Source organism: Opisthocomus hoazin, chromosome 11 (genome assembly GCF_030867145.1).
Source record: "Opisthocomus hoazin isolate bOpiHoa1 chromosome 11, bOpiHoa1.hap1, whole genome shotgun sequence".
Classification (NCBI taxonomy): Eukaryota; Metazoa; Chordata; class Aves; order Opisthocomiformes; family Opisthocomidae; genus Opisthocomus; species Opisthocomus hoazin.
This window is the reverse complement of record NC_134424.1, coordinates 24,106,783-24,211,828: the sequence shown is the minus strand read 5'-3', so window position 1 is coordinate 24,211,828 and position 105,046 is coordinate 24,106,783. Positions and strand designations below refer to the sequence as shown.

Here is a 105,046-nt window from a genome sequence, read left to right as displayed (position 1 = left end):
CAAACATTAAATACGTAGCGTTGCCCTCTGTAGAGTGGAATCTCAGTCTCTGTTCGGCGTGTAACCATCATCTTTGTGGCACAGCCCTCAGAGAAGCCCTCTTACTGCAGCAATCGCAACTCTCCTCTCTTGCAGGAGGAACGTACTGTGTACAGAAGCCTGTAGTTTCGAAGATGAATTCTGTGGCGAAATAGAACGCTGTAACTGTTAATAGTTTTTAATAGTTCCTAAGTATCAGCTATACTTCGATTTTTTTAACTGTTGTCCCCTTCCTGCCCTCACTGGATTGAAACCCTTCCCTGGGCTGCAAGAAGAACCGTGAGCAGTTACAGAGCCTTTCATGTCTGAGAGGCACTCTGCTTTTAGATTAGAAAGATTAATCAAAGCTGCTAACGCAAATTAATTACTGCTACAGAGAAAGCATAGTAATTATGCATAGTTTGGCATGGTTGGTGATTAGTGCATGCCTAGTTTCAGCAATATTTAGCACAATGTGAATTACAGGTAGTTCATTAGTCCAGGCCCCAGATTGTGGCTTGAGGCAAAGTTTCTCGTTCATATAAAATTCCCTCCCACCTCTTGCTGGGAGAAAACGGGTTTCACTACAGTCTTTGTTTTACCATCTGGAACAAAAAAAAAGAAAGAAAAGAAAAGAAAAAAGCGAGCAAGATGATGCAATCGAATCTGCGTGGTGTGTCCTCCCACGCAGTGCACAGAACACTTCGCCTCTCCGCGATGCCAGAACACCTTCGTACTGCCAGGCGTGCCAAAGCCTGTCACATGCAAGCTGATGCACGCTGGTGTGCCTCACGCAGCGTTTCACGGCTGAGGCATTTTAAAGCAACCTATAACACATCTCCAAAATACTAATCAGAAAAAGTGAGGTTTTATACAAAGACCATTCACACCTCTAGTGTCCATTTTGTCTTCCTTCGTTAAGTAGAGGGTGCTTTGAATTCACACGCTGGCTCTGAATACGCAGTTATCCAATAGCTGGGGCTGCGTACGTGGTAACACAGCAGTAACCGGCGTGTCTGTGGCTGTTTGTCCTTGCTGAGCATTAGCCTAGGAACACAAGGTCTACACTTCATTTGCACCTTTTCCAGGGGAGAGGCAGCTCATGATGCCACAGGTTTCTATGCACAGCACTCCATCTTTTTTTCATCTTTCACTTATAAACCCAGATAATATGAAATCTACGGAGCTACTCATCGAGTTCAGGTCTAAGAATGAGATGGAGCCGTTTTCTGACCACTAGGCCTGAAGCGAATTCAAAACGCTGAAGCAGATTTGAAGAGATTGTAACTATGGGCAAAGTGACTAATCTAGCTTTGAAACAACCACTAACTCGCCAGTAAAATTAGTCAAAACAGAACGAAGGTACTTTGTAAACACTGTGTGTGCTTTGAGTACTTCCTACTCCACAAGAACAAAGTCAGTTCTCTGCGCCACCGTTGTCTCAATGAACGTATCACATACAGCACAGCTCCTGCTTACAGAAGCAAAGAAGTCATTGCGTATTGTCTGCGCGTTGACGTGGCTGTGGCCACTACAAATGAATTTCCGGACAACTTGTCCATCGACAGCAGCTTCCAGTGAGGTTGGGCAGGGTGCAGGGGGCTGAGTAAGTCCACCACAGCTCTCTAGTGCCTTTTCAGATCTTGTATCATGGTGCCTGTCTTGGTAACAGCACGACAGCCACGCAGGGGTTGGCAGGTCGGACACGGGATCCGTGGGAGACCTGGGCTATGCTAAAATGGCAGCGGGAGGCTAGGCAGCAGATACAGTGATGGAAAATGGCGCTAGCTGCCAATGTTCAGGACAGAATTTCCTCTTATTCCTGGACGCTCAGCTATCTTGTCCTTTGTAACCATGCAGGCACGGAGTAAGAGGCAACTGAATTAAGCTCTGCCTTGCTTCTTCCCCTGGCAAAATAAGGCTGTGCAGCAAGAGAGTGCTGCAAACGAAGCAGCATTTGCAAGTTTTGATCACTAGTAGAGTTTATTGTTCCATACCAGAAATAACTAGAAATGATTACTGACTCAGAGTAATTTAAGAAAGATGATCTAAACTGTCATGTATGCCAGCACAAATGAGTTACAGTTCTGAATGACAATAAACGTCTCCAGCATGGAAATGTTTTTACTAGACATACATTTCTAAACAAGCAATTTTTTGTCTTTTTTTAAGATGTTTTTAAAATCTCATATCAGAATTTTCAAAATAGGTACCTAAAATTAGTAGTTAGCTTTCAAAATGCATACTCAGTCATGTAAAGAAGCAGCTGAAATGGCAAAATCCTGTTTTCCCCATTTACTCTAATTCCTCATTTTCTAAGGAAGAACATTCCACCTCAAGATGATAGTTTACATTAAGTTTCATGAAACATTGATTTGCTCATCCGTAGTTAGATTCTTGCAGCTCAAAAACTAATTTAAGAAAGAATGCAAATAAAATGCAACTTTTTTAAAAAGAGAAAGAGTTCAAATAATGTCTGGAGTATCAACTGTGTTCTTTAATATAATCCAAGAAGAACAACAGAAAGACTATCCCCCTGCTTCACTTTAAGATAGCCCAGGAGTAGAAGAGAGATGTTGCACTTTTTCCCACAGATTATGTTACAAGAATTAGAAAGAGGATCCAAAAAAAAAAAAAAGGCAGACTTTTTATTTTTTCCTGGGACTGGAGTTTTGACTTGTCTTGGCAGTGGCATTGCTCAGAACTTTGCAAGGGTGGATGTGGTGTTTAAAAACTGATCCACTTCACGTTGCTTGACATTTAAGTTTCCCAGTACAGGATATATATTGTGGAGGAGTAGGTACCTGGCTTTATGGCTAAATCTTTGTTCTATAAAAGTGATGGATGATAACAGGGTAACAGAAGTGGGGTAAAATGTAAGCTAACCTGACACGACTGAGAATGGATTAATTGGGAGCTGAACTCTTTACACATAGTTTTTGTTAGCATTTGTCTCCTCCTAACCATTTTTACTTTACTCACACGTGCCTCTTTTTCTGACCAAACCCAGTCAGTCAAATTCTACTTTGGGGATTTATAAGCTCTAAGGAGTAGCTGAATTTTTGTTTCAAGGCAAGATTTTGAGTTGTTATTACTGCCTTGCGCTGATCTATGCTTCCGAACACCATGAAGACAGCTAGACTAAGCAGTAAAGAATGAAAGCTGACTGTTCATGTTCTTCTCTTGCTTTCTTAACTAAGAATGACATTTTGGTCAAAGATTATGTAGATGTTAAAAGCACCTAGAGAGGCAATACAAAAGAACTTCCGTCTATCCAGATGAGAAACAAAAAGAAAAGAAGGAATTAGTGCATATGGGCTGGTACTTAACCATTTTTTATTTGGGAAGTTACTTCTCAAAAGTCTGTTACAAGTGTTTGAGTGACAACCATTTTTGGTGATCTAGTACATGGACTTAAAATTATACAGCTCGATCTGCTCCATCGGTTACAGAATTACTGCGGTACTGAAGAAACTCTAGACAGTGCTTTAGATGCACGAAACTGAAAGTAACAGGAGCTGTGCTTCATTAGCATGCCATGTGCCCTTCTGAGGCTGTGGCAAAACCTGAAGTGTGGGTCTGGTTTCGCTGTCACAGAATGGTGAAGATGATCACCCGAAGAATTAACGTGGTCCATGGATGTTAGACTTCTGTAGTTCTGCTGTGAAGGAAAAACAGGAGAAGCTGGTGCTTCTTTTCCCCTACCCCGCAGGTATTTCACATAAAATTCTGCTGTTTAAATCTCCTGAAATGTTGTTTGTGGGAACTGGAGCTACTGGGCAAAAATTTTTCAGATGATCAGAAGATGTCAATGTGAGAGAAGAACGTATTTATTTCATTCCCACGCACTGTAATAAAATCACAGAATCACAGAATCACAGAATAGTAGGGGTTGGAAGGGACCTCTGGGGGTCATCTAGTCCAACCCCCCTGCCGAAGCAGGGTCACCTACAGTAGGCTGCACAGGATCTTGTCCAGGCGGGTCTCGAATATCTCCAGAGAAGGAGACTCCACAGCCTCCCTGGGCAGCCTGGGCCAGGGCTCCATCACCCTCAGAGGGAAGAAGTTCTTCCTCATGTTCAGACGGAACTTCCTGTGCCCCAGTTTGTGCCCATTGCCCCTTGTCCTGTCACTGGGCACCACTGAAAAGAGCTTGGCCCCATTCTCCTGACACCCACCCTTCAGATATTTGTAGGCATTTATAAGGTCCCCTCGCAGCCTTCTCTTCTTCAGGCTGAACAAGCCCAGTTCCCTCAACCTCTCCTCGTAGGGGAGATGCTCCAGTCCCCTCATCATCCTCATAGCCCTCCGCTGGACTCTCTCCAGTAGCTCTTCATCTTTCTTGAACTGGGGAGCCCAGAACTGGACACAGTACTCCAGATGAGGCCTCACCAGGGCAGTGTAGAGGGGAAGGAGAACCTCCCTCGTCCTGCTGGCCACACTCTTCTTGATGCACCCCAGGATCCCATTGGCTTTCTTGGCAGCCAGGGCACACTGCTGGCTCATGGTCACCCTGTCGTCCACCAGGACACCCAGGTCCCTCTCCGCAGAGCTGCTCTCCAGCAGGTCCACCCCAAGCCTGTACTGATGCATGAGGTTGTTCCTCCCCAGGTGCAGGACCTGTGAGCATCTTGCAGCTTCACTCCTCATATGCCTCTTCCCCTAAAGTTAGGAGGCATTTTAACGTACAAAGAAAGCAGAGGGGGCAAAGCATCCTTTTACTAAGTGCAGAACGCCGTACGCTAACACCTCACTTGCCAAGCGTGCTCTATCTTGAGATGTACTGCACAGATCTCTCCAACTGATGATTATGGGAACCTTCCAGATGGGCCCTTTAAACGGTGGCATTGGGCGGATGGTTGGACTTGACGATCTTAGAGGTCTTTTCCAACCTATGATTCTATGGTTCTATGATCCTGACGGTATCTATCATCACTGAAGACTTCATAGTTCTGGCTGGTTCAAGCCAAACTCCTGTAGTCTCTGCTTTTTGCACGTTTTTCTTTCTTTGTAACCTGCCTTAACAACGCTGTCATGAGCATGGATGTATCTTTAGGCGTGTTTTCCCTGCAGACTCTTTTTTTTTTCCCCCTTCAGTCATTCATAGCTGGAGACCATGTACTCCGTTGGCCTCATGCAGTAAGAAACGTGGTGCGCTACTGCAGAGACTGCCGCTGGAGTTCAGTGAGCAACCTAATCCTGCTGCCAAGGTGCCACATCAGCTTGCGGGCTCTGTAGGGGTTGTCTCTCACACTAGATCCACCAGACAGCTGTAAGTGCCAGATATTCCAGCTTCAGAAAAAGGAAATGCTCCTTTCCTCCCCTCATGGGGAAATGGAAATTAGTCACTCCCTATCCACTGGCCGAACCAGGCCTAATTACTACACAGAAATGATAGTAAATCAGAGCTGTGCTGAGCTGCATTAGTTAACTGTTTGTCTTGGTGACAATGTAAGCATATTAGTTAACAGCAAATGCTGCATGCCTCAACTTCAGACTCCTAGGAAACTGGGGAGTGTTTCCACATAGAACAGATTCTAGCTCTGATGTTGTTATTACACAATCCCAGCCAAACGATCGTCTTTGAACAGTCTCGAAAATGGACGTTGCTAGCCACATCCACTGCTATTTACTGTAAAAACGTCTTTTCGCATTGCCTGATAGAATTGTAACAAACTTGGGTATATGGAGACCTGTAATTTAAAGGCCTCTGCCCCACCTGTTATGGGAATGTCTCTGAACTAGGATCAAGGAAGCATTCTTTTTCTTATTTAGATGTTTTTTGTCTGTTTGCAAGCCATGACTTAATCTATTTAAAAAAGTGAAATGATTGTTTTAAAAGTACAATGTCTCAATCTCTTCTCCCCTTCAACTCAAGTTCACTTACAGGTGAACACCACACTCTAATACATATTCGTTTACTCAGCTTTGTTCTACAGTACATTTTTGAAGACATTAGCATTTTTCACACCTTTTTTTACTAGAAAGGGAAAGCATGTGCATTGACTCTGGGCCATAGAGAGCTGATGTAATTTCATGGCAAGAAGACTCCTGCTGCCCTTAAGAATGTTAGTACAAGTTCTGAACTGACTTACCCTCCTCTGGAATAATTATGCATTCCACTCTGGCACATTTTATCATGCAATTCTCCTGCTTTGTAGATTACATGTCTTGAGGAGGTACAAAAGGGAAGAGCAAAGACTGGTTTATTTCTATACATGCATCTAACAATTATATACACACACACACACCTCAAATGGTACTTTTAAATGTAAAATTATGTGAGAATTTACTTTACAGACTTATTTAATATGCACATTAAATACAGCTATCCTTTCATGTATCAAGGAGATGCAAGCATCTCTTGGGAGGAACACAGCAAGAATGGGGAAAATATATTGTTAAATTATAATTGGACAAGCTGGAACTTGTTCAGGTTAAACAGCCCACCCTCAAACTGCAAAAAGCCAAATTATGCCCTCAGCAACTTCTGAAAAGCAAACTGCCTTCAGTGGATTTCTGCAAATTTAACTGTCTAGAGTCTAGAGCCACATCAGAATACGTGTCCCTGATCTCAGAGATTAAGCAGTCCCCAGCCTAGTAAGTGTTTGGATAAGAGACCCCTTGGCAATTCCCCATCGCATCAGATACTGGCACAGGACGCATTTGTAGTGGAGAGCTTGGGTGAGAGGGGGTGCTCACAACATCAGACTTACAGATACAATAAATGGACCTTTCAGAGAGGTATTTTTATTAGCCTACCTCTCTCTGACTACAGCAGAAGCCTAAAATAGGTTTAAAAAAACAACCAAACAAAAGTCCCCCCAAAAAAACCTGGAAGCTTAGCTTAAGTGGCCTGAGTTCTCTTTATAAATAGCAGATAATAAAAACTGAATGAATGAAAAGACTGAATTCAATCATCTGTTCTGAAATATGGGGAATAAGATATAATTACGTCCAAGAAAGACTACAGACCAGGTCCCTTTTTAGACTGAAGGCATAAAAACTTAGGTTACTGGAGTCAGTGTGTTACCAGAGTCAGCAGAAGCATACTGGGAAATGAAGCTGCTGGATAAAGTCACTTGGACACTCATTCGTCAGGACAAAGCCAGGAAGAGAAGATTTTACTAGCCTGACAGTAACTCTTTCAGACATGTTGTAGTACATCTTCTTGAGGTGTAGGTATTTCAAGTTAACATTTCTTTTTGACCTTCAGTAGGTCATGCATAAAACTTAGCAGGAGAGGGGCAAGTACACTGACCAGCTATGAACTCTACATAGTGACCCATGCGAGACCTAGGGTTTCATTTTGAAAGCTCCCGAAGCACTAATTCTGCTATTAAAAATCCCTACCCTGTTCTACAAAACATATAGCATTCCACACTAAAAATTTCTTTAGACTGGTCAGCCATAATAAGCTGCAAAGTCTCCATGTTTCTCTGGGATATGGTGGGGGGGGGATGGGTGGTGTACGGGGAAAATCCTTAACTTAAGGTTACAAAAAGCCACACCATTGTTTTCAATTCTCATCTAACGCTGAACTTCGGAAAAGCTAACAAGCCAGAACAGTAGCAGAGCGGGTAACCGGGACTCCTGCACCCATCTACGCACCTACACACAAGTCTTCCTTTTTAGTTGCTTGCTTCCTCTTCAAATCAAAAGTCCAATTTTCTACAAATGCATCCGATTTATGATGGGGGCGTGGGAAGGGCGGAATATATCGGGACAGCACAGGAACCATATATTACAAAATGCAGATCTTAATTATTTTTATGCTTAGTCTCCCCACTAACAAACTGGAGCCCTCATTATGATAAACTTTCTTCACATTTCTTAAAGAAAAGCCAGAACTTCCATTAAATTGAAAAATAGCATGTTAAGTTGCTAAATAGTACTGATGTTTTTTGTGCTCCCTCACACATATGGCTAGCTAAGAATGCATAGCAAGTTTAAGCTTGACATGAATTTTTTTAAACACCCAGTATATAACACTAAACATGATTTAATAATGGAAAGACTGGCACAGCCTTAAAGGAATATCACCAAGTAGGCAAGGTATGCTTGTGACTTATTATAAAACAGTTAAGTCGGAAGCATAATCCAGATTCTTTACATAATTATGGCAGAAGGGTGTGGAAGAAGGAGTATCAATTACTTTTTAAACTGGAGATCTTCGAAAGTAAAACAAGCAATACACTGATGTTCTTTCTCTGAACTCTCTGAACTGAAAGAGTTGGGCTTGTTCAGCCTGGAGAAGAGAAGGCTGCGGGGAGACCTGATTGCAGCCTTTCAGTACTTAAAGGGAGCCAACAGGAAAGATGGGGACAATCTTTTTAGCAGAGACAGCAGTGACAGGACGAGGGGTAATGGTTTTAAACTAAAACAGGGTAGGTTTAGGCTGGATATAAGGAAGAAATTCTTTACAATGAGGGTGGTGAAACACTGGAACGGGTTGCCCAGAGAGGTGGTGGAGGCCCCATCCCTGGAGACATTCAAGACCAGGTTGGACAGGGCTCTGAGCACCCTGATCTCGTTAGCGGTGTCCCTGCTCGCTGCGGGGGGGTTGGACTAGATGACCTCTGGGGGTCCCTTCCGACCCAAAACTTTCTATGATTCTATGAACTCTCTTGAAAATGCCTGAAATTCCTTATTTATACTTAATGTTACTGCCAGCTTGACATTTTGCTAACATGGGGCTTCTTCTTTTGATGCAGAAGTCAGCACAATTTCTTTTACAATTCTTACCGGGTCAAGCTTAATATTCCTAGAAGGGTATCATCTCTCCTCAATCAAGCTGATCACAGAAATTAAATGAAATAGGATGGTCCTCGTCGTGCCGGTAACAAAACATCATTAACTTCGTCACACACAGAAATTGCTTATTTATAAGAATGACACAATCTGATATGAGGTACGGCATTACAGAAGTGATTGAAAATGGAGAATTTGTTATTTTATAGTGCGCATTTTTACACTCAGTTAAAGCTCAAATAAATTCTGCTACAATTAAAACCAAATTCTTGTAGCAAACAACACAAAACAAAGACTTTTAACTAGTATTAAGAATGAAATACACAACAAAACATTGGAATAATGTTCCATATTTTAGAAGTGGTTTTGCTCTGGGTTTCTGTGTGTAAGCCACCTTGCAACTCCATGGCAGAAAACCGAAACTTCCTTAGATACCTGCCTCTTGCAGCCTCTCCAGTTTTAAATCTTTATTCTTAGATATTGGGACTAGAAAACAAAAATGTGGTTTGTACGCACTGGGTTAGGTCTGAGGAATCAACAGGCCTTGAGCAAAGCTATTGAAAGAAGAGGTGTGTCTGCGATTTCCCAAGAGATCTTCCGGTGATAAAAGAAGAATTGCATCAGCTTTTGGCTCGGAGTGGCAGAGTGACTCAGCAGTTCAGAAGAATGTGTTTCCATTTTCTTTCCGGTTGAAAGATGGTGAACCCTCACTAATACTTTCTCTTAAAATGCCATGAAACGGGCAAAACAGGGATGCTAGATTTCTCGGAAATAGCTTGACAGCCTTTATTCAGCGTAGTATGAGAGCCGTACAGAGCTCACTGATACCATGCTGGCATGTGTTGTCTTTGCAGTAGTAGCAGGAAATTTTTTTTAACAGCTCAGCAGCTGTTCCCTAGTGAGTTACCAGCTCATTGCTGCAAGTCGGTACAACACATAGCACAGGAAATTCTAATTTGGAGTTAAAATTTCATTGTGAAAGCAAACATTCCTGGTAATTCTGGTGATTAATTAGTTCTTTTTTTTCTATGATTTTTGGCCCTCTCAAACCAGAATTTTGTCCATTCTGTAAAAGTTCAAAGAAAAAAATAGAACATTTCAGGAAATTCTCATTAATCAGTAATCTGTATTTTAGGTACTACACCCAGTACCATGAATATCAGTATTAACTATGTAAAATATCTTTTTCTTCTTATCCTCTCATACTGCCATTAGTCAGAGATGGAATACTGAATTCTACTGACCATTGGTTTGGCCCAGCAGGACATTTCTTGTGGTCTTTCTCCTTTTCCCTCTAAGTAATGAGTCTGCACCCTTCACATTAAGCTAGCCCAAGTGAATTTGGCAGGACTGCCAAAATTTCTCCTGAAACAGGATTGTAACTGCGCAAGTTACTTGTGAAAGATGCACGCTCGTGTTCCCTTCCTCACCAGAAAGACTTGTGAAAACAGTAAATCTGCCTGGATGTTGGGCTTTAGTCTGCACGGGGTCAGTCAGTTTGCGTTAGAAATGGTAGAATCAGGACACGTGATGCCTGGTCCTGGAGACTGCTGTTTGCCTGGGCTGTCACTGAGTGCTAGAGTTAATATCAGCCTGTGGGCAGATTATACTCCTGTCTGGCCTCTTATCTGCACTTCTGCCTCACCACTCGGCATCAGCTGAGGCTGGCACCTCTGCTCTCAGAACTACAGCCCCGCTGACTAAAACTCCGCTGTCACACCTTCCTTTCCATTCCGCCTCTGCTTTCTAACATTGAAATCACTTCCTTGGCCACTGACAGGAAGCAAGTGCAATCTGTGCCTACTTTAACAAGATATCACAAGACCTTAACTGACTGAATTTCATCATCAGTGACAGAGCAAACATTCCCTTTGGGCTGATGCTAGGTTTAAAAAGTGGTCTTCAAGAACTGGAAAAATGTAAAAGCTACATTTCCAGTTCTTTGAAGAGGACTCTGAAAAGATCCTTAACAATTACAAACATACGGAGCTAAAACTGACACAGAAAACAAAAAAAAGCATTCATTTAAAGCAATTAATCATTGCCAAATATTATACCGTGTTCCAGAAAGTCTGTTCATTCTCCTGAAGTAAGAACTCGCATGTTCTGGGTTATATTCATGAAGTTTGACAGGAACTTTAAAAACAAATTTTGAAGCCTGCCATTTCCGTTACATCAAGTTCAATAAGTCTGAAATAGGCGACGAAATAATGATGAAGTTAAGACGAACTTTTGTGCCCAGTTTGCACAAAGTAGTTCTAAAATACAATCCATCATCTAATCTAGAAAACAATCTTAATGCCAGCTATGGCTTTCAGCACCATGCCCTTTTGAATCAGCGTCGAAAGTGATTTAACCGCACGACTAACCAAAACCCCCAGTTACTTCACTTCTGACACACACAAAAAAGGCGAAGTGATTTTCTGCTTATTTAGCTGAGCCATCTGCAACGGTTGTTTTACAATAATTAAGCTAATTTATGTCATTTTTGTAGAAGTCGGTCACTTTCTTGGAACAGACTGGGCTTTGAGGCCACTGGTTTCCTTTGTGAAATATTGGCACCCAGTCTGCCTCTGCGGTGAGCCTACGCTGTTCATGAAACCCACACCACAACGAGCCCAATGCATTTACAAACCAATTATGCCTACTTTAATATCAATGAAGGCTAAAAATCAGGTGTGTGCTAAAAGGAAGGTTCAAGCCAGAAAAGGCAATAACACTGCAAAATTGATTGCTACCCAGCAGAAGGATTATTTGCATTTTAAACAAGTGGAAGTGCAGGTTGCTATGCATATCAGTATTTCACAAGGCATATTCTTAATTCAGGAAATACTGGTGTCCCAAATGCCAATACTGTGTTCTATGATTTTGAAGATACCAATAAAAAGTTCAGGGCTAAAGAGGGGTAGAAGCATACTGCTTAAAAAGATCAGAATCCTCCTTTCTGTCCAGAGCATCGGCGATCTTCTCAAAGAGTTATTTTAACGAAAGAGCCTGAAGAGCAGGTGACTGCCAGCTGTGACCAGTGATGCTGCCTTACAGAAGTGGCACGAAATGAACAGCATAGCAGAACCCTGATGTACTTGTTCATGGTGAAAGAGAAACCGTAGGGACCAAACGCTGGTCAGCGGAGCTGAAGAGGCTACAGGACCCTTCCAAGCAGAACCCCGAAGAGCAATAGGTGAGCTGTGGCATGCCGGAGCCCTTGGGTGCTGCAGGCACCGTGGTGCCCGTGTCCGCGGCAGAAGCCCAGGCGGGTACACGAGGCTGCTGGCACTGGATCCCCTGTACTATCTTCCACCTAGGAGAGCAGCACTGGGGCCCAAGTCCTAGCAAGTCTTTCATGCTTCTGGGGGAGGAAGAGGATTTTCTCAGATGCAGAATAAATTAAAAACAAAAAAAATCGGTATGAGGTGCTCTCTGAACAGCTGAATATTTTTCAGACTTATGTGTGTATGTGCTTGCTAGTTCTGTGCATCTTACTCCAAAGACTTGTTTTTCAGTTACCAAGAGAAAAGACAGTTTACATCAGCCTCTTGCTTCACAGTGCGCACGATAGATGTAATTCGGAGGTGATCGCACTCAGTGACCTGTAGCATTTCTTCCTCCGAGCACATCAGCTTTGGTAACAGTGTACAGAAAACGTATGCCAAAAACCCCCCTCAGCCTAACAGGCCCATCCTCTCTCCTCTCTTCGGCAGGTTTGGTCAGAATGGATTTTCCAAGTCTATTGCCATCTTCTCGCTGGAGAGACCCTGTAGCTGTTCTTTGGCTTCCTGATATTAATATAATCACCGCACATTTTGGAAGGAAAAAAACCTCAGAGTGAATATTTCTGCAAAGATACTGAATCACTTACAATATTATCAAAATGAAAACAAAAAGAAGGGAAATTGGTAGGATACGTGAATTAACTTCGGTTTTCCCTTCTGCAGCGCGCAGGGATCCTGAAAGTAGTACTGCTTATGAACTGAATTAATGATTCGTCATTCAGCGCCTGTTTCAGTCTCTGCACTATTGGCTGAGCTGCTGTTAATACAATGCTTCTACATTAATCACTAAAAGCAAGGGCATTACACCAGTTCAACTACTGCTACCACACCCGGTTCCACCAGCGTCAGACAAACATCTGATACAATTTCTGCCTGATGCAAACACTCAGGAGATCAATCTTGTTGATTTTGTGAGGTGGCTTCTAACTAATCTCAGTTCATTCGTAATGATTCGTGAGTTTTACACCTTTACGCCTATGTCTTGAATTTGAACTTCAATTGTCTGGTGGAGTGACTGCTTGTTATTAAGCCAAAATGAAAAATATTAAAGAAAACACCAAATAAATGCTTTTTAGAAGATCGACACTGTGGATACATGAAACAAGTCTTGATAAGGCAGCTTTCAGTTCTCTTTTAGCTTTAAAATAAGACTTCCTCTGTCTTGATAGCACAACACGTTTGGAGACACTGCTGTTAGATGTATTTACTAAGTTCAGCTTCGAAGTCAGAAACTGATTCACAGAATTCCAGCATGGCAGGGGTTGGCAGGGACCTCTGTGGGTCACCCAGCCCAACCCCCTGCCCAAGCAGGGTCACCCACAGCAGGCTGCACAGCACCGCGTCCAGTCGGGTCTCGAATATCTCCAGAGAAGGAGACTCCACAGCCTCCCTGGGCAGCCTGGGCCAGGGCTCCATCACCCTCAGAGGGAAGAAGTTCTTCCTCATCTTCAGCTGGAACTTCCTGTGCTTCAGTTTGTGCCCGTTGCCCCTTGTCCTGCCACTGGGCACCACTGGAAAGAGTCTGGCCCCACCCTCCTGACCCCCACCCTGCAGATATTTATCAGCATTTCTAAGGTCCCCTCGCAGCCTTCTCATCTCCAGGCTGAACAAGCCCAGCTCCCTCAGCCTCTCCTCGTAGGAGAGATGCTCCAGTCCCCTCATCATCCTCATAGCCCTCCGCTGGACTCTCTCCAGTAGCTCCTCATCTTTCTTGAACTGGGGAGCCCAGAACTGGACCCAGCACTGCAGATGGGGCCTCACTAGGGCAGAGCAGAGGGGGAGGAGAACCTCCCTTGATCTGCTGGCCACACTCCTCCTAATGCACCCCAGGATCCCATTGGCCTTCTTGGCAGCCAGGGCACGCTGCTGGCTCATGGTCACCCTGTCGTCCCCCAGCACTCCCAGTCCCTCTCCCCAGAGAGCCGTGCATGAACCTGGGAGGAGGAACACGCCTGTCGCGACGCCAGCTCCCGCGCAGCTCCGGGAGGCACGGCGCGCCCGGCAGGGGGCAGTGTCGCGCCCCGCGGCCGGGCCGTGGCCGGGGGAGCGGGGCGGGGCGGGGGGGGGGGGGGGAGGGCAGTGCCGCGGGCCGGGCCGGGCCGGGCCGGTGCCGGTGCCCGTGCCGGTGCCGGTCTGCTGAGCGCGGCGGGGCAGCTCGGGCACTGCCGCCCCCGGGGAGCGAGGGAAAGGGGTGTGCAAAGCGAGGGGACAATGCGAGGGACAGAGCGGCAGCGGGCTACGGGTAACTGATGGCCTGCAACCATCTGGCCAGGTCATCGCCTGTGTTGTACCTAGAACAGCAAAATCCTTCTGAAAATTAGTGCGTCATTTTAGAAGCCTGGTGTGAAGGAGAAACCTTAGATAGTGCTCTAATAAAAAAAAAAAAAAACAAAACAATAAGGAAAAAAAAAATCCCAACAAGTAAACTTTCTGCGCCAAGGCCCTTGGGTGAGTGCGCACGCACCGCGTTTCACTTTCTTGTGGCTTGCAGCTGCGGGCAGGAGGCTTTTGGGGTTGCTCCCCTGGCCCCAACCCGAGCGCACACGCAGCCTGACCGCCAAGCTCCCGCAGCTGGCAGCGGGGAGACGGGACGGAAACGAGGGGGCAGAAAAAGCAGAGAAACAGGACTTGGGGTTTTTGCACCCCCGGGCTCTGAAACAGGGCTTGGCGACGCTACCTATAGCAAAGAGACAATTGCAATCAAACTCATAATATCAGCATCCCAGTTAAAAAAAAACAAAACAAAACACATTTTCATAATTTCTTACCCTGTAGTTTTGTACACAGATTCTGTAATCTCTGCTTTGAAAGGATAAACACCTTCAGTGCTGAGCCTGGTGTTAGCAGAACAACGCACCCACCCTGGGGACGCAAGACAATTCAGACAGCATCTGCCAGATCGGTGCCGGGATTATTTTATGCACACAAAAAAATATTCCTGCCAACAGCCTCACATTGTGCTGATTTATTTTCTGTGTGTTTTCAAATGCCACTGCGGCACTGTTCATTAGGGACTGGGCTTAAAAAGAGAATACCTCAGTAACGCACATTTGTTATTTTAAATGAAGATCCAAATTTGAGTTCTTTTGGGCATATAGAGCTTAAATGTCATTGTATGCTTTCCTCTTCCTTTCAAAACTGAAATATAGCTGCATACATATAGTAATAAAATATTTTCCTCTCCCATGTGTCTTAAAGAACAGCATAATCTAGCAAATCCCATCACTAATGTTGGAAGTGTTAAGAAAAAAACTGTTTCATCTGTCCTGAAGAACTAAAACGCTTTTATTCTGCCCTTCGATATACTCTGGATCGCCAGAAAACCCACATCACATTTATAGCACAAAACAACTGTGTTGAAAGCCACCAACACCTACTGCCATCCATGAATAAAGAATCAAATATTAGGTTCCATTTCTAAAATTCTTCCCCAAATGTTCATATAAAGAAATTAAGATATAAATATCTGATTTCAAACCCTAGTATCCCTTCCCTTCCTCCTTCAATCAGGAGTAAAAGTGATCATCAGAAGCTGAAAAGCAGTTTGATCTTTGTTACATTGGGACTACGGACTCTAAGCAACTGTTTTACAAGGCATTGTAATTGTTTGTACTTGCAAAACTGGATGAAGAAATCACTGCTATTCTTAAAACCCATTTATCACATACATACAAAAGTCAGCATATTTCTACTTAGAGCGGAGCCTTCAGCCAACCGGCGTGAATTCCCGTGTACCGCCCACGCTCATTCTGTCATCCTCCCCTTCCCCAGAGCAATCCCTGCATCTGGCCAGCATAACGTGAAGGAGTTTCCAAGGTGCCTCACCAGGGTACACCTGCCCTGCGGGTGACCCATCTGTATCTCACCCATACTCTGTTGATGGTGTCGCAGTTTCCAGCACCCTCAGCGCAATTACTGAAACACAGACATTAACAATTCTGAATAAAGAAGGTGAGATTATGGAAAGATTCGGATGTGTTTAAGGCACAAGCCCTATTTTATTTCAAAGGCATTGCGAATTCAAGCAGTGGCAATCCAGTCCTTCACAGAGTAGCTCAGATGAGGAAAAAAAGAGGCTATAGTATGGGGGGGGTTTCATCAGACCTCTAGAATTTATGTTTGGGGCTTTACTGAACTTTTCAAAGTTTTATGAAACATTTTTTCCTGTAATTTAAACCCATTTGTTCTTTGGTTGAAGCTTAATTTAAAAAACATGTCTTTTGAGTTGAGTGGAAGTCTGACTAATTCTGTTGTAAGTGCTGCTGAAGATGAACAAAACTAACGCTATAATTGCAAAAAAAAAAGCCTCACGCATACACAACAGCCACAGTCAGGCTAGTGCCTGAGTTATTAGACTATAGCTCTCATTTTTGTTAGCCGACTCAAAATCTAGACCCATACTGCTAAAATATGTAACAAAAGGCAATCTTAATGGCTGGAAATCCAGAAGCTGAAGTTTCTCTACTCATCTGTTCTCTCTCCCTATTCCTTCCTTTATTGTATGTCTGTCTCTTCCGTTTCAGTTTCCCAATAAAGTATTCTCACGGAGGTTTGATCCTTCTGGCCCTTTACTGATACACTCCTTACAGTATAAGCCAAAGAGCGCTCACAGTCCTTTAGCACTGCCACGTTGCTTCTAGGAGTTATGGTTTGTCTCCACGCCCAACCTCAGTGGCAGGTGTGTCATTCCTTCTCCACTCTCCAGGGAAGATGAAAAAAATGTAGCATGGATCTCCTCCTTCCTTCTTACCTCAACCCCCCTGTCCTTCTCCCATACAAGAAAAAAAATCTTGGGAACTAGACCGAGCAGCAGCCGACCTGATGAGGAGTTGTAGTGCTGTACATTCTGGTTCGTTCGCTGACTGTTCCTATACTTCCAGAAACATCTCATGGGTACTCATGAAATCACAGTCTCTTTTTCATATTAGAATTTCTCTTAGCGATATTAAATAAGCAGTTGTGATACACTGCCTATTAACAAGATGGCCTGATATTTTCACAGGCGCTCATGGCATCCTCTATTTTAAATTGCATTTCTTGCTACCTATGGTCTATAGTGGGTTGAGAATTATGAGATGTCCATAGTTTCCTTTCTCCTGAAATGTTTGACTGCTATCCTCTTTTCCTCTATCCTCTGTGTGCAATCTTCTTTAACAAAAAAAAGTCATTCTAGATTCCCCTTGTCTAAGAAAAGTGCATTTTCTCAAAAGAAACTTCATATGAGCTATTGGAGTCACCATATGTTGTTATGCCCTTCTTGCTGGCTAAGAACGCTGCTTAGCCTTACCGATATTCTGCCACTGCCAAAGAAGGAAGTCTGGTTTTTTTCCCTCTTGGCAACTCTTTTGGAGGTACACTATTGTGTTCTCAGAGTACTCGTTCTCAAAGGCCATTGTGAACACTGTAGTAAACAGAACTCTCAGCATCAGGATGCAAGAAACGGGATCCAAGGCTGAAGCTATTTGCCAAGAGTGGATGTGACCGCTGCCCCATTCAATCCTGGATGGTACAACAGTTCATCTTAGCTGCTAGATATAGCACATTCTGTAATGAGGAGGACAAAGGTGGCAATTACTGAGAAACCATATTGCTGGAGAAAACAGCATCAGGATGTAAAAAAAATTTCCTTTCCATCAGGCAACTTAACAACGGATCTCAATTACAGATAGTAGGCTACAGTCTCAATTTGTATCGGCGTATTTCCACATGCTGTTGTGGAGCTCCATGATTACGACAACTGAGCTGATGACAACCGAGAATTTGGCCCACAGATTGAACTTGAAATACTCAGAGTATTTCAATTAGCTTCTCTGCTCTTTGGCAGGATACGTGATGTCAGACATGCCAAATGGTTCACATTTATGTAAAACTACAGAACAACCAGAAAGTGGTAAATCTAAACATTTAGGAAGCTAAGATTAAACACAGAATTTTACAGAATTAAACCATACAGCAGAAGTATTATAGCACAGGGAATAAAATACTTGAACATCTTTGGAGGCATTGATGTTCTTTCATTCAGATTATGGAAGGAATGAAGGAAATGTACAGGGGAAAATACCCACCAGATGATAAATCTGTTAAGAGAAAGATTACATGGATTTTATTATTCATTAAATTATTTACCGTAGTGGAAAGAGCAACTCCAGACAAAGGCAAATAATTGATTGACACCATGAATCTTCAAAATTTAGGCACATAAAGAAAGACAGTGGAGATGTTAAAGACAGAAAAGATTATCCAATCTCCCACATAATACAAAGACATAGAAACCTCCCCAGAAATTGCTCTAGCAAGCTTTTAACTAATTGGTGATAATCAACCGCATCTTCTAGGGATACATTAAAACTTGGTTTGTAGGCTCTGGGGAGTAATGCATCGCTCTCTAGATGACTCGTTCCAGTTACATTCTTAATCTGAATCTGTGTAGTTGAATCATAAGTATTATATCTTTCACCTCTTTCTCCAGTCTCCACCACTGGAAGAATCCTCCCTGCCTAGGCAGTTACTGAGTCAGTTGACCTTTACCTTCTACAGGCTGGTCCAAGTCCCTGATGTCCACAAGTCATAACAATGCTGTGAAGTGTAGTGCAGCTCTCTTACATGCTTCTAGTACAGCTTCCCACACACTATTACACTTATATTGTATCAATAGTTCTCCAATGGTCTTTGCAACGTAGAAGCCCATTTAAATTGTTAAATAATTCCGAAAACATTACCTATTTTTACTAATATTCCACCACTTCTTATCTCATCGGTAAATGGATTCTTTGGTGTTGCTGAAATAACGCATAAAGCTGTTCCTTGCCATGTCTGTAAATCCATCCTGGCACATACAGCCAAAATAGGATCCTACATCAATCAAAAACTTTCTGATAATGGAAAGTTTCTGTGCAGAAAGATGTCAGGACCTTTTCTCGGTCTTAACACTCTATCATGGGTCACTAGCAAAGAAGCCAGGCAGAAATATCTGGCACACAGTTATCCAGGCAGAAAAGATAAAAGAGCACCACAGTGTCCACAGAAAGGACAAGATTCAGGGAAAAGTTGTCCATAAGGAGGACAAGTTGATGCTCATTTCCAGGCACAAATTAACACCTGAGCAAAGCAAGTGTGTACAGAACATCTTCGAGAACTTACTGTCTTTGTAGAAGCTACTTCTCTCATCTCATGAGTTTGCCACTTTCTGGCATCTTCCTCTCCCTCACACTTAGGAAACGTGCGTAGAAGTCTGAGCAAAAGCTGTCACTCACAGCTGTCTGCTTACTAGCTTTCATCCATGCAGCTGCAGTGGCAGAGGAGTCTGATACAGCTTTTCAGAGTTGGGGAACAAAGTTGCAAACAATACTCATTATTTTTCTTCAGTTCACCAAAGTCTGTTTTCCATAATGGACTGCAGAGCCCTAACCAAAACAAAGAGCTGGGGCACAGCACCCCCTCAAAGACTACCTACAGCTATGAGGAAGGGAGCAGGAGATTATATTCTGCTCCTCTTACTGTCAGACAGAAGTTGAAGTCTTGGTTCCTGCTGTCATTGACATACTCATACAAATAACTACATTAATCTACGTCGTTCCACTGTAGAGACAGCAGACGTGTGTAAACCTGTGTAGGACTGTGGTCCAAGTGCTCGTGTTACAGTGCTACTCTTAAAATTGACAGAGAACACACAAGATCTTCGGTGACACGGAAAACTTTCTCAACTTTTGTATCATTCAAAATACAGCTCTATCCTTTAAGGAAGTCCATAAACAGGTCAAATCACCCCACTGGTTTAAGCAGCTAAAATTACGTTAAAAAGCAATAATCTATGGAATCATTTTTATTCACTTATATTCCAGGAATAACCAAAGCCACTTTGTAAAAAGAATTTCCCAAATTCTGCTTTGAGCAGAGAACATTCTGGAAGGTATCACTATGGCAATGCTTTAGAAATTACTCACAGCCTAATTAACATCCACTTTAAGAGTTTAAGTTGTTACAGGGTCATTTATCTACTCAGAGAATCTTGTACACAATTGAGCAGATTTTTAATGTTTAACGTTTCTGCCCATAAACTACCAGTGAAAGACATTCACCTAAGGGAACACGATAGGTAATTAAGGTCTATGTTTCTTTTCAACATGTCTCACTAATGCCAGTTTTTCTAACTGCAGAATAGGTAACATCGCATATGAAGGAAACCCAGTCCTTTTTAGAAAGCTCAAAGTAGACTTCAAAATTTTAGCACCAAAAGAGAAAACAACAGCAAAACTGCAGACAAAAAAACTTTTAAAAGTAAGCTGGAAATTCTGTAAGCTCAGCATGACCCGGCAGTGTGCACTGGCAGCCCAGAAGGCCACCCGTGCCCTGGGCTGCATCCCCAGCAGCGTGGGCACAGGGAGAGGGAGGGGATTCTGCCCCTCTGCCCCGTTCTGCTGAGACCCCCCCCGGGAGTCCTGCGTCCAGCTCTGGAGCCCTCAGCACAGGACAGAGCTGGAGCTGTGGGAGCGGGGCCAGAGGAGGCCCCAGCAATGATCCGAGGGCTGGAACCCCTCTGCTGGAGGAAAGGCTGGGAGAGCTGGGGCTGCTCAGCCTGGGGAAGAGAAAGCTCCAGGGAGACCTTAGAGCAGCTGCCAGTGCCTGGAGGGGCTGCGAGAGAGCTGGAGAGGGGCTTTGCACAAGGGCAGGGAGTGATGGGACAAGGGGTGACGGCTTCAAACTGACAGAGGGTAGGTTTAGATTAGACAGAAGAGAGAAACTCTTCACTCTGAGGATGGTGAGGCCCTGGCCCAGGCTGCCCAGAGAAGCTGTGGCTGCCCCCTCCCTGGCAGGGCTCCAGGCCAGGCTGGATGGAGCTCTGAGCACCCTGGGCTGGTGGAAGAGGTCCCTGCCCATGGCAGGGGGGTTGGAACTGGATGGTTTATAAGGTCCCTTCCAACCCAAACCATTCTAGGATTCTGTGATTCTATAGCTGGAAAAACTGTTCTCCAAAAGGTCTTAGACACACATTGTTATGAAGCAAACCTAGAATCATGCCTACCTTGGAAGTGGCTGCTCTGAAACACAGTTATCCCCACCTGCAGTCTGTCTTTTCTGAAACGTAGCTGGCTACAAGGTGTAGCTATCCTTCCACCAACTGCTGCCCTGATTTTTAGGGGAATTATTCCTCTGAATTTCATTTTCCATTGTTAGATTGGACAGTTTCTTACTAGGACAAATGGGATGTTGGGGAACCTGTGTCATGGGATGCACCATCCAGGCAGGGAAGAATGTTCCAGGACTCGAGAAGATTCATTTCCCTCAGCTCAGGCAAACGGCAGCCTGCAACACGTACACAGCTGTCTTCTTATTCTGTCTCTAGGATTCGGAAAGTATAGGTTTTTCTTAGGGATGATTTGAAACCTAAGAGGAGATCTGTGTTGAAATACAAGTAGAATGAAGACCTAGGAAGTCAACACTTGTTAAATTTAATTTTCGTTTTGCTTGATTTTTTTTTTTATTATATGAATCAATTGAAAGTCTCTGGAAAGTCTTTTTAATCACAATTCTGACAGTTATGCTACTTTTGGTTTTAAATTTGGGATTTTTGTTGTTGTTATTGTTGCACCCTACATGATAAGCATAAATTGCTAGATTAAGAATGTATTTAACTAGTTTGTGTTAGTCTGTAATCCCTTTCAGTGGCACTTAGCAACAGTTGAGAACAGAAAAGGTGTCTAACTGGAACAGAGGGAATCAGCGGGGCAGAGACAACTGGTTCTTGTTAATGCCCTTTCTTCTAAAAGATGTGTTTTGAAGCATACACCTGGAATCCTTGCTGCAAAGTACCCAGGAGAGATCAAAAAGCCCTCCTAGTTCCTTGCTTCCCCAAGCACGAAAAGAAAATCAAGACAGTGTTCCAGTTAATGTAATAATGAGGTCCAAAGAACACAGAAAATCTGCTCCTTGTTACAAGAAACCTCAGAAAGCCTTCTTTTCCTTTTGTCTGTGACCCCACCCCTACCATACACACAATTTATCAACTACATTCAAACGTTTCCCTCCTTTCCCTTTTCTCCCTCTCCCATCAGGAAGCCAACACACCGAGGGCTCCAGCCAGACCCCCCGGGACCTCAGCAGCGCGCTTGCAGATCACGATGGGCTCTTGCCTTTTTTGGACATTGGGTGAAGTTCTTTGCTGCTGCACAGCAAAAGGAGATGCTAATTCAGGCAGAGCACGCATTGGACCAAATTCTGATCTCAGACACCCACACAATTCCTGTTGTAAGTCACATGTGTGCACATTTCTGACAGCAGGATATGCCCACTTGCGCTCTGTCTTCATGCATCAGCAAGAGTGGTGTGGCTGCCTTTTTAATAGAAGCAACAGTGCAAAGAAATTATTTTTAAAAGCTTGGGGGTGTAGGCGGACTGATAATGTGTCTCCAACTGAAACCCAATGGTTAAAAGAAGACAGTTAAGCAAACCAAAGATACAAAAACAATTTTAGTCTTCTCTCACTTAAAAGGGTTTTTAAAAGAATGGCTTGTGTCCAGGGCAGCTCTCTACGTTTAATATGAGTTGAGGGACATATTTCAATTTGAAATTAGCTATGGGGAAGTTCTATAATTTACTCAAATGGTCATACAGAAGAGCTTCAGCACCAGCTCAATTGTTATTATTTAAGCTTAAGGGTAATAGATAATTGGCATGTGGAAAAGCAGTACAGTGTAAAGGTGTACCTGGAAGTCAACACTACTCCAAGTGTTGAGAAGAAATACCTACCTACATTTTTTTTTCTTTTTACATGGGAAGAAATAAACAAATATGGTCTTATAAATAACTTCACCAGATTGTCTAGAATATACCATGTGTGAATATACAATATTCAGATCATAATTCTTAAAAGACAGAAAGATAACGCAATCAGAAAGACGTGAATTTGACATTTGGTTTTGCTGTCACACCCTCAGATATCATAGCAGGTTGGCTTATTTTCTTTTCCACATTCCTAGTTTCACCTGGGTACTGGCTACTAGAAATCATTATTTATTTTCCCAATTTAAGTAATTTCAGAGTGTTAGAGAAGCAAAATAACATAACTGGGAAATAAGATATACTGTTGCCTGCTTCAAAAAATACTGCCAGCAATAGAAATGTGTGTATTTTTACAGAGACTGCTTCTCAAAAGTATTAACATTAATTTAAAGGAAGATTTGAGAGCATTTAAAAACCTGATCGGGTAAACGGATCAGACCATAAGAGATCACACCACACAACTTAAAAAATGGGAACATTACATAAGAAAAAAGCTGAAGTAAAAACCTGTACGAATGGAGACGAGGTGTCCAACCAAAAAAATCGAATAAATGAAAAAAGGTACACTCATGAACAGAGAACTCCAGACAAAAAGAGACTGGAGCTGCGTGATGAGTAAACAGGAAACTGGAGACAGAAGAGACAGAATGGAAGGAGTTTGTTGCCATATGTGAGAGCAGTTACCCTAAATTACTTCTTTGTTCTGAGCTAAGATCAGCAGCTTTAATAACTTAGTTCAGAGAAATAGGCTAAATTCTTAAAACCAGTAACATTTTTTCCCCATTTGTAGTAATCTTCTGAAAATATAGAGAGAAACAAAAGTCATCTTGCTATCTTTTTTCCTTCCAATAATCACAATGAAAGTTAGAATTTTACAATGCATCTAGCATTACAATATGGAATATTAAATATGAAATTTTGCTTTTCCCATCTAGGGCACTTGTTGTTGTTATGCTTTCATTCCAAATACACTACTGCAATTTAGATGCAAAGTTGTTCTATCCCGCCTGCAAAAACGTCCTTGAAGAACAAAGCCTCCAAGTCACAGTCTACAAAGCAAGTCAAACAAGCCATTTTTCCCCAAAAAGCTCTTTTGCTGCAGCTTCCATATTGTCTCAGTAGTGATCCATCTATTTCTAGGAGTGAAATTATCAGAGCTATTCTCCAGTGAGTTGAAACTTTTGTGGTCTATCTGGAAGAAGTAGCTGCAAAAGTTTTTCAATCACATTTAAAATGGCTCACTATGTTCATTTGAAGCAGGTGTAAATGATTATTGAAAAAACAAATTATGGAAAACCAGCTGTTACTGAAAATGTAACTTCAGTTGTGACTCACTTTGTACTGTATACTCTAAAACAAGGGGTGATGATAAGAAAATCCGGCTTTCTGTGCTTTCTGATACACTTTATTATCTGTATGTTATTACACGTTATCCTTAAAAGAATCAGGTTTTCAGTGATTTATAATATAAGTTGAATTATCTACAATGCCTACTAAGAGCAAAAAAAACCAGCAAAGAGTCTAACTCCACAGAACACAGATTACTTTTTACATGTGGACACTTTGTAGCTAAGCATATTTGAGCTGGAATAAATTAAATACAAAATAAATTTCAATCATAATTTGCCAACTTCATCAGATTTTCTGTCCTACTATTCTACCCCTATTTTTTGCACTTCGGTAACCTAATTGAACCTGTACTACTTCAGGTTCAATTGCTGGACCAAAGAACAGTACACAGTACAAGGAAAGGTCCACAGGACAAATAAACATATAAAGGGCTGATCTGGCGCAAATGTTGGAAATTTTCAGATGAATCATAGGATCATTTAGGTGGGAAACGACCTTTAAGATCATCGAGTCCAGCTATTAAAGGCTGAAAGTAGGAAAGTTACGATTAAATTTACTTTAGTTCCCTAACACAACAGTGGGCTGCCAGGTTATAGTCCACTAACCTCTAGTACTAGTACTAAACCACTACATTTTATTAACTACTAGTATATATAAAACTCAAATACCAGAAATCAACACAATGTCCTCTACATATTTCCAAGATCGCATTTCTTTGCGAACACAACGATGCATAGGGTAAGAAAATACTAATAATTAAGTTCACAGAGTAAAATCTTATGTTGAAAAATGAGTTTGATGGCATCTGATACATGTCACATTGAAGGGATGTTTCTATATTAACTCATACTGATGCAAATACAAGTAAGCATACCGTAGTACGCAAATGTGCTATTAATACAATATTACCATACGTTACATACGTGTGATGGACTCCTTGAAGAGCATACTCTTTCAGTTCTGCTCTGCTAACACTCAGGACTCAGAGCCATAAACAGGAATCACAATTGCTATTACAAGACAAATAATAAAGATTACATTTTGAAAACCAATTCACAATAACTGTGCAGCCTGCTGTAGGTGACCCTGCTTCGGCAGGGGGGTTGGACTGGGTGACCCACAGAGGTCCCTGCCAACCCCTACTATTCTGTGGTTCTGTGAACTGTTACTTGAGCATCAACTAGTTACAGTCTGAGCGAATAAGAAGTCTCAGCACTGTGGAAATACTTTTAATTATTTTTTGAAGCATATTAAAGCCATCAACCAACAACACCCCTTAAAACTGCCCTTTTTTAATCAATTTTATTTTGTAACAAAGAATTTTTTAGCAGTGAGTATTTATATCCTAAATTAGAAATACAACGTTTCTGGCTGCTTTGTGTTTTGTTCCTGACCCAATGTTATTTTTCCTCCATTTCTGATCCAACCAGCTATTTAAATTCACCAGGATGTTTGCACGTTTCCTAATTCACTTTATATGTTAGCTAGCACATTCTTTTTTATTACTTTTTTTTTTTGCATTCAGCACTTCATATGAAAAAGCAAATTCTATACTGTAAGTGTTGAGTCAGCAGTGCTCAGCAGAAGCCCTGTTGCCATTCTATAGAATGGCAAAGAATCTCCACAGAAGATACCACATCTCCTGCCACGAGAGGCTACAATATGACAAAAATGAGAGCGCTTGTGTATTGATAATGAAGGGTTTCAAGCACACAGTGGGCAGAAGTCCTAACATACTTGAAAAATATTTAACTGAACAATAATGGAGCAATGCCAAATACTAAAAGTTACCAAAGATAATTTTAATTGTTGTAGATATAATAGTGTTCAATGACAGCTGTTTTGGAACAAAAAGGTTATTTCCTGCAAATTATTGCAATATTTTTCTCCCAAAATAGCCCCTGATTCACTGCTAAAGTTACCTGGCATCCTCTTATGGTTAGCACAGACTAAAAACCAGTTGTTGACTTTATTTTTTAAGAGTCTCAAGATCTTAAATGCAAAAAACAATTTATTTAAAAGATTAACAAGAGCCAGTTCAGAAGAGCAGCTGACAAACCAGTGGAACTATTTGCATGAGTGAAACATGAGGACTTTAATATAATAGCTATTTCAAGCTGCATTGCCTGACCATATTTTATTTTCTTGTACATCTGCAAAACAAAATTCAGCGATCAATAAGTATTAAAGTCACTGCTTCTCTACCCAGCAAAACTCCATGCATGTTGGCCGCACATTTTTATGATGAAGATTTAATCACACAGTAAGCAGATACTGTTTATGCAGTAGAAACTGGCATCTGACCCCTCTGAGTTTAGCATATGTGTACATTTACACACAACAATATTCAAAAATACTCTGCTACAAATATTTATGCACTTTTTTACTACGCTGCTGTCAGTAGTCTCACACCACTGCCTGTGGATCCATGTGTAGAAGTTAGAAGTCAAGAGTTTTGTGTGTATTTTGTTGGAGTATATCTTGGTGGTCACAACTTCCATGAAGAAAGAAGCCTCTGCAATACAATTTGTGAGATGTAAGAAAAGGATGCTTCCATTTTATTGTAATGCCAACTCCTCCTCCTGGTGATTCTTTCAGAAATAACATTGCTGAAATGACATAATTCTAGGATGTTGAGCATTATAATAAGATATATTAATCACAGGGACAAACAAGAAAATGTTTTATTTAGTCCTTGGTCTTCTCATTGAAAGCCATGCAACCCACTTGCTCTAAAGACTAATGACGGTATTTCAGTTAACATAATTCAATCTATAGGTTAGTCTGAATGCCATCTAATTCTCTTTCAGCCTTTACTATCTATGTCTGCCCTAAAGAATTACAAAATGTTTAAAACATTTGCAAGCATCTAACTATATAAACCTAATTTACCAGACATTTGCAAGGCATACCAATCTCCTTGGTTTAAAACTCCCCAGAGTTTCCGTCAGCAACAGAAACAAAAGTTGTGGCAACATGAACGTGAGATCCATGCCACTGTGACTGAAATGCTGAGAAACTAATCCTCAAGGCTAGGCAGTATACCAGGAGATGCTCTGGATTCCGTGACTTTCCCTGGGATTTAGTAGCTGTTTTTCTACAGAATCATAGTTTAGTTGACCGACAGTATTTCCTACATCTATCTGGAGCACCCTGGAGATTAGGGTAAAATATGTAAAAAGCAGGGATTTTAAAAATAGTATTTAAAATTAATTCCATCACAACAATGTATAAAACCTATAAAACAGGACAAAGGTTATAGGAAATGGAAGTACCAAGAGATCTTCACATAGTCCTCCAAAAGAAACAATGGGAGGGGAGGAATTAATTCTTGTTTAACAATTATGAGGGAGTAAATACCACAAAGCTACCTTTCTCACACTCTTACAAAGAAAACTCAGCTATTTTCATGAACAAATATCTAACTGGAACCTGCAAACAAAGTTCTCTGGATGCTTTAAGTTAAAATTTGCACTTTTGAGTTTTTAAGTCATCTTTATTCGAATCAACGAGTTGCTGTGTGAGAAAGACACAGCAAATTACACAAAAGGAATTACATTAGGAATATAGGCTTTGACCTGCTGATAGAGTCATATACAACGTCTTTTATGGGCATAAAATAATTATATAAACACTACTGGCTTCAGTCTCCCAGTGCTTTAGCAATGGAAGTATTATTTCCATTTTATATCTGAGTAAAATGAGGCACAGCTAAGTGATTTCGGCAGTGCCCACAGGAAGTCAGAGGCACAACCAGGAACAGAACCCTGCCCTCTCAGCAGCTAGTCCCATGCTTTAACCACAAGACTAGCCACCTCCTTCCCAGCTTGCATTAGCACAACTCCAACTCTTGGTTGCATCAGCTACTAATTTAAGATGTCTAAGCACGTACAATTGTAGAAATCTGAATTTCTGAAGTTGAGTAAGTTACATTCATAAAGGATAAACTGGTTTTAAAGGAGAGTCAAAATGACCATAATTTTTGGTTCCTTTAAAATGATTCCTTCAGAAATAAATTTCTGAGAGCTTGAGGAATCTGACGGATAGCAGTATATGATTGAGCTCTTTATTCCTTTACATTCTTTGGCCTGTTATCTGTGTGTGATATGCAATTTGGGCCCATTTGATCAGAATGGGACCAGAACATGAAGATAATATCCAATTATGAAAGAACCAGACAATCCTAAAAAGAAAGTTATTCTCTTCAAGAGAGAATGAAATCAGAGAAGTCAAGAGTTGGGGAGAGACCAAAGATCATGAAAAAACCAGAGGTAGGCAGCCTGGTGTGATCTTGGCTTTACTGTATTTAAAGCAGGCGTGATTTGGATTTTGTTCTCTTTTTATTTAAGCCTCAAAGTTCAGGAAAAGGAGGGTCATTTTTAGTTTAAAGTGTTCTTGTTCTGATCCGCTCTACAGTTATCTGTGAAAAATCTGCATTATGCCTAGTCCTATCACTTCTGCTGGATCCGAGGCACAACATGGTTATTGCAGGATCACGATACTGGAGTGCGATCTCCAGAGTTTGGAGTCATACCAAGGGGTAGATCTCTACCATCACTTAAAGAAATGCAGTTTACACTATAGGTTTTGCCATATATCTGTATAAAACACCACTGATAGCAGCTGAAACTTCTGATTTCCTTCAAGTAAAAGCGTGTATACATAGAATGTGAAAATTGAATATCGGGGTGTGGTGGAATATTATGAAATACTTTTTACAAACATATCTGCCCAGACCAAAAAGTGCCAATAAAGACAGAATAAGATACGCTAAGACAAAGTTCTTGTTATCAATAGAAGAACAGCCGATATATAAATTAAAAAATTACATAACTCAAGAGAAAGTGCACAGGGTAAAAAGGCAGCAATACAATAGTTTCTTAGCTTACTTAAACTCCGTTACTTGAAACCAATTTCCACAATCAGAACTTGTTCCTCTCACTGCTAGATTTATAGTCACTCTGCTAATGTAGGAGATTGCCCTCTAGATGTTAAAAGTTTGGCTAGATACTTTGTCATTCTATCCAGAATACTGAGATGGGACACACTGTGTGATCTGTGATTTTAAACTTCTGTAACGCACCTAGAGACTGAAAGCATAGACACAATGGAAACATCAAATAGTTAAGTGAAAGCTGGGACTAGCCTATTTGCAGAGAGAGGAAGAGGTGTAACTCTTTCACCTCTACATCCTTCTAAGATTTCCACCCTTTTCCAGCCACTCATAAAAATCACGTCTCATAGACAGAGTGTCTTTACTATATTCATTGTTCTAACCTTGGATCAAACCATAAAACCCTACCTGGCACACCTGAGAGCCTATTGCTCAAAAATCCATACATCAAGATGGAAGAGAAATAAAAACATTCAAGGGGGGTATTGGTCTACAGTAAGACTCTTATCCATCTTGAGATTCCACAAAGTACTCTTTGTCATTTCAATGGGGCTATTTAACCTGCTTCAAATTTTCCTAATAATTAAAATTAATAATATACACTCAGTAATAAGTGTACGCAGAAATAAGACATTTTTTCAGATGCATCAAACTCTTCAAAAAGACTTACCATGAAAAACAGCATGATTAAAAGTAATATAAAATGCAATTCTTCTACATGAAAAGAACTAAGTAACGCTTTTATATCCAATACGAAAAAACAAAGTAAAACTGATCTTTTGTGAAGAGAAGTTATCATCTAATTTTAAACCGGAGCTGATGCTGAGAGGCCCTTTTCTGCTTCTCTTTGACTTCAGGGAAGAATTGTCCGTGACTCAGGAAGGCCTGAGCCTGACATTCTGATGTCGTATCGCTTAAAGGCCCCAGCCAAACTTAGGAATTCTCTCCGATAACCAGGGGAGAAAGTCCGCGTGTTCAAAAACTGTGTAGTCAAATAATGCAAACAAAAGCTGTGTGAGAAATTGATAATTTCTTTGTTATGACCATTTCATTACTGTATAAAGAAACTCTAGAATTAATTATAGAATAGATAATGTATTTGCAACCTATTTTATTACTTTACCAATACAAAAATGATTGGCTTTCTATGTTCCATGTGTGAAAAAAAACCCACTCTTTGTTGGTGAACAGATTAATTCAAATTATAAATACAGCATATTTTTAACTACCAAAGAAAATTTATGGGTTCTTCATCTCTTGATTCTTCAAATTAAGATTAGCTGTCTTTCTAAAAGAAACTTTTAATGAAGTACCAAATACTACCTAAAAATCTATGTTAAGTAGGAAATCAGACCAAGTAGTTTTCTTCCTTTCCTGTCTCAATCTGCTAAAACACGTATTTACAAAACCTAAGTGATTTGTACATAAGTCAATATTACTGTTTCTGCTTCATGTTTTATGAGTTCTGTTCAAAGGATGAAGTTGCTAAAAGAATATAATGCTTATAACAGAGATAAAAAGATATGGCATTTGCAATACTTCTCTGAAAGCTCTGCTTGGCTGATTTCTCTGGGCTGAGTTAGATATGCCCACTTCACCCACGCAACTTCATTTAAATCTGAACTATGTTTTGTATTTCTGCTTTACTGACGAACTTATTAAAAGTCTAGGCTCAAAGCACGAGTTTATAGTCACAGTCAGATGTTCATTAATACCTGCCAGTTTCTGGAACACTCCCAGTTTCATGGAGTTTTAAAAAATTTGCATGTTAAAGCCTAGATTTTTGGGAGGGCTTCTCTATTATTCAGACACTTAAACTAAATTGCTGTATTCTCCATCAGCTTGCACAGAGAACAGCGTTGTTTCTGTTCCCAGCAGAGCTACATCTGAAGTTTGTGGAGGTGTCCAGCCAAGATCCTTCATCTTTCAACTTTCTATTGAAACTTTACCTGAGATATTGCTGTTAAGTGGTTAGAAATATTAATAATTTAGGTATGTAAGCCTCTGTTATTGTTATTTCACCCCCATTTGCCCGTTTATGCATCCATGGCATCTTGAGCTAATTTTGAGGTTTTCCTTTAGTTGTTTTCAGTACCTGGCTCCTAATTCTGAGTCAGGGTATTACTAGATACTACTACAGTATGTTTAAAAAAAAAAAAAAAAAGAAAATAAAAAAACCCCTTACAAACAAGAGACTTCCACATTCCTAGGGCTAAAAGATTCAGATGGAGGGAAAAGCATGAATTGAAAAAAATTCCTTGATATGTAAGGCAGAAGTAACACTTCAAGCCTACACAAATAGACAGATAATTTGCATAAAAACTAACACAAGGCTTCGAGCCCCTACAGACAGAAAGATTGTTCTCGTAAACAAATAGCTGTAGGCGCTGTTAGTAGACCGGGTATTTTGAGTATTCAACTATAATCTGTAAATTACCCTCGGTATACAAATAATAAAGCAAATGCAGGCTCTCTTTCAAAATGCTTGATGACCTTAATGAGGCAAATTTAGGATCCTCCGAATCTTCTAACGATGTCCAAGAGATCGAGAGTTTTTACATGTAAATGGCTGTATCCTGGGGCATCTTGACTTAGAGGCTGGCTCTCTGCAGCCTGTTGATCCCACGCCTCTTTTCTTTCGCAGAGGCTCGGGGGGGGAAGCAGCAGGAGGTGACATGCTTGTCGGAACACGCTCTCCCTGGCGACCTACCGAGCGCAGCCCGCACCGCTTCCCCTGCGCGCCGGGAGGAGGAGCGGGGGGGAGTCTGTCGCCAGAGAAGGCGAGGGGGAAAAGAATTCCATTTACCTCTGTCGCCGCTCAGTATCTTTTCAGAAAGCCTCTGCTCCTGTCAGCGCAGGATGCAAAGCGGCGTGAGGTGACCGAGCCGGCTACAGGCAGCGCAGAGGGGAGCTCGCTGGAGAACGGGAACGCAAAAGAGAAAGCGGTCAGCGGCCGGAGAAGCTGAATTTTCAGTCACAGCAGCTCAGAGAGAGCAGAGATCAAACTCCAGGCCCGCGGTCCGCCCTCAGGTAGGCGCTGGCGATGCCGCCGGCGGGCGCGCACCCGGCGGGAGCCGGCTGGGGGAGCGGACCGGGTCCGCCGGGGCAAGGAGGGCGAAGCGGCGCCTGCTCCTCGCCCACCCGCTCCCCCTCGGCGCCCGGCTCTGCCCCGTCCCTCCCGGCGCGCCGCCCCGCGTCCCGCCGCCCCGCGCCGCCTCACAGCCCCCCGGCCCCGCCGCGGCCCCGCGCCCCGCTCCCGCCGCCGGCTCCCCCTCAGCGGCGGCCGCGTGGGCCGGGCGGGAGGCGGCGCCGGGCGGCGGGGGCGGTGCCTGGCCGGTGGGCCGGGCCGGGCGGGGGAGTTTATCCCACCAGAAGGGAACAGTTTCCCCCGCCGAGACTTGACAGCGCCGGGTCAGCGCGGGCTGCGGGGGGACCGTCCCGCGAGGTGAGGCGGGGAGAGCTCCGGGCTGCGGGGCGGGAGGGGGGGGGGGCGCCTCCGAAGGAAGGGGGGCTGGCGGGGGCTCGGAGGGACCGTGAGGGGAAGCGCGGGCGGCCGGGAGCTGCGCCCCGGGGAGGAGGAGGAGGAGGAGGAGGAGGCGGCGGGGATGCTCGGCGCGGCGAGGGAGGGAAGGTGGCCGTGCGGGAGCGGGGGCCGGGCTGCGGGGGCTTTTCCCGGAGCGGTGGGGAGAAGCGGAGCGCCCGGGGAACGCGGCGGGGCACGGCCCTGAGGGAGGCGGGCTGGCGGGCCGGGCTGCCGCCGGCTGCGGGGCCGGGCGGGCGGACCCCGGGGGGGGGGGGGGGGGGGGGGGGGCGGCAGGTGCGCGGCCCGGCGGGCGGCGAGCCCTGCCCCGCACGCAGCCTCCCGGCGGGCGGGAGCGCGGGCGCTGTGTCCATGGTGCTGTACGCGGGGCCGGGGCGGGGGGCAGCGGCACCCAGCGCCCGCCGGGGCAGGCCGACCCTCCGCACCGCGTCAGGGCAGCGGGGCGGGCGGGGAGGCGTCGGCGCTCACCTGGCTCCTGCGCTCCATGAATGAAAAGACTTCCCCCCCCCCCCCCCCCCCCCCCCCCCCCCCCCCGCCTTCCTCCCCTCCTCTTTTAAGTTTCTCAACCGCAGAAAGCCGGGGAGCCTTTCCCAGCCTGCAGCTACCGAGATGCTGTGTTGAAACGGGTTGTGTCTCGGTGGCGGTGCCCCAGGTTCGCAGGGGCGTTTTGTAACCTTCCTGGTGTCATTTCTCTCCAGGGCGCTCTGCAGCTGGAGAGGGCGAGTTCCTGTGGTGGTGGGGTAACTCTGTGGCACTGCGTGCTCCCCGCAATGCACTGCTGGCTTAACTGCGATGCACTTATTAATATCCGTGACGTGAGGCTGGTGTTTGATGAAAACCTCAGGACATTATCAGTTTCTCCATGTACTGTGGGCTCCAGGTTCCTTTAAGTCAGAAGGATCTGTTAGAATTAGCCTTGAAATCACTCAGGCTGTGGGCTAGCCTTGTATTCGTGATGTGCTGCCCCATCTCCAAACAAGCCTTTGCTGTGGAACGCGGTTGTAATGTTCCATTTAAAAATGAGTGTTCAAACCAAAAAAAATACATTTTTCTGGTACCTATTAGTCCATAATTTAATCAGTAATTTACTTTTTAAAAGGTTACTATGATTCGTTACTAGTTAACTAAAAATTCCCAGTGCACACCAAGTGACTATGACATACGATAGGGCTCTCCTTTGGAAAGAGGTTTCAGATGTTGTGCTCCCATTAATATCAGAAGTTGTTGCGCAAAGTCACATGTTTGACATCGTTATTCTCTTTGGCTGTCACAAAAAAAATTGCCGCAAAAGCTGCTTAGAGATTTAATTATGAGATTGTAAGAAGTCACTCTGAGCAGTGCGTTAAGGCACGCAGTACAATATAAGCATGGGCTTGTCACGGGGAGAGAGAGATGAAAAAATAGTTGGCATGGACTTTGAATGATAACCAATCAGAAATGTAATTTAAAGGTATTTTTATACAGGCAGCTTTTGAATTTGAATGTTCTTAGGCATCAGTTTTGTAAAACATCTCACTAACTGTTAGTGGTTCAGAGATTATAGATCTGTAAACAGCCTTAAGATAGTCTGTATTTCTTAGAAATGCCTCAATGTCAAATTCCTGGATAACACAATTTATTAAACATCAGCATTCAATGAAACTTCCATTACAATAAGGAATATAAAAATAATTCTTTTTCTCCTGATATGAATTTATATTTCATATCATTATCACCAAAAAAAAATGAAGGTGGCAAAATATTGGAGTTTAACTGAAGAATATTGAAGCTATGCCTTTTACTTTCTTTATGATACTGACAAAAACACCCACTATCAACACTGCTTCTAAATTTGACTCTTCCATTATTTTTTTTAAATAACCACAAGTCCATCTCTAAGTCGATAAAATAAATTTAAGTTCAGCTTCAATTATTATCAGTATAATTTACTACTTATAGCAATGGCTAATAAAATGAATTTTTGCAAGAAGTTATATTATAAAACCAAGAAAAAGTTTGAAAGTAGAACAAAAGCTGTCTTGTACAAATATGGACTAAATAGTCAAAAGTATACTTCATGATTTTTTTTACCTTGATAGCTGGGATCCTATTTTGTTTTGATCTTTTTACATAAAATCTAATCAGAATGGTGTTGAATATATTTACCAGCCATTTTTTTTTGTAGCCTGAGCGTGAGTTGGTCCTCATGCATACTTGATATTCAGAATTCAAGTTTCTTTTACTACCTTTTGTCACAATGATTATTCCTGTATTCTCCTCTGGCATGAAGTAAAACAGTTTCCAGTGCAGTTACTCAAGAGCAATTAAAATATAATTATAAATTCTCCATGCTAGGTTCTTTTGAAGTCGTGGAAACAATACTTTCCATTAGTTATTGCTACTAGCTTCATTTTTTAATCACTGATAGACTTACTGAATTTAGCATGATAATAGATGGTGAGTGCTAATTATTCCATGCTGTATTTCCACAATGATGTATATTTCTTTAACAGCAGGGATCTATTTTTCAGGTACTTGGTACCAAATGTTCTCTGTGTGTTAGTTAACTTTTTGTGAACTAACAAAAGAAAAAGTTAGAAATAATCCAAAGCGAAAGAACATTGTTTTACTCGGGTCCTACATATGCATGCCACAAACAGCAGCTGGGGGTTCCCATTAACAGGTCAGTTCTTGAGGATTTCATTTAACTGTTACAGAGTACTTGGGGGGGGGGAAAAAATGTCCCCCTCATCCCCCTTTTTCCCTGTGGAGGACGAATGAAAAATTTAAAAGCCGTAAGATTTGTCCTCAGATATTTAGATTCCCTTATGAAATGCAAATTGACTCTTACATTAAATGATGATGCTCTTACATTTCTTTTTTCTGTTTTTCCCCACCCCCTGCTTTTTTTAAAGAAGGATAGTCTGTCTGTTTCTCAGTTGTGCTTGCTTTCAGGTTCCAGTGACAAAGTATGTAGAAAATGCAAGCGCTAAACAAATTGTAACCCTAGTACTAGCACCTATGGTGAGTGGGGCTTGGGATACTTTCAGATCTTGCAGGTATAAGGAGATAAGAAGGAGAAAATATATGTGGCAACCATAGGGAAGACTGAGTTGTTACTTCAGCATCAGGTCTCCTACTGCAACGTGGACTTCTCTTTTACCTGTTGCTACAAAGATGTCAGCTGTTCTCACACCGCAAGGCAAATATAGAACTAAATCTTTTGTAGGCTTTTATTCTTTTAATTTCGGGGGCTGGAGGGGAGAGGGGGAGTGGGAAGCAAGGCCTAGTCTGCAGTCTTCGTATCTGAAAACTTTCGCAGAACTGAAGTCAATTTGATCAAGCTCACATTTTTCTCCCACTCCACCTACACCTTCCATTATATTATTTGGCGTGCTTGTCCTCTCCTGGAACACTTTCTAGAATTGAACTAAGCAGTTACATCATTCTTCGATTAAAATTCATGATACATGAACTGTATAGATGCTTTTAATTACCTATGTTGCAATATTACCTAGCAGCCTAGTCAAGGCTGGGGCCATCTGGTTACTCACTCAAATGAAAAGATTGTCTCTGTCCTTAATACTACAGGATCTGTGACACACGAACGCAAATAGTTACAAATTTACCACAGAGACACAATGTAGTCGTGAGACTGATGCAAAAATTTTAATTTAAAATTTCAGTGTTTTGATTTATGCTTACAATAGATTCTGATCTGCATCATGACAAATATAAAAAAAAATTAGGTGTATGTTGGATGATAAATCCCCAAATTTACAGAAAAAAAACCCTCAAATTCTAAGCAGCACTCTATTGTCTAAATACAGCTGGTTTTACTTGGCGTTTTCACTAGATTTCACTGGGAATAGAGAAAATATCCTGCTTAGAAACGAGCAGGGCAGTAACTACCTCAAAAGCCGGGTTGTGTGTTTCTGGACTCAACTAGCAGGTGATGTTTTGTGGACTTGCACAAGCCACCCCCTTCCCTCATGACTAAGCAGATCACCTCCATGCCATGCAGTCTGCACATTCAGGACAAAGTCTATGAATTGAAGTCTATGAATCCCAAAGTCTACTCTGCTGGTTGATAATTAGCAATTTAAAAAACACAAAGCTTACGTAGCTTTGTGTATGTATGTTCAGGCACAAGTACGCTTGATGAGAGCTAAGATGAACATAGATGTATGGTTATGTATGTACTTGTAGGGGACGTGTGTGCATAGGTAATGTATTAACCCTATGCTATAGAATGACTTCCGACTTATCTCGGAAATGCTGAGAGGCTAAGTATAACATCTGATAACACCGTATAATAAATATTGGAGAATATCCCAACAGAGAAATATGCAGAACATTCCATGATAGCAAAAAAAGATGATGTTGGTTTATTGGAAGATGCATAGAATGTAAGAAATAAATCCCAGCTTCACTCAGGTCAGTGGCAGTTCTGCTGTTTCAGTAGGGTCAGGGTTGTAATCTACGTGCAGTGTTAGAAATTTTGTCCTACGTACGGCTTGCTTCCATGCGGTTGCTATTGAATCCAGTCTGTGGTTTTAGTACACTGAAAATATAGGCTCTGACTCTAAATGAATTGCTGTTTCATCAGTGAGACTAAATGCCTGGAATTAAATAACCATGAATATACATTATAGTGAAAGTCCTACATATTTTTCTTTAAATTATTTAAGAAATGCCAGTGTAACAGTAGCAGTATGTTTATCTGCTTTTTTTTTTCTGGAATTTGTTTTCGATTTCTTAACATATTTTAACTCTAAATTAAATACTAACATTTTGATACACACATTGCACTTGGTATTAGTTTATTCTAGATCTTCAAATTAGACATGAGTTCTAGTTTTGGTCTTATAACAGCTATTATGGAAGGAAAATATTATACTTCATGCTGTACGGGATATTGGAATTTCATGAGCTACGTGGGGACTCATGTCTTTCCCCTTTATCACAAAACTGATTGTGACATATTTTAGATTCCCTTTTGCCAGAATCCTATATGTTTTTATAGGAGACCTCGACTTACGATTCCTCTTACTTACCTGTACGTGTGTATAAAACCCTGAATATCTGATTTTCATACAAACACTTTTAGCTGTCATAGAATAGGCGTATAGAAGAAGTGACAGTGATGGAAGTTTTCTTATTGTGTCTTGTGTTTTTCTGCTGAGTTTAAGCAAATTACTTTTCAGAGAATTTCATATTTGCACAAAGTAGCCCTACCCAGAGTTATGATCTTGTCTTAAAATTTTTACACAATATATTGTTACGTGGCATGCATAAAGTAGGATTTTATGTTATAATATTGCATTATAAGTCTATAGTACTTGTGTGTTTGTTTAGATTTATTGAACAGAGATGTTGTGTAACTGCTGTAACTATTCATGGTTGTGTAGCAGCAATTTTGAGAGGCTTTGAACTTAGGTTGCTATCTATATACAAATAGAATGATGTACATTTTCAATATCTGTGCTAGAGGAATACTTTAATGTTGCTGTGAAAGAAGTTCTCAACCATGGTGGTTTGAAACATATGTCAGACTACCAAAAGAGTCACTCTGTTACATCAAAAAAAAGGAACTATGAAAAGAAAAATGTTAATTACAGGCTTTAACACTCACACCAAGATCTTCTAGCAGGGGTGGTCAGAAAAACAGGTTTTACTACCTAGACCTGGTGCTTTGTGGTGCTATCTAATACGGGGGCTTGTGGAAAAATGCGGCCACTTCTATTTACTGCCATTCGTAATGTATATATTTCCTCGTGATAGGTTTAGGTACTGAGTTTTTATGTCTACAGTAAATAAAACTGAAGAGTTTATCCTTTCATCTTGAATATGTTTTACTTGGAGTTACTGTTCACTGTTCCCTACAGTGGTATTTCAGCTACAAAATTTTATGCTGAATCTCAGTTTTTAAGCTTAATAGAAGCATGTTATAATGTGGTATATTGCTAAATTGATTTTTAATCCTGCCCAAGAATGTAAAAAAAAAAAAAAAGAACCAAACCCATAAAGCAAAATTTTATTTTCGGTTACACCCAGAGAATAAGCAAGTACAGAAGTACGTGAGGGGAAAAGTTTGCTGTATTTACACAGAATTTTATCTGTATTCTCTAACCTTATGCAGGACCATATTTAATGGAATCATGAGAAATTCTGAAAAGGTCACAGGCTGAGGTTCTCATTTCCTCCAGGACACTGAAAAATTATTTTATCTGCTATTTGCCTTCTAGCTTGTAGTATGTTTGGAACAAAGTTCTTGCACTGACCTAGTGAGGTAGCTATTCCTCCAGTTCTGCTAAAGTTGACCACTGGTGGTGGATGGATTTACTTCGTTGAGTCACTAAAGTTCTGTGAGGTTTTTACTGTATTTCTTCTCTATCATCACTCCTCGATGCCATCATTTGCACTTAAACTGCACATCTAAGATGTCTTATTTGTACATCAAGGCATGTTAGTGTATTTGATTTTTAAAATGATTAGAAATATTAAGAAAACTAGGCTAGTGTTTTATTTCTTTCAAATAGCCTATACTAATTGTCAACATAAAAAGTTTGACAAATGACTGCATATTGCAAGACACTCATATAAATGTGTAGATTTTTTTGAGTTTTGCCTAGAACATGATTAAAGAGTGTGGAAACAAAAGTTCTGCAAATATGCTTTCACTTTCAGAATTTCCAGCTGTTGCTGAATATGTTTTGAGATGATAAACAAGATGAAACTTTCAGCTTTATTTAGAACAAGAGGATTTCGCATTAAATCAGTTCTCTGAATGAAATAAGCACCATTAAAAAGGTTTATTTTCCTGCATTTTTTTTTTTTACATTTGCACCAGAGCTATTGCCAGAATTGCTAAATTGGCTGGTGTGGAATGGGTTATTTAGTTAAAATCTCAGCTAAGTGTGAGTAGTTAAAATTAAGTACAGAAGAAGTTTCAAAATTAGTATTACAAAAAATGATTATGACAGGTCCTGAATTGAAAATAGGAAACAGGTTTTAAAGTATTTTTAATTATCAGGGCAATGCAAAATAATTGCCAAAAATCCTATGGAAGTTCCTACCTTGCTTTTTTTTTTTTTTTATGGTTATCTGGATGTTCACACTTAAATTCTATTGCAAGCAAATTCCACACTTGCTTTCCATGATTAGCTTGCCAATTGATCTTGGTTCTGTTTTGCAAGCTTCTTGGAGTATTAGCTATGATGCGAGCTTGCCAATTGTGTTGAACTGGTTAATTGTTTTTGTGATGCAGAGAAGAACATTATGGCCTGATGAATAAGAGACCCAAGAGGGTTCCTCACACAGTTTCCTTTGGGCACTGCCCAAAGACTTGTTCTTTGGGTCTGCCTCGTGATCAGGCTGGCTAACTTTACCCAGTTAAATTGGGTGCGGTGGATATTTATTATGTTCACAATATCTTGTTTAATTTGGGTTTTTTTCCAGTAAACCAATAGGCCAATATCTTGCATAAAATATACACTTGAAATCGTAGCACTGGTTTAGGTTTTACTTGGGCTAGATAGGATAAAACATCAGGTTATGCAAGTTACTTACTGACATAGGTAATGACATTTGAGGAATTATTTCTTAGACCAGGATTACTAATTTATTAAGAAGTAGTTATTACAGTGCAGTTTGTGTAGGCAGGAATTCTTGACAGTGCTTGAAGAAGTACTGAAAAACCCTTCAGTACCAAGAACCCATTTTTCCTCCAACAAAGATATTTTCTTGTAGACATGTCGTCTTGAACGTTTTTGGCAATGAAAATCTTAATCCGAAAAATCAAAAAATAGAATATTGAAAATATTTTTCCTGCAAACATACCTTCATGATTTAATTTATATTAAAAAAACCCTCACCATGCTAATGTCATAGCTCACAGTAACTGATCCCGTTATGAAATGAGTCTGTCTCTAATGGTCTATCATTATTTTCATTGTTCTGTGCATTGGAATATGGTATCTGTCAAAATTTTAAGGAGCCACAGTTGTGTTAAGAAAGGCATTTTTTAATGCAAGAAAGGAGTTTCATACAGTACAGTGGCCCTCTGAGCTGTACCTAATATGCTGTTTCATCCTTCATGATGTAACACTGAGGATGTGGAAGTCATGTGCATTTCTTTCCATTCTTTTTTGGGTCACTAGGGTGCCAACTTTGAGTGGGTGAGAGATCAAATAAAAACCCAGAAAACTTGCTGTATATTTTATCAATTCTGTTCTTAAAAGATAAAAACATTATCAACAGTGTTCGGCTTCTTTACAAATGAAAATATCCATAAAACAAAATTTGTGCAGAATAGGTGGAGTAACGTGCAATGTTAAGATAGGGTCTGGCTTTAAAATATTGTGAAATAGCTAGAATATCTTTAATCTTAATAGAGGCTACTGGTATTCAGTATGATTAGATTAACTGCAGTGATGGATTAAAACAGGGATCAAAGGCAAATGTGGGGTTTTGGAGGCCCAGCAGAGAAGAGAGTTGGGGAAAAAGTGAAAAAGCTGTCCATGATGAGTATCAGGAAAGGAAAATAATTAATTCATTAATTAAAGGAAATTTCCAAGGAAGGCAGTGGGAAGATTGGCTAAGGCTCGGTTGTTTTTCTTTATTTATTTAGCCCATTTTGTGTTTGCGAAAAAAAATACTAAAAATCAGGGAAATCCTTTAAAAATACAGATGTTTGAATTTCTTTCTCAAAGTTTAAAGTTTGTTGTTGGAGCCTTCTTGATTTTGAATTATTCTCTTTTGTCTCTTACGAGATTTTCAGCTTTTCTTGGTTTAAGATATGCTGACAATGCCATAACGTGGTCTTTCACTGTCTTTTGGCATTCCTACTCATTGTTCTTTTTCTGCCGAAGTTTGTTCTGTTTTTTAAATCTAGCCTTATTTATTACTCCTTTGAGAACAGGAACTGTCTGATACGCTAACAACAAGTGACAGCTTTCCTGTCACTAAGGACAGGAGAACAGGCAGTGAATATTGCTGAAGTCTGAGGTAAGTTTAGAATAACAATAACTGGTACATACACTAAATTTGATATACTGTAGTGTGACTACATTCTCTGACGCAGGCTGTGCAACAGATTCCTGTCTCCTCCCCTGTCCACTAACAGGAAGGCACAGCACAATGTTGTACAGCATGTGGCAATTTTAAATTTCTGCTGAAGCTTGACCCTTGACCTGTCTAAAGGAGAGCAACTCTCTTCTTGTCACTGATAAAATAACTGTACTATGAATCTCCCTATAATGTCAGAATGAATGGATTTAAATTAAAAAACAAAACAAAACCACAACAAATTGGTAGGCATGAAAACAGTGAGAGGCAGTAGGACCATCTCTCCCTTTCCTCCCCAGATCTGGTTTCTGAAGGGAAGACTAAAGGGAGGACAAGGTTTGAGGTGAATAATGTGAGAGACCCAGTGTAAGGGGGAGAGACAAAGTAGAGAAACTCCAATTGTCCTGTAAGGAAAGCAGAAAAAATGCAAGGAGGAAGAAGCTGATGCAGGTATGGTTGCCACTTTCCTGACAATTACTCCAGGAAGGGCTAATGAATGTAGTAATTATACCTGGCAGTTATTCTGTGGGAGAAAGGAATTCTTTGGAGTTCAAAACAGTAAGAGTGATAGAGTGCTCATTTAGCTATGAATATGGAAATTAAATAAAGACAATGTAGGCGAAATACTAAATAGCACTGTTTTCTGATTCCAGTATGTCATATAAACTATTGTATAGCTCCTCAAAGAAAGCCTCTTCTGAATAAGAATTTTTGAAAATAAATTGGGGAAAAAAAAATGGAAAATCTACTGCAGAGATGAGCGTTGCATTGGCAAGAGATACTGACAGCCCTCATAGGATCTCCCTCCCTTCATGTTCTGAGCCACGATTCATAATAGGTTCCCTTATGCCCTTTGATGCGGCACAGTCCATCTGAAGAAGAGTCAGTTTTCTTCTACAATGACAGGGCACGTGGATCGTTTTGTTTCATAGGAGCTAGGAGTGATTTTGAGGTGTCTGTTGTATCCAGTACGCTGTTGGCTATTCTGGGAGCAGCAGATGAAATAAATAGTAATCGGTTTCCAGTTTGCTATAGTATTGCCGTTTTTACATTGTGGACTTTGAAGCAGCAAAATATTTCTTCTGTTTTCATGTGACACAAAGATAGATAGGTAAATGCCTCTGTTAGATGTCAGTTACAGGAATGTGACAGTTTTACTTGCTCTGTCTGTCTGAGTATCAAGAATGTATCTCGTATCTTAGAGGCTTCCACCTCTGCAGTTTCTTTTTGCACAGGTACAATATTTCACTGAAACGAAGCGCGAGTTTAAGAAAAATACCTCAGTACGTTTTATGTTAGTGCTCAGTAAAACGGTGTACAAAGGAAATACATATTCAGTGAGGTTTATGAGAGTTCTAGAATTTTAGTCACCTTCACACTGATGCTCAATGTCTTCCGAGTTGCATGCTTCCCCTTCCTGAAAGCTAGGAGTACCTACTACATGTATTGGCAGCTTGCAGGCAGAAAGTGGGACCACATTTAGGAAACAAATGCTGGTATAAAATGAACTAACTTGGTGAATTTGAGGAAAAACAAAACCAATCCCCAAAGCAATTATATTCCCGAGTCTCAGAGAAGTCTGACTAAACTCAAAGGCTAGACCTGTACTAGTAGGTTTAAAAAGTGCTGTAACTTGGGCTCAGGCTCAGGAACTGGATTGTTAAATGGCTAAATTCTTCAGATTGTCCCTGGTCCAGTTCTAGCTCAGCCAACTACCAGCCATTCAGACACTTTCCAGAAATACTTTGGGAGTTAGCATGGGCCGTGGACCATTTGCAACGGCCATTTAGGTGTTGCCACCCAGTTTTGGTAACTAGCAGAGTTTGATGTGAGTCTTGGTACTCTTTAGTTTATTACTGTAGCTGAACCTGGATTAGTATAGATGCCTCTCAGATTAGTGATAATTTCCTTTCAAGTTTCTTCCTGCCTGCAGACCAAGGTGAGCTTGCTTAATGCTCCATTCATAGATTTTTAGCTCTAAAAAAAAATGATTTATGACTTGGAGATCTTTGTAAGTTTGAAAGCTTGTGGCACACAAGAAAGAAATGGAAGGTGTATGGTTGACATTTTATGAGAAGAAAAATTTATGTAAGTCGTTTTAGTCTATGTTGTCTGTCCGTTTTTCCTGTTATGTAAATAAATAAAAGGACATACAGCGTAAAGCCCAAAATCTTTAAAAATACTCCTAAATATTTTTTTCTAACATCTGGTAAGGGATCAAGCTGTTATCAGAGCTTGTTTTGCATGGTGGCAAAATTCTGTCTCTATTTATACATCTGTCCTGAGCAGATATTGGTCAAATACTTGTATATGACATAGTCATTACTCTGTAAAAATATGAAAAATATTTGAAATTTTTACTGTCCTACTGTCTGTTCCAAGGACTATAGATAATTAACATTGTAACTCACCTTTAAAGAATACATTACAACTTGTTTGCTCTGAAAATTCCTTTTGGCTCAAGTGAAAGTACACAGTGCAAACAAAGTTATGAAATGTGTACACAAGGTGTGAGAGTGGATGGTTATACTTGTGTATAACTTTATGGTTCTGATTCCTCAGGGTAGCCAATGCCATCTGACCTTTATGCTCACCATCTTGGGTGATCTGAATGGCATTACAAATGAATATTAGGCCCGAATCAGACTGACTGATTTTCCCCAACTAATGTCAGCAAATGAGTCGTGGATTTTTTTATTTTTGTAATTAAATAGAAAGCACAGAATTGTAAACTCTAAACAGATGAACATCTATTTTAAGACTTGAAGATGTGAGAGCTAAACTATTTGACAATCTGGCTGCTATTTTAAACCTCATTTCTGTTGTAAAAGTTGATAAATATTTTGACTGTTAAAACCCTTTCAGCTGTGTCAGTATCAATTCAATTAAAGGAGCAGAAAATACTGTGTTTTGTTAGAACTTAAGAAAGATATGGCAAGAACCCGCTGTAAGTAATTAAACAGATGAAGCATTCAAGAAGAAATATAAAGTTATATCATTTTTCAAGAGGATGAGGCACTATCTTACTGATAAAAATATGACAAATTGGAGACACAAAGCACAATGTAAGGTGAAAATTTTAATATTTTAGCTTCAAATAACTGACTGGTTGTCTCAGAAACAGCATGTAGAAAAGGAAATTCTGTTTACCTTTGCAAGAAGGACATTGTCTTGAATATGGGAAACCAGAGATGGGGGAAAGCACTGGATGAAATTATTTATACAGGAAAACTACCCCAGGCCTCCTCAGTCCTTTGCATTATTCTTAATTAAAGAGTAATTTTTAAAGTAATCTTTTATAAGCAAACCAGTGTCATTTTTAACCCGCCCCAAACTGGACTAAGTCAGCGCCTCGTTACATGTGGTGTATGCAGCAGCACGAGCACAGCCGATCGAAACTGGATCAAGAAGAGTAATCCAGAAACGCAAAGTTCCATAAGATCATTTCCTGTTTGCTGAATCTTGAAGGCGTATTTTTTCAGATTGCTCCACCTTGGAAAATCTTAACTAAAACAAGCATTAAACCATGCAAAAATTGATATCTGGTGTATTTATGTCAAAACAAATCAAATTTGTCAAATTTTAATGATTTGTAATGAAGGTAGGAGTAGCACAGAAGGACAAATAAAGGAAATAGTATGTATATTATCCTGGCTGTTAAAAATATTATTCTGTCCTTGTACAAATTGCTCTTTGAACAGTGGAACCAATTAAGTTCGTTTCCTATGGCTATGTCTCTTAGGATTTTTTCATTTGGATTTTCTGATATTTGTTACATGGTGGGCTCAAACTGCTGCTCTTTCAGTGGTGACACTGTCAACACTTTCAGCATATTGTGTTAAGACTCCTCTACATTGTAGCTGGTTCTGGCTGAAACAAGCCAATGTTTTCCAAAGCTAGAGAGCAACAAAGACACGCAATAGGAAACAGCAAATATTATAAGCCTTGTTTCTTTAGGATCACATTTGTCAAATGGAAAATTAGTCTTATAAGGGTCATTATTTGAATCAATCTGTTAAACAAATATTGATATTTTTATAAGAAGGTTCAAATTGCACTGGAGTCTAGATTCTAAAGTATTCTGCATACCTGTGGGATGTGCTGGCCATCTTTAGGAGCCACTGAAATATGGAACTTCTTCGAAAGACCTTTCAGAATGAGGCTGTATATTAATATTACTACAAGGAGCTGGAAGCACCAGAAATCCCACAGGCAAATATGTTCCCTTCTGGTAAATTAACCATGGCATCCAGGCAGAAGACACAGAAAAGCATCTAAACATTTCCAGTTTATTCTTCATTACTTTGTCAATCTTTTGAAATTTCCTTTCCCCTGTATTTGAACCACCAAATCGTATTCAAAATTGTTTCAAATCATAAATTCATATAACCTGAAAACTTTTTCAAGAGAATAAAAAAGCAGTTTGTGGCCTCTGGGAGAGTAAATTCCAGGGTTAATTTATAACTAAAGCAAATGTATCTATAAAAAGACAAAAAGCTCCATAAGAAATAGGTTAACAAATGACAAGAAAAAAGAGTCTTGATAAAAGATATCAGAACTTGTTTTGCACCAGTGATTTTATGACTGAGGAATTCAATTATAGGTGTGTTGGGAGTACCAAATCACAATTCTTTAAATTACTATTGGGAGACAAAGCTCGTTATCATGGTCTGAATGTGCTCCCATGAAATGTTCAGTCCTGCCCTCTGTAAATAAACGTTTAGTCCTTGCATTATGCATCTGCATTGAGAGTCTATGTCACCAGAGTAGAAAAAGACACACAATTTCTGTTGAATCACTTTTCAAACATGCCTGCCGATACACTCTTCTATTAGAAATTATGTCAGCCAACAGGTTTCTTCCTGTAAGTTGGTAGTATTCAGCTTGTAATTTTTTCCTCCTATGTTGTTAGCATTTTTCCAGAATCTTGGTAGATTTTTTCGCAGAGAAGTTAAGTACGTATGACATCAGTGCACTCTACAGCGACACACAGCAGATCACATCGGTTTGGATTTGCTTACTCCTTTGTTAGATACATAAGTTTTGTAGAGGTCTTTAACCAGTGATGTAGATAATGACTTTGTACTTACCCAAGAGAGACAGATTAGCCTTGGATCAATTGCAAATTAACTCCTACAGTGTGCCTGTAATCTAAATAGGGTTTAAGGCTGTCTGCTACTTGCTTGTTAGAGTAGTAAACCCCTATCTCTTCTCAGTCACTGAAAGAGGAAGGGCTGCTTCTGAAAATAAAATCTATCTAATGGGGACGTCCCCTGTTAACAGCTGTTGCAGGAAAATTTAGAGGACCACATTTTCTTTGCATGGCCAGATTACAGCAGACAATATGCATCACTACTATGAGAAGAACTGCAGATCGATGAAACTCGTGAAGTTGGCTGAAATTGGTTTAGGAATCATTGGAATCTTTGTATTGTTTTGTTAAACATGTCATTGCTATGACATTCAAATATGATCATGATGAATTTATATTATACTGCACTACTTTATATTACAACATGACATCATTATAAGAACATTATATGCACAATGCCTACCCAAAGTACTAAATCAGCAGACCACTTCTATGAAAAGCTAAAAAAAAGGTAATTTATTTTATTTCATCATCAGTTTCTTTTCTTCTTTTGGTATCTGTAGTTGAGCAAAAATGTTGTTTGCGTAGCAGAGGCTTAATGCATAAAACTTTTACTCTGAATATCCAAAAAGCAAAATATTTCATTCTTTTTAGCCATCTCTTTATTGACCCACTGATTTTACTTTCGGTGAAAAAATAATTCTGTCCTGAATAAAACCTTATTAAAAGTGTTAGTTTTTGTGATCTTGACCATTTGAAAATTTTCAAACATAAGCAACATCATTCAGCTTCTAATTATTTAACTAATCATCTCTGTGTATTTCATTAATATAGAGAGATGAGGACTGAGAAATGTTGAATGTACCTGTCTTAAACTACTTAAAAATGTTTACTATATGTAAGTATTTAAGCACTGTTATTAGTAGTTGGTAATCAGCCTGTATCACAGAGAGAGATATCTCATAATTATGAGCACGAGACTACTTTAGCTGTTCTGAATCAGCCTCGAGAGGAACCTCTCTCACTGACCACCAAGGAACTTGAGATATTTTGCTTCTCAGCCATTTTGAATACCTGCCACACAGGAAAATGTTGAGAACTGATTTTTCAGCCTCAGGCTTTTAGATCAGCTTCATGAGAACCCAGGAAAAATTATTCTAGTATAATAAGCACGAAAATGCTGAAGCGTGTGATTTTGTGCGACAGGATCTGTATCGTGAAGAAAAAGAGAGTGCTGTAGAGTGGTAATTGTTCACGCACAGGAATATCAGTGTGTTCCAGAAACAAGCCATTATCTCAGAGCCCGTGCTGTCCTGATCCCCTGAATGCAAGGAGTCTGTAGGCCTTAAAATTCCTCCAAGCTTTATCTCAAATGACATCGCAAAGAAAAAAAACCAACCCACCACTTGGGTGAAAGATTCAGGGAAATACCTTTGTTATGTTCCTGAGCTTTTTTTTTAGTTAACGTACCACATGACTTTCCTCTCAACCTCTAGGAATGCATTGGATGTCTGTCAAGACCACAAAGTTGTCCGTGCTGCAGAAATGTATGAAAGTTGTCTCTACACGGAGTTGCCATTGCTCTTTTCCTTATCTCTGAAGGAAACACAGCAACTCCCACTGGGGAAATTTCATGTTAACTTGATCTTAAAATAAAAAATCAAGGGAAAGGTCATATCCTAATAAGCTGTGCAAATCTAAATTCCCAGGGAGCTTCAAAATGACATTGTATGACTAGGGCATTAACAATTTTCCAACCATGTGTTTTTGAATTGCTTCCAGTAGAGTTTTTAACATCCGAGAACAAATAGTAAAATGAAGATACAGCTGGCAAGATACAAGATCCAGTTGAGCTCTGTGGTTCACAGCGCACAGCCCATTGATAATCTGTGTCCTTTGTAGCTGACAAAAACTGGGAGGAGTGGTGGATACACCGGCAGGCTGTGCTGCCATTCAGCGTGACCTGGACAGGCTGGAAAGTTGGGCAGAGAGAAACCTGATGAGGTTCAACAAGGGCAAGTGCAGGGTCCTGCACCTGGGGAGGAGTAACCCCATGCACCAGTACAGGCTTGGGGTGGACCTGCTGAAGAACAGCTCTGCAGAGAGGTACCTGGGTGTCCTGGTGGACGACAGGTTGACCGTGAGCCAGCAGTGTGCCCTGGCTGCCAAGCAAGGCAATGGGATCCTGGGGTGCATTAAGAAGAGTGTGGCCAGCAGGACGAGGGAGGTTCTCCTCCCCCTCTACTCTGCCCTGGTGAGGCCCCATCTGCAGTGCTGTGTCCAGTTCTGGGCTCCCCAGTTCAAGAAAGATGAGGAGCTGCTGGAGAGAGTCCAGCGGAGGGCTACGAGGATGATGAGGGGACTGGAGCATCTCTCCTATGAGGAAAGGCTGAGGGAGCTGGGCTTGTTCAGCCTGGAGAAGAGAAGGCTGAGAGGGGACCTTAGAAATGCTGATAAATATCTGCAGGGTGGGGGTCAGGAGGACGGGGCCAGACTCTTTCCAGTGGTGCCCAGTGACAGGACAAGGGGCAATGGGCACAAACTGAAGCAGAGGAAGCTCCAGCTGAACCCGAGGAAGAACTTCTTCCCTCTGAGGGTGACGGAGCCCTGGCCCAGGCTGCCCAGGGAGGCTGTGGAGTCTCCTTCTCTGGAGATATTCCAGACCTGCCTGGCCGCGGTGCTGTGCAGCCTGCTGTGGGTGACCCTGCTTGGGCAGGGGGTTGGGCTGGGTGACCCACAGAGGGCCCTGCCAACCCCTGCCATGCTGGGATTCTGTGATTCTGTGACAAACATAAGGGAATTGGCAACTTTTTCTGCTTTCGTTGAGATGTAAATCTTGTGCAGAAGCTATCTATTGATCAGTTTATGTCTTACTGTGATCTCAGTATGAATAGTTTCTACACTTTTTCCCTAACCTAGGATTATAGACTGATGATTTCCTCAGAATATCTGAGGAAGCAGGTTCAGTTTGAGAGCCTGCTTAGTATGGTATGTATGTTTGAGCTGGCAGAGGTTTTTGAATACATTATGTTCAGGTATAGACCAAGAGGTGCAGAATTCCTGTTCCAAAACATATGCAGTCATCCCACAAAAGGTAGAATAAGTAAACTGATAGAAATTTTACAATCAGTTTTAAAGGGGCCAGTATTTGACCGCAAATTATCTTGTCTGACTCAGCATATTATGTTGAGCTGTACAAAACATTCCATCAGTCCAAACCACAAACCAAGTCCAGTGCTATTTTACGTCTGAAACAGTTTAGGAATTCTCAAAATACAGGGGAGATCATTTTCTAATTGTATTAGTTTTACGTAGTAAGCCACACACATCTTACAAGCTCATCCATTACATCGGAAGGGTTTGCCTGTACAAAGCTATGAGGTGAATACCGTGTTCTTGTAACCCAGTAAAAACCAGTTTCCGCTTTGCAAGTAGTTTGGTGTTTGACCTGTTTTGTGATGATACATTGGTAGCAGAAAGTCAAGGTGAGAGATCAAAAATAGGTTCTAAATTCCCAAGCTCACCTAGTTCAGATGGGTGTAAATTATAATTGTCCTTATTTTCATCCTTGTCATATCCCTCTAAACCAAGTATATCACTGCTGGTGAAGGGTCACCTAAGCTGCTGCAAAACAATTTCTTATTTTGTACAGAGTATATTAATAAGGTTTAAAACAGATGTTCACACCTCGTTACACAAAGCACTGGAAGTACAGGGTGTGGGAAGAACCCTTCTGATCTTTTGGATTAGAGGTATTTCAAAAAGCTTTGCACACACCGTGAATGCAAGGGTCTTATCCTGATATTCAGCTCTATATTACAGTGCATTGCACTGGATAGAATCCTGATGTCCCTTAAGAATTAATTTCTCAATACTATTTTAATATGATTGCTTTTAAATACAACTGAATCTTTGAAGAGCTCAACCATCTGTCCTGTGATCGTGCTTTGAATTCAGCACATAGAAATTTGGAAACTATTGGTTTTTGTTTAGCAATTAAAAAAAATAACTAGGACAGTAAGTAGTCACAGTAACTTGTCCTCAGTGTATACCAGAGCCACATGATTGTTAGTTGTTCACAAGCCTGCTTGAGGGGTTACCAAAAGTCACAGTAATAACGTTTAGTTCCTCACACTAAGCTTGCTTGCCTAGAAAATGAATGTCCTTAAACGAATAATGGGGTATGACAATGTAATTTATTGCAATGTTAACTATTACTATTCTGTCCAAATTAAAGATGAATAGCTGATATAAAAATAAAACAATCAAGTTATCAAGTATTCCAGAGTATATGGGCAAAATTCCAGTGTATACTTTGTGGTTTGTATGTGAAAATGACATGCATATTTAGATTAAAGAAATACAGTTGCATGTAATTATTCAAAATAACACTTTCCAGAAAGTTAATTAATATGATTTTTTTTTTAGTATACTAACTTACTCAATAAATGTTCTAGAAAAATAAACAAGAAGTTGGCTATAAATGTAAGTACTTAAATATACATTTTTGTCTTGAATCGTGGTGTATACATCTATTTATCATGACATGAAACTGAAAGATTTGCTGTTAGCTGTCCTCTTAGATTACATGCAGAAGAAATTCTTGAAGTATTTTAAATACAGAAAAAATGAGATGATGACAAGAACACATGACAGAGAAGGGAACTGAAATTTTCTCAGTCTCTTTCTTCTCCTCTTTTTAATGCTGTTAAAATTTAACATAGCTGCTTTGCTTGTACCACTAGTGTTAATGTTGCATAACCCTATAATTATTAATCTTACTGACACAGTGTTAGAACTTGATTATATGCTTTTCCCTTAATTGAAACTAGCAAATGCTGTCAAAGATAGAAATGGAATAGCAGTGATTTTAAAGAAAACGGGCAAGTTTACATGAACTGGGATCTCTATAGGCAATTGTCAGTCCCATATACAGAGCTTCACAGAATCTGAAATCCATCTGAACATAGGTGGCTGGGGCACACAGAGATTTTCTGTCTTAAAGCTAATAGACGCTTCATGCTCTCCACAGTATTTATGTGCAGAATACAAAGTGCAAGCAGAGCCTTTACTGATTTAGTCAAGCGTTGGTAGATTCTTTACAGCTGAAAACAGACATTTACAAAAATCACTGTCTAGCATTAGTTGTTACAACTTTTGATTAATATTAGTTGTTAAAATTAACGAAATTCTGAAAGTATACATTAATAACTTTTCCCTAACAGTAAATTGTTCTTAGTTGTGGATACTCTACTTCCTGTCTGGTGTCCTAAAATTATGTGATTTTCACTCTTGAAAATTTCTTGCCAAACATAGCAACACCAGTTGTCATTTTCATTTAATAGAATGGTTTGTACAGTTTTACAGTCACTAAGCAGACAAAAACTCTGCTGACTTTGAATGCCAAAGTGTGTGACAAGAGGAGACTTGCTATGCATGGACACTGTGGGTTAAAGATCACCAATATTAATAACTGAAGAATAATATCAAATACAATTTTTTTAGTTTATTGCAGAAGCAAAGAACAGTAGCGAAAGCCATGGATCTGCTAAATTGTCAGGCATATATGTTGGCTTAAAAGTTAATATAAATATACCCTGCTTTCTGGATGGATAACACAGGAGTGCTGTACGGTTCACATGAAGGAACAAGTGAGTTGTGCGAAATAATTTTCCATGCCTTGGCAGGTGAAAATGCTTATTCCTTCATGGGGAAAGCAAGGCAATTCCAATGGACGAAGTGGAAAAACTTTTACTTCAAAATAGAAACTTGACAAAAGTCAGGCCAAGTGATAGTAAACATACTCTTAGGATATTAATAACACAGGGGAAGAATAACCCAACAGAACATAAGATCAAAGAAATTCTTTCCTTCTAGTTTTCATGCACATTGTAAAATCCAAACCTTGCCACATCTCGTTAGAAAATACAGTAAGTTTATGCATTAATAACAAAGTCAGGACTTCGTAGAACTTTGCATTAATGTATTATTATCCAGGTTATATTTAAGTTATTTTTGAAGTGCATTAATGATTTTGAAATTAAATGAAAGATGAAATCATGTTCTTTCCCTACAAATATTTTGTGCACTTTTTCTTCTCAAAGGGCTGCAGGGATAGTATTCATCTTTTTGTTCAAGTTCAAACAGCACTTACCCATTGTGCTTTTAATAAGTTATTTTTCTATCCTTAAGAGAAAGGTATCTTGTTTGTTTTTTTTCCCTTCAAAAGTACATTTGGAAAAGAGTTAAATATCTCCATCAATTTCTGGGGCACTCCCAGAGACTTGTGTCAGATTCTCAGAAATATTTGTGACGGGGGCCTTTTCGTAGAACACTACTGAGGAATGGGTGACAGAAGGTTTAAATAGCCCTGTATAACAACTGAGCATGTGCCCTTTTTTGAATTATTGTGTAATGTTGCCCTGATAATCCATTATTATTATATTTTCTTTTTGAGTGCTAAAGGGAGTTTTGTTTATCAGTAGTAGATGGTAGGAACAGAAATGTCATAATTGAAAATAGTCTGATTTGTCCAATGTATAGACTGACATCCACAACTACTCAGAGTTTGCTAGGGAATTTGTTCGCCCATAAACTTGTAATTTTGTTTAGTTTGGAACTCAAGATAGTACAGTTCTGTTCTGGGGCTTCTCGGTATCATCTGTTTCACAGCAACTCTGATCCTGGGCTCTCTTTGGGCTTTTTTGGTTTTTTTTTCCTCTGTTACTGCAGTTTTGAGTTCCAGTCTGCGAGAAGTCCTTCTAAAGTATACAAATAGAAAATTCCTAACAAAATTCCTATAATTCTGTTGCAAGTAAGAAATATGATAACATGAAAGGAGGTAAGGTGGTGCTAACTTAATGCTGAGTTTTTATAGCTGATACTTTAGTGTTTTTCTGATATTGCTCTTTAGTCATAGGGAGGCTTTAAAATTAATATTTTATATCTAGCTCTTATGATAGTCAGTTTTCAGTGCTAGATTTCCCGCAGAAAGTCTCCACCTATTTTCCTTCTGGAATAAAATAGAGAGGACAATGTTATGTTGTATTTTATACTGGCCCCAAAAAAATCAAGAAAGGGGAAGATTCTCATGATGCTCTTGTCCTGTAGTCCAGTAGAAGATTCAGAAGTGCAACTGTTTAAGATGACTTCAATTTAGAGTACATTTCATAATTAATTTACTGGTGTTCTTTAAATACGTCTCCCAGTGTTGCACAGTGTTGCAATTTCAGTTACAAAAGCAAGCTTACCCTACTTACGACCCGATGCTATACTCCTTGTGCAGGCAGCCTGAAGTCACCTTGGTGGGACAGTTTTAAAGCTATCTGAAAAAATTAATATTTAGAAAGATGGAGTACATGAGATGCAAAGAACATTGATCTAAATATGTGATAAGTATCCTACACTATTGAGAACAATAATTATTGAATCACATGTATAAACATGTCAACATATTTTAGTTGGGAATATTTTGGAGGGTCAAAAGTACAGTAGTCAGATGACAAGAGATTGCTCTATGACTGAAAAGTGGCTGAGCCGGTTATATGCTTCTTGGTTTGTACAGTTGAGAAGGTGAATTTTTTTTTGCTAATTTAAAAAATGAAAGAGATACATTTGTGCAACAGATGATAGGTGTACAAAAGTTCATGTGTCTAATACTAAATTATTTGAGTTCAGTACTCTTACTGTAGGCTGGTACAAAGCCCATTATATATATATATAATATATAATCAAAGTGGGCTACCCATTTTTCTTTTGCCTGTTGTTTATCTTGCCCGAGTAATGGCAACAGTTACAATGGAGGAAAGAGCAGGGTCCTTCGGGTCTGCGTCGGGCAGCACTGCGCTTTGGAGTGGCATGCGTAGCACCCTTCCAAGCTTAGAAATGTCTGAGGGAAGAGTTTCAGCAGCTAATGAAAATAGACTTCAAGAACAGTGTGCAAAGAACTGTATTGCACACAAAATCTGGGCGTATTTTGCACTAGATTAATCTGGGAGGCATCCAGAAGAGGAGAATGCTAAATGTTAAGCCCTCTTTGGTACTACTTCTCTGCTTTCTGAGGCTTTGATGTGTTTGAGCTCACTTGACATCACAGAGTTTAGTGGCTGTACACACACATATACAAAGACTATTATCTTATACTTGGCATATATCAGAAATTATATATAATTATATATAAGAAAAAATATATATAGGAAAGTGTGTTCCCTGTCATGCTGAGATATTTTCTGATGTTCTGTATTTAATACACAAATAGCGCTGAGCGTGTTTACATTAATCAATGTGTTTTGCAATATGGTGCTTTTTAGCTTTTAGGACTTAGTGACTGTCCAACAGGTTAAAATCTTTGAGGTGATACTAAATAAAAAATAGTGCTCAATCAAATTATATGGGGCCTACAGATAGTCTTACCGTATTAAAATGCATTTTAGATTTTTAGCATTTTAGAAGGTGACAGCTTTGTGATGAAAATGGCTCATCCTGATATGAGAGAAACATTTTTATGGATAATTTGCAATGTACTGGACTGCCAGGAAAAACTTTAAAAGTGGGATTTAATTCAAGGAATGAGTTTAAACTCATGTTGCATTTGTTCCTCATCCTCCTCTTCCTGTGGGAGTATTCAGTATTCTGCCGTGGCAGGGAACTGCATTTAGGATATTAATGAGTATATTTTACCCTGTTACAGTTGTGTGCCTCATTAGCTCATCTCTTGGAAACAACGCTTAAGTTGCCTGTCTTGTGAACACTAAAAAGTGCGGACAGAGCCTGAGGAAAGAAAAAAATCCCAGGCTTCTTACCAACAGTGTTATGCATCCGTAAAAAGATCTCAATAAATTCTCTACTACTACGAAGTGGTTTGAGAAAGCTTTCTGTGGTTATTGAAGTATTAATATTATAAAAATTCGTCAGTGTTACTATAAAATTTATTGGACCTAAGATGTCTTAGAAAAAAAAAAACCTGGGTATTGTGCACATAATAGACAACATTTACTATTAAACTTTTTAACATTTCAAAAAGAAATACGAACTTTGTCTTCAGATATGAATCCCATAATGGAGTATGTCTATTCTAAAATTTCTTGCCAAATTGATACCTTAGTTGATAATTGTTGACTAAGCACCATTTTTAAAGAATAGAGTCCATGATTAGTATATTAAAATACATTAAAAGGCACGGTGATAATGGCCTAATGAAACCCAATAAACAATGGAGTGTAAGACTGTCTGGTAAATAGCTGCAGTGCTTGCACATCTCTTCTTGTATATTTTGCCTTACTACGTGCTTAAATCTTTGGTAATCTCGCAAAGGCTTGTGAAGCTACAGAGGAATTTGCAGATTTCCATACAATGAATCACGTGTGCAGCACAGTATTAATTGACTGGATAGCATTTCTACTATGCTTGAATATTTTGGGACAGTGCTGTTTTCTATTTAAACATACAGTAGGCGTCTGGCTAAACATTGCAAGTAGTGTTTCATGGCAGCTGTGAGTTTATTTTATTGACTCTGGGCACTGTGTTGTCACTGTGGTTAGTGAGAAACAGTAATTTTGCATAGAAAGTATGGCATTTTATGAGAACCTAATTTCTTATGGATCTGCATTACATTGATTTCTTTGTGTGTATACATGTGTACGATATGTAATTTAATAACATACTCTAGCTAAAGTAGTCCGTCCTTAGCCAGGAACTGAGTTTTTAAAAGTGCTTAACTTGAAGCAGGTGTTTAAAAACCATTAGCAATAATACAATATTCAAAATAAAGCCTATAAATGAGTGTTTTGCCTAACTGTGGCCTAAACCCTGAGTTTCTGTTGAAGCTATAAAACTTGCTGTTGACTTACTTAAAACAAACTTGACATCTGAAAGCACAGTCACAAATTATGCAGAAGTCTACACAGGAAACTTCTGAATGTGGAATTTTCTCTCAAAATACTCAGAGAATACAAAGGTTTCTTAACTCCTTGGAAATTTCTATTTTTGTTACAGTTAACAAAAAGAGCTTATAGCCATTATGTGATATAACATCTCATTTCTGTATTAATTAAAATTATATTACCTTATCGTACATCTCTGGGCTATATGGAAAAATTTCTGGAACACTGTCTTAGTCACCTCATTTTGGACAGCACGAATCCAGTTTCAAAGAATCTGGAAGCAGATTGTTCTCTCGTATGGAGTCAGTGGCAACAAAAAAAAGAGAAGAATAATTTTTAAAAAATAGCGTAGGTTAAGCTGCACAAATAGGAAGTTTTTGAATTATATAAATTTCCTGTAGTTAGTAAAATTTTCACTAGACCTGAATAATACAAAGTCTGCCCAGTATAAATAAATGCCAGTTATAAAAGGTGCATGGAGTCTCAGAGCCAAGCACAGGTCTAAGAATGTTAACGCTCTTGTCAGCTAAATTGGGTTGTGACTTTCTAGTTGACAAAGCTTTGCTGTCTTGTATACAACACAGCATGTTTTTTGTATATTTTAAAACCAGTTACTTCATTCTTACTCCTTCGTCGCTTGGCAAAGCGTGATAACGAAATGGGCCAAAGGGGTCAAAGGTCTTTCTTAAGAAGCCAGCTTTTTCTGATTACAAAATTGAATGTGATTCATTGCCTATCTATCAGTATCCTTTTTTAAATTACAATGATTCATAGAGAGTAACGCCTACGTTTGATGTCATGAGATAGTTCTACAATATTGCCAGTAGAAGTTAGAAACATGTTGTCTGTTTCTGGTTTCTTCAAATCCCTCAGAACCAAAATGATCCAGATTTGAGCTCTGCTAATGCGAGTAGGCATATTGTAAATATCGATATATGATCTTTGCCCGTTAGAACTCTGTGGACATTTGTTCTGATTTTTATAGTAGCAATCAGATTACGTCTTATTTTTCAGATTTTTATGCTTCTGGGTGTTGGGTGGTTTGGGTTTCTTTTTGTTAAACGGAACAAAATAAGTATTTCTATTTTGAAGAGTGGGAGATATTTTTAAGATATTTTTGAACACAAAGCATTGGAAGATAAGTCTTTCATTAGGATTAATTGTAGTTTCAATACATGGCACCTCACAAAGCGCAGATTACAGCTCCCTGTAACTAGAAAACTGCAGTTTTTCTGCTCAAGATTCTGCTAAGAACAATTTGAGGGTCCTTTCCCACAAACTTTGAATCTGAGTTAACAGAGTAGAAATTATGTCTTCAGCTCCGGGTTCCGTCAGGCTCGTGACAGTAGTGGAACACTTTTCATTTGTGTTGTAGCCAGTCTTTTACCACTGGGAGCCCAACGCTCTGTCACATCCAGAATTCTGTGGCGATGTTCTTCATGATTCTGAAGTGCCGTTCCTCTGAAATCTGAGCTGTCTATCTGGCTACAAAGTTTTTCAAACATGTAAATCGGTATTTCTTATACAGCTAGCTTCCATTTTCCTATAGTCTCAATTTCTATTTAAGCTGTCATTTGAGCACAGCCTTGCAATCAATTTCTTTTATATCCTGAAATAACTTAGTTTCATCAGTATCAGAATGCAACAAACCAATTCAATAATTAAAACAGGATGGTAGAATTTGTAGCATATCAGAGTAGCCTGTGGCATTTTTGAGCTTGTTTCTCAATTTGCATTTATATTTGCAATGGTTTATGTTGCTGCAAGAGTATGAAATGCTGTTATTTCAAATAAGAACCCAGGCCATTTACCACTTTGTGTGAATTCCATAGGCACAGAATAGAAAATATATTTTAAATTAAACAGCTCTATTATTCCTTGCATGAGCTTTTGGGTTTTTTCACCTGTTTCTGTTAGCAGCTACCTCCTAAACATTGCAGTAAATTTTATGGACTGCGCTTTTAGTGATCACAGCTTGTAGTTGTAATTCAGTTATAGGAATAAAATACATTTCCTACTGATTTATGAGTTGCTTGCTTTCGGCATTTTCGAGTGTTTGGATTTACACCATTTCTCAAGTTTCTTCTGATATTTTACTGTGCCGCCTTGCTGAGAGAAGGAATGGGTTGACTCCCCCCTTACTTTTTGTTTGGCTCTTTGAAGAATCTCCGTGTCGCTGCTCTCTGCAGCCCTTGCGCAGTGCACCACTTGGATTTCTCAGCCTGGTTCTCACGCCATCCAGTCTTCAACGCTCCTCCATGGTTTGCATTGTGGAGATGTGACAGTCACTCGCATCTGGTGGCAATGTTTCAAGACGTTCCTGGGAGTATCTGGTTTGTTGTCACACCCTTAACATTCCGCTCAGCCCCAGCTTACCGCTTTTCTTTTTGCTCTCAGAATTTGGGTCCGGTGCTGGTTCTGCAGGTTAGTACAGCAGACTGTAAAAGGAGACTTTCATAAGCTCATACCCCTCCCACTCAGTGATTAACTCGTGAGGTGTGCTTGTTGGCTGCACCCTGCCACGCTGCTGATACATCCCTCCTCCTCTGCTTAAAGATGGAACGAAAGCATTTGGTCTAGAACCACTGGGATTGCTTTTATATGGAATGTCTATTCCCACTCTTTCAAAAGTCTGTTGTCTATGTTGCACATTTTTGGCATTGTCAGGCACCTTTCCTAATGGACATGTTCTTTCTGGGCCACGTTTACATGGCTTGAGGGTGGGATCTGAGGAACAGAGAAGAAAATGCCATCCATTTTCTTGATCTGGTGCATGGAGTCAGGGCTGATGCGAAAAGCAGTGCACAAAATGGTCAATTAACTTCTTCACTCAATCACTTGTTATCACGGAGCTGATTTTGACACTCAACACTTGCTAGAGGACACTCGGTATTTTCTTTGGTTTTTCAGGTAAATAAAGGGGGATGGGGAGCTTTAGTTTAGAGTTCTCCAATTGGAACAAACCCGTAAAAGCTTTGTTCTTTTGTTCTGCAGTGAGCTCAGTTTTCACTCCTGTAAATATTTTTGATCAATTCATACTTGAGAAGAAAAACAGCAGGTCTGCTGAGACAGTGGTCCAAGCAGGAGTGTACTGGAGTCCAGAGTGCATGCAGAAGTACTTTTGTTCCTGCTACCATATGCAGTTCTAGGGTAGGAAGGCTGCAAGGCAATACTGAGTTTTCAAAAACAGTTTGAATTTGCAATACCAAAATTTGTCACGACTTGTTCTATCAGTTGCCTAAGTAAGCCTGGGTCCTTTTCCCAAAATCACAGTCGTTTCTAACATACAGTTCGCTTGGACAAAGACTGCTCTGGTTAACTGTCCTACCAATACGTTGCTGGTCAGTGCACACATCATCACATAAATGAAATAATTTCTGCCCTGAATTATACTAATATTTTGAATATGTGCACGGATAAAAAGAAAAAATCATTTTAATCTCTGCTTCTTGGTAATGTAAACATAACAATACAAAATTCTGTAATGGAATTTTTAAAGCAAGTCTGTATAGCTTTTTGCCATTATCTTGTTTTTCTTGCTGCAGTTTGAAGCTTACTGAGTTTGGCAAGAAGTCCTTTGTGATTTTGTCAAACACTGAATGGGGGGTATCAGCCAACAAGGCTCTTCTTGTGTACTTTTCTGCTTGTTTGTTTGTTTAAGAGCATCACTGATTGTGTCAGCAGAGTTCTTGGAAAGAGACTTTTTTCTGGTTACGTTGTGCTCCCTCTGCTGACTCCGCAGCAACAGAACACACAGTAGCACGGGTCCTACCTTACAGAGCGGCTGTCTGAGTGAAGGACCTGCAGCCCATACAGTAGTTGTTTTAATATATTAAATGGACTGTGTCCAAGGGCTTTGGGTCACTGTTTGCAATATAGAAAACAGTGCACATACTTTGGTATATCCAAAACTAAATTACCTTTATTTTATGTGAAAGTTGTCTCTTAGATAAAGACCATTATAATGACAGATATTACAAATGTAAAATAGATAATTTTTATTATTGAAGAAGGTATCTCCTAAAGGCATAAACTAAGCTTAAAGCCTCATTTTACTCAGACATAATCATGAATTTTGAAAATTTGTAGAGTAACACCATCCCTGCTGAAGATTTCCGTTTTAGTTATAACACAGAGAAGGGGGGGAGATAATATTCTTTCACTGGACAGGTGGAGAATGGAGACAAAAGTCTAAAGCGTAGCACCTTTTTTTTTTCTCCAGGAAAAAGTAAATGCAGTAAGATGATGAAATTTTCTCTAAATAACCAGAAGAACAATGAACAGGACAAAGTGATACCATTTAGTCTGGAGAAGAGGAGGCTGAGGGGAGAGCTTATCGCTCTCTACAACTGCCTGACAGGAGGGTGTAGTGAGGCGGGGGTTGGTCTCCCAGCTAACTAGCGATAGGACGAGAGGCAATGGCCTCAAGTTGTGTCAGGGGAGGTTTAGATTGGATATTAGGAAAAATTTCTTCACGGAAAGAGTGGTCAGGCATTGGAACAGGCTGCCCAGGGAGGTGGCTGAGTGACCGTCCCTGGAGGTGTTCAAAAAAACGAGTAGATGTGGCACTTCAGGACATCATGGTAGGAATGGTGGTGTTGGGTGCATGGTTGGACTTGATGATCTTAGAGGTCTTTTCCAACCTACGATTCTGTGATTCATTTTTCCAAGTCTTACTAGAATTGATGAGCACCTGCACCTTCCAGAGACATCAGTTAATCCCTCTCTGAACACAGTGCGTTGCCAGACCCTATGCCTCGCATTTAGGAGCTGAAAACAGCACAGATGGAAATGTTGGCTTGAACTACTTGTCCACTGCCACACAGAATTTCTGTGTCAGAGGCAACGAAAGAACGGAGTTATTGAAAGGGGATGCAATTGTTTCATCACAAGACTGTCCTTTCTCTCCTTATAGTCCTTTTGCAGCATTCTGTGCTGAAAGATCAATGAAGGTCTTTAATTCAGTGGATGCAGTGCCGTCATTTAGGGTAGATATATTTTTGCAAGGCATACATAAAATGTTTTGTTGTTTGTCTGAAGTAGATAAACAAATTAAATATATGGGGATACGAAGCTGACCCTTCACCATCTCTAAATCTTTCTTAAAAGCTAGGAATGGTTGTGTGATCTTAACCAACTTACATATTACATTATTTCAGAGATGGTCTGAGCCCACTTTATTTAAATTAATTGGCAAAAGTCCTGTTAAGTTCTGCAGCACTTGCATATGAGTTTGCTTGATAAACCCTGACACATTTATAAATTAGATGAAACTCAAACTATTCCATGAACTGTATTTTAATTGAAAAACAAAACCCAGTATTTACATCGTGTATATATTTGTCCATATTTATACCTGTCCATGTACTATAATTATACCATTGCCTTGATTTTAGTAATGTTTCAAAGCTGAGAGGCTTTTTTTTCTTCTGGTTTTCTGTAACTTGTATGAGGTTAGGATGTTCTGGTTGCTTCATTGAATACCTCTAGGGTCATATTTTGGTAGTTTTGTCTGGAAAGAGCGTGTCTAGAATGTAGTGCAACAGGCCTTTCAGGTTAGCTGAGCACAGGTAGTGTTTATGGTACAGACTAGCTTGTGATCCAAGATGTTTTTCATACCATGGTAATCTCTTACGTTAGATTTTATGTTTTCCTAATATAAAAAATGCACTGAATAACCCGCCTGGGACTTGGAAATCAGTTTAATTGGCAATTGCTACCGAATGGAGTGGCTTAATGATATGATAGTTCTCACAGTCAGCACCAGATGAACTAACCGTAAGCTGTCACCATGGCCAAAAGTTAACGCAGCCGTGTATCAGCTGAGTTCCTGTGCCGCCTTTTACTTCCTAGTAGGTAACAGTTAGCAGTTGGCTACGGGAGTTTGAATGCAAGTAAAGGGAGTTTTAACTACTAGTTTCATATCTCAGTGTTTAATGTTATTTCAACAGCATTCTCTCACTTCTGGTCTTCTTGATGATTAAATGTTAAAGCATATTCATCTGACTATGTGAATAACATCTCTGCTACTTTTCTGCGTAGTCTTTTGCTGGCTGAGAATGGGTTTTGCATACGACAATCTTTTTAGCCAGTGTTAATTATGTTTTTATTACCTGGAGCTCATATGAGCATGTGTGAGTTTTGTGAAGGAATCCTGGAGAGGTCTGTTGATTGGACGTTTTGGTGTTTTGTTTTTTTCAAAAAGCCGTGAGAAGACTGCAATTAAATATTTTTTTGCAGAGGGAAATTTTGGCATTTGTCTTTTATGGGGAGGCAAAAAGACAAAATACACAATTTAGTTTTCAATAATGCAAGAATAAAACTAGCAGATAAAACTTTTCTAGTATTTATAATATAAATTAAAACAGAACAGTAAAATTAATTTTGTTTCTAGTATAATAGCAAATTGTATTAAAGTGAACAGGATATCCATCATTTGACTAAGGCTTAGCAGTCTTATGTGAAGATTCGAACTTTAAAACTGTAATGAAATGCTTGGATTTGTGTATCCAAAACCTAAGCAAACCTGAAAATTCTCGTAATTCCGAAATGTTTATGAATAATGTTAATGTGGGATCATTGATGCCTAGCTGTGTTGTTGTACAAAGAAATGTGATGAGTCTTTCTGTCCAGAAACAGAGAAAAGAAGCACAAAACAGCCGTCTTGTGATTGATTTGACCTTAGCTATTCTTACAGTACAGAATCTGTTCCACTGACATCTTGAAGACTTCTTTAGCAACTTTGAATTTACTGGCATTTTTAGAAAATAGCTATTGATTGGTACATCTGTACACCAGGTCAAATTGCTGCCCTTTTTTTTTTTTTTAACCAAACAAATCAGAAATATGTGCATAATGAGAGAAAGCCAAATATTTCAATCATTTCATTGTCATGAAATACAGTAAGAATATAATCCTTTACCACCTCTTTGCACAGATGTCATAGCTGGTAGTAGAAATAGAGTACCTACAGCTGGGAAAGCACAGAATTTGCTTTATTTTATGCAGCAATGAAAGTACAGACAACACAATGATTTTTCAAAAGTAAGAGTAGACATTTTTTGTAGTGGAACAATGGAGCAAGACCTTTTTAGTTGCCTGAAGATCAGAAGAACTGATATCACTGGTCATGGGATGTTAACCTCTGGAAGGGGTGGAGTTTATAGGGTTTTGCTCAAAGAATTGTAAATGGCTGCTTATTCCAGATTTTATTACCTCGAAGCAGAAATATGAGTAACGTGAACTGGAATTACTTTGTGACCCATACTAGATGGTGAGACTATTTTTACAGCGTTTTGGGGGATGATGCAGGAAAGCATCGGCTTTGTGTGTAAACACAAATTGCGATCAGTGGCAGACGATGAAGTGTCTCTGTATTCAGTGAGCGGCTTCAGCTTGCACTCCCCTTTAAGCGCGTAGTCAGGCCTCTCCAGCTGCTTCTCCGGCGCAGGGGAGGTGTCGGAGCACGGGCAGCGGTCGGTGCGAGCCCTCCAGCCTTCGGACGGCATGGCTGCCGGCAGCTGTTTCTTGGCCACGCAGTAACCTCGTGGGTGCACCGGCGCATAGCGAGCCGATGGACCTCCCCGGAGGAGCGCGGGCTGTGACTGGGACCATGCCTGCAGGCATCGCTTTCCTTCACCCTCCAGGCAGCCCGTCACCTACCAAGTGGACATAACTCTTTAAGCTCTTTTCAGTGGTGCCCAGTGACAGGACAAGGGGCAATGGGCACAAACTGAGGCACAGGAAGTTCCGTCTGAACATGAGGAAGAACTTCTTCCCTCTGAGGGTGATGGAGCCCTGGCCCAGGCTGCCCAGGGAGGCTGTGGAGTCTCCTTCTCTGGAGATATTCAAGACCCGCCTGGACGGGGTCCTGTGCGGCCTGCTGTAGGTGACCCTGCTTCGGCAGGGGGGTTGGACTAGATGACCCACAGAGGTCCCTTCCAACCCCTACTATTCTGTGATATTCTGTGAACTCTCCATGCCACTTGCTTGATGGAATAGAAGCCAATGTTTAAATGTTAAATGTCTGTTGAGTTTATTTTAATTTTTCTTTTAAATATGTGTCTGGTTAATTACAAAAATGGACTCTTAAGAAGGAGTCTATTCTATTTTATTGCTTTATTTGAAAATCTGTTTAAGGAAGACAGTTCCCAGTGTTGATGGCCAGGGATTTGCACTCCATGCTTACAGAAAAACTAGCTCTTTGGCAGGTGCTGTAGAACACCAAGGTACTCTAACAAACTGTGATGTACTTTCACCAGAAAATTTTCACTTCTGGCAGTTAGAAATTCTGCTGTTTACTTGTAGGCAGATCTTACTTTCGTGAAGGATAACATGAGAATGTGTATCCCATCCAATGGCTGAAGCCTTGGAGAAGGTAGAGGGCTGGCTGACTGTTACGCTAACCTTGCCAACAGCTCACCCTTAAACGCTGTTTGCTTTACAGGACTCTACTTCATCAATCATGTAGTAACAGGAGTGGCAGTAGGAAGGAGCTATAGATTCTCTTTTTGCTCTACTAGAGGCGCCTGTATGTTGTGCAGCATGGGACACAGTAGCATCTCTTCTGTTCCCACTGCAGTGAGAATTTCTTACCTGAAACTTCAGAGTAAGAAAGATGTCTTACAACCTTTGTTGTCCGAGTTCAAGGTAGAAGAATTGAAGGGTTGTGCTGCAAATCCTAAAAGGTGGAAGAATAATGGTGATTCTCCTGAGGGAAGATGAAGAGAGCTGTAGCCGTTTCTAGCCATTGTGACCTGAGCACTTCAGCATAGTTGATGGGGAGGACAGTCACTCTTTTACTTACCTGTAGGCCTGTCGAAACAAAGGATGATCTCAAAATTATAGAGCAGGTCTGTTCCATCATATTCATTTTTCAACAACCATTTTGGCAGTGTGACAGAGTAGTTTTGATTCAAAGTAAATCAAATCAAAGTTCCTGTTATCTAGAGGTTAAAGGCTACTTACTTGATTGGGTCTGAAGTCCAAATTAAACAGCCAAAGTGACCAGGTTATTTTAGTTCCATAACCTCTGTTCTATTTTTAGATTAGAATGTTCTTTCTATAAATCGTGGAAAGTTAAAGAGAGATCCTAGTTATAAAACAGTAAGTGTTTTACACTTGCTGTTACTGACAGGCTTTTTCATAGCTGCAATATGTCTAAATCAAGGATTTTGGTTCAGCTAACTGTCGGCAGAGGACTCGGAAAAACATTTTATATCTCAATCTAAATTCACTTGCTTTGCTGAAGATTTTTGCATATTGAATCTTTTTATTTGTTTACTACTTTCAAGATCTACATAAATGCATGGAATTTGGAAAGTCATAAATTAATTTTCCTTGAGCCTTGGTTTTAAGACTCTAGGATAAAACACTTTACATACTTCAATGAGTAAAGCTTTCAAATATTTCTGGTTATTTGGAGGAAAAATACCACTGTTTAATGCCAACTATTTTTTTTTCTTAATATAAAAGTCCCGAAGATTTTCAGGCATGTGGGAAGATGTTGCTTAGAATTTGCAAAAGTGAAAAATAGGTTGTGGAAGACTTCTAATTCTATTCATATGCATGCTATTGTAAGTTGCAATTAAAGTCAGTGTTATCCCTCTATTTAAAAAAAATAGTGAAAAACTTTTTTCGAGTTATGCTGCTTTAATTTAACATGATTGTTTTTGGGGGTTTTTTTTATGACTTGCAAGCTTACTAAAGCACATAAATGTTATATAAAATATACTGTTAAAATGCTGTTTGTAATTATTTAGATGGTTATTTTTCCCATATAGAAGTTTGCCAATTAATCCGCTAACCGTTGTTCTGTAAGCCCATTAGTTGTATCGCTGCTTTTGGAAGTACGGATCAGATCAGTTCAGTCCAGGAGCACACCTATGATAAGCCATTCTGTTCTGAGGTTAGCCTGGGCCTCGGATGCCAACAAACCTCATTTGCTTTTATGATATGAGAGGTCAGAGCCTTCCTAAGAAGAACCTAAAGCTGGCTTAACTGCCCAGTGTTAGCCATCCAACGTTACTATACAGCCTAACGCATTATATGGTGACAAACTCAAGCCAAACGATAGATGGGGCCTAAACATTCCTCCAAAACCTACACCTGACGGCGAGTTTGCATCTCAGCCCTTTGGACGGGAGACAATTGGACCTCAGGTTGGGCCCAAACTCATTACAGAGGTAACTAGCTTCTTTTAAAATGTCTGTTTCTTTTTTTTTTTGTTTTCAGGGATTACAATGGTGGACACGGAAATGCCGTTTTGGCCCATTAATTTTGGAATTAACCCAGTGGATCTGTCTGCGATGGATGATCATACACATTCCTTTGACATAAAGCCATTTACCACTGTTGATTTTTCAAGCATTTCTTCACCGCACTATGAAGATATTCCTCTTGCAAGAACTGATCAGACAAGCATTGATTATAAATATGACATCAAGCTCCAGGATTGCCAGAGTATGCTGTTAATTTTTTCAGTATTTCCTTTATCTTCACATTTGTTTCTTTCTCTGGAAAGTGTGCTGCTAGCAAAAGGATTTAGAAGTGTTCAGATGCCTAAATGCCAGTATCCTGTGTCATCAAGATATTCTTGCAGGGCAGACAGAAAAGGTAGAATACACATAGCAGACCTTCACCCTTCCAAAGCAGCAGCTGGAGATGAGGCAAGGTAGTCTAAAGTAACTAAAATGACACTAAACACTTTTTGTTAGACACATGAACCCCACCGTTTGTTTCTGAAACCTCTAGTCTCCTATTCCTGTATCTTGTGTTTAAATTGTCCTTTGAAACTTTATGCAGACTATGCAGAATAAATATCCTGGATGTTAAAAAATGCCCCAGCATACATAGCATATTAATACACGTAGCCTTTTAAATTCCGAACAGCCTAAGAAACGGATGGAGTAGAAATATTGGCTGCATCTGAGTCACAACGTCGGTATAACTTTTATCAGTGTTCCTAATGCAGGCATAACCTCAGTGCCTCATAGGCTAGTGTTATTGATATACTGTGAAAAACACTGCTCTTTTGCCAGTTACAGTAAAAAAAATTACATGGAAGTCTCCTTTTAAGAAAGGAAGTGTCCTATTCTTAAAGAAGGTGTTCCTGCATTCCTGCTCAAAGTAGGAATGTGAGGTTGCTGTGCCTGGAACTTTTTTAAAGATCTGCTTAGCCTACCTAGATCTGACATCACTTTTGTTTCTAGTAATATGTACAGGAACTCTTTCAGGGAACTCTTGTTAGGAGATCTGTGGCTTTTAATTTTGGTTGTATAGCAAAGCAGGTGCTGTGTACCTCAGGGTTACTTATGGAAGAAATTAAAAGACATTTTTCCAGCTAATAATTTTTTTCTTTTGTTTAATTAGAAATGTCCATAACACTTGAATAACAAGCTAGTAGAGTTTAGGTAGGATAAATCCTCTTTGTCTTTACTTAGATAATTTTCCACTTTTCTTTTTTCTTCCTAGTTTATATAGGAAAGAAAACTTTCTAGTTTGTATGTGTGGCCAGTCTGGTAAAGAAAAGTATTCACCTTATTGTAACACTATGTCTGTTACATCACTCCTGAGACATGATCTGATGTCGTGTTATAGTGTCAAATGTCACAGCTTACTTCTATGACCAGCAATGAGGGATCTAAAGATACCATATCTGGTTGTTTGAGCTTGTCCAACATTACAAACTGATCTCTTAATTAGAAACTTTAAGAAGAGAAAATGAATCTCTAAACTGCATCCAAAGCTGAACAGTGGTCCCCAGGAGGGAGTTAAATTTCTTTAAATGGGTAATATTATATTATCCAATATATGTATTACCAAATAATATATTATTCAATGTATAGATGTATTAGACACCTAAATATTTTTTTAGACTAGATTAGAAACTCCAGTCCATCTCCCTGCAACAGTTCTGAACACCTTAAAGCAATACAAACCAGATTAGGTACTGAGAAAAGTCAGGCCTTTCATGTACGAGGTCTCCACATGTAAATTTTTAATGTCCCTATCTTCAAATCATTCCATGCTACAGAGCTTAAAACTGCATCTGTAAAACGGGGTCTACATCAGAATCGGCCTGGGCGAGGTTTTTCAGCCTGACACTGCTGGTGCAGTAGCTGCGTACAGCTCACAGCCCTTTGCATCCTGCGTTTACTGCTCACTTTGTGTTCTGAAGCAGACCATGAATCTGTCTGTGTTTGCTGTCATTGCTCTTGATTATTCCTTGCTGCTTCTTCTCGTTATTTAATTATACTTTGAGCTTATCATTTAAACCTTCTCTATACACAGGTGCTATCAAAATGGAGCCTCCTTCCCCACCCTATTTTTCAGAAAAAGTTCAGTTGTACAACAAACCTCATGAGGAGTCTGCCAACTCCCTGATGGCTATTGAATGCCGCGTGTGTGGGGACAAGGCCTCTGGATTTCATTACGGTGTGCATGCGTGCGAGGGCTGTAAGGTCAGTGATCACAAACGGGTTTCTTCTGAATGAAGTTTCCGTACTATTTTCATCTGAATAATCACTTGGTAAAATCAGAGATCTGTGCTTTTTTAGAAAAAGTTTGAGGTCTTTATGCAAGTTGCTCCACACATACTGCATGTACTTTATGACTTCATAAGTGGGAGTGTTTTAAAATACAGTTTGCTTCTTTTATTATGTTACTGATCTATTTAAAATTTTTGTGCATTTCTTCTGCTTTTATCAATTATGCAGTTATATTTCATTCCTGCTGTCTTGGAGGTCACTGGTAGAATCTCAACTCATTTAACACAGAAAAAGCAGGCCCATGCCCAACTCTAAAGCTCAATACTTCGAGAAATTTAAAGCTCAGACTCTGTTATTCTGATTGATTAGAGTTTCTTTACCCAGCTTTCACATTTCTAGGCTGCTACAGAAAAGTCTAACGGTATTAAAGAATGTGGCTTTCTGCTTTAAAACTCCACCAGCTTTTTTTTATGTCAATGATATTTAGTGCTTATAACACATGAAAGACAACTGAATGGTATAAAAATTGACCAGCCTCGAGAACGAGAAAAGAAATGCCAGAGAAATAAACTAATACTAATTCATTGAGGTCAAAGAAAAATATTACAGAGCTTAATGTGAAATTCCCATCTTCTCTATTTTCAATATCTCGAGGAAAATAACTAATAGTGCAGATCTAATGCAGAGCTTAAATAAAAGTTGTAGCGCTGAATTAGGAGCACACATAAAGCCAGAAGTATGCTGTTGATTAATTAAAATACAGTGCATTATATAAATCAGACTTGGCATTATGCTTTTATTATTATTTGCTGTGAGGAAAAATTAGTTGTTACAAAGAACAAATGGTGATAAATTTGGATAAGTTCTGTAAATTGATTATGAGTGTTCTGAGAAAACATCTCTAAACTGTAAAAAAACAGAATTGTGAATTTCCATGATTTCTCTCTTTGTAAGACTTTGTAAGACTTCTGTGCAATAATTTCCATGAGTTTGGCACGAAGCTTTTGGATTTTTTATGTGCCAATGTACTCTGCAAACTTGTAATATCCAAACAATTGAGATAAAGTAGAAAATAAAACAACCTAGAAAATAGAACCCAGAAATAAATATTGCGAAATTAGTTTAGCACTGTCCAAAAATAAAGAAATAGAATACGTGAAAGAATACAAATTCTCTTTAAGTACTCAGGCTCAAAAGAGAAAATAAATATTTGAAAATAAATAAAAAAATACTTAGTTGAGGAAAAAAAAGGTTATGTGTTATCTGTTTGTTTAAATTTTCTACTTGAGATCAAACTGCTGTTGGCAGAATTTTTGGTTTGTTGTGATTTATAAAAAATGTTCTACATTGGTAGTGAACTGTAAATTTTGAAAATTTCATGTTCACTTTGTAACAAATTGTCCCGTGAGCAGTGGAACAAGTGGACCTTCGCTTCCTTTGGCGCAGTGTTCCTCATGCTCAGCACGTCTGTAGAGCTCCCAGCTTACATCCCGAATGTCCTTTAATCCCCACAGATTCCCATAAGCTTCCCCAGCTACTGGAGTTTTTCATCTCTCTGTCAAGTTAGGTTGAAAATGGCTAGGAAGATTAGAACAGGAGCACCCTGATTAGCAGGCAGTATGGTCACTTGAGCCTTATGTCCTTAGGAGATCTGTCTAAAACAAAGTTAGATTCAGTGTGTATACAAAAAGGTGCTTTGGATGCATAGGGAAGTGAGACAACGACACTGGCAGTTTCTCGCATCCTTTTACATGCCTTTGTGTTTCCTCCAGGGCTTTTTTCGAAGAACAATCAGATTAAAGCTAATTTATGACAGATGTGATCTTAATTGCCGCATCCATAAGAAAAGCAGAAATAAATGTCAGTACTGCAGATTTCAGAAATGCCTCGCCGTCGGAATGTCACATAATGGTAAGCGTGCGTAGCACATTTTAAAACAATAATGTTTCATCTGAAAAATAACATGAAACGTTGACTACTGATTGTGCTGCTTTAACAGTCTTCTGTTTCTTTACGCTAGACAGTTTAGAAATACATATCAGAGAGTTTGCCTCTGAGTTTAAGGCTATGTATGTGATTGGAGCTTACTTTCCGTATAAAAATCAGATAGGTAGAGATCTGCACTTACCGATAGAATACATAATAGGAGTTTGCTTTACTCTCCATCATTCCTGACACTGTTGGTTGTTCTTCCTGAACATATTCCTCGTGCAATTGTTATTTTTCAGTTCATTGTCTTATTTTCTGGCAAGAGTCTCTTGCATACTGTAGCTCAGTATCACTTTCCTGTAATTGGAAAACTAACTTTAATTGTGAAAGATGGACTAGAGAATTTACTGAAAGTTTGTCAATAATAACAACTTGAATTTGATGCATAGAACCCTTATCAAGGACTGTTAGCATCACTAAGTTAACACTTGCTCATACTAGAACACGACATAATTTAAATGAATGGGCCAGACCCTGTACTGTTTTAAAAACCCTGTCCTCCTCCTTCCTAGGATACCCACATCTGGGCATAGATTCCAATGTGTGGTAAGTAGGAGTGCAGTGTTTCTTAGCATGCTCGTTCAGCTGTCAGCCTCGCATCGTAGAGTGTGCATAGCTGTGATTCCTGTGTAACATGTCTGACCTCTCCACCGTCCAAGGCGAATATCCCCTCCCATCTGTGCACCGTGAGCAGCGCTTCCATTCTGAGTGTGCTGTAGGCTCAGATAGCGAAGGTGTTTGCAGCTGTGTGTGGTTCTGTGACTGCCTTCTGGACAGCAGGTTAGCAGGTAGCACTGAGCATATCACCATACTGCTCTCTTGCATAGAACTTAGAAGAAAGTCCCTCTGAACTTTAAAACTAGCCTATGAATTCATGTGGAAATACTTCCTTATGAATGCTGGGACAGAAAGACAGAATGAAGATTCTTTGCTGCCTTGCTTTGGCAAAGTTGAGTGAAAACAGGAATTAAATGTCATAACATAGAGACTTATGTAATTCTAAGGGTAAAGAATTGCAAACATGACTGGGAAAATAATTTCTCTGTGTTTTTTTTAGAACTTTCATTATTTTTGATATAAAAAATGAGTGTACTGTCCCCAAGAGGAAAGCTTAACTGTGGTTTGCAAAGTTAATACATGCAGTGAATGTAAATTGGTATGGGAAATGTTTTGCTAATAGAAAATATGGTTTTCAAGTTCCTGGGATGCAACAGTCACACTTAAAAATAAATCTAATTTTGAAATGCTACTGTGGGTATTTTTATAGTAATTTAGGAGGTTTTATTATTATTATTTTCAAGGTGCATGCCAAATTCTCTCATAACGTAGCAACACAGCTACCAATTATATCAATGGGAACCATGTGCCATTCTATCAAGAAGGGGAAGGCCAAGACCATTCTCTCTGGCTTAGTAACACAAAGGGCTCAAGAAATATTTTTAAAATTAACATTTTACCTGCTATTTTTTGCCTGTTCAGCCACTGCCACGGCAGCAGCTGTGGCACTAGCAGGGCCCATGGTTGTGGGAGTCAGGGAGAGGCATCGAGAGGAGGGGGAAAGGGGAAAGCCATTTGTCCCGGGGCTTGAAGGAGCGCTTTCGCGTATTCTCACCGTGAGTTCACGTAACAGGGAGTTGGCAGTGTTTATACTCAAGTATTGGCTTCTACATTTGCCTTTTTTGCCCACTCTGGTTACATTACATTGCATGAAACAACAGCCTCCTTCCTCCATCATTTAAAAAACAAATTCATAAAAAATAATGAAATTTCGCCTTTGAAGACACAGGCCTAAATAAAAAAGCATGCAGAAATGCAACACTGGATATTGTCAGTGACACTGAGACCCATTTTTATGTTACATCTACAGATTAAAGTTCATCCATTTGGGTAGTGAAATTATCTGAATTTTAAATGCTTGCAATCAGAATGTGGATTATTTGTGCCTGAGGGCTCCAGTCTATGACTGTCTTTGCACAGATATATTATTGCAAAATGAATAGGGCACTTACAAAAACGGGGAATGCAAGGAGACACTTAGCAGCTACAGCCACATTTTTTCACGTATAAACGCTACATACCACTTGGCTGAAGGTTAAAAAAGACAGTAGTGTTCTCATGCTTTGAATATTGTTTTCCTTTCCTTCTCTAGCCACAGTGCTTCTCTGTGTTTAACTCTTAGCTGCTCAGATTGTATTCTGAAGTACCACTAATCAGAAGCTTGGTTCTTCTCTTTTAGAAATTTCATTATTTTTTTTCTGTTCTACTAAATGTACTATTTATATAAAACAAGCTACTGTAATGGGAAAACGAGTACACATGGCAGTATGGCTTTATTGTCAGTTCTGGGAGCAGTGAATTGCTCAGCGTGGGCACATGCCTCCAGTAAACTCAGAGGTGTCCGCCCTGGCTTTATCTTGTATTTTCCAGTGTAAGAAACTATGTTTATAGTCTATCTGGGGACTCATTTATGCTCAACAGTAATCTAGAAGAGTAAAGTGCTATATGGAATAATCTATAAGCAATCGTAGTGACTTCTCCAAGCCATAAAATGTGGTGAAAGGATGAATCCTCTAGTTTTTCCACAGACAAAGGGTATCATGTAGCATATAGTGTCTCAGTATAGTCACTACAGGTTTTATATCACTGACATTTGGAGAATACTGCAAATGCAAGTAAAAGAAATAACTGCCAGAGGAAAGAGAGAGAGATCATACGTTCCAGCTGCAGGCACATGCCCAAACTTTCATAATCTTCTATTACTGGGAAAGAGACTGCCAGGTGAACCCCTTCCACCCTCGCAGCATGAGCAGCAAGCCGTATTTCCAGATCCCTTGAACCAGCTTGCAGGCTTGTCCCTGCCCTTCCTGCCCCTATGGAACCTGCCTTGATCCCCTTCCCAGGCTCCAGGGAGATAAGGAAGCTGGGCCTGCTGTGAGGGTAGATGGAGGAGAGAGAAGATAGATAGAGTAGCAAGGTCCAGCGAAATAGAAGCTGAGGCCAAGGTCACAGGAGGGGGGTGAAGAGAGAAGCAGAAAATCATGCCATCCATCCTTGAAATTTTCTTCATCCACCAGAAACGCTGTGAGCTCTTATCCACTCTGTGAACTCTCCTTTATCCACCCGAACCTCTGTAAGTATCATCAACCACTCCTGCTTCTCCTCTCACCCAAAATCCCACTTTCCACATTCCTTCCGTAAACCTCCTGGTACCTGACCTCTCCCTGACTTCTGTCTCAGTCCCCTGAAAATGACAGTGACTTCTCCAAAAGGAAACTCCTAGGCTTGTACCACAAAACTGAATTTTGCCCCAGATTTTGCCTGCAATGCTAATAAACACTGAACAGAATTGGCTGCAACTAATATAATGTTTATAAAATACACTCTAAACAAAAAAAATATGAAAGCTATCCTGTTGCCTATCAAATTATAAGATAGGAATGTTTGATTCACAACTCTCTAACTTTATGTTGTTAATGAATTCTTATATTTAAAATATACTTTTGGGTCCCGATCACCTTTTTTTAAGAAACTCTGTTCTCATAATTTATGAGTTAAATCAGAAATCTTCCACGACACATATGTTCATGAAATAAACAGTGTTTAAAAGTGGATCATGGAAGATCCACTGCTATTAATCCATCCTAAAAACACCCATTGAGAAAGAAACAAACACATGTGGAAATGATAGGTTGCTAATAAACATACAATCTACACAAAAATACAGATGCATGATGAACTTTACACCAAGCACAGTTTTCACACACTAAGCACAAGAAAAAATTATGAGATTCCTGAGGGCTTTCATTATTGCCGAATTATTGTATGTAGAATTCTGATAATAATGATGATGGCAGGCAACAAGATACACCCTAAGAATTTATATCGCACAGAAAACAGTAAGTTCTCACTTCCATTCTTAGTGACGTCAGTTCATGTATTTAGAAGAAGACTTGGTCCTGTCTGCTAAATGCAAACTCTGCTAATATGAGTGGCTGAGCTGATATTTTGCTGAGCTGATAGACGTGTGATCTGATAGATGGCCATCCCGCTGGAGTGAGCGGGTTGTTAGACCAGCGGTGGGTGTTTTAGACCAGCAAGAGATAACCCCGCTATACCGCTTTGATTAGCTACTCATCTAGTGCATTCTTCGATAACAACGGGTAGTTTGGACTCGTTTGACATTGATATAATAACTTTCTGTGCTAGGAGTAAGCTTGGTGTGTTGTATCTAACTCAATTCTGAAAGCAGCATGCAAGCATTCAAGAACAGAAGTTAATGTTTATAACCTTGTTTACCGTACAACAACTATGTGCTAATTTTCTTTCAAAGTAATCTCCTTGGCATTTTAACAGGCTTGCTATAAAACTCAATGTTAACTTAGGCAGTAGTACTTCTTTTGTTGTTTGTGGGTTTTTTTTTCCTTTTTCATTTACACAAAAGGAATTTAACATAATCTTTTTTTTAAAAAAGAAGCCAGGAATCTGGTCTTCCTAGAAAAGTTAGCATTATGAGACCCCATGCCAAACCTATGCCAAATATTCCTTAAAAATATATAGCAAATTTCTATGCAGCTTTAATCATGTATGATTTGATACAGTCTTCCTCCACGTCTTTGGGCTTTAACTCCAACATAGATTATACATAAGGGTGCTTGCATTCATAAACTTCAGCACAGTGAAGACACTTGATTTAACATTAATGTTCACAGGGGTTTTTGACTGTATATATAAAAATTGTACAAGTTCTCAAACACATGGAAACAAAATATGAGATATGATTCCACCAAGGTAGACTACTGAAACAAATAGCAAAGTAATAAATAAAATTTGGGTTTTATACCACTTTTCAAGCAGAGATCTCAAAGCATTTTTCAGGATAATAAGTATCACCATCACAAGCAAAATAAAAATAAATGAGAAGTTCAAGAAGGCATCTACTCTAGAACTACTAACTGTAAATGAAATATTAACAATGTGATGATCAGGCTGGGGGATGAGGGGATTGAGAGCAGCCCTGCCGAGAAGGACTTGGGGGAAAGCCAACCGTGCCCTGGGCTGCATCCCCAGCAGCGTGGGCACGGGGCGAGGGAGGGGGTTCAGCCCCTCTGCCCCGCTCTGGTGAGACCCCCGGGAGTCCTGCGTCCAGCTCTGGAGCCCTCAGCACAGGACAGAGCTGGAGCTGTGGGAGCGGGGCCAGAGGAGGCCCCAGCAATGATCTGAGGGCTGGAACCCCTCTGCTGGGAGGAAAGGCTGGGAGAGCTGGGGCTGCTCAGCCTGGAGAGGAGAAGGCTGCGGGGAGACCTTAGAGCAGCTTAAAGGGGGCCTACAGGAAAGATGGGGATGGACCTTTTAGCAAGGCCTGTTGTGACAGAACAAGGGGTGATGGCTTTAAACTACAGGAGGGGAGATTCAGACTGGACATAAGGAAGACATTTTTTATGCGGAGGGTGGTGAAACCCTGGCCCAGGATGTCCCATCCCTGGAGACATTCCAGGCCAGGCTGGACGGGGCTCTGAGCACCCTGATCCGGTGGAAGCTGTCCCTGCTCGCTGCAGGGGGTTGGGCTGGGTGGCCTCTGAAGGGCCCTTCCCACCCAGACCGTTCTGTGATTCTATGAAATTGGTATCCTTTGTTGAGGAACATGGTTCTGGAACACCCTTAGTCAATCTTATTTTCTATTAAAAAAGTAAACACAATGTAAGCTGTCATTTATAAATTCTACACCAGTGTTATTCTAAACTTTTAACAGAGAACTATCAACAATATGTTGTTTAGCAATACCAAATTGCTAGCACAAATACTGTAATTTACTTTCCAAGAGAGACTCTTGGACAGGAGACAAGAGACCATACACAGGAATCGGGGTACAGGGTAAGGGACGTATTTAGAGAACATAGCATACATACTATGCTGTCACTTTATACTCAAAACGTAAAGTAAGCCTGTTTTATACTGGCAGTATCAGTGCACCAGTAGATAGATACAGTTCTGTGGAAAACTGCCATAAGCTTTAAAAAATAAACTATCCCCCTTGATTCTGGCAAACTTACTTGAAAAAACAGGCACTAGTCTATTTACCTGTGTATTAATTTCTAGCAATAAGTTTCTTACCAGTCTGGTTTCTCTTCTTTAAAAGAATACGATTGTACAGTTTAGTCAGTTATTCTCTAATGACAAAACAATCTCTGTTATGAAAATTCCCCATCTTTTCAGTCAAATCTCTATGTTAAACAATTCTATTTCAGTAGTCGGTGTCATAGCTGGTATATACACTGTGGTATATAGTTAAGAATGTTCCAGTAGATACTTGATTAAAAGGCAGGGGGAAAGGACAAGAAAAAAAAAAGGTGGAATAAAGAAAATTCGTATGGTTTCTAATGCCTTGGGGAAGTGTATAATCAATTTTAGAGCTAAGCTAATATTTAACCATACGAAGGGGAAGCAATACAATGTCCCCCTCTTTTTTTTTTTTTTTTTTTAATCCCTTGTTTGTAAAAATAACCTTGATGAAAGGGAAACTTATGTCAGTGAGATTCCAGATTAGAAACCTGCTTCTGCAACCCCCAGCTCTCAAGAACAGGCCCACAACAGAATCATGTCTCAAACTGGTGTTCAGTCAAGCTCTGTTTCCATAACAGAATCATCAAGGTTGGGAAAGACCTCCGAGATCACCAAGTCCAACCGTCACCCCAACACCACCATGCCTATTAAACCATGTCCCGAAGTGCCACATCTACATGGTTTTTGAACCCCTCCAGGGATGGGAACTCAACCACTGCCCTGGGCAGCTTAACAACTCTATCAGTAAAGAAATTTTTCCTAATATCCAGTCTGAACCTCTCCTGACGCAACTTGAGGCCATTTTCTCTTGTCCTATAGCTGGTTGCTTGGGAGAAGAGACCAACACCTGCCTCACTACACCCTCCTTTCAGGTAGTTGTAGAGAGCGATAAGGTCCCCCCTCAGCCTCCTCTTCTCCAAAGTAAACCACCCCAGTTTCCCCAGCCGCTCCTCATCAGACTTGTTCTCCAGACCTCTCAACAGCCTTGTTGCCCTTCTCTGGACACGCTCCAGCATCTCAGTGTCCTTCTTGTAGTGAGGGGCCCAAAGCTGAACACAGCACTCCAGGTGCAGCCTCACCAGTGCCGAGCACAGGGGCACAATCACCTCCCTGGTCCTGCTGGCCACACCATTCCTGATCCAAGCCAGGATGCTGTTGGCCTCCTTGGCCACCTGGGCACACTGCTGGCTCATGTTCAGCCGGCTGCCGACCAACACCCCAAGGTCCTTTTCTGCCGGGCAGCTCTCCAGCCACTCCTCCCCAAGCCTGTAGCGTTGCATGAGGTTGTTGTGACCCAAGTGCAGGACCTGGCACTTGGCCTTGTTGAACCTCACACATTTGGCCTTGGCCCATCGATCCCAGCCTGTCCAGATCCCTCTGCAGAGCCTTCCTACCCTCAAGCAGATCCACACTTTTGCCCAATTTGGTGTCATCTGCAAACCTGCTGAGGGAACACTCAATTCCTTCATCCAGATCATTGACAAAGATATTGAACAAGACTAGATCCGAAACTGGGCCCTGGGGAACACCACTTGTGATCGGCCACCAACTGCATTTAACTCCATTCACCACAACTCTCTGGGCTGGGCTGTTCAGCCAGTTCTTTATCCAGCAAGAGTACACCCATCCAAACCATGGGCAGCTAGTTTCTCCAGGAGGATGCTGTGGGGAACAGTGTCGAAGGCCTTACTAAAGCAGGTAGATAACATCCGCAGCCTTTCCCTCATCCACTAGGCAGGTCACCTGGTGGTAGAAGGAGATCGGGTTGGTCAAGCAGGACCTGCCTTTCATGAACCCATGTCGGCTGGGCCTGATCCCCTGGCTGTCCTTCACATGCCCGGTGAGCACACTCAGGATGAATTGTTCCATAATCTTCCCCGGCACCGAGGTCAGGCTGACAGGCCTGTAGATCCCAGGATCCTCCTTCCAGCCCTTCTTGTAGATGAGTGTTACCTTGGCTGTCCTCCAGTCATCTGGGACCTCCCCTGTTAGCCAGGACTGCTGATAGATGATGGAGAGTGGCTTGGTCAGCCTCTCCGCCAGTTCCCTCAGCACCCTTGGGTGGATCCCATCTGGCCCCATGGACCTGTAAGTGTCCAGGTGGCATAGTGGATCCCATCTGGCCCCATGGACCTGTAAGTGTCCAGGTGGCATAGCAGGTCGCTAACTGCTTCCTCCTGGATTATGGGAGGTTTATTCTGCTCTCCATCCCAATCTTCCAGCTCAGGAGGCTGAATACCCTGGGAATAATTGGTCTTACTGTTAAAGACTGAGGCAAAGAAGGCGTTAAGTACCTCAGCCTTTTCCTCATCCTTGGTGGCAATGTTCCCCCTCGCATCCAGTAAGGGATGGAGATTCTCCTTGGCTCTCTTTTTGCTGTTCATGTATTTTTAAAACATTTACAACAGTGGCTAGCCTGAGTTTTAGCTGTGCTTTTGTCTTTCTAATTTCCTCTCTGCACGACATAACAAGACCCCTGTACTCCTCTTGAGTCACCTGCCCTTTCTTCTGTAGGTGGTAGACCCTCCTTTTTTTCCTGAGTCCCAGAAAGAGCTCCCTGTTCAGCCTGGCCGGTCGTCTTCCCTACTGGTTCATCTTGTGGCACATGGGGACGGCACATGGGGACAGCCTCTAACACTTAGAGTTAGTATGCTTACAGAATGAGCTTACAGAATTCACATCAGGCTGTGAGAGACACATAAGTTATTGTGAACATACTGTAAAGATACTATATATAATGTTATAAATGTATTCCATGTAAAATATCAAAATAGTTTACAAGTAGGATTTATCATAACAAAACATTTTCCTGGTCCAGAGCACCTAGTTCCTGATACGATTGTGAAATCTCTCCAAGGACATGTTCCTTAGAGTTCCTAAGTATTTCTTACTATGTGTTAAGAAGTCTTCAAGTCATAATAAATTGCACTCCATATATTTCTGGAAGCAATCAACATTTTATAGACGTGGGCAACTCTGATCTCCCTTTTTTATTAACAGTCCTTTGTATGAGGCTAGTGTTTGCCTTGCTCGCTTTCCAGATTCAAAGATCCACTGTAACACTCCGAGCAGTCTTGCTAGACCTTATTTAGGTCTTCAATTTGAAAACTCTTCCTCAAAAGAGATGGTGAGGAGGAGCTGAATTTGTTGGCAAGAACCCAACCAGAAGCATCAAAGTATCACAAGATTTTTTCTGTTGATGAAGCTGTTGCAAAAGGCACGTTTGAAAAGTGGACAAAATAATTATAAAACATAACCCTATGAATGTCACAAATTTAATATGAAATTAACATTTAATCTGAAACCAGGTTTAGTGAAGAACGTAATAGCTTTGAAGGAAAATACGAATTTAACAAATGCCTAGCCGCACTGTTCAACAGGGACTTTTAATTAACCTTTAACACTTTTATTAGCTATGTTATTATTTTAACACTTTCCTGACCCAACATTTTAGTTATACTTGCTGTCCCTGTAACAACTTCTTACGATATGTATGTCATAATATATTTTAGCTTTATTATGTTGATGACAGTTTGATTCCTTTTATTGAATCAGTCCTTAAGTATCATCAAAAAAATCTGTCAATGCTATAAAATATTCTCAGTGAGTTTTCACTCCATTTACTTCATTAAGTACTTCATACTTCATTCACTTTACATCTTCAAGAATGTCTAAAATGCAGATCTTGGTATCATGGGTTTAATATTATCAACATCCACGTATACTAAAAAAAAACCCTCAAAGATTTGTGTAACTGCAAATACAATTTTTTAATAGTGAGAGAATCCATTTTAACTGCAAAATGGAAATACCAAAATGGTCTTGATTCACAGTGTTCATGGAAGCATATGTAGCTGAATTAATTCCTTTGTAGTTATGCTGAATGTTTTCATCTTTTTATTTAGGTTACACTAAGTACAAACATGAATTCTCTTTTTGTTTGATATCAGTTTTTTATACGTCACTAACATTACCGTATGTTCATCCACTCCCATCACTTCTTACAGCATGGTATCAGTCTCTTTGAGCCACTGTTGCACGTCATACAAACTAATGTGAAGTCAATAATTTTTCTTTAAATGTTTTGCTCTCAGAAGTAAAGAAGGCTGGCAGTGATGTCGCCCTGAAAACTATTCTTAGTAGCTGATCAAGAATACTTACTGTTCCCCATGAGAGAGAAAAAGGTGCCGTGGTATGTGTGATCCAAAACACGTATCAGTTGGCAATTATTTAGAATTCCCCATATGAAAAAATTATAGGCAACAGACATTTTCTGGGGGAAAAAATGTAGAATATGTTAAATTGTATCTATTCAACTAGGTTGTCTTTCATGACGATTTTTATTCTGATATGATAACTCGAAGAATGCCCAAGCAAATATGACATACACAGCATGCATCATTTGGAGACCAGGTTTGCTGAAAGAGAAATGTAGTCCACTTGTAAAAATAAACAACCTCGTTTCTACAGCCATGAAATAAGAGAACTGATTGATAAATATAAGCTACGACAAATGGGGGGTTTTATGTTTTCTGGCACAATTATGTATTCTTGGAAAAAAGTGTGATTTTTGTCCATCAGCACACTGCAAGCAAACTCATAAAAGGAAAGTGACTGGTCATTTCCAAAATAAATGTCCTTAGTAGAATCATTCATATATATGATTTCAACAGCACTTTTACTTTATCCATGGAAGATACTAATCACTGAAAAAATATTTATAATATTTCAATTTCCTCCTAAGGCCAAAGTACAAACCTTTATTTCTTCCTTCCATTTTTTTGTTTTGACGCTCTTTTGTTCTGTTTTGTTTTCATTAAACAAAATAAATTCTGTTTACTGCAATATCTTATGATAAATCAGTCGATCTTGATGGCTCATTTGAAATATTTTTCAAGTCAGTCCCTATATGAATCAACAGTGTCCTGGACATGAAGTGCATAGGTGTAAAAGCAGGATGTTCACAGTCTGCCTCAGGCTGGTGTGGAGCAGTTGTGAGATCAGATGCCTCTGTAGAATCCTTTCCTGCTCTCTCAAATCTGCATGCACACAGAATTACCGTGAAGAACTCGGCCTTTTCTGGCTTTTTGATTTGCTGCACAACCTTCTTTCTCATTCCTTAATTCTTTTGGTAACATTTTATAGCACTTTCTACATGAAGTTCTGTGGAACTACTTAGGAATTTATTCCTGCAAGGCATGTGAGTGTTTTGTTTCGAAACAAATGAAGGATCTGAGATCCACATGGTGATTTGCCCAGAACAATACAAGCCTGAAAGGTGGTTCTTACCCTAAGTCAACTGAATTTTCATATCTTTAAAATTCTTTATATTTTATTTAGATTGCAGGTAGAATCAGTGGTTTTCACCAATTCTGTCAAGTGAGCTGACAAGAGCTTTGCATTTCCAAGAAAAATATTGTAGTCTTACTGTTTGGGTGCCTAGATTATTTCCTCTTTGGGATGTGTTTGTTTACATGTCTTTAAAGCACTTCAGCTGTTTTGCCTATGTTACTGGAGAAAGTAATATTCTTCTTACTTGCCTAAGAGCTGTTTAACTAAAAACTTGAAGAGCTCATCACAAAAGGTGACATAAAAAGCTGTTCAAGTATGCTTTTTTAGGTGCAACTGTAGCTCTAGTAATTGCTTGTCATCTTCTTCAGCCATCAGGTTTGGGCGAATGCCACAAGCGGAGAAGGAGAAGCTCTTGGCAGAGATTTCCAGCGACATCGACCAGTTAAACCCTGAATCTGCTGATCTACGAGCACTTGCCAAGCATTTGTATGACTCATACATAAAGTCCTTCCCTCTGACCAAAGCCAAGGCGAGGGCGATCTTGACAGGAAAGACGACAGACAAATCAGTTAGTTCCCTCTGTTTTCTCTTTTTTCTTTCTTTTGAGTAACTGATTTACCACATTGACAACACATCTTCTAAAAAAAAGAAAACTTTGCTGTTGGCAGTTACATATTTCAAGCTGTGTCTGAAACACAGGAAATGTTTTTAGATAGGATAAGTAAACATTATTTGAAAAAACTCCAAGTTCACCTAATAAAATACTTGAAACCAGTACAAGAATTTGAAGGTCATCTTAACCTTTTTGTATTCTCTGATCCACTCTTCCCATGTTCCTTCTCCTTCACCAAAGGTTATCTTCCACACTATCTTTTTAAGGTGGTTATCTAGCTGTCAGGAATTGGTTGTTGTATTTTATATGTGTGTGTGTATGTATATATATATATACATATGCATATTTTCAAGCATCCGTATCATAGCATATTATCAGTTCTAGCTGTACCCAAAGGAATATTCTTTTTCATAAGTGTCGAGTGATTTCCAGTACCAACACCATGGCTAGCCTTAATGATGCTTATTCTTACGATGCTCTGATGACTTCCTGCATTTAGCTGGGTTACCTTGGATCAAATCAGTATCCTATGCGGTGCAATTTGAATTTTAGGAGCATGTACAAGAAAACCTTTGAAAAGTAAGGAATAGAGATATGTGTATCTGTGAGTTGCTTTGGAAACTTCACTGGCAATACATAACAATCTTTGTAACAGTGAGAAGGAGGATAAGATCTGATAATTGTGCTAGGTTTTAAATTTTGTCACTATTTTAATACCTAAAGAACAACATAGATTTCCACAACTTGTAACTCTTAGTTTGGTATATTTTCTAGAATCATCAGCAGAAATTTTATTGTCAGGATTACAACAGAGACTGTATTTTATTTTCTTTAATAATTTCAAAGACAGGAAAGAATTTGGAGCTATTTTAAGCTTTCTTTCTTTAAAGGTGGTTAAAATATTAATTTAAATATTGCCCCTAATTTGGTTGTACCCCTCACATAAAAGCTTCAGATACAGCGGACAGTTACAGTTTGAGTAACTTTTCATCACGGAGTATAAAAGTTTGAGCTAGCATAGTTTATTTATTCTGCAGAAAGCTGATACACTGAGTCCACTTGAGGGTCATGGCTTTTTCTGAGTCTCTCTGCACTTCCCTCTCTATATCAGAGACATAGGTTACTGGGAAGGAATTAACACAGGATTTGGGTTTTTTAAGTGTGTGCTCAATAGCTATGTACCTGCACTGGGAAACAGAAGTGGGGTGTGTAATTATGTGTCTTGTTTACTCCTTTTCGTCCTAAAAATGTCACCAGGAGGCCTGCTCCCTTTTCCTGCAGCTGCCCAGTGCGCGCACTCGGCAACGTGACGGAAGGTTGGGCAGGGTTACGTCTGGTGCTCTCACCTCCTGGTTTTCCAGGCCCATGTTTAGAAATCTGGTTCGGAGGTCCCAAGCGCATCCTTGAATCCTGCTTTTGTTCTGTAAGGTTCTACGAAGTTGCCATGGAAATCAGTTGGCGTGTGGTTTGCTGCTCTGCTGCGCTGGCTACTTCACAGTCTGGGCCTACGTAACGTGGTGATGTCTGAAAGCTGCCCTAATGCAATACTCGTGTAGTAACTCTATAGTATGCCATCAATGATGTTCTACATTTTTACTGACAGTTTTAAAACTTTTCCTGGTTAGAATATAGCAATAAAACAATAGACATAGAATTCAGCTTTCCGTGGCTGCAAATTTTCAAGTCTTTTTAAAAAAATAACACTGGAAGAAAGACACTCGGTATTTAATGGTTACAACTTTGATGTTACTTGAGCTGTAATGGGCTCTGTGCTTTGGAACATCAAACTGTTTGTTATGGCCATAGTTTATGTTATTTTTTAATTGCTGTATCATCTGCATTAACTGAAAATGATTGGATATGCTAAATGAGCGTGTCAAAACTAAAATGACTAACTCATCCTCTTCTGGGATGTACAGTGCTCATTTGACATCAGATTCTACTCACAAAGTTCATCTCAATATTTACATTAAAAATTTCTTCAGCTATTTCGAACTCTTTCTTGATTTTCATACTCTAATGTCAGTAGTCTGGTGACACAGTATAGTCTTTCTAAAGCACATCTACGTGCACAGAATAGATTACTTTTTCTTGTACTTTGTGCTTCCACTTAAGATTTTCTAGAAAGAAAAGCAAGGAATGGCCTGCTAGTACTAAAACATGCATTCTAAAAGCCTGCTCTACAGTCTTGCTATTCCCCTGTCTTGAACATGCATGCACGTACATAGGTAAAGGTATGTGTAAAATGGTTTTGCTGCTGCCAAAATATCATTGCATCTTCAAAAATACCTTATCCTCCTGGCTTTTCTTGGTGCAGTGTGCTTATTTTTTCAGTTCCACACTGAAATCCTAGTTCAAGCGGAAAAACAGTGTCATAACTCTCACTCTATGTAGCTGCATCTCATGGTCTGGAGCTATGTTTGCCTGTGGTTACTCCGAAAGTGAAAGCACTAAGCTTCATTGCTCTTGTAAGAAGCAGAATATTGATTTAACGGAAAGCTGAAATCCTCTGGTGCGGATGCTATTATTTCAGTTCATAGATAGGCCTCTGCTTTGCAGGCAGCTCCACCAGTTAAAGACAAAACCGTCAGCTGTCATCCCTCCCTCTCCCCCCAGTGCAAGCGGGTCGGAGCTCTGTGTTCGACTCGGCCGGCAACGGGTGACCGACACTTGCACGACCTCCATCTGCAGAACTGGGGGAGGTGGGAGTAGTGGTCTCTAGCTGGCGGGTAGCGATAAGCAGCTGGGGGCAATGTCCTCTTCAGAAGGCACCACCAGATTCCAAAGAAAGCAGCTATTTTCAGTTTTAAAAATTCCATAGTAATTTAGCACTAAATAGATTTCAAAACTGGTTTAATCAAATGCAAATAGAATTTGAGGAGCTTCCAGAAGCTGAGCCGGTGGGAGAGGACCACTGGCTACATGTGGGAAGGCTTGGGTTATTTTTGAATTCTTGCAGCATATAGTGAATCTAAAACCATGAGAGTGAGCACCCATATGAATAAGGTGTTAGAATCTGTAATCATAAAGGACCTTACATTCAGAAATGCATTTCTCTACTCCAATTGTTGGTGTATAATTCCTTGTATTTTAATTCACTGATCAAGTATGTTAACAAAGCTATTAATATCGGTAGATATTTGTTCAGTGCAGCAACGAACTATTCAGCTGTTTGTCCTCTAAGGAAAAGATTCTTCAGCTAAATTCAAGAAATCCTCACTTAACCACTTCTTTAAAACCAGGAGCTTCTTCTGCATATTCTGAAACAAATTGTTTCCAGATCCTAACAAAAGTTTTCCTGGCACTACTTTTTCTAATCTGCTTTCAAAATTGATTTATTCCAGTTGAGTTTATTTCACAGTCAGACTCGTTCTTGTGTTCTGAATTGTGCTGCTGTTGTTTGTATCATGTTATTTATGTTTTCTTTCCCATTGACAAGTTGTTTGAGTTTAAATATATCCTAACGTTGTTATTTTTAAAGGAATTAACAGAAAAAGGTTAAATTTCTCAGATAATCCAATACCAATAAGTTGATATTACTTGCAGTCTGTTCTATAAGGATAGAACTTGAAAAGAACATGACAGTATATGAAGTAGTCAACATGTGAATATACTCTGTATTTCTACAAAAAAGAAGTTGTATCATCAGAAGTGCAACCATGTTACTGTAGACCTACTAGATTCTGTTTTACAGAAGCCATTAAAATTCAGGTAAAAGGAGTAACACTTTAATCTGTTGTTAATAAGCTTTCGAAACATTGAATTCTGCTATTATAGAACTTCTGTAAAACAAAAGAAAACAAAACCAAACCAAAACCAAACAAACAAAACAGGAAAAATCATGGATATTTGGAATTAGTGTTGCTTAACTCCCTCCCCCAATTATTAAAAAAAGTATCAGCCAAAGTCCCATTTCCAGCACGTGGATTTATGGAACGTGTGAGAAGGCCTTGAGAACTACTTGTCCTTCCTGTAAATCATTTTAACATTGTGAGGATATTTGCTTTAATATGTTTAATAGGTTAATGAAGACTTAACCCTTTTGAGGTATTCCTCACAGATTTCTAAGTGTTTTCTGACACGTTACACCTCTGTACGCTACTTCAGTTTCTCAGAAGCCAAATGTTCCTAGCAAGGACATTTGAAAGTAAATTGTCTTTTCCTTTTGTTTGTAGCCATTTGTTATTTACGACATGAACTCTCTAATGATGGGGGAAGATCAGATCAAGTGCAAGCACGTGTCCCCGCTGCAGGAGGAGAACAAAGAGGTAGCGATTCGCATTTTCCAGCGATGCCAGTTTCGCTCAGTGGAGGCAGTGCAGGAGATCACGGAATTTGCCAAGAACATTCCAGGGTTTGTGAATCTTGACCTGAACGACCAAGTAACTCTCCTGAAATATGGGGTCCATGAGATCATATATACTCTCCTGGCTTCTCTGATGAATAAAGATGGAGTTCTTATATCTGAGGGACAAGGATTCATGACACGGGAGTTTCTGAAGAGCCTGAGAAAACCTTTTTGTGACTTTATGGAACCCAAGTTTGAGTTTGCTGTGAAGTTCAATGCACTGGAATTAGATGACAGTGACCTGGCAATATTTATAGCTGTCATTATACTAAGTGGAGGTAAGTGTTGTCTGATTTAATATGTTATTTTATATAAGAGAATTGACACTTTTAATTCCTGTCCAAACAGGAAAGTGCTCAGCACTACAGAATGGGAGTGAGTTTATTTACACATAGGTTTTTATTAATTTTCAGATTTCTTGATGTTGTTTGCCCTTTGTTCAGTTTCATGCAGAAACTGAAAATGTAGATGACCTGATACTAAGGATGGAGCTGGAAATGCCTGCTGAATCAGCAGTTCATCTACTTTTAGAAAATAAAATCAAGACTATCTTTCTGAAAACAGGAAGAGTGGAATTTCACTGGCAAGAGCTTCTAAAAATTAAAATTCTACATGAGGGTTTTTTAAACCTGCAATTAGATTGTGGGGCTTGCTAATAGTGCACAAATAGCTTTGACTCCATAAGAATTTCAAAACATATGTGGCTTACAGGATTTTTATGGTGTTTTTTCACTGTTGTTGTGTTTTCATTCATTCAAGGGTTTGTTTGCCTTTAAAAGGGCGGGGGGGAAGAATACATTTATCAGGAAAACGATGGTCTCCTCGTGCCTGAGAAAAGCAGGCATTGTGTGTCTGCTCTGTTCCGATTTCCTAAGATGCCCTGGTTGTGTCCGTTTGTATGCATCATGCTTTGAGCACAGCACGACTCTGGAAGCCCAGGTATCAGACTACGTGCATTTGAACACTTCATGAAAACAGAGGCTGAATTTCCAGCTTTTTTGAAGACAGTTGGTATGTTCTAGCTGATTCTGAGGTGATGCAGCTATTACGTTTTGGGAATTAGCGACTGCTACCCAGATTTATTTCACTTAGAAATCTTTCCACCAAGCAGCTGAGATAGCAGATACACCTTTCAGGTCAGACTGAAGGTCTTTGGCCACTACTGCCAAGTTAGTGACACTGCACAAAGACAGTTTTACCCTACTGATCTGTGTGTATTTTGGCTTAGCATGGTACTGCAGATATCAATGGGAGGAATGTGCTGAGTGTTCTGAACTCAGATCCTCCACAGAGCAACGTGGAGTGTTTTGTTATTAAATTATGTTTAAGCAATCAAAGACAACAACCATATGCTATTGTTCTAAAAACAAACATGCTGTTGAGAATGCATTGTTACGTATAGCTTCATTTAAAATCACATACAGTCACTTCTGGCATTGTGTGCCATTCAGGAAAACCGTGGCATCACTATATGGTTTATTAGACGAACTAAATCCACTTCAAACAAGAACGGCTCCCAGAAGACGTTTGCTTGTGCAAACGTTTGAACACAATGATCCCTGAGGTCTCTGAATTAATTCAGGAAGGGAAAATATGTTACTGGTATATTTTTGGTTGGCTTTGATGGGGGAGGAGAAATTATACAAGCCTATTAGGACACTACACAAAACATGCCAATATTTTGCATTTTCTAATATAATGAAATTGGACAGATGAGAAACAGGCCTCTCAGAATCCACTCCTAGCTGAAAAAAGGGAACTGGCACTCTGCAGAGCTAGGCCTGCTGTGCTTCAGCGGTGTTTGGTTTACATTAGAGGAAATAGGTGTGATTTAACTAATCTGACATTTTAGATCTCAGGAGGACAATGAGCCACAGAAAAAGATTGACTGTGTCGAACCAGATTTATCAACAAGTCTTTTTTTTAAGAATACTTTTTAAACCAAGATTCATAAAGAACTATGGAATTTTACTAGCTAGCTCTGAAATAGCTCTGAAGCAAATCCATATAAATCCATATAAATATAAATATAAATATAAATATAAATATAAATATAAATCAGTCTTTTCTAGGAAAATCCTTTAATTTCTTAAGAACAAACATGTCTCAGTATTCAGAACTTTTTTTTAAAAAAAAGCATGATAGTTGTTTGTAAAAACTGGGTTTACATTTTGAAAACAATTAAGCTTTGCTGCCAGTTAGAGAATGGCTTTTGTCATGGAATTTACAGTCAGATATGATATATTTTGAACTGTATGCATTCTGTGGGACTATAATAACTTATGTGGCATGGAACCAAAATCCTATTTCTCAGATGCTCTTGTTTCTGTAACAGCTATATTCTTATAAAAATTATTTTCTGTAAAAATTATATGAATATTGAACCAGGATGATTTCATTGAAAATCAGATTTCAAAACCAGTTCATATTACCTCAGGGACTTTACTAGCTGCAGGAATACTCTACTGTTTAAGTCACTTCAAGAAATCTTGTGTACAAATATCTTAAAAGAAAACCAGTTTGTGAAACAAAAAAAGATCCCAGCCAAACGCTCTCAGTGAATCTGTCATTGCCTCGTGAAATTCTGTCAGTTCTGCTGGTTCCACGGGTCCTGTCTCTTATGCAGCTGTAAAAAGGAGAAGAGAGAAGGGAAGGAGAAAGATCATTCCATCTGGAACATTACATGTAGAAAGCTGTTCATTGTGAAGTAAGTGTTTGGAATTTGCCACAAATCCTGTAAAACAGTTCAGCCTTTTCATATCGAAACAGTTGCTTTTGAGTTCTATGTAAAAAGGCAAAGTGCCCATAGAACAACAAGAAGCAGCTGACAAATTAACTGTAATAGCATCAAAATGAAAGTACTCCCACGTCCACAGTCAATCATTTTATTGTTTCTGAGCAGCTCAGTGCAGCCTCACGCTGTCTCAAGGGTTCCAAATGTTACTCTGAGCTCAGTATCACAAAGCTGAAGAGTTGTTCTGAATGTTGGCACATTGTGCTTTAAAAACAACGCTGTAAATGGCAAACGAATTCTCGTATTCTGAATTTAATGCTGATGAGACAGAGAGCCTGTGTGTGTGAGCAGTAGGATATTACCTGTTTTTTACAAAAGAAATGCCATTAACAGTAATGCCAAACCCTCATGACAACATTCTTTTACTTATGGGAACTTTGAAGAATAAGCTTCGGTAAAATGAGATGTGGAAAGCTTTTATCAAGGAAATATTCTTCCTCCCTGTTGTATTCCTCTGTGCCACTGAGGCATACCCTCAGCCAGCGGTCAGTGCTATGGTATACGTGTGAAAGAACTTGAAGCACCTTTAAAAATATTATCCATACCTGAGCTGAAAATGAAGTCTGTCATAAGAAGGTTTAAGGAGAACAAGTTGGATGTCTGTGTTTGGGCAGGAAAGATAATAGCTGAAGCCTTGCTGGGATAATCCACATTTATAAATAGAGCAGACTCCTACAAGAAGGTTGTTATCAAATAAAAGAAACCCTCAAAAGGTAATTTTGTAGCATGTTTACATATCATGGTTGGACTTGAGCTTTTGTATATTCTCTTCTGTAGTGTCTCGATATAGTGGTGTTTGGGAATTGTAGTAAGGTACACCTGTAACGACCCGGACTCTGTTAGTCAACACGCAGGTGAACTAGTATTTGAATTCGGACACGTTGCTACATTCACTTTTTCTGTTTTCTGAGCGTGCTCGTTACAGTAAATTTTGAGCCGTGAATCACTATGGCTTGTTTAAACACAACAATTTTGCCACAATCCAAGATCAGCAAAATTTGAAGTTTTATCACTGAGTAGTACCAGTAACTAGTTCCTCTTTGACTGCTACACAAATCCTGCGCTAGCAAACCTGTTAGAACAAAGAAATGCTTCGTAATCAGAGCAGGAACTGCAGCGAAGCACTGTGGGCTTTGGACCAAAATCCTGGTGACTGCGATACATGTGACAGTCTCAGAAGAAAATCCTCAAACTGCTGAGTCATATCGGCCTCAGCAAAAGAAGCAGCAGAGTTGTTCAGCCAGCCATATCTTTGCACATTTTAGCATATTAAGATTTTAGAATGTGTATTTAAATGCAAAATGCACTTCATCAAATATATTAAAATATAAAGGTATGATCAAAGGCACGCAGATGGCAATTTCATATGCGAGGGACAGAAAAATATTGTAATTCTTGTTAGGAACATGAAAGAAGCATCCAAATCTGTAAGTAAATAAACAAACAAATTATTTTTTCCCTGAGATACAACAGAACATCAATGTACACAAAGTCATACTGTTCACACTCAAAACTGTGGGGCTGTTGGCCATTCCCAGTCGCTGTGAACAGTTTCTTCCTTAGAACAGCTTCCTGCAGAATTTTCAAACCAAGTGAAACAGCCGTGTGACAAGGAATGAAAACCTCAAGAAAAACTGAATAAAGAAAAGTGATAACAAGAAGATAAATGTGGTACTCTGCTGGCACAGTCTGAACGGATAGAAGGCAGGTCACAAGCAGCGCATACAAAAAGCTAAACTGCAGCCCACAGCGTTCTGTGTCGGAGAGGTTTAGAAGTGGTGTCCAATTCACTTCTAGCTATCTCCCACCTGAATCGGCTTTCTTTCCTTTGCCCCTCTCTAACCTGATTTCACTGTATGGTAAGAACATCCTGCTACAACTCTTTGGTTTTGCTCTTTCACTTCCCTTTGCAGTTCTCTCTGCTTTAGCCGCTGCCAAGCTCTCCACCACAGTGTCACATCTGCTTTATTCCCTTTGCTGCTTCTTCCTCTTCTTTATCTATATTTTCTCAAGTCTTACTGTTAATCATTTCCTTTGTATTTTTTTCTACAAGCCACATCTATCTGGAGCTCCTTACTGCACAAAATACACCTTTTGGTACAGTAACTCAAGGAGTCTGGAGCGTGTATATTTAAGAGTTTCTTAACAACTTGAAATATACCATAATACCTGTATGTTAAAGCTTTTGTCTCTTATTTCCCTTTTTTCTGATTTAGGTAGGTTTCTTGGAATAGAAACAGCATTTTCCTCTGTAAGAAATTTTTACTGAGAAAGTATAGCAAACTGTCAACACCCAAAAAATAATGTCCAAATCCTGAAGTTCTCATTCATGAAAAATCTCTCTTGCCTTCAGTGGGAATTTTCTTTCCTCTTGAATCGGTTTATTTGAAAATAACATCTGATGATCTCCTAGGCTATTGTCATAGTCATCTTTTCTGACTCTAATTCCTTTGGGTCATTATAAAACCATTAGACTGGGTTTTTCAAAGGAGCTTAAGGATTTTAGGAGCTTAAGTCTCACTGAACATCGATTGAGCTCGGGCACCCGAATTCTGGGGCTTCTTGGCAAGTTCCAGACTCAGCACTGAGCTCCCGGGTTTGCCTCCTGAACTCTAAAGTTGTGCTGGGGAGCGCAATGTTTGAACTGGGTTTCACTTCTGAAAAACTCACACCCTAAAAATTCCCACCATAAAAGAAGCAGGGGCCAAGTGGAGATTAATCTCAGAGGAAATCAAGGCCACAGTCTTTGTGCTTTTTGATTTTTTTATATCGCTGTACACTGAGTCATACCCAGCTAGTTCAGAGTTCATCTCCAACACAGAAGTAAAATTTAAAGCTATCGCAACCCAAAGCCAACACTGTTAACAGCTTTGAAATACTGAAATTTGGGGAGTTTCTGAAGGAGATAAAGAAGGCAACTAGATTTTGCAGCCCATGCAATGCATATAGGTAATCTAAAAATAAATATCTAAAATTTATCAAAAATTCTCTAAGTATCTTTAAAAAGTTACTTGATAATATTGCCAAAGGGAATTGATAACAAGGAGCCGTTTGTTTGGGGACAATTTTCTGCTTGCGGATACTTAGTTACAGACTTTCTGAACCATGCTTTATGGTATTGCCAGATGCATGGTATAAATACGTGATCTCTGCAAGACAAGCCCAGCTTCTCAGCATGAAATACCGAATGGAGAGAGTGGCCAAACGGGTCACTGCGTCCAGCCACCCACAGCTGAAAGCAGTCGCTTCATAAAGCCACCGCCAAACAAATACCAAGCTCCATATTCAATCTTGCCGTTACTCCTGTTTCTGAAAAACGATCCCCAAACCTCACCTCTCTGGGAGTTAACAGTCCTTTCCCAGTCAGTGACCTACAGGTAGCCAGGGCTTGTGCATACTCATTTGTTTTCACGCCAGCTTTGCCTTTTAGTTTACACTGCAATGTTTTCCCCACAGAGTCAAACCCCAATGTATTTGTAAAGAGCTTGGTTTTCTCTCAGCCTTTTTTCTAGTATACAACACAAGCCAAGCTGAGTTAACAGAACTGAATGCACAGAAAAGTTACTAAGATCACAGGAAATAACAGCCTATTTTTTAAATTTTTAATAAGGCTCGACCTCCTGTCCTTTCTGAAATGGAAATATCGCCTTAGGGAATTAATTTAAGGCTAGCTACAGGCACTGAGTCTATTGATCACCCTATGCAATTAATTTCGTAGCTACACAGCAAATGTTATTTAAATTATAGACTGCTTTTTCATGGAGTGTTCTGATAAACAGGATGCGTTACCCAATATAAAGTAGTTTAGCAGTAGCAAATTACTGGTGGTCATTGTTATATGTGTGGATTTAATAATGTTAAACAACTCTATTAACTTTCATGGCTGTAAAATCAAACAGTTGATTACCTCCAGTTAGAAAGCAAATGTTACAAAGTGTGTGAAAAAATAATTGCAACCACATAAGAAGGTGTTTGGAGACAGACAGAAATAACAGAACAACTATTATTATGAAAGATGATAAAGGTTAAAAAGGAAAGATTTTTGCTTCTTGCCGAAGAATAAGACGTGCCAAAGATAATCCTGGACCCTCGCAGCAGTGGCAGTGAATGTGGCTGGCTTTGGTTGTAAAACTCGATCCCAAATTCCTCCATATGGAGGAGAACTCTCTGCTGGCATCAGCCCAGAAAAGGCATTTTCTGTGCAAGCCACATCTCTCAGTCCTGCTCTGCCATGAGCGCCTGTGGCTAAGCTGATCAGCTGGTGCTAAAGGCTGCTGGGACACTGCTTAATAGCGGCTGGAACTTGAGTGCGGAGAAGAACCGAATCTGTGATTTTTAAATCTCCCAGGTTAGTATGACTGCAGAAGTTGAATTTATGCCTTTTTTTTTATTTTGATAGGTTAGCATCCACCTTATCAGGAAACATTTTTAATGGTGGCAACTACATGCAAATCCATCCGAGTATATGCCGATGTTCCAGAGTGAATTACCTGATACAGATGTTTATCCCCCAGCCAGATCCCACTCTTCCTTGCCATAAAGACTCCCAGTTTACTGTGGAAAATGCGTTGTAATATTGCATGAACCTGTCTCTGTACCCACACCACACAAATGCTTGAACTGTTTCTAAGACTAGTTCTAAAAATTTTGAGCAAATTCTAGTAAAATCTTACAAATAAATACAGCAAGAAATTCTCAAACAGTCCTCAGGAAGCACCATGTGTAAGCGCTGCATATCCTAAGAAATCCTTAAGAAATGAATGAGTGAGATCGATGTTTCCTCATTCTTCATAAACTTACAATTCCCAATCTTATTTCCTAGACCGCCCAGGTTTGTTAAACGTGAAGCCCATTGAAGATATACAAGACAATCTGCTGCAAGCTTTGGAGCTCCAGCTGAAGCTGAACCATCCAGAATCATCACAGCTGTTTGCAAAGTTGCTTCAGAAAATGACGGACCTCAGACAGATTGTAACGGAACATGTGCAGCTGTTGCAAATAATAAAGAAAACGGAGACAGACATGAGTCTTCATCCACTCCTACAAGAGATCTATAAAGACTTATATTAATGACCGTAGTAGTTCTAATCAGCTGACATAATGTATGTTCTTCAGATTGCACTATTTCTTTGAGGGAAAACTTTGCATACCTAAGAAATTACTGTGAAACAGCATTTAAAAAGAGAGAGCTTAGTATAGCAGATCTATTTTATGCATATTGTTTATAAAGACACCTTTACAATTTACTTTTAATATTAAAAATATCTATATCATGAAATTGTTGGCAGTATTTTCACAATTAATTTTTTAAACTATCTTATTTCTTAAGAATGCTTGTCCAGTGTGATTGATGCTTCACTGAAGTTGGTTAAGCATGCAGTTAAATTTTCAACTTGAAAATAAAAGTCTTTCTCCTTAAACATTTCTAGGGAAACATTTTAAGTATTACGCTTGATTTTGTGCTCCCAAGGCAGCAGCAAAACTACAATAAAATTGAATCACAGATTAGTGTAACTTCCTATGAGAGCTTAAAAGACAAAAGTTAGAAACATCAGGTGTGACAGTATTTGCGCCTACCATAATATATTTTTACACTCATAGAGCTCTGTATAGAGATCTTAGTGTAGGTAAGACTTAGGCCCATCATTTGTGGGCAAACCCAGAAAGCAGATGCCATCACAAGAATGAATTGAGGAAGGGACAGGCACTGCTCGTACCCTTAGGAAGCAGAGCTCTTGTCGACAGCTCTGCGCACGCCAGCCCGCGGCTCCAAGGCGCGTGCCACGGCGGCTAGGGCTAACGCACCTCGCGGTCACGCCGCTGAGTCTGTCACTGGAGTAGGTTTGCACAAACCACTTGGCCTGAGAGCTTCCCAAATTATTTGATGAACTATCATTGAACAACATAGTCAAAAATATCATGGAGAACAGGCGTAGCGTGACTCCTCCTACACAAAAGCTTCCACCATCTCCTTTTGGTATTCTCACTACTGATGTGAGGTTCGCTGAGATTCACCTTTGGTGTGCCCACATTTGCTGCTTGTGAATGCGACCCCTGACAAAGTCAAGCGGGTGTGATCCGCACCGGTGACCCGAAGGGGACAGCTTTGGAAAAAAAGCCACCAATTGTAACACATATACATTCAAGCAAGGAGCGCTCCTCAACTGATATCCTAGTTTCCTCACCATGTCCACATTTTATTTATGTACCAAAAACTGTGCCTTAAACTTACAGAGACAAGTTCAGTGGTGATATATAAGTGGACCAAGAGGTCACGTCAGTGTATGTGTGAGAAGACTGGATTTTCAGGGAGTATAAGTTGGCCTTACTCCCAATACAGACCTTGAAAATCTATGTTGGTGCAGATTACGTGATAAAGAGACTGACAGAGGCCAATATTAAAATAAATCCCTAAGCTTATGCCTTCTACACCTGAAAATGTTTCCTACTACTTCTTTCAGATAACCCCTGGGCCTATGGTCAGTAGTAAGCATTATACCCACCACGAAGTCAGTAGAATTGGATCATTCACCCTCCAGGTTTCACCCACCGGTGAAATCGCACCGAGATGAAGTCAGTGTGAGGCTAAAGCGAACAGCTTTGATCTGCACTAAGTTCGCAATGAGATCATTTCAGGGAACTTAGAAATGATTGCCCTGAAGCACACGGAATGTTGCACAGCAATGCCCAAGATTGCAGGTTTCCTGCACTTTTCAAGGTAGGCGCGTTGCGCTAGCTGAGCATCAGACTCTGACAGGAATTACATGCACACAAATCTGTGGGTGTCACAATTCACGAGAAAATATTCTCTCTCTGCTTCTCTGAAGCTGTTCTCCACTGGATGCTCGCCATCTGAAACGTTGCCATCTCTCACTTAGTGGGAGAACCTCTGTTAAGTCGCGGCGTTCACCCCCTCCTGCAGGAGGACATCTCCAGGATTAGCTGGCACAAGGACGCACCGCAGCTCCAACACCGAATCCCTGCAATAGTAACACACAGCAAAAGCTATTCGTCTGAGCCTGCAGTTCGTATACAAACCGATTTTACATTGGCTTCACTAGAAATGAGAGTTCAAAATTAGTTTCAAATACAGAAGAATTCTAGGGCATGTTCTTCTGCAAGACATACTGAGAATTATTTGAGAAGGATAGTGGAAGAGATGCACTGGCAGTGAAATTCAGTTTATGACTTTGCTACAGGAGAAACCTCTGTGTAACCAAGGAGCACATGAACTCAAAGACCTTAATTCTACTTTAGTGCAAGTGGTAATGTTTTTGAAAGTAGCAGTTTAGCAGTGATGGTGTTTAAGCCATTCAGTCCCATACGGACGACTACAACCCATCTGTCTGGAGAGCGGTAGCGTAACGGTGGTCGTAATGCTCTAAGGAGAACAGAGCAGACAGTTTTGCAGGAACAAGTGTTACCCTTTATTAGGATGAAGGGACTGAATCCCCAAAAGCCTATACTTCTCCTTCAACTGTATAAGCTGCTCTAATAAAATGTATTATTTTCCCTGCATCCTGTCTTCTCTTACATTTTGATAGTTATTCATCTTGTTTTCCTCAAGCCATGGAAAATGTTGATTTTTATGTGAATTACTAATCACAGAAATGTTCTGATTCTAAATGGTGACATCATGGTTAGGAAGTTTTGCCTAAAATACTTCTCTACAAGAATAGGTCTTAAGGGAAAAATGTCCATTTAATGGACAATTGCTAAGTACTAATTTAGAACAAATGACTGTTAGGAGGATATGAAAACATTTTCCCAAAAAACAGCATTTTCTCTTGTGAATTATATTCAGAATTTTGATCTAATTGTAAATACTTTCTGTTTCTATGGGACTTTATTTATTAAAAACAAAAAAAAAAAACACCTGCTAATGGGAGTTTATAAGTAGGTTGTAATATTTTCAGACTCTCTAGAGTTTTGGTTAGAATGGGCCATGCCATAAATGAACAGTTTGGTTTTTGATCTTCAGTGCTACTAAACCCATTGAACAGCTCACAAAGAGAAACAGTCAGCGGCTACACACCTGCCTTTGAAGAGTTTTGTCTTTTACTGTCCTTCCATAGTCATCTGTTCACCACATCACATCTCCAGAGACGATGTGCTGAGTGGGACATCATTCCACAGGTTCTACAACTGCCGAGCTGTTATTCTGTCATTATATTTTACACTGATCTGCTTTTTCAGCAGAAAAATGCTGGAGGTGCATCACGTCCAGAGAAAGTCATGCGGTGTGCCTGCACGTAGCCAGCAACTGTCTGCCCCTTTCCCTTCCCATGCCAAGCATCAGGGAGCGATCACAACGCTGCCTGCAGAAGGCTCAAAGCTCTCCATTTAACAGGAAAAATGGCCTTCTTCAGACAAAGTTCCTTGGTGATCATTGATGTAGAAAATATTGCTCTGAGTGGCAGAAAACTAAAATTCACATGAGAGAAAAACATTTCCAGCGTCACTGTTGTTACGGCAAAGGCAGCTGAGACCGTTCTGCTCACTGTTTCCATAACAGCAGTGCAAACCTGCTTACCCTGCTAAGGCAGGTAACCAACTGCCTTTCAGCACTGTGTGAAAGGAAGCAGCAGAGCTGTGTGTTCCTAGCATAATCTGTTCCTGACACAGCCAGCCCTTCAGCAGTCCAAAATACTGCAGCCCAGAAAATGGCCTTCCTGCTAACTGCTGCCGCGACGTGTTGCCGAGCTTTGGAAGCGCCACAGCCTGCCCTGCCCTGCCCTGCCCTTTCGCTTTAGCATACACGCTCTCGGCTTCAAGTCACCACTGGTACAGTTAAGCCCTGGGGGATCAGGATTTAATATTTGATTTGCCATGGTAAACTCTGTCTTGAAGTTGAGTGTATTTTAATAGGATTTTTTCCTTTTAAACAAGAGGGAATCTCCCTCGGACGGAGGTAACATCAACATTGTAAACACAAGCAACGCAAAGCTGCAGCTGGAGATTTATAGAAGGAGGAAAACAAAAATGAGGGGGAAAAAACCTTCAGCAAACCAGCCTCCCGGATCAGCAGCGCAGTCACACCCCCGTTAAATTCTTCAGACTTTCATTCAAGCATTGGAAAAAATCACGTGCCTCATCTTAAATCTCATTCCAGCTGCCTTGCCTACAGTGGTTAAAAATCAGCCGCACAGGTGGGTCTCCAACTGCATAAACACAGCAATACGCCTTCACACCAGCACTAGCTAGCCCTGAAAACGCTGACGATTGGAGGAAAAACAATTTCTGAATCTCTCATTTTTCACTTTGATAGGCAGGGTACAGATATGAAACTCAAGTGTCGAAGCAGCACGTCTTAAATATTGCTCACTGGCTTTAAGGAAACAATTAGTGGCCAATGACTGACACAGCAACAAAAGGAAGTAAGGAGAAGATTCCAAGACTTCAGATGCAATATGAGATTATTATGCATGCGTGTAGGCACATGAGCAAGGACATGCATAACGTTCATTTACTGCCTAGCTCCTCACCAGAAGCCATTACTAGTGACCTGTGGGTGGAAGAACTCCAGACAGTGAAAGCTAACGGCTACCTGTTACCTTTTTGCTCATACGTTCTGAGAGTTGCCTCCAAATAGATACCACTCATTTTCCAGTATAAAAAGAACATTTAGATGTATTTTATCGCTTCTGATCAACCTGCCTTGCCATCTGGCCCTCAGGTTCATCAGTCCTCTTTTGCCATGCGCCTACTTTCAAGCCATATAAATTCAGCAGGATTTCTCCTGGGTGTATGCGCTGGTGTTTGATGTGTATTTCCTCAAGTTTCAGTGTTGAGCTGGAGACGTGTATGAGCAACAGCAGCTCAGGATATGGAGACAGCGTAGTTTCACTGCGTCTGCTGGTTCCTCGGACCCGGCAAATTCAGCAGTGTCTCAAGGACCAGACAGAGTATCCCTGTTTATGGTACCCTAGTCTCTGGACCGTAGTGTTCCGTATAAAAGCCGCACACTTGCGAAGATATCAGCTCTTCTTCCCAACATGTACAGTGTGTGATGTTGGAAACATATCCTAATCATACTTATCTGTATGCAAGGTACCTCAAGTTCCTAAACGAGATTGCAGAGTCCCGCTATACTTGGCCTTATAGACACCAGCGCTGTTCCAAGTGACTTACACACCAAGACAAGGCAGGCAAAGGGAGGGAGCAGAAAGTGAATTTATATTGTCCTATTCCGCGTCCACGAAGAAGAAACGCCACCCAGCTTAGTACCCAGCCCGATCGCTCAGGCTGCCTCTTAGAGGTTTTTACATTTCTACTTCACGACAGCCCGTTTCCTTCAGAGACTTTGTGTTTGCGAGAAGTTTTAGCATAAAAAAGCCAGTAAACAGCGTCTCTACGTTGACAGGCTCCCAAAATATGAATGGTTAGCTCAACTCGCAGTCTCTTTCATGACACAGGTCTTTATCGTTTGATGTATCAAATCCCGTGCTAAATTATTGCAAGAACATCGTCTCTACGCTGTAGATCATATAGCTGGAGTTCTCTGGGCAAGCCTTACTCTAGGCAAGCCTTACTCAAGGCAGTAACTCTTAGATCTTCAGAGTTAAATTCTTCAGGACTTCTTTTAAATGTGAAGTTGATTTACTGCAATAGATTTTTGCAAACAGCTAAAATCAGTTCTCGGCTCTCAAACGGGACCAGTTTCTAATTACAATTTCGCTAACTGAATGTAACTTCCAGCTCCGCTTTAGAAAATGGCATGCATGGTAAAGCAGAAAAAGAGCCGTAGCTGAAAAGGAAAATAGCCCTTCTATTGAGACACACGTTTAAGGACTTTCTTTTTCATTATTAAGCTTCCTTATTGTGTTGGAAATGGGCAGCATTTTCATAACAGCATTGGCCAAGAGGAATATCCATTTCTCATTATATTATACGCTGTTACCCAACAAGGTTTTTTTAGTTCAGTGGAAACAACAAGGGAAAACTGTACTCTCTAGAGGCAGGGGAGGGAAGGAGAAATACGCAGCACCATTGGTTCTCACACTGGGAAGAGCTGGCAGGGCAGGAGAAGATCTTGTCCTGCTTGCTGCAATGATGATTAAAGCGTTCTGTTGTGTCAGCATATCCTCAGTTTGTTAGTGCTAACTCTCAGCTGGCCATATCCTGCCAGATTTGCAAGCAAAGCCTGCCAAGCCATCCCAACAAAAATGTAGCTTTAAATATTATAAATGATGCTGCATTTTGCTGTGGAAATGTTTCCTGAAAAGGCTGTTCCAAAACATCCTTTATTGTTGGGGGAGGGGAGCAAAGGGGGCCTGGGAGAGGGAGGAGGGAGGAAAAAGAGCTACTTTTAATAGACTTTTTTTTTTTCTTTTCGAGGCCAGAGATTCATTTCACATCATTCTGTAAGACCAAATGGATATTTTTTTTCCCAGTGACTGTAAAACATTACAGTAATAATTTTGTATGTAAGTTTTCGCAACTAAGCTTGGGGTGGGAGGAAGCACAGAGGGCATCTTATTTTATAAAAGATTGCAATGAGGGATTTTGCAATTGATCAGTTATTAAAAACTTTGTGGTGGACATCTGCTTGCTGGCAAAGGAGATCTCTCTTCTTCCTGCTCTATTAAATAAAGAAACACAGCAGAGCAAAGGAGGTGGCTCTCATAGCAAGGGCAAGGTTTGGGTTCCAGACCAAAAAAAAAGGATTTGGGTCTCCATTTGACAACAGAATAGTATCACAGGCTGGTCAATGGAATCTCTCCAAACCAGCTGTTCTTGCGAGACTTCAGTCACCAGGTTTGCTTTTATCTCTACGGCCCAGAACAGAAACCAGGGGGGCTAATCTACAGGGAGAGTTCCAAACACTTGTTCAGACACACTCAGAAACCCAAAGCTGTTGAAATTCGAAATTCTAAGTGTGGCCCATGTGTATGGGGACCTCCTTTTGGAAAGAACATTGTCTCACAAAACTCCTTCACAGTTCAGCCTCCAACCAGAATAAATCGAAAGGAAGGGAAGGACCGGAGCCGTGCGATCAGCAGTGAATTCTGAGGAGCCCGACCCACCGGCTCACCCTCATGTGCCAAGAAGAGCTTCCCTGCGGTGTGTCTGAATCCAGGTTATGCTTGCTATCTCTTAGCTGAACTCTAACCAAAAGACCTAGTGGCTATTTAGCTGAACATTTCTACACATCTTTCATACTTCCTTTTTCTCTACTTTTCGTATTTTTCTGCATTTTACAAGAGCAGTTTTTTGCCAGATTCATTCTAGACTGCTGGGCAATCAAACACGCAATAGCTGTGCTCTCACAGGCACGATGCAACGTTATGCAGGCTACTCTGCATCCAGGCTCTGCATGTACGGTTTGAGGTACAAACATCAGGTATTTGTAGCCCATGCATTTTCACAATACAATGTAAACAAGGGCAATAAAGCCTACATCAAGGAAATTGGGACTTTCAAGGTGGTTTGCCTTTGCAAGATCAATTTGTGGAATAAAATTGAGCCTTATTATTAAGCTTGCACTTGCAGTCCTGTGGAAAAAGATGCTGCAAATGACTACTAGAAAGATTTTTTTTACAAATTATTAAAAATTAAACATATTAAGTGCTTAGTAAATTAATATATATTTTTCTTTTGCAGCTGTTATTGAGAAAATTTAAAGTGTACAAAGATAATGGAAAATTAACTCACTGGGAGTTCTTTACCTTCATTTCTGGTGAACTCTACATTTACCATTGCAATGCAAAGGTCCAGAGTCTGCTTGCAAGCATAACTCAAATCTGGTATAACGTTGTTAAAGGCAATGGCATTATACCAAAATGAAATCATAGGGGATGAAATCATACTGAAAAATGGGTTTTGAAGACACGACAGAGTTGCGCAGGTGGTATGTAGGAGTTACTTGGATAGTCTAAGTTCTGAAGAGGGTACTGTTGGCACCCAGCAACAAAAACCCTGCACTCATAAAGCAGGTATTTTCTGATGCAAGCTATTTTTGGACTCCCATAAGCATAATATTTAATTTGCTCTTTTTAGAAGATTGCGAGGTTCTTCCTTGCAAGGTGCAATAGAAGTGCAGTGTACTGCTACCTTGTGCTGCCACACGGAATTGTCATTCCTGGAGACTGCACAACTTCATACATATATTACGGGGGAGGAAACAACGGGCTGTAAAGCATCCACTTGCAAGGTTTATAGATGTTCCCTCTTCACTGCACTTCCATTTGTACACAGTAAAGCTGTATACATTAACTAATACCAAGACTGGAATGTATATATAGAGTTTGACTGAAAACCTTCTGAACCCAAGGAAAAACCTCCAAATCTGGGATCAAGCCTAGAATGCAGTAGCTGTTTGTGGTTAGAGAAAAATCACATTTGTGTGATATATGACATGAGCTAAGGGCTCACGGTTTGGATTCTGGTAGCTGTCGGACAGAGAAGAGCTGGAGTTTAGTGGAATGGACACAGGCTGTTCTGTGCCAGTTGGCGTCAATGCTTAAGAGCCGGGCGCATCCAGTTCACTGGTGTACTCACATCCTCAGTCTCACAGGGGGGGTTCCCTTATCTCACATCCCATTTTGCATTCCCACCCAGATCAGCTCTCCTGACTATTGGAGAAGAGACAATACGAAAGAACTCCAGGTGTAACACTTTTTAAAATAATCCTGTCTCTACTCACTTCTACGGTGTTTCTGTATACCAAAGTGCTTCTGCCAGTGCACAGTCCCAAGGAAATCGCCTCCGAACCAGGACTGCTTGTAGAATTGGCCTCCAGAGAATAAAATGCAACAACGAGTTTCAGGCCCTTGACCATTACCACTCACTCTTCGGTAATGTGTAAAGAAATACTGTGCAAAGCAGGACAGAGCTGGTTTGGGGAGCAAACCTCAGCTCAAGTTGTGTCAGCAGCATTCTTTAGTATCCATGCTGCTGTTCGGTCCTGCACGCCATGCCTCCCAAACTGCCCCAGAGCGCGGTGCAGACCATCTGCTCACGGTGGTACTCCCCCCTGCACTGTTTGCATGAGGAGTTTGGGTACTGCCTGGGCACTGTGCGTACCCAAGCGAGCAGGATTCGATCCTCAGTGGAAAACTGGGGGTACTTGTCCCACATATGCACAAAAGAACTAAATGCAAAGTATTTTAAAAAACAAATTAGACATCAAAACCAGTGAAAACGGGTTGTCAGTGCCGTTACTGCAGTACGCCCATGCTCAACGATGAGTACAACGTCAATCCCTCGCCCGTACTCTGCCATCTCCGGGCTAGGCTGAAGCCTGGCTGATTCGCAGTGGCTGAGAAACTTCCAGCAAGAATCCTCCGACTTCCACCTGCAGGAACATTACTGTTCAGTTGTGGGCATTATTCAGACATGAGGGAGAGAGGAGCCGTTGGTGTGCGAGCAGCGTTTTTCCCAGTTCGTGTCTTTCCGTAAGCAGCAGCTGCACGAGGCGCTGGCTCTCAGCGTAAACCAGAGGACAGCTTGTGGCTGCTGCTGCACCCCAGATTCTTCCCATTGTCCCCAGTTCCTGTTCCCTGCATCCGGCCTGTGCCCTTGCTGGGTGTGAGTGTCTGCCTTGCTCAGAGTTATGATAGCCTGGTTAGCAGCCAAGGGGCTGAGGATACAAATTATAATAGCATTTCCTTCCCCAGAAACCATTGTGCCAGGGGATGGGAGCTATGCAGACCCAGCTGTTTCTGCCTGTGCAGCTATCCGGAGGTCAACGGCAACCTTAAGGCATCTCGGGAAGGAGCGTCTTGCCAATTCCAGAAGGCAGCAAACCTTCTCCCCGACAGCTCTGGTTGCGAGAGAGCGAAGTGAGAACTCAGGCAGGCAGTTTTCCTGCTGAGCGTGAATGCACAAACCAGAT

The 105,046-nt window shown here is 40.3% G+C and overlaps 1 protein-coding gene across 2 annotated transcripts; it reads left to right on the top strand.

Annotated features, from left to right (window-relative positions):
• The first annotated feature begins 32,003 nt into the window (after positions 1 to 32,003).
• PPARG (peroxisome proliferator activated receptor gamma) lies at positions 32,004 to 97,954 on the top strand. 2 transcript variants are annotated; one of them, XM_075433278.1, is made up of 7 exons: positions 32,004 to 32,094; positions 66,860 to 67,087; positions 68,918 to 69,087; positions 70,887 to 71,025; positions 82,824 to 83,023; positions 87,244 to 87,694; positions 95,033 to 97,954. In XM_075433278.1, the coding sequence occupies exons 2-7, from the start codon at positions 66,868 to 66,870 to the stop codon at positions 95,278 to 95,280; spliced, it is 1,428 nt and encodes a 475-aa protein (XP_075289393.1). In that variant the 5' UTR covers positions 32,004 to 32,094; positions 66,860 to 66,867; the 3' UTR covers positions 95,281 to 97,954. The 2 variants fall into 2 exon arrangements, with proteins under 2 accessions (XP_075289393.1, XP_075289392.1); XM_075433277.1 differs by lacking the exon at positions 32,004 to 32,094 and adding an exon at positions 32,423 to 32,509.
• Positions 97,955 to 105,046: the final 7,092 nt, after the last annotated feature.

What these genes read in the sequence shown, in the direction of transcription:
- PPARG (XM_075433278.1), top strand. Translation starts at nt 66,868, where the DNA reads ATGGTGGACACGGAAATGCCGTTTTGGCCCATTAATTTTGGAATTAAC. An exon ending in ATGCGTGCGAGGGCTGTAAG is followed by an intron (nt 69,088 to 70,886) that starts GTCAGTGATCAC and finishes TGTTTCCTCCAG; the next exon opens with GGCTTTTTTCGAAGAACAAT. An exon ending in TGTCATTATACTAAGTGGAG is followed by an intron (nt 87,695 to 95,032) that starts GTAAGTGTTGTC and finishes CTTATTTCCTAG; the next exon opens with ACCGCCCAGGTTTGTTAAAC.